Genomic DNA, 144,179 nt, shown 5'->3' with positions numbered 1-144,179 from the left:
GGATTTTCAATTTGAGAGTCCCATTTAGTCTCTCAACCTTCCCACTGCTCTGTGGATGGTATGGTGTATGTAGGGCTTGACTTATGCCTAGAGCTGACAACACATGGTTCATGATTTCACCCGTAAAATGAGTTCCTCTGTCGCTCTCGATCACCTCTGGAACTCCATATCTGCACACCACCTCGTTGATCAGTTTCTTTGCTGTGGCTACGGCTGTAGCTTTGGTTACTGGAAATGCTTCTGGCCATCCTGAAAAGAGATCAATACAAACAAGCACATACTCATAGGTACCGACTTTTGGTAATTGAATATAGTCTATCTGTAGTCTCTGGAATGGGTAAATTGGCTTTGGGGTGTGTTTTTGTGGCACTTTCACTGTTCTCGCCACATTATTGGTGGCACATACCATACACCCTTACTCGCTACAGTGCTAAACCCTGGAGCATACCAGGTTTTGTTAACCAAGTCCATCATTGCTGTTTTTGACTGGTGTGTCTGTCCATGCGTTACCTGTGCCATCATAGGGAACATTGTTTGTGGCAGACACAGCTTATTTTGTTGTTGCCATAGTCCATCCGCTCTCAGGGTAGCTCCCTGATTCTGCCATCTAGTTATTTCTTTGGATATTTGGTTTTGCAGATTTTGTAGTATTGTGGGGCTGATGTTGACCACGGAGTCTTCAGGATGTTGGTACATCATAACTGTTACTGGACCTACTGGCTTTAAGGCTGCTGCTTTTGCGGCTTGGTCTGCCAAAGCATTTCCTTTTGTCTCTGGTGAACTCACCTTAGTGTGAGCTTTAATTTTTACTACTGCTACTTCTGTGGGTAACATCAGGGTCTCCATCAAGTATTTTACAAAGTCTGCATTCTTTACAGGTGTACCTGCAGAGGTCAAAAACTGTCTAGCCTTCCATATAGGGCCATAGTCATGTGCAATGCCAAAAGCATATCGAGAGTCAGTGTATATATTTGCTGTCTTTCCTTCTGCATGTTGGCATGCTGCTGCCAGGGCCTTAAGCTCCGCTTCTTGTGCTGAGCGGGACGCTGGTAAGGAGGCTGCTTCTAGGACTACATCTTCGGTGGTTACTGCATATCCTGTAAGAAAAGATCCTTCTACAAAATACCTTGAACCATCCACAAAGAGTATTAGGTCTGGGTTTTGGAGTGGGGTATCTTTTACATGTGCAAACCCCACTGTTTCCTGGGCCATAAGGGCCATACAATCATGTTCATCAGTTTCAGGCAAAAATTGTGACCATACTTTACCTACGTCTTCTCCCCCTTGCTCCAAAGGCAGTAAGGTAGCTGTGTTCAATGTAGTACAGCGGTGTAAAGTAAACTGCTCAGGAAGAAGAAGTGCACAGGTTAATTTCAAATGTCTTGCTGTTGACAAGTGCTTCGGCTGTACTTGAGTAAGAATAGCAGTAATATCATGTGGTGCAAAAACTTGGACTGGAAATGCCAGGACCAAATCTGAGGCCTTGTTTAACATTGAATTTACAGCAATGATAGCTCTCACACATGATGGGGAACCTCGGGCCACAGGGTCTAGTCTAGCTGAATAATATGCTACCGGGCGCTGCTGTGGTCCATGACTTTGTGTGAGAACTGCAGTGGCATGTCCATTTTGTTCAGTACAGTACAGCCTGAAGGGTTTGTCATAGTCTGGAGTACCAAGGGCTGGAGCTGTTTGTACTACTAATTTAAGGCTATGAAAATTCTCTTCAGCTTCTGGGGTGAGTCCGAATGGCTGACTTTTTAGGCAATCATACAGGGGCTGCATGAGGATCGATGCTGATCTGATCCAGGGCCTGCAATAGGATACAAGACCCAGGAATGTCCTGAGGGTGTTTAATGACGTGGGCAATGGCAATAGAGTAATGGCTTGAACCCTATCAGGAGTAAGGTGTCGTGTGCCTTGAGCCACACAATGTCCCAAAAATACCACTTGTGTGCAACAAAACTGCAACTTGTCTTTTGATGCTTTGCAGCCATGGTTAGCTAGGAACGTGAGGAGTGACACAGAAGCCTCTGCGCACTCTTGTTGGGAGGGACAGCAAAGGAGTAGATCATCAACATACTGTAATAATACTATTTCCTCGGGAGGCACCCATTCTGCAAGTACCGACTGCATTGCGGCCGTATTGGTACTTGGAGAGTTATGTGCTCCCTGGGGCAAAACAGTCCATGCATACTGTTTTCCCTCATGTGTGAAAGCAAAAAGATACTGACTATCTGGGTGCAATGGGACTGAGAAGAAGGCATTTGCCAGATCCACCACCGTGAAATGCGAAGATGCTGCTGGGATCTGAGCCAATAATACATGGGGATTTGGCATCGGTGTGTTAAAAACTGTTGCCGCATTTACTGCCCTCAGGTCTTGGACCATCCTATATTTTGCAGGTTGGCCTTTTTCTGATTTCTTTTTAACAGGGTATAAGGGAGTGTTACATGGGGACACTATTTCCCTTAGTACTCCTGCTTGTAGGAAGTCCCTGGTGCTACTGGTTATAGCATCTGATTTGGCTTGGCTGAGGGGGTATTGTTTCTTTTGAGGTAGTGGATGATTGGGTTTCAGTTTGACCTCTACCGGGGGTACTGGCAGTATGCCTACATCTGTAGGACTTTTTGACCACAACTTGTGTGGTACATATTTCAAACATTGTTCTTGCTCTCTGGGAGTATATGCTTGGACGTATGCTTGCGTAGAGGTACTCCATGGATTGGTGTCACAAGCCGCTACCAAACACAACTCCTCCTCATTCAGCTGGCCACATAGTTTTACCGTCCCATCAGGCAAATACTCGATGGTGGCCTGTAATTTTTGTAACAGGTCAGCACCAAGCAAGCAAGCGGGAGTAGTATCACAAGTGACCAACCTAGTAACGAGCGAGCTGTGTGGTCCAAATTGGAGTGTGACAGGTTTACTTATTTGATTTTTCACCACAACTCCTCCCACACCCACACATTATTGATAATCTGGGGACAACATCTCGGAAGGAAGTAATTGGGTTTTGATGACAGTCATGGCTGCTCCCGTATCTATAAGGAAGGGTATGGAGGGACCTCCGTTTATCTTTAACGGGACCGTAGGAGCGGGACCTAAGGAAACTACTTGTATCTGTGTTACTACCCCTTCCTCGGGATTGCCACTGTCCTATGCCTGATATGTTTGCATTTGTTGTGTCTGCGGAGGTGCCGTAGGCTGCGCGCCCTCCACTTGCGGGAACTGTCGTGGGCGTTTTGGACCTCTACAGTTCCTGGCTATGTGTCCTTGCTTCTGACAATTATAGCAAGTTATATCTTTCCGTAATGGCCTTTGTGCCTGTTCCTGTTGCTGGTACTGAGGCTGGTATACTCCAGCACCAACAACTTGTTTCTTTCTTTGTCCTTGTGCTTTTTGACCCTGCTCTATACCTTGTGCTATTTTTAACAGGTCTCCTGGGGCCAAACTTCGGTACTCGGGTCTAGCTACTAACAATGCGTCTTTTATGTGTCGTTTTAGCCCGTCTACAAAACAGTTTGTCAGTAGTCTAGCATCTAGTTGGTTGTCTCTTCTGTATCCCATATTTTTCCAGCTTGTCTGGAGTCTAGCGTAAAATTTCTCTACTGTTTCACTTCCATCTTGCGTAAGGTCTGTCAGGTTAAGTCCTAGCTCTGCCTGCTTTTTCACTGCCCATTCTTTCAATTGATCCACCATGTTCTGCCCCGATGGCTCTGTCTGAGCCCAATTCCCTCCTACCGGGGGATCCAAATCATCCATGACTGTAGAGCTATAGATTCCCATTTTGGTATGTATGAGCTGCACTAAGTCTTCCCATGTTGCTGAATACATTTTCTGAATTTGTTCTATATATCTCCAAAAAGGGACAGGCTCTGTCTCCGGGTCGGGGGCTTTCTGAACTAAAGTCAACGCATCCCTAGGGTTCCATGGCTTATATTTATGTTCCTTATCTTTATTAAAATTCTTGTCAGCTTCAGTCGCAAACAGGTCTGTCAACACTTGTAACCTTTTTCCCACATTTTCTAATGCTTGCGTCGTATCTTTTGACTCGGGAAGCTTCCTTGCTGCTTCTGCCTGATCCATATTACGCTGATGTCTTTCCCTTTCCTCTTTCTCTTCTGCCTCCTCTTTTTCCCTTTTCTCTCTATACGCTCTAGTTTCTACTCTTTCATCCGTTGAGCCCTCGGCTCCTCCTGTTACTGGGGTTATTCCTGCCAACACTACAGGGGCCAACCCTATTGTTTGTTTATATGGTTCTGGTACTTGTTGAGGTGAGGGGGCAAAGGGGTTTGTGCTACTCATTTTTGGTACCACTGGATATATCCCTAGGGGATTTTGCCCTCCTGGTCTTGCTGCCCCACATGCAAAACAAGTATCCCTCCATGCTTGATTCTGCTGACCACACACTCTACACGTTCATCCCCCTGGTCCCTGCGTCGTGACTACCCCATACCCCGGTGGGCTACTTGCTTTTTCCTTTCCTTGTTTACCACCTTCATTATAACAAGTGTAGTAAAACTTATCTTTACATTCTGTTTCCCTGAAACCTCCTCGTACTACTTCTTCTGACACTTTTCTCCATGCTTCTGCTTTCCCCTGTAACTTTTTATCTTTCAACCATCCACGTTTTGTGTCACAACATTCATTCCATTTTTCCGGATCTAATCTTCCCGCTTTTCCCATTCCACATGCCTTCATTAACTGATTCGTTCCTTTTGTCACATCCTTTCCCTCTCTTTCCGCCACTACCTGTTTGGCTGTCAGTCCTTGTGGGTGCTCATCTCGTAATAGGGACACCAAGTTCCCCATTGTTGCCTAGTTATAAGTGATCGCCTATGGGCAGACCCTAAGTTATGTAGGGGGTAATTTTCCTGATATGTGAATTCCTTTCTCACCTATTTGAGACAGTTACTTATCCCCTCGAAACTTCTTTTTAACCTTCTTCTACTCTGCTACTACCTGTTTGGCGGTTTGTCCTTTGGGGTGTTCATCTTTAAAGAGGGTAACCAAGTTTCCCATCTTGTGACTGTAAGTGGTGGCCTTAGGCACACCCGTATTTTGTTACAGATTTTAGCTACTGACAGATTAATTCTATTCTCATCTATTTTAGACAGTTTCTAGTTTCCGTACTTACTTTCTACCCTGGCCAGAGAATCTTCCTTTTACAGTCCTTTTATAACTAGCTTACTTTCTTCGTCTGAGACACCACTCGAGTACGTGCCCTCCGCACCATAAGAGTAATATGACAAATATTCCTAATCCAAATAACAAGGCAAACGTAAAATCAAGCTGTTCATTTGACATGCCGGTTTATCGGACTGCAGAAAATTCTGGAATTTTGAGCTGAAAATCAGCGCATGATAATCCCCACAAGTACTCCAATCGTGTACACACGTTCTCGGTATTTTGCCGGATTATCGGACTGCACAAAATTTTTGATTTCCGGGCTAAAATTTAGCCTATCATAATCCCCGTAGTCACCTGAAGCATGTACACATGTTTCTGGTAATTTGCCGGATTATCTGAATTTTTTTCCAAAAACAATTTCCTTATTCTAAAATGCATTTGTGACACAAAACTGGGTTTCTACAACATTCATACAAATACTGCCATAGAGATCAGGCACTTTATCCTGAGGGTAGGATTACATATAGACTTGACCAGATTTTTACACTAAAAATACCCTCATGTGGCCCCTCTATTCCTTAGGAGTACTACCGGGAAGGTGACCTACCAGACAGGAAGGTGCAGAGCAGAGTTTGTAAGAATTAAGTCTTCTTACCTTGCTGCAGCAGTGGTCTGCCCGTTCCTTCGTCCGGGAGGTCGCCACTCTAGTCCCGGGAGATCCCCTGGGTGGGGTGCCGTCCTTCTGGTCAAGTCTTTGTTCGGGCGCCAATTTCTGTGATCACAATGGGGTCACTTTACGCCTTGATCTCCATGCAGGTTCAAATTGATAAGTAGGACGAGCTCCGCGGAGAAGTAACAGATACACTGAGACGTTTCTCAAGGTAAAATACTTCTAATTTATTGAACTACAACGTTCATACTTATAGCATCAGACGAACAAAGAACATTCCATAACATATGAGTCATCTGTATATTCAAGCCTTACAGCTTCCTTTCCCATAAAGCTCATTGGTGGAGCACTGGGTATTCCCTTATGTTTCCTTTATGCTTAGGGGGGTTGTCAAGTGATTGACCACCATCTGTTTGCAATTTCAAGGGACGGCAGAGCATCTGCAAACTATTTCTTCTCTTAACCTTTCTAAAATACCTTTATATTGTAATACATGTTCTCCTTTATAACATTTCACTCCTTATGGTCCCAAATACATTATATATGTATATTTATACCATAACAACCGTAATATCAATAAAAGAGGATACATATAAAAATATTATAATCATCAAAGCCATATAATGCATTTGCAAGAAAAATAGGTACAGAATCAAAAAATTGATACAGTGAAAAACGTTAAATAATAAAGAAAATAAAGAAAAGAAAGTGCCACAAAAAAAAAATAAAGAACACATCACAAAATCGTAGCGTACAATCTCTATGTAGGGCCTTATTCACACGAACGTGTTTAACGTCCGTGCGCGTTGCCCGGACCTATGTTAGTGAATGGGGCCGTTCAGACAGTCCGCGATTTTAACGCAGCGTATGTCCGCTGCGTAAAACTTACGACATGTCCTATACTTGGCTGTTTTTCGCGTATCACGCACCCATTCGTGACAATCGCGCACAGCACTTCCGTGTGTCGCGCGTGATTCGCGCAACAGTAGATAAAGAAATTAAGGAAATAATAAAAGTACTTCCTTCATTTATTTTTCGAAACATCAAAACCGCGTGTCATAAGGATGGCATATGCGTGAAAATCACGCAGCCACGCAGCAAACACTGATGACACATGGAACTGCAACGCGCAATAAACGCAGCGTTTTTTGCGCACGCAAAACGCACACGTTCGTGTGCATAGGCCTTATATACAGTGATAATATAGTGATATTCATGCTGAATATATAAACGTGAATTAGTAGAATTATTAATACCAAAGAATGTGGAAAAATAATAAACTTATATGTGCATAAATGATGTCCTAAATTATAATGTAAATAATGTATATATTACATAAAAGTTCATAAAAGATCATACATTTTTCCAACAATGCGTATGTAAATGTATTAATATAAACATGAGCTTTTGTTCTCTGATCGTCAAGAATTCTTCAAGAGTTGCATAGATCTCAACAATATTGATTGACGAACATGGAAAAGCCCATTGGCGCAGAGTTATTTAAGAACCCCAAATAAAGAGGATGGAAGGGCCAAATGTGACAATGGGATTATGCAATATAAATCTAATCTGTATGAAAAGAGATATATGATTACTTAAAATCACAAACAGAAGATACACCTCTAAAATGAACTGGCAATCAGAGAAATGAGAGAGAACCCAGTGGTCTGATTGAGGTCCTTGGGATGTACAGTTTGAAACCTCCAAATCCACTTACATTCTCTCTGTAGGAGAAGTTTTTTTTTAGATCACCTCTTCGCTTGTTGATATTGATGTAATACCTTTTTCTTTTAATAATCTCGAATTACATGAGTTGTGAAGTAGAAAGTGTTTACAAATTTTTCTTTTAATTGTTCCAAGGGTCTTCTAACCTGTTAGTGTTCTCTATATCCCTAACATGTTCTCTCACGCGAACCCGCAACTGGCGGGTAGTCATGCCTATGTAAATTTTAGAGCACGGGCATGTGGCATAATAAATAACGCCTTTAGTACTACAGGTAATAGGCCAACAAATTTAGAAGTTATTATGGCTACTAGAATCAACAAAATACTCCGAGCGCTCGATGTTAGGACAGCTTAAACAATCCCCACATGATCTGCAGCCCCATTTAGGGCCCTTTGCCCCGAATATTTTACCGGGTTTAACCGGTGTCAAGTAACTATGCACTATGGTATTGCGCAGATTACGTGCTCTGCGCGGTGCCACAGCAGGATAATCAGGCAACACTTTTTGCAGCGTTGGATCGGTCAACAGCACTGGCAAAAATTTATTCAAGGTGTCACGCATTTGGCTCTCCTGCCAAGCCTAGTTTCCTTCTGGCCTGGGAGAAGGAACTAGAAGTCACCTTCAGTAGGGAAGATACGTCTTTTATTCTAAAGCACGTATTTGGCTTCTCTAGATGTGTTAAAATTCAGGAGAACTCCTTTAAAGAGACTCTGTCACCACATTATAAGTGTCCTATCTCCTACATAAGGAGATCGGCGCTGTAATATAGGTGACAGTAATGCTTTTTATTTAAAAAAATGATTTTTTTTCACAACGTTTGGAGCGATTTTAGTTTATGCTAATGAGCTTTCTTAATGCCCAAGTAGGCGTACTTTCGACCAAGTGGGCGTTGTACAGAGGAGTGCATGACGCTGACCAATCGGCATCATGCACTCCTCTCCATTCATTTACACTGCACTAGCGATATAGATATACCGCTATGTGCAGCCTCATACACAAGCCCTAACATTACTACAGTGTCCTGATAATGAATACATAGTTACATAGTTACATAGCAACGGATACGAAATCTCGCGAGATCACGGAGCTAAACGAGATTTGGTTTCACTTGCCGGAATCTCACAAAAAAAGAGTCAGAAGTGTCAGGATTCTGAGTACAAATGACGTCCTGGCTGGTAGTGATGTATATTCATTATCAGGACACTGTAGTAATGTTAGGGTTTGTGTATGAGGCTGCACATAGCGATATATCTATATCGCTAGTGCAGTGTAAATGAATGGAGAGGAGTGCATGATGCCGATTGGTCAGTGTCATGCACTCCTCTGTACAACGCCCACTTGGTCGAAAGTAAAAGTATGCCCACTTGGGCATTAAGAAAGCTCATTAGCGAAGCAGCCGATCCCCTTTTCACCCAAGATTTGTCTATTTGGGGTGCTGCTTGAAGATCAGTGGCCATTCCACATACGTATTTTATTGCGAGAAGTATTGTTCATGGCAAGGAAAAACATCGCACTTCGGTTCATGGATCAGAGACCTCCGAGGGTGACGAAATGGAAATCGTTGATCAACTCCATTATTCCATACGAGCGAGTATTATATAAGAAAAGAGGGTGTATTGGTAAATTTTATAAAATTTGGCAGAGTTGGTGTGATTCACCGTGTACCCTGTATACTCCGAATAGATTTACAGACCTAAGGGACCAGTTGCTGCAACCTTGAGAAGGACGGATGTTGCATGATGGGTTACTTATAGGATTTCTATATTTTGTATGGAATAACTCAAATTGGCCTGGGAAAGTATTATGCCCGCTGGGATGTTATTATGTTATTACTGAGGGTTAACTATGCGATCTATTAGGTTATGACATGTTAAATACCACCATAGCCAATATGCATCTGTGTTCAAAATTTGTATGACTACATAAATGTGTTTATTTTCTGTTATGTACTATGGACATTTGTATTGTACAATTCTTTCAATAAAACGAGTTTAAAAAAGAAAGCTCATTAGCTTAAACTAAAATCGCTCCTAACGTTGTGAAAAAAGATCGTTTTTTTAAATAAAAAGCATTACTGTCACCTACATTACAGCGCCCATCTCCTTATATAGGAGACAGGGCACTTATAATGTGGTGACAGAGTCTCTTTAAGACTACAACCAGGTGGTACAGAACTCCAGATTTCTTGTACAAAATCAATTTGATCCCATCCAACCAGTGTTGGAGATGTAATTCTGGCGTGGGTAACATATCCCATATCTGGTGGGACTGCCCCTTGATCAGGCCCTTTTGGGAAAAAGTGTCTGACACAATTCAGAGAGTTACGAAACAAACACTCCCCCTCCGGGGCTCCTCTTGTCCTCCTCTGGGCTCCATCACAACACTTCCGCCCGAAACGTAATGATCTGATAACTCAAATGATTACAGTGGCCAAACTACTGATTCCACTCCACTGGAAATTGACCGTACCTCCGACTTTCCGTGAGTGGTTGGATAAGATGGACTCTATTGGCAGGATGGAGGAGCTCTTGAGCTGGGAGCTCAGAAAACATGAGGGCTATCTGAAGGTGTGGACTCCATGGTTGACTTTTTGTGCCTCTCATCCCCTCCTAACCTGAGCTTCCCCTCACCCCTCAGGATTTCTGGGGGGTGGCTTGAGTTGTTCCTCTTAAGATTGCACAGAACCCCTCCACATGTGGAGACCCTAACGCTACTCCTTGTTTCTCAAACCTTGTATGACATCGGACTTCTCTCTTGTATCTCCCTCCTATCTTACTTTTCTCACACTATGACATGGGTACCCAGTTTATCGTTACTAACGTTTCTACTTTATTGTTTATTGTTTCTCATCCTGCATGGTCATTATTGAACAGAACTTTGGCTTGCGTGCCGTAAGCTTTCTCTGCGGTTCCCCATGATCTATGTATGGATGTTCTTTTGTTGTATATCTTGTCATATATTTTCAATAAAACAAAGATTTGATTTAAAAAAAAAAAGGGTCACGCATTTATGCCCAACGCGAGTTAAATGTTGTTATAAATCTCACCTTGGGTTTCTGTTGGTCTTTGGGGGTTGTTTGCAAAAGTTGTTCACGTGGGGCTTGCAACGCTCGATGGTGAGCCTTATGAATACTACGGTTACTAAATCCTCACTGAATAAACCTATCTTTTAGGTCACTAGAGCGGAATTTAAAGTCCTCAGTAGTCGAACAAATCTTTTTGACACGTAAAAACTGTCCAATTGGAATCGCTTCAATAGTATGTCGAGGATGTGAAGAGGTAGCATGCAGTAGCGAATTGGTTGACGTTTCTTTGGGATGGAGATCAGTCTGTAAAAAACATTCATATCTCTTTTAATCAGTATATCCAAAAAAATCAATATTATGATGACTCCACTTACAAGTAAGCTTAACCCGTTAGTGACCGCCAATACGCCTAATCACGGCGGCCACTAATGGGTTTTATTCTGATGCATAAGCCTTTCTGCATCAGAATAAATAAGCAGAGCAGGGAGCCGTTAAATCTCCCTGCACTCAGCTACCAAAGGTAGCTGAGGGCTGGGGGCATCCCTGCTCGAACATGTGAGGTCGATATCAGTATCGATCTCACCCGTTTAACCACTCAGATGCGGTGCTCAGTAGCGAGCTCCGCATCTGAGTTGTTTTGGAGAGAAGAAGCTCCATATCATCGCACCGGCACCCGGCGATAAGATCACCGAGTGTCTGTGTCTCCGATGGCAGCCAGGGGGCCTAATAAAGGCCCCCAGGTCAGCCTGTAGTGAATGCCTTCTAGGTCATGCCGGATGCATGGCCTAGCAGATGCCTGTCCGTTTTAAAACGGACAGGCAGTAATACACTGCAATACAAAAGTATTGCAGTGTATTATAATAGCGATCGGAGAATCGCATATTAAAGTTCCCTAGTGGGACTAGTAAAAAAGTAAAAAAAAAGTTTCATAAAGTTAATACCAAAAAAATTTTCCCCTTACAGACTGCTTTACTATTAAAAAACAAAATAAAGTAAAAAAGTTACACATATTTGGTATCGCCGCGTTCTGTAACGACCCCGACTATAAAGCTATTACATTATTTAACCTGCACGGTGAACGCCGTAAAAAATAAAATAAAAAACAAAAAAATTTGATAAAAAGTGATCAAAAAGTCGCATCTACTCCAAAATGGTACCAATGAAAACTACAAGTCGTCCCGCAAAACAAAAGCCCTCATACAACTGCATCGGCGGAACAATAAAAAGGTTAAAGAGGCTCTGTCACGAGATTTTGCAGCCCCTATCTGCTATTGCAGCAGATAGGCGCTGCAATGTAGATTACAGTAACGTTTTTATTTTTAAAAAACGAGCATTTTTGGCCAAGTTATGACCATTTTCGTATTTATGCAAATGAGGCTTGCAAAAGTACAACTGGGCGTGTTGAAAAGTAAAAGTACAACTGGGCGTGTATTATGTGCGTACATCGGGGCTGGTGTTGTACGTCTACGTAAACCTCTTGGGATAATTTTGGACAGCCTATATGCCTCTAAGCTCTGGATATCCCACTTGCGTCTTAAATGACTCAAAATTAGTCTCCGATGATTTTTAAATAAACCATATATGTCTCCTCTGATGTCCTCTGCACTCTTATTCATTTCACAATTCAAAAGTGCAGCAATCCGTGCATCCACCTCTAAGTCCAAGCAATAGGCCATACTAATGACACACCACTGATTACCTCTCAAGTTCAAAAAGAAAATATTTTTCCTTCTAAAGGTATACAAACAAAACGGGAAGGGAAAACACCCTCCAAAAAATATTGTATATAGAAAAAATATGTGGTTATAACCAAACCATACCTAACAAACCCAAAATTGCAATATAATATAGCACGGTGCCATTCCTGATAAAGATAATAGAAAAAAAGAAAAAAGAAAAATGATCCAGAAATATAACTAGGCACTCTTGGGTTAAATAAAATTAAACATAGTATTTTATTTTTGAATCCAGATAATACCGGCAACATTTAATTTATACATGAATACAAAATTTACAATTTAAAAAGAGAAATCTCCTGGCCAGGAAAGAAAACATACAATAGAACCTTCAAAACATAGGTGATATTGCCTGATGGATATATATCAAACTATATATGTATAAACAATTTTGAAAAGATTTCAAAAAATAAAAAACCGCTGGGTTGTGTTCACACTTGCGGTTTTCAAACATATATATTATTTTTATCACAAAATGGCCAGAGTTCCTATTTGGAATAGCTGGTAATGAAATTTTTAAAGAAATTCACTTTATATGTAAGTAACATGACTTTACTCTCAAGATAGGAAAATAGCCTCATGAATTAAAGGAATGTGGTTAACAGCGTGCTTTTTTTCTTCTCATTAATGAATCCTCAGATCCAAATCAGATTTTATGGTGATAGGAAGTCTTTTCACAGACCTTTGGGTCAATGTATAGCTCTCATGATATTAGGCTTTGAGGCAAGACATCAACTTTTATAGGTTTTTTACCTTTACCTTCGACATCCAGCAAGTGCCGGGAAATCATGCAGGGAAGCGATCAGCTCTGAGGTGGAAAAATAGCAAATCTCCACAGAAGGAAAGTTCACTTTGTGTGGCCACACATAAATTTCAAAGCCTTCAAATCTCCACCCGACAATGCAGGATCGCACCCCGGTATATCAGCTGGATAAGGGCACTCCGAGAGGAACAGACCCAATGGAACAGGATCGCACACCGGCAACCAGGTAAATAAAACTTCCAGAGTATGTCTCCTTCCACGTGTGATCTTCAACACTGGACAGGTATTCTCAGGGCAGGGTTTGGACGTCACAACCCGCCCCCGTTAATTAGAACAGCTGACGCGTTTCATCCCTGAACGGGATTTCTTCAGAGCAGTTTGACAGGTACTGCCAAACACACCATATTTATAGTGTCCCAAATTCATTCATTGGTTCAATGATAAAAAACATAATGTTTGAAAGATATTATAGAATAATATATCTAGATCTTTCATGAGATGCCATAATGCTATCTATCTCTCAATTTTGATAACCGACATAGACATTTTTATATTCAAACATGCAATTCGTATATCCATTAAATCACATCCATAAGTATATTCGGTATTTAATACATTGGGAAAACGAAACGAGAATTACATATTCGTATTAGCGAACACATTCGGGACATTACCAAGGGTGAAATGACAAATCCTTTAGCTGCACATTTCAAAACGTATCATGCCCAATCACCAACTGGCTTAAAATTCATGGGGATTTATCAATTATTTCAAGACAGAAGGGGAGGTGATCTCAACCGAACACTCCTCCAGAAAGAAACTATGTGGATTTACACACTGGGAACCTTGAATCCTAGGGGACTAAATAATGAAATAAAATTTAATATGTTCCTTTGAATAGATGGGAGCCAAGAGGCTGTTTTGTCTCCTAGCATTGTATTCCCTTCTCATCTCTCGGTATTTTGGAGTTACCTAGTGTTAGATAAAAACAATACTTTATGGAAGAGTATTGGATCAAAAAATGGGACCCTAATTATTTCATCCTTGGAGAAAGACTTAGTAAAATTGAATGTAAAATTTTGGGATCAGATAATTCTTTTTCCCTTGGAAGCCTAGTGTGTGTCTTTGGTCTGGATATCCCATTTCTTATACATTGGTAATCTACTTTTAGTGGAATGAGTATGAACAATTTTATTTCCCATATGAAATGATTAATCAATTGGATAAATAATATAAAATAAATGAAGATTATATCCATCTCTTGCAATCCTATGTAGTGAGGAGAGTTGCGGTTTTGGTCCCCGTGGGTGGTGGGAATTAGGGATCCATTGTTCTATGGACTCTGGATCCCTCTTCCTGCCCCCTTTGGGATCTCTCGACAGCTTCTACCATGTGCCATAGTCTTATACATATATACATAATTTTATGAAATTTAGTAGTAAAATTATCAAACTAATCTTTATTGTATTAAAATCAAATTGATTTGGGGGTGGTGGGGACTCGGGTCCTAATACCTTAAAAGGTGATGGTCCTCTCTCCCTGCTTCCCCTGAAGTATTATAAGAATTTCAAATTGTATATGTATAGGGAATTAAAAAATTAATAAATCGATCAGACTTCGGCGTCTTTTGTTTAAAAGGCCTAATAAAGGATCCCTTATTGAAGAAAAATTTGTTCCTTCATAAATCCAACATAGGGTCTGGATATTAGTAGTCAACCGTATTTACGGAAGAATTTATATTAATAATTGAGTTTAGGTAGCAATTGTACTCCTATGTAAAATTTAGTTATTGGTCTTATCTTGATAAAGTATAGACACACCACTGATTGCCCTTTCTTTGAAAATACCGAATATACTTATGGATGTGATTTAATGGATATACGAATTGCATGTTTGAATATAAAAATGTCTATGTCGGTTATCAAAATTGAGAGATAGATAGCATTATGGCATCTCATGAAAGATCTAGATATATTATTCTATAATATCTTTCAAACATTATGTTTTTTATCATTGAACCAATGAATGAATTTGGGACACTATAAATATGGTGTGTTTGGCAGTACCTGTCAAACTGCTCTGAAGAAATCCCGTTCAGGGATGAAACGCGTCAGCTGTTCTAATTAACGGGGGCGGGTTGTGACGTCCAAACCCTGCCCTGAGAATACCTGTCCAGTGTTGAAGATCACACGTGGAAGGAGACATACTCTGGAAGTTTTATTTACCTGGTTGCCGGTGTGCGATCCTGTTCCATTGGGTCTGTTCCTCTCGGAGTGCCCTTATCCAGCTGATATACCGGGGTGCGATCCTGCATTGTCGGGTGGAGATTTGAAGGCTTTGAAATTTATGTGTGGCCACACAAAGTGAACTTTCCTTCTGTGGAGATTTGCTATTTTTCCACCTCAGAGCTGATCGCTTCCCTGCATGATTTCCCGGCACTTGCTGGATGTCGAAGGTAAAGGTAAAAAACCTATAAAAGTTGATGTCTTGCCTCAAAGCCTAATATCATGAGAGCTATACATTGACCCAAAGGTCTGTGAAAAGACTTCCTATCACCATAAAATCTGATTTGGATCTGAGGATTCATTAATGAGAAGAAAAAAAGCACGCTGTTAACCACATTCCTTTAATTCATGAGGCTATTTTCCTATCTTGAGAGTAAAGTCATGTTACTTACATATAAAGTGAATTTCTTTAAAAATTTCATTACCAGCTACTCCAAATAGGAACTCTGGCCATTTTGTGATAAAAATAATATATATGTTTGAAAACCGCAAGTGTGAACACAACCCAGCGGTTTTTTATTTTTTGAAATCTTTTCAAAATTGTTTATACATATATAGTTTGATATATATCCATCAGGCAATATCACCTATGTTTTGAAGGTTCTATTGTATGTTTTCTTTCCTGGCCAGGAGATTTCTCTTTTTAAATTGTAAATTTTGTATTCATGTATAAATTAAATGTTGCCGGTATTATCTGGATTCAAAAATAAAATACTATGTTTAATTTTATTTAACCCAAGAGTGCCTAGTTATATTTCTGGATCATTTTTCTTTTTTCTTTTTTTCTATTATCTTTATCAGGAATGGCACCGTGCTATATTATATTGCAATTTTGGGTTTGTTAGGTATGGTTTGGTTATAACCACATATTTTTTCTATATACAGTAACACTTGGGTACCTGAACTAGTCCAGACAGTGGCTGTGGCTTCAGCATGGATGGAGGTCGGTTCAGCAGGTAGCGCCAGACGTGGCGGGCAGTATCCGATGTGGCAGAAGACACTGGACATGGCAGAAGACACTGAACGTGGCAGAAGACACTGGACGTGGTAGAAGATACTGGACGTGGCAGAAGACACAGGACGTGGCAAACGACAGTAGGTGCAGTAGGCACGACTCCGACACTAGTAGGCACAGGAACAAGAACAGCACAGGATACAGGAAAAGGTAACAGGGCATGGGTAACAACTGGAACGGGAAACACTAAGGGACCATTTGCAAGACAGACTCGGGATAACTAACAACACTCAGGCAAGGATCAGAAGGGCTGGGGCCTTCTTATAGACCAGGAAATCATGTGGTTGATGATGATTGTTTTACAGGTGCGCGCGCTGGCCCTTTAAGAGCGGGCTCGAGCGTGCGCGCGACCCCTACGGGACACAGCAGACTGGAGCGGAAGTTAGCGCTGGCATCTCCTAGGAAGGAGATGGGGACCAGCGCTCACGGATCCATGGCTGCGGGCGTTGGGAGGTGACTAAACCCAACAGCCCGTGGCCGCGAGGTGAGTGAATGCGAGCGCTGGTGTTTCCTGAGGAGGAGGCTGGGGCCAGCACTTGCCGACTCGTGCCTGCGGCTGTCAGGGGGAGGTTGGAGCTGCCAGCGCACAGCCACGGACATTACATGCCGTCTTCCATTCGTCACCCCGGTGAATCCGGATTTGATTATAATCCCCCTGCAGGTCTAGCTTAGAAAATTTTTAGGCTCCTCGTATGCGATCAAACAGCTTAGATATAAGTGGCAACGGGTATCTGTTCTTGACCGTGATCTGCTTGAGACCACGGTAGTCAATGCAGGCTCTAAGAGATCCATCTCTCTTCTTAAAGAAGAAGAAGCCGGCTCCAGCCGGGGAGGAAGATTTTCGTATAAAACCCCTCTCCAAATTCTAATTGATATAGGCTGACATAGATAAAGTCTCTGGCAAGGAGAGAGAGGATATACCCGTCCACGGGGAAGAGAAGCATTTGGAACCAGTCATAATTCCGATGTGGAGGCAACGTCTCAGCCTCTCGCTTGCAGAAGACATCCGCAAAACTGGCATACTGAGATGGTAGACCGGAGAGTGACTGAGGCAGAGGGGGCATAACAGGACGGACTTGTGACCGGCAATGGCTATGGCATCTGGAACCCCATTGAAGAACTTCTCCGGAACTTCAGTCAAGAACCGGGGTGTGCAGGCGAAGCCATGGCAGACCCAGCAGGATAGGATTGATAGCCTTAGGTAGTAAAAGGATGGCGTTCTGCTCCGAGTGAAGAGCTCCGACCCGTAGTGTCAACGACTCCGTGATGAACACAATCGGATCGGGCAATGGTAGACCATTCACAGAGGCAGCAGCCAGGGGTCTCTCCAGAAGAACTGTGGGTAGATGTAAACGATCCACTAGATCCTGCTGGATGAAATTAGCAGCTGCTCCGGAGTCAAGATAGGAGGAGGAGGGATGTGACGTCTCTCCGGAGACTATGGCCACAGGAATCGACAATTTGGGAGAGGTTTTAACATTTGGAGACGTTCCACCTAGAGTTGCCTTTCCAACCAACCCTAGGTACTGGACTTTTCCCGGTTTCTGTGGGCATTGGGGCACAAAATGACCCTTAAAGGGAATGTGTTGCTAGCAAAAAATTTATTATTTTTTTTAGTTAAACAATTTGTGTGTAGGTGATTAAACATTGTTCTAATTTTTTTTTTTTTTTTTTACGAGTCAGGAAATATTATAAATTAGATTCTAATTTATAATATTTCCCAGCACTGGTCACTAGATGGAGCAATTCCCAAAATTGCAGCATTGCATGTGGTAAAGCAACCACATTGCTTTATGCTGCAAAATTGGAAAAAAATCCCTCGCTCTAGTGAGCTCTCAGAATCCCCCCCTCCTTTATCCTGGCTAGTGCCGGGAGAAACGAGGGGATTGAACGGTCTAACCTCCTACACTGTGTGTCGCCATTTTTTGAGCTAACACACAGTGTAGAAGGTTTACATACACTAGTAAACACACACTGAAAGACGAACATACATAGAAATCACTTACCTGTTCCTGCCGCCGCCGCTCCCTCCGGTCCGTCCGCTCCGTCTGCTGCCGCTGCTCCAAGTGCACAAGTCCGGAAGCCGCGACCGGAAGTAGTAATCTTACTGTCCGGTCGCGACTTCCGGTCTACAGGAAAATGGCGCCGGACGGCGCTCAGTTCAACTTGGACTGTGTGGGAGCGGCGCATGCGCCGTTCCCACACAGACGGCGTACACCATAGTGGATGGAACGGGCCCCGTTCGCATTCACTATGGGACTGTAGCTGCCGTATTCTATGTCTGTATGTGTCGTTAATCGACACATACAGAAATGAAAAAAAAAATGGCAGCCCCCATAGCGAAGAAAAAGTAAAAAAATAAAAAAAAGTAACACACAAACACACAAATAAATACAAACGTTTTTAATAAAACACTAACATCAAACTGATATAAAAAAAAATTTTTTGGTGACACTGTTCCTTTAAGGCCACAATACATACATAGTCCAAACGAGCGTCTGCGCTGCTTCTCCTGTTGAGACAACCGGACTCTGTCTACCTGCATGGGTTATTCAGATAGCGCAGTAGGGGAAGGCAATAGTGGTCTCTGGACCGAGGGTGCTGGTCTGTGGACCCGGCTCTCCTGTCAAACCTCTTGAGTGTGCTCCTGGATTCTCATATCAACCCGGGTGGCTAACAGGATGAGGGCATCCAAGGTAGAAGGAAGTTCGCGGGCTGACAATTTGTCCTTGATGTCAGAGGACAATCCCTGCCAGAAGGTCGCCACCAATGCCTCATTGTTCCATGCCAGCTCGGCTGCCAGGGTACGGAAGGAGATAGCATACTCCCCTACTGTGGAACCATCTTGGTTGAGGGTCAACAGAGTAGCTGCGGCAGAGGATGTTCGACACGGCTCCTCAAACACGGCACGAAAGGACTGCAGGAAAAAGGCTAGGTCCGAGGATACAGGTCCTTGTTGCTCCAAGATTGAGTTCGCCCATGTGAGGGCCTTGCCAGCAACAAGGGAGATGATAAATGCTACCTTGGCCTCCTCGGAGGAGAAGAGATGAGCCCGTAGCCTAAAATGAACCGTGCATTGATTAATAAATCCTCTACATGCTCTGGGATCACCGTCGTAGCGAGGAGGAAGAGGCAGAGGAACTGTGGATCCGGAACAAACAGGAGGAACAACGGGCAGAGGCACAGCAACAGCCTCAGGAGGAAGGGAGGTGGAACAGTGAGTAGATCCAGACGGACCAATATAGAATTCACAGCCTCAAGGAGTTGATCCTGACGTGTGCGTAGGTCATGCATCTCCGTCTATATCTTCTGGACTGCGGTCTTGGGCTAGCCAGCGGGTTCCATGGCCTGAGCGTACTGTCACGGTCACAGGGTATGTGGACCCACTAGGCCGCTCCGCCGTAGCAGAGAGGCAGCTGACCAGGTCACAGTCTATACGAAAGTCTATAGTAGTTAGTAACATTTGGGTACCTGAACTAGTCCAGACTGTGGCTGTGGCTTCAGCACGGATGGAGGTCGGTTCAGCAGGTAACGCCAGACGTGGCGGGCAGTATCCGATGTGGCAGAAGACACTGGACGTGGCAGAAAACACTGGACGTGGCAGAAGACACTGGACGTGGCAAACAACACCAGGTGCAGTAGACACGACTCCGACACTAGTAGGCACAGGAACAAGAACAGCACGGGATACAGGAACAGGTAACAGGGCACGGGTAACAACTGGAATGGGAAACACTAAGGGACCATTTGCAAGACAGACTTGGGATAACTATCAACGCTCAGGAAAGGATCAGAAGGGTTGGGGCCTTCTTATAGACCAGGAAATCATGTGGTTGATGATGATGATTGATTTACAGGTGCGCGCACTGGCCCTTTAAGAGCGGGCACGAGCGTGTGCGCACACCCTACAAGACACAGCAGACCGGAGTAAACCCGACGGCCCGTGGCCATGGACGCTACATAATGAAGTCAGCTTCGGAGTTCCTCTGAGACTCCCAGCTGGATAACAGCAGGTATCCATCCAGGGCCTTGTCCCTATCGAATGTGGCCAGAAGGGCTCATTGGCTTAAGTTATGGTCTGGGGATAATCTCTCCAAAAATAATATTTGTAGCCTCCCTTTTCAGCCAGAATCTCTGTTTGGTCCCCAATTAACGGATATTTAGAATTCTTTAGGGGAAGGCAAAGGGGCTAGGTTTCCTGAACCTAAAAGGAAGGATACCAGGTGTTACTTTCGGCATCAGAGAAGAAAATCCCCGAAGTTCAAAAGAAGGTTTCCAGACCGTCAGCGCACGTTTAAAACGAAGCGGGAAAACCCTTCCTCCTTTCGGAAGAAAAACCCCGCTCAAAATCCAAACAGTTTATGACGCCCAGCCAATCCTAAAAGTAGGAGCAAGGCTTAAGAGATTCTCCTCTCGGTGGTCGGTGACATCATCCGAGGACTGGGTGACGGCAACCTTCAGGAGAGGATACTCTTTGGAGTTCAGAACTCTCCCCCCAGACCACTTTTTCCTCAACAGCCATCACAACCCGATAGTCCATCAGCTTCTGCAGGTCTTTCTCCAGAAAGCAGCATTGGAAGATGATCCCAGTCTCAGAAAAAGGACAAGGAGTTTACTCCAGAGTGTTCCCTGTGCCCAAATCACACGGCAGTTGGAGGCTGGTAATAGACCTAACTTTCCTCAATCAATATCTGGTGAGGAAAACCTTCAAGATGGAGACTATCCGGTCAGTGATGAACCTTCTGGAAAGGAACAACGTGCTGGCAACAATCGACCTCACGGACGCATACTTGCATGTCCCGATTCTGGCCGCGCACAAAAGGTTCCTCCGATTGGCGGTCCAGACGCAAGGCGGAGTACAGCACTTCCAATTTACCTGCCTACCCTTCGGGATTTCGTCGGCAACCCGTGTGTTCACGAAAATCGTGGTGGTCCTAACAGCAGCACTGAGGCTGAAAGGGATATGTGTGGTCCCTTACTTGGACAACTGGCTAATAAAAGCATCATCAGAGTCCCTTCTACAAGAACATCTCCAAACCACATTGGAGTTTCTTCACTTTCACGGGTTCTTGGTGAACTTCAGAAAGTCACAGCTCTCACATCACAGAATCTGAAATTTTTAGGGTTCATGGTGAATTCCCAATCGATGACAGTCAAATTGTCTCCAGAGAGGATTACTGCAATCAGGGGTTCAATAGAACGCCTTATTTGCCATCCGAATATATCTGTTCGAGGAGCTATGAAAATCCTAGGTCTAATGACCTCATCCATAGATGTGGCCAAAGCCCACATGAGATCATTACAGCTCGACATCCTCAGAGCCTGGGACAAAAATGTCAACCCTCAGGTTTTCAGCAGCTTAGCTGCCATGTGGGGAATGCCAGACGTGGATGTGATGGCATCAGAAGAGAATAAAACAAAGTCCTCAGCTTCTGTTCTCTGTACCACACCCGCCATCCATGCAGTAGCATTAGATGGCCTGTCTGTCAGTTGGGGAGGAAAATGAATCTACATTTTTCCTCCCCTCCCCTTACTACTCATAGTATTGAAAAAAGTTCAGGACGAGAAAGCGGAAGCCATTGCAATCCTGCCATTTTGGCCCCGCAGGGCCTAGTTCTCCCTAGCATTGTCTCTATCGAAGGGCAGGTTCCTGAAACTACCAGTATCACCAGACCTCATGTCCCAGAAAGGGGTGTATCACCCGAACCCTCGCAGTCTACATCTCACGGCCTGGAGATTGACCAGGAGAACCTGACAGAAATTGGACTTTCATCAGAAGTTATTAATACCTTGCTGTCAGCTAGACGACCTTCAACGGTCAAAGTATACAACAGAGTTTGGACCCTGTTTACCTCCTGGTGCGCTAAAAATTCAGCAAATGTAGTCTCTCTGAATACTATGCTACAATTTCTTCAGGAGGGCTTCAATAAAGGTTTGAAGCAAAATACTCATGCACACGACCGTATCCGCAAATACTGACCGCAAATACGGTTCCGTATTGCTTTATAGTCATCAGCAAATCATCAGCAACGTACCCATTTCTGCTGAATGGTATCCGCAAATACGGTCCGTAGTGCATCCGTATATACGGATCCGCAAAATAAAGAGGTCTGGGTGATGGGAAATCCCCTTTGTGTTGCTTAGCAACACTTCTGTATTTGCGGATGGCTATCTGTATTTGCGGAAGCACCTCCGTAGCCATCCGCAATTTTGACTTCCCCCATAGACTTCTATGGAGGAGTCCGTGCCGCAATTGCGGACCAAGAACGGACATGCTCCATAATTCCCGGCACAGTTCTGCGGAACGGACACTCATCCGTAGCGATACGGAAAGGTGTCCGCGTTCAATGGAAGCGAATGGTCCGCAAAAACAGAGGATTTTTACGGTCGTGTGCATGGGGCCTAAGGAATATAAATCAAGAGATATTATTGCCAGTTCTCTCACTCATCCCCAAGGTGAAGATCACGAAAATTGGCATACACTGGACGTGAGAAGAGCAGTTCTCACCTATATTCAAAGGACAAAGGCTTTTAGGAAATCAGAAAATCTGTTCCTTCAACATGCCGGTACTTACTAATAAGGGACAAAAAGCAAGTAAAGCCACCCAAGCAAGGTGGATTAGATCAACTATTGAAAAATGCTATCATCTCAGTGACCTTCAATCTCCTCTGCAGATCAGCGCACATTCTACACACTCTACAGCTACCTCATGGACAGAAGTCAGGCATATCCCCCTGGATCAAATCTGCAGAGTGGCTACGTGGGCATCCGCATCAACCGTTGTCAAGTACTACAGGCTCGACTCACTGGCATCAGAGGGTTCTCTATTTGGCAAAAGAGTGCTTGAAATGGCGTCGGCTATCCTGCCCATATAGCTATTGCTTGGCAAGTCCCATATGTGTTGTGCTGCCAAGGACGATCAGGAAAACGAAAATTTACTCACCAAAATTTTTATTTCCTGGAGTCCGTAGGCAGTACAAGCTTCCCCCCTGGCAGAACTTATGACTATTGCTTCGTAAAAATACGCTGGGGCCCGGTTTCCGGTACATACTTATAGGGGAAGTCCTTAATTGTTTAATTGCTTAATGCTTATTCTTAATTAACCTGTCTCTGCTTGATTGTACCTAGGGGACTAAAACCCATATGTGTTGTGCTGCCTACGGACACCAGGGAATTTTTTTTTCGGTGAGTACATTTTAGTTTTAGTCATCCTTTTTTTTACGGAGATAGGCCTCGTTCACATCTGCATTGGAGGCTCCGTCAGGGGCCTCCGTCGCAGATACAGCCAAGAATACCGGAAACAATAGCGCAGTATACTGAGCTATTGTTTCCGGTAAAGCCACAGACACCCTGACGGAAACCCGACTGAACCCATTAAAGTCAAAGTTCTGTTGGCCACCAGTGGTGTCCGTGGTGCAACGGAAGAGTTTCTTCCGGTTTTTCCCTTGTTCTGCTCCTCTGTTGAAGCAGAACGCTGGTGTGAATCAGTGCAGAGTACAGGACTTTTTTTAAATTAAAATAAATGGATGTCTAACGGATGGGTTATTTTTATCATTGGTGTCAATGTAAAACAGAATCAAACGGATTGTAGTCTGTTTGCATCCGTTATTTTGATTTCAATGGGATTTTTAACGTTTTTATTCTCATTCTAAACCAAAAAATGTATCAGAGTAACAGATTATACTGTACAATGCAAGTGTGAACTTAGCCTTACTGCTTATGTGCCATTTTTAAAAACTGAATTGCAACATTTTCCTCCACAGATATATTATTTTAATAAATATTTTTTTCATAAAAATTCAATACATTGATGTCTACTAAGGCGGGATTCACACGACCGGGTCCCGCCCGAGCCCGAGTGTCGGCCGGTAAAATCGGCCATTTTGCCCGGCCGGTTTGCATTAGTTTTGCATCCGTTCCGGGCCGGGCAGATCTGGATAGTGACATCAGCGGCAACTCCTGAAGGGGAATCCCCATGTGTTCGGGGATTCCGCTTCAGGAGTTTCCCCTGATGTCACTGCCCAGATATGGACAGAGACATCAAGCGCTCTGTCCAGGAGCGGAATCCCCGAAAACACGGGGAATTCCGCTCCTTCAAGGAGCTAAAGTGGGGCTAGCACATAGCAGGGAGGGGAGATACCTCCCCGCTCTGCTATAGTGGCGTCGCTACAGTAGTAGCAGCTGCAGCAGCAGCAGCTGCTAGCGGCGCCATGGAAGGTGTCGCCGGGCCAGGGCGCTTTTAAAACAAGCAGGGGAAGGGAGCCAGCGCAGCGCTCCCTCCACCTGCTGTACACCCCGGCCCTGCCACACAGTGTACAGCGTACAGCCATTCGTCCGAATGGCAGCAACTCCTCCTCCTCACATGCACTCTGCGCTGTGGGGAGGAGGAGGAGGAGATAGAGCGCAAGCCACGGAAAACCCGGGCATCACTCGGGACACATTCCGGTGATGGCCGTGTATTACCCGGCCCCATAAACTTCTATGGGAGCCGGGCGGCCGGGTACCCGGCCGAAAATAGAGCATGTACTATTTTTTGACGCCCGGTTTTCCCGGCCGTCAAAAAATCGGTCGTGTGAATAGCCCCATTAGGGGTCTATTATTCCTAATGCAGCCGGGTGACGGCCGATTTATGAACGGCCGGCACCCGGCCGGGAAAACCTGTCGTGTGAATGAGGCCTTACACAGATTACCATAGGGAAGTAATAATCAAGTGCTCGTTGGTAAATGTGAGGTTTTTGTTTTTGTAAAACATTGGGCACTCTGGCTGTCATTCTTATAGTAGCACCCTGGCACTCACTTTCTGGCAGTACCTTTGAGCTACTGTTATGGGAGCACCCTGGCACTCACTTTCTGGCAGTACCTTTGAGCTACTGTTATGGGAGCACCCTGGCACTCACTTTCTGGCAGTACCTTTGAGTTACTGTTATGGGAGCACCCCGGCACTCACTTTATGGCAGTACCTTTGAGCTACTGTTATGGGAGCACCCTGGCACTAACTTTCTGGCAGTACCTTTGAGCTACTGTTATGGGAGCACCCTGGCACTGACTTTCTGGCAGTACCTTTGAGTTACTGTTATGGGAGCACCCTGGCACTCACTTTCTGGCAGTACCTTTGAGCTACTGTTATGGGAGCACCCTGGCACTGATTTTCTGGCAGTACCTTTGAGCTACTGTTATGGGAGCACCCTAGCGGTCAATTTATGGCAGTACCTTTGAGCTACTGTTATGGGAGCACCCTGGCACTCACTTTCTGGCAGTACCCTTGAGTTACTGTTATGGGAGCACCCTGGCACTCACTTTCTGGCAGTACCTTTGAGCTACTGTTATGGGAGCACCCTGGCACTCACTTTCTGGCAGTACCTTTGAGTTACTTTTATGGGAGCACCCCGGCACTCACTTTATGGCAGTACCCTTGAGTTACTGTTATGGGAGCACCCTAGCTGTCACTTTCTGGCAGTACCTTTGAGTTACTGTTATGGGAGCACCCCGGCACTCACTTTATGGCAGTACCCTTGAGCTACTGTTATGGGAGCACCCTGGCACTCACTTTCTGGCAGTACCTTTGAGTTACTGTTATGGGAGCACCCCGGCACTCACTTTATGGCAGTACCCTTGAGTTACTGTTATGGGAGCACCCTAGCTGTCACTTTCTGGCAGTACCTTTGAGTTACTGTTATGGGAGCACCCCGGCACTCACTTTATGGCAGTACCCTTGAGTTACTGTTATGGGAGCACCCTGGCACTAACTTTCTGGCAGTACCTTTGAGCTACTGTTATGGGAGCACCCTGGCACTGACTTTCTGGCAGTACCTTTGAGTTACTGTTATGGGAGCACCCTGGCACTCACTTTCTGGCAGTACCTTTGAGTTACTGTTATGGGAGCACCCTGGCACTAACTTTCTGGCAGTACCTTTGAGCTACTGTTATGGGAGCACCCTGGCACTGATTTTCTGGCAGTACCTTTGAGCTACTGTTATGGGAGCACCCTGGCACTCACTTTATGGCAGTACCCTTGAGTTACTGTTATGGGAGCACCCTGGCACTCACTTTCTGGCAGTACCTTTGAGCTACTGTTATGGGAGCACCCTGGCACTCACTTTCTGGCAGTACCTTTGAGTTACTGTTATGGGAGCACCCCGGCACTCACTTTATGGCAGTACCTTTGAGCTACTGTTATGGGAGCACCCTGGCACTAACTTTCTGGCAGTACCTTTGAGCTACTGTTATGGGAGCACCCTGGCACTGACTTTCTGGCAGTACCTTTGAGTTACTGTTATGGGAGAACCCTGGCACTCACTTTCTGGCAGTACCTTTGAGCTACTGTTATGGGAGCACCCTGGCACTGATTTTCTGGCAGTAGCTTTGAGCTACTGTTATGGGAGAACCCTAGCGGTCAATTTATGGCAGTACCTTTGAGCTACTGTTATGGGAGCACCCTGGCACTCACTTTCTGGCAGTACCCTTGAGTTACTGTTATGGGAGCACCCTGGCACTCACTTTCTGGCAGTACCTTTGAGCTACTGTTATGGGAGCACCCTGGCACTCACTTTCTGGCAGTACCTTTGAGTTACTGTTATGGGAGCACCCCGGCACTCACTTTATGGCAGTACCCTTGAGTTACTGTTATGGGAGCACCCTAGCTGTCACTTTCTGGCAGTACCTTTGAGTTACTGTTATGGGAGCACCCCGGCACTCACTTTATGGCAGTACCCTTGAGTTACTGTTATGGGAGCACCCTGGCACTAACTTTCTGGCAGTACCTTTGAGCTACTGTTATGGGAGCACCCTGGCACTGACTTTCTGGCAGTACCTTTGAGTTACTGTTATGGGAGCACCCTGGCACTCACTTTCTGGCAGTACCTTTGAGCTACTGTTATGGGAGCACCCTGGCACTGATTTTCTGGCAGTACCTTTGAGCTACTGTTATGGGAGCACCCTGGCACTCACTTTATGGCAGTACCCTTGAGTTACTGTTATGGGAGCACCCTGGCACTCACTTTCTGGCAGTACCTTTGAGCTACTGTTATGGGAGCACCCTGGCACTCACTTTCTGGCAGTACCTTTGAGTTACTGTTATGGGAGCACCCCGGCACTCACTTTATGGCAGTACCTTTGAGCTACTGTTATGGGAGCACCCTGGCACTAACTTTCTGGCAGTACCTTTGAGCTACTGTTATGGGAGCACCCTGGCACTGACTTTCTGGCAGTACCTTTGAGTTACTGTTATGGGAGCACCCTGGCACTCACTTTCTGGCAGTACCTTTGAGCTACTGTTATGGGAGCACCCTGGCACTGATTTTCTGGCAGTACCTTTGAGCTACTGTTATGGGAGCACCCTAGCGGTCAATTTATGGCAGTACCTTTGAGCTACTGTTATGGGAGCACCCTGGCACTCACTTTCTGGCAGTACCCTTGAGTTACTGTTATGGGAGCACCCTGGCACTCACTTTCTGGCAGTACCTTTGAGCTACTGTTATGGGAGCACCCTGGCACTCACTTTCTGGCAGTACCTTTGAGTTACTGTTATGGGAGCACCCCGGCACTCACTTTATGGCAGTACCCTTGAGTTACTGTTATGGGAGCACCCTAGCTGTCACTTTCTGGCAGTACCTTTGAGTTACTGTTATGGGAGCACCCCGGCACTCACTTTATGGCAGTACCCTTGAGTTACTGTTATGGGAGCACCCTGGCACTAACTTTCTGGCAGTACCTTTGAGCTACTGTTATGGGAGCACCCTGGCACTGACTTTCTGGCAGTACCTTTGAGTTACTGTTATGGGAGCACCCTGGCACTCACTTTCTGGCAGTACCTTTGAGCTACTGTTATGGGAGCACCCTGGCACTGATTTTCTGGCAGTACCTTTGAGCTACTGTTATGGGAGCACCCTGGCACTCACTTTATGGCAGTACCCTTGAGTTACTGTTATGGGAGCACCCTGGCACTCACTTTCTGGCAGTACCTTTGAGTTACTGTTATGGGAGCACCCCGGCACTCACTTTATGGCAGTACCTTTGAGCTACTGTTATGGGAGCACCCTGGCACTAACTTTCTGGCAGTACCTTTGAGCTACTGTTATGGGAGCACCCTGGCACTGACTTTCTGCCAGTACCTTTGAGTTACTGTTATGGGAGCACCCTGGCACTCACTTTCTGGCAGTACCTTTGAGCTACTGTTATGGGAGCACCCTGGCACTGATTTTCTGGCAGTACCTTTGAGCTACTGTTATGGGAGCACCCTAGCGGTCAATTTATGGCAGTACCTTTGAGCTACTGTTATGGGAGCACCCTGGCACTCACTTTCTGGCAGTACCCTTGAGTTACTGTTATGGGAGCACCCTGGCACTCACTTTCTGGCAGTACCTTTGAGCTACTGTTATGGGAGCACCCTGGCACTCACTTTCTGGCAGTACCTTTGAGTTACTGTTATGGGAGCACCCCGGCACTCACTTTATGGCAGTACCTTTGAGCTACTGTTATGGGAGCACCCTGGCACTGATTTTCTGGCAGTACCTTTGAGCTACTGTTATGGGAGCACCCTAGCGGTCAATTTATGGCAGTACCTTTGAGCTACTGTTATGGGAGCACCCTGGCACTCACTTTCTGGCAGTACCCTTGAGTTACTGTTATGGGAGCACCCTGGCACTCACTTTCTGGCAGTACCTTTGAGCTACTGTTATGGGAGCACCCTGGCACTCACTTTCTGGCAGTACCTTTGAGTTACTGTTATGGGAGCACCCCGGCACTCACTTTATGGCAGTACCCTTGAGTTACTGTTATGGGAGCACCCTAGCTGTCACTTTCTGGCAGTACCTTTGAGTTACTGTTATGGGAGCACCCCGGCACTCACTTTATGGCAGTACCCTTGAGTTACTGTTATGGGAGCACCCTGGCACTAACTTTCTGGCAGTACCTTTGAGCTACTGTTATGGGAGCACCCTGGCACTCACTTTCTGGCAGTACCTTTGAGCTACTGTTATGGGAGCACCCTGGCACTGATTTTCTGGCAGTACCTTTGAGCTACTGTTATGGGAGCACCCTGGCACTCACTTTATGGCAGTACCTTTGAGCTACTGTTATGGGAGCACCCTGGCACTCACTTTCTGGCAGTACCTTTGAGCTACTGTTATGGGAGCACCCTAGCGGTCACTGTTATCAGAGCATAGGACTATGTTTTAAGGTGGATGCACTCTTTATAGGGCTAAATACAGTAAATGCTATAAGCTTACTATTATGTGACAGTTTTCATTATCAGTGCTACATTGGTGAAAAGGTTTTATTTTGTGGAAAATTTGAAAAACATTTCTGCATTTATTTTCAGTCGCAAATCGGCAGCGGACCGCCAGGATTCAGGAGGCTTCATTCACGTTCTCGTCGTTCGACACCGTAAAGCCAATTAGACACGCCCACAGAAACACACGGCCGATATCTGCCGTCCTACAGCATCTACGATATTAGGGGGGTGTCACGTGTTAGTGTCATGTGACCACAACAGGAAGCGTCGCTTGTCAGGCACTATCTGTAACATGGAGAGTCTCAGGTTGAGTGTGTTTGTGCTCTGGATAATGGTCGTATGCGGCGGCCCAGTACAGGAAAGAGGAGGGCCGCTGCCGCTGGTTATATGGCATGGAATGGGTAAGACGTGTATTGCTAATCGCTTGGCTTTTACCGTGCAGTTCCGTTTCCTCTATTTGTGGCTTCTTACCAGAACTTGTGTTTTTAGGTGACTCTTGCTGCAACCCTTTCAGTATGGGCGGCATTAAGAAGATGGTGGAGCAGCAAGTCCCTGGAATATATGTCCTGTCCCTAAAGATAGGAAACACTATTGCTGAGGTGAGAGGGAGACGTACAGAGGAGCTTGTGTATGGCCAGTTTCAAGGGGATTTCAATATTTCCTGCTTCTGTGCTCATGTCTGACATATGGCTGCTGCTCCAGACAGGAAGAGCTACTAGTACTGTAACCTCACTATGTGCAAGAAATATAAATATATATATACACAGCGGCGTAAACACGTAAAGTAGTAACTGTGCTGGGTGAATCTGCGGGCACACCAGAGCATTTACTCTATGAGTGAGGGCAGAGATGATCTGTGCCATGTGGGCTTTCATGTGATTAGGATCACAAGGCTTTCTATTCAGTAGTCAATGTCAGCAGTTGCAATGATTTCCATGGAGTGCGCTTACCACAAAGTATTGTCAGATCATACAGAAGATCTCTCATTGTGAGATGGAACATGAACCCTAGCCTGAATTATTGTCATTAAAAATGCAAGCTGCATCATATAAGCAAGGTATTCTAAAAACAAAGCAAAGCCACTGCTGTCCTAGTAATGATCTGACAGCTGCTTTATGCTAGAGCGGAGGACCAGTCACCTCTCCTGGCATGTCTGTTTTAGTAAATACTTCCCCATAAAATAACGTTTCTAGAGCATCCTCTAATGTTGTGGCACTCTTCTGTTACTCCTCCTGGAAATGTGTGAATACTAGTCCCCTTGTCAATAGTATTTGTCCCTGCCCAATCTGAAATTATCTAATTACTGCCGCCATTGTCATACTGTGTAAGCACATGCCCTACTGACAAGTGAAATGGCAACGCACAGTTGTCTGTGTGTATATATATATATAACAGTAAAAGCAGACAAACCTAGTCTTTTAGTCATGACCAACTTCATGTCACTTTGCAGCACAATGATTTCCTTGAAATTATTGCATGAATGTTCAAATGTCAAGCTGTCCAAAGCAGACCGGTTATCCACAAAAGACCTTCCAAAAGTTCACATGCCTACATCTACACATGCATGAAATAATACATTTGCAACTAGAACTATCCTCCAAGCAGAGGCTTACATGCAAAATACACTCTCAAAATAATAAATGGTGTTTAAAGATTATATAATATATGAAAAAGTTCTCACTAAAACACTAACATCTGGCCTTCACCCTCATTTGATAAAATGTACTACCTAAATCATATTTTTTTCAGAAAGCACACAGTATGCTGTCTATAATACAAAGCAAAAACACCTCGATAATTTACTCAGTTGCCATCATGCACAGGGGCGTAACTAGGAAAGACTGGACCCCATAGCAAACTAGGGATGTCACGATACCAGAATTTGGACTTCGATACCGATACTTCGTTTAGTATTGCGATTTCGATACCAATTTCGATACTTTTGCCAACAGTAATAAAAAAAAAAATTCTTCCGTTTTCTGATGTGAGGCGCGAGGTGTGATGAATTTTGAACGCGCCTCACATTAATAGTAATTAACCCCATCATGTTTCTCAGTCATATTGGGTTAATGTGTGAGGTACATGATGGGGTTAATTACTATTAATGTGAGGAACATGGAGGGTAAATTCATCGCACCTCGCGCCTCACATTAATAAGTGAATGAAAGCCGTGTTTATTTCATTTTTTTACAGCGCACACGTCATAAAGGATGCAGAAAAATTGTTGTGCGCGCCATTACTGAATGTGTGAATATTTTATGTATTGAGACTTATTTTAATGTTTATTGTAAAAAAGGTGAAGGTGTCTTTTTTTTACATTTAACAATACTTTGTTTTTACTTTATTTTTAAACTTTAATGTACTGACATATATCAGATATATCCCAGTACATCAGCCTGTGGACAGATAATACACAGGCAGTTGTTAGGACATACTTGGGTATGTCCTAACAACAAGAAATATGGTAAGACAGCCCTGGTGTCCGTCAATAGACCCTGGGCTGTCTGCCCATATATGGTATGGCCCTCGATCGCGTCACAGGAATTCCCTGTGACGCGATCCAGGGGCATCCCCCCCTTCTCATTTTCTCCTGAATGCTGCAGTCAGCTGTGATCGCAGCATTCAGGGTAATAACGGCGGAGATGAGCGGTTTCTCTGATCTCCGCCGTTATAGAGCAGGGCTGTGTAATACAGCCATTGCCCCGCTCCTGACAGGAAGTGCGCGCGCGGTCAGCATGAGGAGAAGCGGCCGGCGCTGCACTAATGAGCGGCGGTTCAGGCACGGAGGACAGAACATGGGTGTATTTTGCAGCGCGCCCGCCATGTTCTGTCTTCAGTGCCGCCGCTCATAAGTACAGCGCCGGCCGCATCGCATCATCCTGACCGTGCGCACATGTTATCAGGACTCAGGAGCGGGGCTGTGGCTGAATTACACAGCCGCAGCCGCGCTCCCATACATTCATGTATTACTATACTGAGCTGTGCGGCTGCGCAGCGAAGTATCGAAATACAGGAAATAGCGGTATCGAACCGTTTAGGGATGCAAAGTATCGAAACAGTATCGAAGTTTCGATGCACCGTGCATCCCTATAGCAAACCTTTTACTGGCCCCCCTCCCATGTGTGCCAGACAAACCCCCCTTGTAGATAGTGCCCCCTGTAGATCCTGCCACACAGCGCCCCCCTGTAGATAGTGCCATACAGCCCCCTCCTTGTATAATGTGCCATACAGCCCCCCCTGTAGATGGTGCCATACATCCCCCCCTGTAGATTGCGTCATACAGCCCCCTCCCTGTCAAGGGCGTAGCTAAAGTCTCATAGGTCCCGATACAAAAGTCCTTCTTGGGCCCCCCAACTTCTCATGGCCGATGGCCCGCAGCTTTGAGCTGCATTGCTTAGTCTCCTAAGTGACCCACCGATGCAGCACTAGCAGTCAGGGGCGTCACTAAGGTCTTAAAACATCAGGGGCAATAGCCCCAATACATATCCCCCCCCCCCCAAAAAAAACAACTGAATGTGTGTGTGTGTGTGTATGTATATATATATATATAACAGCATATCTATAGCACCATGACCCTATAGGTATGGATAGAATTAGATGCAATGGCTCAGCAGACAGTATCACACATGATAGGATTAGATAAAGAACTCTGCTCGCTGACATTGTGTCCCCAGCGCTGGACCAGGAAATTTAAGATAATAATTGTTTTGCTTTTTTATGTTACGATTTTTTATTTTTTTTTGTTTTTACAGGTTCGGTTGCTGGACTACTTCAGATTCAAGTACTACGTCAATGACGGAGTTTTTTTTTGTTCTCAATAAAATGGTTAACAAGGGTTGCGTGGTGTTTTTTTATTTCAATAAAATATTTTCTCTATGTCCTTGTATTTTTTTAAACTTTATTACTACCACCTTACTAATGGCCGCTGGCTGATTGACAGCGCCCATTACTAAGGCGGGACTTAATGTTATGCCGGTGCCGGGGCTAATACTAGCCCCCATTAATACCCCGCTACCGTCTGCCATCGGGGTTGCCGGGAAAACCTGGTGCGATCCGGTACCTGACCAGATGTAGCGGCGGTCAGGCACTGGGCTGGCAGCAGGCTGGTATTATTTTCCTGGGAAAGGCCAACAACAGTGGTCCTTCCCACCCTGGTAATGCTAGCCTGCTGCTGTGTTGTATCTGGCTGGTTATGAAAAATGGGGTCACACCGCATTGGTTTTTTTTCCATTTAAAGAAAAAAAAAATGATGTGGGGTCCCCCCCCATTTTTCATACCCAGCCAGATACAACACAGCAGCAGCATTACCAAGGTGGCAAGGGTCATCGTTGTGGGCCTTTCCTAGTCTAATAATTCCAGCCAGCGGCCACCCCAGTGCCCGACCACCAGTTAAGATGGTCAGGTACTGGATCATACCCGGCTCTTCCCGGCACCCCTGGTGGTGGTGGTGGTGGTGGGGGGGGGGGGGGTAATAATGGGGGTTAGTGTTGGCCTCTGCATCAGCTAACACTAAGCACCTCCTTAGTAATGAACGCTGTCAATCAGCAAGCGGCCATTACTAAAGAGGTAGAAATAAAGTTTTAAAAAAATACATAGAAAAAATATTTGATCAAAAAAAAAACACTCAACCTCGTTAACCATTTAATTTAGAAAAAAAGTCGTTATTGAAGTAGTCCTCGAATCTGACGTAGTCCAACAACCGAATCTGTAAAAAAATCACAAACGCAAAAAAAACAAAACATTAGTAACACATGTGGTTGGCTTAGATACAGGGCCCCAGCAGACAGTAATCTTTTACTTACCCTTTCTGTTCGGCTCTGGGCGCAGCAAATGTCCTGACGCCATCCAGCGCCGCGACGTCAAGATGTGAAACAGACATCAGGGCCTAAGCTGCGCTCGGGAACGAGGAGGGTAAGTATATTGTTACTATACTAACAGGCCCGTGTAGTTTATTACATAGGCCCCGGTTACTATAGTAATTTATAATAGACAAGGCGCGTTGGGCCACGGGGCCACTGGTTTCGGGGCCAGGTCGAAATTTTCGACCACTGAGACCGCTATAGCTACGACACTGGGCTGTATTGTACGGCCGACACCTACTGAGTATGGGGGACGCTGAGCCAGTTCCATACGGCCCCATGATGGATACATGTATGTGGCATGTCGTTAGGGTGTTAAAGGGGTCCTCTGGACATTTCTTATTGGTGGTCTATCTTTAGGATAGGTTATCAATATTAGATCGGTGGGGGTCCAACTCCCGGCACACCCACCGATCAGCTTTTTTTGAGGGGGCCGAAGTATTCTTCGCCTTGGCCTCTTCAGTGTTTACCAGGCACAACGCCGTACACATTGGTAGCAGTTGTGACTGGGATTGTAGCTCAGTCCTGTTCACTTGAATGCAATCCTGGGCACGGTCGCCCTGTGTTGTGCTTGTTAACTGGGAAAAGTCCACGGCGACGAATGCTATGGTCCCATCAATCACGGACTCCCACTGATCTGATCTGATATTGATGGTCTATCCTAAGGATGGGCCATCAATATAAAATGCACAGAGGACTCCTTTAAAGGGAATGTGTCGCTAGAAATTTTTTTTTTTTTTAGTTAAACAGTTAGTGTATAAATGATTAAACATTGTTCTAATTTTTTAAATTTTTTCATGAGTCAGGAAATATTATAAATTAGATTCTAATTTATAACATTTCCCTGTGCTGGTCACTAGAGGGAGCAATTCCCAAAATTGCAGCATTGGCATGTGGTAAAGCAACCACATTGCTTTATGCTGCAAAATTTGAGAAGACACACTCACTCTAGCGTCCTCAAACAATCCCCCCTCCTTTATCCTGGCTAGTGCCAGGAGAAAGGAGGGGATTGAATGTTCAAACCTCCTACACTGTGTGCCGCCATTTTTTGAGCGAATACACAGTGTAGTAGGCTTACATACAGTGTTAATCACATACGAAAACACGAACATACACAAAATTAACTTACCCGATCCTGCCACCGCCGCTCAATCCGGTACGTCCGCTCCGCCCGCTCGCTTCCGAACACATGTCCAGAAGCCGCGACCGTAAGTAGTCATCTTACTGTCCGGCCGCGGCTTCCGGTCCACAAGAAAATGGCGCCGGATGTCGCTCGGCCGAAGACCTTCCATTTGGACTGTGTGGGAGCGGCCCATGCGCCGTTCCCACACAGACGGCGTACAGCATAGTGAATGGAACGGCTCCCGTTCGCATTCTCTATGGGGATGTATGTGCCATATTCCATATCTGTATGTGTCGTTAATCGGTACATACAGAGATGAAAAAAAAAAAATGGCAGCCCCCATAGACAAGAAAAAGTTCGAAAATAAAAAAAAGTAAAACACAAACACACAAATAAATAAAACATTTTTTAATAAAACACTAAAAGCAAATTGATATAAAAAATATTTTTTTCGCGACACCCTTCCGTTAATGTAATGTGTGTGAACTTTGAAGTTATGTAACGTGGCAGAAGGCAAGGCCAGGCAGGCTTCAGTATATGTGTTAGGGGGAGTTCACACTGAGTTTTTTGATGTCGGTAAACACTTCATAAAACTAAAGAAAACGCCTCCCGCTTACGGGAAGAAGCTACTTGCCCCTATCTTTGGGTGTTTACGTCTCTGACCTCCCATTGACAATAGGAGGCAGAGAAATTTTCCCGCGGCGCTCAATGGCCGTGGCCAAAAACGTGGCAAACGGCGTGCAGGCAGGTGAAAATTTTTCTGCCTGCAAAAAACCCTGTGTGAACAGGGCCTTAAGGCTTCAGTATAGGTGTTAGGGGGAGTTCACACTGAGTTTTTTTGACGCGGAAACCGTGGCAAAAAACGATTGATTTCAATGGGATGCGAAGGTGTTTTTTTCCTGCGAGCGGTGAAGAACGCTCGTGGGAAAAAGAAGCGTAATGCCCTTTCTTCGGCCGTTTCTGTCTATGACCTCCCATTGACATCAATGTCAGGCAGAAAATGCGTTTTTCGCTGCGTTTTTTTCTGCCCACGGCCCAATGGCCGAAAAACGCGGCGAAAAACGTTCTGCCGGTAGGTCAAAATCTGTATCAAAATTCCTGAAGGAATTTTGAGGCAGATTTTTCTACCTAAAAACTTCTCCCTCCTTCCTTGAACTTTTTAACTTAATCTACTTGTCCTCCGCCCCCGTCCTATGAGACAGTACTCCGACTGTCCTCCGCCCGAAGTAGGACTGTCCTGCGTAGTTCCCTTTAGCTCTGCCCTCCATCTTCTTACGGCCCTACCACCTGATCCAGGTCCCAGCATCGCCGTCGTGTTCAAATGTGGCAGTGCAGTGGCTAGCACTGGGCATCCGGGCCCCCCCGGATGCCTGGTGTTGGTGATGCTACTAGGCATGAGGGGGCATGTGCCACCAGGGCTGGCACATAATGTAATGTGCCTGGCAGGGCAACACGGGCCCCCTCATGCCGCGGGCCCCGTAGCTGCCGCTACGGCTGCTACTGTGGTAGTTACACTACTGATCATGCAACTTTGTATCTAACAGTTGTTTTAAAGATGACCTCAGTGGCGTAACTATAGGGGTTGCAATTGCGATCGGGCCCACTAAGACGGGGGCCCGCGGCCCCCCGCACCCCATCAATGAAAAGTTACTATAGTAACTGGGGCCTATGTAATAAACTACACGGGCCCCTGTTACTATAGTAACTGAGCTGCGCACAGCATCCCCACCCTGGATGGAGTCAGGACCTCTGCTGCGGCTGAAGAGGAGGGAAAGTTTAATATTACTGTCTGTGTGTTAATATTACTGTCTGGAGCTGATGGGTCGGGGGTCCGACTCCCGGAACCCCCGACAATCAGCTGTTTTTAAGCGCTACTTCCGCTTCATTATGGTCACTTTCTCACACTGAATCGGCGACACGGATATGTCAGCGATTCACAGTGTGCGCAAGTAAGGGAAATGAAGGGGAAGCAGCGCTCATACGACCTCTGCACCCCCTTCAAAACAGCAGATTGTTGAGGGTCCTGGGAGTCGGACCCCCACCCATCAGCTATTGATGGCCTATCCTGAGGATAGGCCATCAATGTTTAGTGTCTGTACAACCCCTTTTAAAGCCTACCATGTGTTAGGCTTGGCTACAGGGCCCCAGCAGACCGTAATCTTATACTGCAGAAGATTACTGTCTGCTGGACCCTGTATCTAAATCTACCTTAGTCTTAGATACAGGGTCCAACAAACAGTACCACACCTGCACTTGGGCCCTGTATCTAAGCCTACCATATGTGTTAGGCTGTGTTCACATCAGCGTTGCCCTTCCATTGAGGGGTTCCGTCGGAGGTTTCTGTCGGGTAACCCCTCAAGGGAACGGCAAACTGAAACCTCAGCTTCCGTTTCCTTCACCATTGATCTCCATGGTGACGGAAACGTTGCTAAAGGTTTCCGTTTGTCAACGTTGTGACAGGGTTCCGTTGTTCTTGACAGAACGACTGCGCTATTGATTCCGTCAAAACAACGGAACCCTTTCACAACTGTGACAAACGGAAACCTATAGCAACGTTTCCGTCACCATGGAGATCAATGGTGAGGAAACGGAAGCTGAGGTTTCAGTTTGCCTTTCCGTTGAGGGGTTACCCTACAGAAACCTCCTACGAAAGGCCAGCGATGATGTGAAGAGGCCCTTACTATTGTTTTTTTGTTTAAAGGTTCGGTTGTTGGTATACGTCGGATTTGAGGACTACTTCGATGACTGCTCTTTTTTATTGTCATTAATATGGTTAATGAGTTTTTCTATAACATATTTTTTCTATGTCTGTGTTTTTCTAAACTTTATTACTACCACCTTAGTAATGGCCGCTGGCTGATTGACAACGTTCATTACTAAGACGAGGCTTAGTTTTAACCGGTCCAGAGGCGAACACTAACCCCCATTATTACCCCGGTACCCACCGCCACCAGGGATGCTGGGAAGAGCCGTGTACGATCCAGTACCCGACCATCTGTTGTGATGGTTGGCACTGGGGCACCCGCAGGCTAGTATTATTAGGCTGGGAAAGGCTAAACACAGTGGCCCTTCCCACCCTGCTAGTGCTAGGCTGCTGCTGTGTTGTAGCTGGCTGATTATGAAAAATGGGAAAAAAATTATTGGAAAGAACGATGTGGGGTTCCCCCATTTTTATAACCAGCCAGATACAACATAGCAGCAGGCTAGCATTACCAGTGTGGGAAGTGCCACTGTTTTGGGCTTTTCCCAGCCTAAGGCCTCATTCACACGGCAGGGTTTCCCGGCCGGGTGCCGGCCGTTCATAAATCGGCCGGCACCCGGCTGCATTAGGAATAATAGACCCCTAATGGGGCTATTCACACGGCCGATTTTTTGAAGGCCGGGAAAACCGCCCGTCAAAAAATAGGACATGCTCTATTTTCGCCTGGGTACCCGGCCGCCCGGCTCCCATAGAAGTCTATGGGGCCGGGTAATACCCGGCCATCACCGGGATGTGTCCCGAGTGACGGCCGGGTTTTCCGGCTCTTGCGCTCTATCTCCTCCTCCTCACAGCGCAGAGTGCATGTGAGGAGGAGGAGTTGATGCCATTCTGACGAATGGCATTGCTGTACACGGTGTGGCAGGGCCGGGGTGTACAGCAGGTGGAAGGGAGCGCTGCGCTGGCTCCCTTCTCCTGCTTGTTAAAAGCGCCCTGGCCCGGCGACACCTTTGATGGTGCCGCTAGCAGCTGCAGCAGCTGCTGCTGCTGCTACTACTGTAGCGACGCCACTATAGCAGAGCGGGGAGGTATCTCCCCGCTCTGCTATGTGCTAGCCGCACTTTAGCTCCTTGAAGGAGCGGAATCCCCGTGTGTTCGGGGATTCCGCTCCTGGACAGAGCGCTTGATGTCTCTGTCCATATCTGGGCAGTGACATCAGGGGAAACTCCTGAAGCGGAATCCCCGAACACATGGGGATTCCCCTTCAGGAGCTGCCGCTGACGTCACTGTCCGGATCGGCCCGGCCCGGCACGGATGCATAACTTTATGCAAACCGGCCGGGCAAAATGGCCGATTTTACCGGCCGACACTCGGGCTCGGGAACGACCCGGTCGTGTGAATCCCGCCTAATAATACCAGCCTGCGGCCGCGCCAGTGCCTTGCCAGCACTACAGATGGTCGGGTACTGGATCGTACCAGGCTCTTCCGGGTACACCTGGTGGCGGTGGGTACCGGGTTAATAATGGGGGTTAGTGTTAGCATCGTCATGTCTAACATTAAAGAGGCTCTGTCACCAGATTTTGCAACCCCTATCTCCTATTGCAGCAGATCGGCGCTGCAATGTAGATAAGAGTAACGTGTTTTTTTTTTCAAAAACGAGCATTTTTGGCCAAGTTATGACCATTTTTATATTTATGCAAATGAGGCTTTCTTAATTACAACTGGGCGTGTTTAAAGTTATGTCCAAGTGGGCGTGTATTGTGTGTGTACATCTGGGCGTTTTTACTCCTTTTACTAGCTGGGCGTTGTGAATAGAAGTGTATGATGCTGACGAATCAGCATCATCCACTTCTCTTCGTTAACACCCAGCTTCTGGCAGTGCACAGACACACAGCGTGTTCTCGAGAGATCACGCTGTGACGTCACTTCCTGCCCTTGGTCCTGCATCGTGTCGGACGAGCGAGGACACATCGGCACCAGAGGTTACAGTTGATTCTGCAGCAGCATCGGCGTTTGCAGGTAAGTCGATGTAGCCTCTGTCGCCTGGTGCCGATGTGTCCTCGCTCGTCCGACACGATGCAGGACCTGGGGCAGGAAGTGACGTCACAGCGTGATCTCTCGAGAACACGCTGTGTGTCTGTGCACTGCCAGAAGCTGGGTGTTAACGAAGAGAAGTGGATGATGCTGATTCGTCAGCATCATACACTTCTAGTCACAACGCCCAGCTAGTAAAAGAAGTAAAAACGCCCAGATGTACATACACAATACACGCCCACTTGTACATAACTTTAAACACGCCCAGTTGTACTTAAGAAAGCCTCATTTGCATAAATATAAAAATGGTCATAACTTGGCCAAAAATGCTCGTTTTTGAAAAAAACAAAAAGTTACTCTTATCTACATTGCAGCGCCGATCTGCTGCAATAGGAGATAGGGGTTGCAAAATCTGGTGACAGAGCCTCTTTAAGCCTCACCTTAGTAATAAACGTTGTCAATCAGCCAGCGGCCATTACTAAGGTGGTAGTAATAAAGATTAGAAAAATACAAAGACATAGGAAAAATATTTTATTGAAATAAAAATCCCACACAACCCTAGTAATCAATTTTATTGAGAATAAAAAAAAAAAGCTGTCATCGAAGTAGTTCTCGAATCCGACGTAGTCCAACAACCGAACCTGTAAAAAAACACAAACACACATAATAATTAGTAACACATAAAAAAGCAAAACAATTAATATTATTACCTTTCCTGGGTCCAGCGCTGGAGCCGCAATGTCAGCGAGTCCTATATCTTATCCTATCCCGTGTGATACTGTCTTCTGAGCCACTGTATCTAATCATATAATGTGTGATACTGTCTGCTGAGCCACTATATCTAATCATATCCATAGCTATAGGGTCGTAGTGCTATAGATATGCTGTCTCTTCTATATACACACACATATACGCACACACGTTTTTTTGGGGTGTTATATGTATTGGGGCTATTTCCCCTGACTCTTCAAAACCTTAGTGACGTCCCTGGCTGCTAGTGCTGCATCGTTGGGTCACTTAGGAGACCCAGCGATGCTGCGGGCCGTCGGCCATGAGAAGTTTGGGGAGGGAGGGGAGAAGAATCTTTGCATCTGGGCTCATGAGCCTTTAGCTACGCCCCTGGATGACCTGTTATGTAATTTTTTATTATTTTTTAAAACAACATACCTCCCCTTATTCCCGGCATCCTCCCGATTAATTATTTTTATCTTTGGACCCCCTGTTGTTCTGCTGCGGCCCCCCGCTATGTTTGGTGCCTAATATGCTAATTGTGACTAAAGGTACAGAGAGGAGGAGGAGGCTTTATTTCTGCTCAATAGGTATTGCCTCCTGCATAACTGTGACGCTGCCCAATCAGAGCGGGCAGCCCCACAGAGATACAGAAGACCAAGACCTGCAGTAAATCTCGCCATATCTGCAAGTCCTCTTTAACTCCTTATAAGACCGCCCACCGTCTTTTGGCAGCAGGCGGTGCAGGTGCTTCGTCTTTTGGTGTCGCTGTAGAAGAGGCTGATGAGCGCTCATCCTCTAAGCAGGAGCTGTAATGTACAACTCCTGATCTTAGAACAGCCTGCTAAACACATCTGGAGTCGGCAAACATTCCAACCCCAGCTGTTTAACCCCTTGATCGCCGTGGTCCGAGACCGCGGCATGATCAAAGGGGACTCTCCCCTTTGATCTCGACATCGGAAACCAAATGACGTGATCAAAGATCGGGTAACCCCTCTGCAGTCAGCCCTGGTGACCTAGAACGGACCCCAGGGCTGTCTCTTCAGTTTGCCTGCTGTTAGGGCACACTATGTGCTGCCCTAACAGCAGCCTGTGTCAAAGTGACACAGTGTAATGTATTCGCATACAGGAGTATGCTAGTACATTATAAGTATAAAATAAAGTTGTATGTAAAGTTATCCCTTAATGGAATTTAAAAAAAAAAAGTTACATTATTAGTATAATTATTTTGCATAAAATAGATTTTATTGCCCCTACATTATATAAAAACATAAAACCTACACATATTAGGTATTTAGACGACCGTAATAACCTGAAGAATTAGGCCTCATTCACACGGCAGGGTTTCCCGGCCGGGTGCCGGCCGTTCATAAATCGGCCGGCACCCGGCTGCATTAGGAATGATAGACCCCTAATGGGGCTATTCACACGACCGATTTTTTGACGGCCGGAAAATCCGGCCGTCAAAAAATAGGACATGCTCTATCTTTGCCCGGGCACCCGGCCGCCCGGCTCCCATACAAGTCTATGGGGCCGGGTATTACACGGCCATCACCGGAATGTGTTTCGAGTGACGGCCGGGTTTCCCGGCGCTTGCGCTCTATCTCCTCCTCCTCACAGCGCAGAGTGCATGTGAGGAGGAGTTGATGCCATTCTGACGAATGGCATCGCTGTACACGGTGTTGCAGGGCCGGGGTGTACAGCAGGTGGAGGGAGCGCTGCGCTGGCTCCCTTCCCCTGCTTGTTAAAAGCACCCTGGCTCGGCGACACCTTCGATGGCGCCGCTAGTAGTAGTAGCAGCTGCTGCTGCTGCTGCTGCTACTACTGTTGTGACGCCACTATAGCAGAGCAGGGAGGTATCTCCCCGCTCTGCTATGTGCTAGCCGCACTTTAGCTCCTTGAAGGAGCGGAATCCCCGTGTTTTCGGGGATTCCGCTCCTGGACAGAGCGCTTGATGTCTCTGTCCATATCTGGGCAGTGACATCAGGGGAAACTCCTGAAGCGGAATCCCCGAACACATGGGGATTCCCCTTCAGGAGCTGCCGATGATGTCACTGTCCGGATCTGCCCGGCCCGGCACGGATGCATAACTTTATGCAAACCGGCCGGGCAAAATGGCCGATTTTACCGGCCGACACTCGGGCTCGGGAACGACCCGGTCGTGTGAATCCCGCCTTAATTTAACAGGTTATTTAGCGTGAAACGTGAACGGGATATAAAAGAAACAAGAAAAACGATGGCGAGAATCGCTTTTTCCTATATTGATGCCGTAAAAATATATTTTTCTACTCCCAAACTGAGAAAAAAATATTTACTATTTCTCCCGCATAAAACAAGGCCTCATATAGCCACGTCAATGAAAAAATAAAAAGGTTATGGCTGCTGAAAGACAGAGAGGCAAAAAATAGGAAAATTTAGCTGGTCAATAATGCCTTTTCAGGCCCGGTCATTAATCCCTTCCTGCTCCTTGACGTACTATTAGGTCATGGTTAGTGCATCATTCGCGCTCCATGACCTAATAATACGTCACGGGAGGATCGGCCGTTTCGGCCGTCCTCCCAACACATACAGGAGCTGTGACAACTGCGGTCTCGTACAGCAGTTGCCGCAACTCCTTCAGCGGGGACCGATCGTGGTGGTCCCCGCTGATTAACCCCTTAGAAACCGTGTTCAATAGCGATCGCGGCGTCTTAGGGGTTAAACCACCATCGATGTCCCGCTACATGATAGCGAGTGGTCATGGTTGCTATGGCAACGGAGGCCTAACAATAGCCTCCGGCTATGCCACCTACGGAACCCTAGTGGGTCCTGACAAAGCCAGCGAGTAGTTGACAGCTCTAATACACTTCACTACGCATATAGTGTATTAGAATTGCGATCAGGGCCTCCTGCCTTCAAGTCCCCTAGTGGGCAAAACAAAAAAGTTAATAAAAAGTTGTGTAAAAATAAAAGTTTTACAGTAATAAAAGTTAAATTCCCCTTTTTCCCTTATCAGTCCTTTATTATTAAAAAAACAAATAAACTATACATAATTGGTATCGCCGCGTCTGTAATGGCCTGAACTAGAAAAGTATTTAGTTATTTATCCCGCGCGGTGAACACCATAAAAGAAAATAATAGTAAACCATACCAGAATCACAATTTTTTGGTCACTTCACCTCGCAAAAAATGGAATAAAAAGTGATCAATATGTCTGATCGTTACGCAGAAAACAAGTCCTCACACGGCTTTTTTGATGGAAAAATAAAAAAGTATTGGCTCTTAGAATATGGCAACACAAAAAGTAAATGATTTTTTATAAAAAGTATTTTATCGTTCAAACGCCATAAGACCTAAAAAAACAAAACTATAAGCATATGGTATCGCCGTAATCGTATCGCCACGCAGAATAAAGGGAATATGTAAATTATAGCGCACGGTAAACACTGTAAAAAGAATAAAAAACAATAGTAGAATTCCTGTTTTTTAGTCACCACGCTTCTTAAAAAATAGAATAAAAACTGATCTAAAAGTCGCATGCAACCCATGAAAACTAAAATTAATTCCTCAAGGGGTCTAGTTTCCAAAATGGGGTCACTTTTAAGGGGTTACCTCTGTACTGGTACCTCAGAAGCTCTGCAAATGCAACATGGCGCCCAGAAACCAATCCAGCAAAATCTACATGCCAAATAGCGCTCCTGCCTTTCTGAGCTCTGCCGTTTGTCCAACCAGCAGTTTATGACCACATATGGGGTATTGCCGTAATCGGGAGAAATTGCTATAGAAATGTTGGGGGGCGTTTTCTCCTTTATTCCTTGTAAAAAAAAATCTACATATGTACCTTTTATCGGAAAAATGTGATTTTAAAGGGAAAGTGTCGCTAGAATTTTTTTTTTATTTTATTTAGTTAAACAATTAGTGTATAGGTGATTAAACATTGTTCTAATTTTTTTAATTTTTTTCACGAGTCTGGAAATATTATAAATTAGATTCTAATTTATAATATTTCCCAGCGCTGGTCACTAGATGGAGCAATTCCCAAAATTGCAGCATTGCATGTGGTAAAGCAACCACATTGCTTTATGCTGCAAAATTTGAGAAAACTCACTCGCTCTAGTGAGCTCACAGAATCCCCCCTCCTTTATCCTGGCTAGTGCCGGGAGAAACGAGGGGATTGAACGGTCAAACCTCCTACACTGTGTGTCGCCATTTTTCGAGCTAACGCACAGTGTAGTAGGTTAACATACACTAGTAAACACACACTAAAACACGAACATACATAGAAATAACTTACCTGCTCCTGCCGCCGCCGCTCCCTCCGGTCTGTCCGCACCATCTGCTACCGCCGCTCCAAGTGCACAAGTCCGGAAGCCGCGACCGGAAGTAGTAATCTTACTGTCCGGCCGCGACTTCCGGTCCACAGGAAAATGGCGCCGGATGTCGCACAGTTCAACTTGGACTGTGTGGGAGCGGCGCATGCGCCGTTCCCACACAGACGGCGTACAGCATAGTGGATGGAACGGGCCCCGTTCGCATTCACTATGGGACTGTATGTGCCGTATTCCATGTCTGTATGTGTCATTAATTGACACATACAGAGATGGAAAAAAAAATGGCAGCCCCCATAGGGAAGAAAAAGTGAAAAAAACTAAAAAAGTAAAACACAAACACACAAATAAATAAAAAAATGTTTAATAAAACACTAAAATCAAATTGATCTAAAAAATGTTTTTTTCGTGACACTGGTCCTTTAAATTGCACAGCCTAATTCCACAAAATGCAGCAAAAAACCTGTGGGGTCTAAATGCTCACTATAACCCTCGATAAGTTCCTTGAGGGGTGTAGTTTGCCAAATAGGGTCACTTTTGGGGGGTTTTCACTGTTTTGGCACCACAAGACCTCCTCAAACCGGACATGGTGCCTAATAAAAAGGAGGCCTCAAAATCCACTAGGTGCTCCTTTGCTTCTGAGGCCGGTGTTTCAGTCCATTACCACACTAGGGCCACATGGGATATTTCTAAAAACTGCAGAATCTGGGCAATAAATATTGAGTTGCGTTTCTCTTGTAAAATCTTATGTTTTACAGAGAAAAATGAATAAAAGGGATTTTCTGACAAAAAAAATTATTTTTCTTTTTTCTTCGTTATAACATTAATAAGGTTGTGCATCGGATGAGGTTTATTTGGTTCTGATGTTGTTCTACTACCTTGTGTTCTGCTTCTGTACAGGCTGACTAGCTCAGTGCCTGTGGGATGGGTGTATACTGTAGGAGACAACACTTTTTTTTTTCTTAGTGTCATGCCTCTAGTAGCAACAGCATATACCCATAGTCTGTGTTCCCCCCAATGTCATTATTGTATTTAAAATGCCCAATAATCAAATGCACATACCAAATACAAGGGAAGCGGGGAATTGCCAATCAAAAGATGCAGCCCTGATAATCTAGAATGCATTGTTTTTGCTCCCGGATTGGCTCACTTATCTCTCCTCGTGATTTTGTTACTATGTTATATCTATTTTTTCCCAGGACATGGAAAACAGCTTTTTTCTCAATGTAAATAAACAACTGGATCTTGTTTGTGAGCAACTAGCAAAGGACCCCAGGCTTCAGAATGGCTACAACGGCATGGGTTTCTCGCAGGGTGGGCAGTTTCTGTAAGTAATACCCAAAGCTGGAAAAACAATGTTTATTGGATGTATTGGTTACCCACTTTTAAAGCAATGTTTACTTAACCCCTCCGACAGGCCCGGGGAGAGGGAGGAATATTGATCGGATTCACGGCCTGAACCTGCGCCCTAAGATGAGCGTGTCGGCTGTATGCTACAGCAGACACTTCACTGCAATGAGCAGGATTCCGCTAGTTTAACCCCTTAGATGCCATGGTCAATAGTGACCGCGGCATCTAAGCCTATAGAATGAGGAGTGCGACCCCTGCAGACGTCCCATTGGCCCCCCGTGATGTGATTGCGGCATGCCAATAGTTGGAATGAGAGCTTAGTGAAGGCCCACGGTCTGACATCTTTGGGCTCATGTAAAAATCTCAATATACTGCAATACATTAGTATTGCAGTATATCATACAAGTGTTCCAACGATTGCTGATTCAAATCCCCTAGGGGGACTAATATAAAAAAAAATAATGAATACAGTTTAAATAAAGGTGTTCTTTTTAATATAAATAAATATTTATTATAAATATATATATATTGATTTTGTAAAGCCTTCAGACCCTTTACATTTTTTCACATTTTGTTATGTTGTGCATTGTGCCTAAAATAAAAAAGAAATCATGTTTCTATTCACGCTAATTTATTGAAAAGGAAAAACTACAGTATTGCATTGACATAAGTATTCAGACCCTTTACTTGGTACTTAGTTGAGGCACCTTTGGCAGCGATAATGGCCTCTTCTTGGGTATGATGCCACAAGGTTTGCACACCTGAATTTGGGTGTATTCTTCCATTCTTCTCTGCAGATCCATTCAAGCTCTGTCAGGTTGAATGGGGACCGTCGGTGGACAGCAATTTTCAGGTCTCTCCAGAGATATTGGGTTGGGTTCAAGTCAGGGCTCTGGCTGGGCCACTCAAGATCATTCACAGAGTTGTCCCTAAGCCACTTCTCTGTTGACTTGGCTGTGTGCTTAGGGTCATTGTCTTGTTGGAAGATGAACCTTCGGCCCAGTCTGAGGTCCAGAGCACTCTGTATCAGGTTTTCATTAAGAATAACTCTGTACTTTACTATACTCATCTTTCCCTCAACCCTGACCAGTCTCCCTGTCCCAGCTGCTAAAAAAACATCCCCACAGCATGATGCTGCCACCACCATGCTTCACTGCAGAGATGGTATTGGGCAGGTGATGACATGACGTCTACAATTGAGGCCATTTTTTTGCAAACTCCAGGCAGGCTTTCACGTGTCTTTTTACTGAGGAGAGGCTTCTTTCCAACCACTCTACCATGAAGCCCAGATTGGTGGAGTGCTGCAGTGATGGTTAACCTTCTGGAAGTTTCTCCCATTTACACACAGGATCTTTGGAGCTCAGCCACAGTGACAATTGAGTTCTTGGCCACCTCTCTTACAAAGGCCCTTCTCCCCCTATTAATTAGTATGATGGGACGGCCAGCTCTAGGTAGGGTCCTCGTGGTTCCAAAAGTCTTTCGTTTAAGAATTATGGAGGCCACTGTGCTCTTGGGAAGTTATTTTTTTTTTCATCTTCATTGTACCCTTCTCCAGATCTTTGCCTCCTCACAATCCTATCTCTGAGCTCTAAAGGCAGTTCTTTTCTCCTCATGGCTTGGTTTTTGCTCTGATATGCATTGTCAGCTGTGAGACCTTATATAGATAGGGGTGAGTCTTTCCAAATCCTGTCCAATCAAATGAATTTACCACAGGTAAACTCCAATCAAGGTGTAGAAACATTTCAAAGATGATCTAGAGAAATGGGAGGCCCCTAGATCTAAAATTTCCCCCCAGAATGATGGGGAAAAAAAAACACATAATTTTTTATTTAAACTTAGCAAAAGGCTCTTGCGACATGACATAAACAGTAAAAGGGTCTGAAGACTTTCCAAATTTTCTGTCCCTCTCTCCCCTCTTTGGTAAAAGTCTGTGCTATTATATTTTAACATTATTTAATCTGCGCAGAAAAAAGCAGTAATAAAAAAAAAAATTTAAATGCCATAATCGCTGGATTTTGGTCACCTCATCTCCCACAAAAAATGTAATAAAAATGATCAAAAAGTCTTATGTACCCCAAAAACTACAGCTTGCCCCGCAAAAAAATAAGCCCTAAAAACAATAGAAGAATCGGTTTGTTTGTTTTTTTTTCCATTCAAACCCACAAATAATTTTTTTCCAGTTTCCCAGCATATTATATGGCACATTAAATGGTGTCGTGAAAAACTACTTGTCCCACAAAAAAAGCTCTCAGGGCTATATCAATGAAAAAATAAAGAAGTTATGGCTTTTTGAAGGTGGGGAGGAAAAAGCAGAAATGAAAATATGAAAAATGCGTAGGAAAGGGGTTAAAGGTCCCCTAAAGGTGAGCATATCACACGAGGTCACGGTCCTGGGACCCTCTCCTGTCTTATCCTCATTTCCCTTTCAGCAATTCTGCAGGAGAAATGCTGCATAATAGGGTGCTCATTGATATCTGTAAGACTAATTAACAATACAGAGAGATGCATTTCTCTTCTCTGTCTCATAGAAGGCGGTCTACGGCGGGTGACCTCCCTCTGTCATCTATATGTCCTACCCAAGGGCATATAGACAGGTATTATACAACCTCTTAAATTTAAAGATGGCTGAACACATTCTATTTTTCTTGACTAATGCTAGTGCGTTCAGCAGGTTTTGCCAAAAATCTAATTTCTATGGGAAGAAACCGGGATATAACGGGTTGGATTTACCCAAAAGATAAGTGGCACTGAAGGCTGGTGGCTGCTTAATTTTATTTGCCTTTTGAATTAACCTGCAGGTTCAGCTGAACAAGTTTGGTCATGCTTCTGGGGATAGGGGCTGATATCTAGGTCAAATGACATTTCATGAGCAGCATAAAACTTGTATTTCTTCAATAGGATTTAGATATATTATTATAAATCCGACAAGTATTGCTTCGGCTATAAAAGCAATAGCGTGATTACTATAAACCAGGGGCCGCGTTACTTTCAATTTTGATACAATACAAAATAATTGTTAATTAGTTATTTGAACTACTATAACAATACTACATTAATATGATACTATATTACTATAATAATACTTCATTACTATAACAGTACTAAATTACTATAATAATACCGCTAGGTTTAAACTTAACGGAAAATTGCGAGTTTACTCCACTTGCTTATTTTAACAATCCAGTTTTCCAGTTTAAGTGTCGCTAAATGCAGTCTGGCTGCTCAGTTGGCAGCGTTTCACAGACAAAACAATGTCAAGATTGGGCAGCCCCTTTTTAGATAGTGTCACAGTGCCTTCTGTAGATAGTCTCTCTCACACACACACACACACACACACACAATTCCTCTCCTGGAGGAGCCGCTGACCTCACTGTCCATATATGGACAGTGAGGTCAGGGGCTCCTCCTGGACCGGAATCCCTGGCCAGAACGTTGCCGATGCTCTGGCTGGAGATTCCACTCCTACAGGGAGTCTCAATAGAGCTGTCTACAGGGAGGGGGGTGTATCACTGTCGACAGGGTGGGGTGTGTGAGGCGCTATCTAAAGGGGGCTGTGTGGTCCTTGCTCACCTACCACCAGCGATCCAGCAGAGCAGTAAAGGGACTGCGCTCCTGCATAACGTCATGAAGGAGCGCCGGTGCGCCCTTCCTTCGGCCTGCTCTCTCCTCTATCCGAGGGAGCTTCGGTGCCCTGCGGGCCACAGATGACAGCCTCAGGGGCCCGCGTGTTTGAGACCCCTGCTATGAACCATATATTTGCTTTGTGACTACACTTTTTTTTATATTGCTGAAACAGATCTTAACGGTTGTGGCTTACCAGGGTGTTTTTTTTTTTGTTTTCTTTTTTTGTTTTCTATTGACGTGCAGGAGGGCTGTTGTTCAGAAATGTCCTTCACCTCCCATGAAGAATCTTATCTCACTTGGAGGACAGCACCAAGGTAGATATCATTCTCTTTTGTATAGGAGCTTAACATGAAAGTCAATGGAAAATTTCAAAGACAAAAGGATGGGCACCGCTAAGTATAAAATATATCGAAACAGGTCCAGAGTGTTCTTTGAAAATTACCAAAATAGAATATATAAAGAAGAGCAATAATAAGAAAAAAAACAGGCTCCATATAATATATGCAAAACAATAAATCTCTTTATTAATAAACAAGTAAGATCACACAAATTCTAAATATGTAAAAACCATACACTGTGCCATGAACCCATCACGGTAAGATTGTATCACCACATGGTTCATCGAAAAAAAATGTATGTAACAAAGGAGCTTACAATAATGAAATTGCCATTGAAACCAAATAAAATCCTTACAAAGGAGGGTTTCTGAGTGTTGAAATAGCATGAAGGATTGAGGGAGAAGTTCAAAGATCAAGAGGGGAAGGAAAACCCCACTCTCGCCGCCGCCAACCACAGCTTCCTCAGGGATACGTTAGGACTTTATCTGGTTCGCTTTTCTTTTCATCTTGTCACATTGTTTTCAGTATAGGTTTATTCTTTTGACTACATGTAAGGCTTCGTTCACATCTGCGCTAGGGCTGCGTTCCATCGGTTTCCGTTTCCATCACCATTGATTTCAATGGTGACAGATCCGGTGCCAATGGTTTTCGTTTTGTCTCCGTTGTGCAAAGGTTCCCTTGTTTTGGCGGAAAACTTTTGGTTTCCTTTTGTGTCAGTCAGGGTCCCGTTCCGACGGAACAGGACCCTGGCGCAGATTTGTATGAAGCATGAACGTTTCACATGTTGATATAGTTTTTCTCCTCTACAAATATTTGGGATGGGTTAATTTTAAATTGTTTTTAGATGTTTCTTATTTCTCATCTTGCTGGTTTATTAATAAAGACTTGGGCCCTGTTCACAGAGTTTTTTGCTGGCAGAAAAAAATCTGCCTCAGAATTCCTTAAGGAATTTTGAGGCAGATTTTGACCTGCCCGCGCTTTTTTTGCGGCGTTTTTTGACTGTTAAACCGCTACAGAAAAAACGCTCCGAAATGAGCACCGCAGATTTCTTCTGCCTCCCATTGATTTCAATGAGAAGTCAGAGGCAGAACCGCCTTTAAGAATCTTCACATCTATAGAGATCCAACTTCACAAGTAAGGGTGTCCATGGCTGGGGGTGATGTATAGTCTGCCTTCCGTCGCTCTGGTGAAGGACCTGCGTCAGGAAGTCACGTCACCGCGTGATCTCGCGATTCTAGCTCAGATCACGCTGGACTGGACGGAAGAGAACTGTATGCTGATTGGTCATACATTGATTGGTCATACGTTGGTCATTAGTTTTGACACCCCTCATTCCATGGTCTTTATTTATTTATTTATTTTCTATATGGTAGAAATCACCACTCTGGTTAAAATTAGATTAGGTTTAAGGGATTTGCGATTATTGATTAGAGTTATGCTGTGTTCACACGCAGCGGTCAATTTGTGTTTTTTACCGCATATTTTACAAAATCGCTCTAATAGGGCTTCACATTGATGCTCTAATTTTACAGAGGTCCGTCACAGGTTCTCTTTAAGGGGAGTTTTCCTCCTACCTCTACATTAGACGAATGTCAATTAGAGTGGCCCACCATCTAATGTGTATGGTGGTGTCCCGACCCTATCCTGATGACAAATGTCAGGGGAGAAGTCTAGGGCTGTTGGATTTCAATGTGGCCAATCCTTTTGTCTTTAAGAACATAACTCGCTGCCAGAGGTCTTCGGGAATGGCTTAACAAATTTTTCCCTATTGAGCAAAGCGTGCCAGTGTATTGGGGGGTGGGGTTGGGAGAAATAGCTGTCGGCAAACAGCTATCTGAAGTGTCTGGCCAGCTTTAGTCTTACTGCTAACTCGCCACCTGTTTCTGTAATGTCTCCAAGGGCATGACACGACTCTTTCCCAGAGAGCCCTATAGCCTTGTGTTATGTATAAAACGGGTGGTGCATTGACCTAATCAGATTCGGGCTGCTCGAGAGGCAGTGGCAGGCTTGTGTAACCGCCATCACAGCTAGTTATGTTGCAAAAAACATGTGGACATGATGCAGAGTTTTATTTTTTTTCCATTTAAGCATCTAGTCCTTGGATTCTAGAACATGTAATACAATACTGTTAGAAGCACTGACTCTATCTTTGCAATGTAGAACAACTGACATGAGCTACATCCAAAAACTAATGTTCGTGTCCGTGCTTAATAAAATCTTTGATAAGATGCAACAAACTTTAAAGAACAGAGGAGAATTTAGAACACCGATGTAAAAGGCAATGTATCGTAATTTTTTTAATTTATCGTACAAAGACCGCGTGTGTTGAAAAGCTCAATCGAGTGTGGTCTCAATACAGCGCACCACAGATGTGATATGAATCAGGCCCTAGTGCAATTTGTGTAGAAGGTCATTTGTTGCGATCATATATGACATTATTAATGCAGCTTTCTATCGTTTCCCAAGGGAGAAAAACCCAAGCCTTTTTCCAGAACTTTCTTATTGCGAGAGTTGTATAGTTACAAGGCTCCTAGCTCTTGGTAAAGACATGTTGTTGTGTTTTGGATTGTCCCTATTGTGTTAATAATTTTGATCTACTTTTTATGTTTAGGTGTCTATGGCTTCCCCCGATGTCCTGGAGAAAGCTCTCACATTTGTGACTGGATCAGAGAGACTCTGAATGCTGGTGCTTACACCAAAGTTGTACAGGAACAGTGAGTATGTAGAGATGCTGTACTCAGTTAGAAAATCCTGTGCATATAATAGGCAACAATGGCTATCGTTGGCTTAAAATATATCTAGGTATAAAAAGTAGTACAGACTAAATTTGAGCAGTTTTTCTAAAGCAGCTTGGAAAATGAAAGGAATAACGTAGTTTATAGATCTGTACACCTGCTTCACGATTATCTGCAGTGGTATAAATGTTAAATGGACACTAACTTTTCAAACTACTTATGCTCATCTAATAATGGAGTACCTGATGTAGATCAACTTTGCAATTTACTCCCTGTTTAAATTGTTTTTTTATCCATGCAAATTCTGTGTGAAGTTGCTGCCACTAGGTGTCTCCTTTCCTGTAATCTGCTGTCTACCCCTGTTGTCAAGCAAAGTCTGCCCCTGGGTACAGAGCAGAATTGATGGGCTGCAGATGGTGGGGGTGTGTCTTTTCACTGCCTGCCAATGGAGAGGGGGGAGCAGCAGGAGAAGGGAGCAGAGAGAGTGAGTGAGTCAGACACAGACATGCTGCATACAAGTCTAAAGGGTGGGGAGAGGTAAGCAAGAGGAGGAAGCGGGAGCAGAGTGAGAGACACAGGCTGCTGCTAAGATTTCTATGTCACCCCTGTGCTGGATTCTCAAATACACTGGTATGTACTTCTGTATAAGTTCCTCCATGTTGCTGCAGCTTCTATGTGTATAGAAGACATGATAGCCATTATGCTCCGCCCACTAGCTCGGAGACAACTGAAAATTAGATAGATACAAGTCAAATAATTACAAGAAATAGTGTTACTATACGCACGCACACGCACGCACACGCACACGCACACGCACACGCACACGCACACGCACACGCACACACACACGCACACGCACACACACACACACACACACACACACACACACACACGATAGCTAATACCAAAAAAACACATGAAAAGTTAGGTATGTTTAAGTTTATAAAAAAATCACTTCTCTTTTCAGCTTAGTGCAGGCAGAGTATTGGCATGACCCTCTGAATGAAGACCTGTACAGAAATGGCAGCATTTTCCTGGCAGATATTAACCAGGAACGTGTAAGTTTACGTTTTTTATTTTAATACTGCATTTTGAATACCTGTAATTATGTTGTATAATTGCTTTCACCCGCTATTGCTGGGCTCCGGCCATAGAGTTATGTAGTGGCCAAAAGTGCGGAAACAGCTGAGCTACGCTGCTTTCGTAACTCCCATTCACTGCTATGGGAGTTACTGAAACAACGTAGCTCGGCTGTTTCCGTACTCCCAGGACTCAGTGGCCGGAGCCCAGAGGGAGAATGTAGGACGGGTTTTAGGGGCCCTGTTCTAGCAAAAGGTGCCAATGCCAGAGGTGGGATCTGCATCTATTGGATATTTATGGCTTATCCTGTGGATATGTTATAAAAGTTTGAGATGGGAAAACCCCTTTAAAAATTGAGTTTCTCTGCTATGTCACAAAAACCAGAAACATTTTCCAGAACACCGCAGCAAGAGCTGTCACTTTTATAGCAGAGAAAACAAACTGATTTCTGCCTGCTTAGGCAGTGAGTTACAGGCAACGAAGACACGCTGCGTGAGAACACATGGATTTGTGAATAGAGCCATTGCATTTCATTGGTCAGTGTGCTCTCCGTTATTTAAACAGACAGCACACGGGCGTGAAATACATTTGTGTTCCACTACCGTACAACTGATGAACTATCCACCGAATAGGTCATCAGCATATAATCGGTGCGTGTTCGACACCCGGGCCCGCACCGATCAGCTGTTCTGGCTGTCATTGCACTGGATGTCATTGCACGCTATGCAGTGTACGGAGCCGGAAGCAGTTGGCTCTGAACATTGCATCCACTTGAACAGGAGCAGAGCTGCAGCTCGGCCGCTATTCCGTGACCGGAGCCATTTGCTTCTGGCATTGACGTCCGGTCCCTGGAGGCAGCCAGAGCAGCTGATGGGTGCGGGGTCTGGGTGTTGGATGCGGCACCAATCATATACTGATGACCTATCTGGTGCATGGGTCATCAGTTGTACGGTAGTGGAAAACGACTTTAATATATGCTTGTTGATGTCTCGTGTACTGTTTTTAATTGTTATTCAGTGTGCTGTGTACCGATTGTTCTGAAGTACCTATTGTCAATAATTTTAGCAATCTGGTTAATCCGGTAATCATCCTGTTTGTTTATATTCTTCCTTTATTCCTCTGTATGTTACTGATTAAATAAAAAATTTAACTTTTTTTTTTCTTAAAAATTAAACATATTATTTACCTCAAAAATTGCACCAAGGTAAAAAAAAACTCCTGCAAAAAACAAGCCCCCATACGGCTACGTTGACTGAAAATATGAAAAGTTATGGGTCACAGAAAGTACCACCCCAAAAAAAAACAAAAAAAAAACAATGGTGGAATTGCTGTTTCTTCCCCCCCCCCCAAAAAAAAATGAATAGGAGCTAATAAATGAATGAGATTTACATTTTAACAATAAAAATGACAACTCGCCCTGCAAAAAACAAGCTTTTTGTTGACGGAAAAATAAAGTTATGGCTTTTTGAATGCATTGATGAAAACCTGAAAAAATTGCTTGTTCCCTAAATCCCATAATAGGCTGGTCATTTTAAAGGGGGTTTTCCAGAGATATAAAATTGATGGTCTATCTCAGGATAGTCCATTAATATTTGATTGGTGAGGGTCTGACTCTCGGCCCACCGACGATTAACTGCTTTGATAGGCCATCAACCATTCAGGTGACTTTTCAGAAGAAGCTGTCATATGTGTGTACATGAGAAATAACACTATTTCTGGTTTTAGCTGTTTTCTCTCTGCAGGCTCGATCTCTAATTCTTAGTTTTCCCTAAGCTAGTGAGTGGAGCCTAACTACTATCTTGTTTTCTATACACCGCGTTCCAAATTATTATGCAAATGTTATTTTTCGCTGATTTTCCTAAATAGTCGATGCAAATGTCAGTCAGTATAATCTTCAAGCCATCAACCGTTGGAGTATAATGCAAATTTTATTGAACAAATCTCCTAATGATAACAGATTTTATTTTAGAAGTAAAAAACTCAAAATGCACAGTTTCAAATTATTATGCACAACAGAGATCAAAACATTTTAAAGGTTGTAAAGAGAACTAAAATGGTAATTTGTTGAATTTGCAGCGTCAGGAGGTCATATTTACAGAAATCAAAAGCTCTTTCAATCAAAAAAAACTTAGCAGGCCAAGTTACAAGTTAACATAGGACCCCTTCACAATTCTTGCATCCATTGAATTTGTGAGTATTTGGGCAGTTTCTGCTTGAATATCTTTGCAGAATGTCAGAATAACATCCCAGAGCTTCTGTTTTGATGTGAACTGCCTCCCACCCTCATAGATATTTTGCTTATGGATGCCCCAAAGGTTCTCAATAGGGTTGAGGTCAGGGGAACATGGGGGCCACACCATGAGTTTCTCTCCTTTTATGTCCATAGCAGCCAATGACACAGAGGTATTCTTTGCAGCATGAGACGGTGTATTGTCATGCATGAAGATAATTTTGCTATGGAAGGCACGGTTCTTCTTTTTGTACCACGGAAGAAAGCGGTCAGTCATAAACTGTACGTACTTTGCAGAGGTCATTTTCACACCGTCAGGGACCCTAAAGGGGCCTACCAGCTCTCTCCCCAAGACTCCAGCCCAAAACATGACTCCGCCACCTCCTTACTGACGTCGCAGCCTTGTTGGGCCATGGTGGCCATTCACCAACCATCCACAACGCCATCCATCTGGGCCATCCATCTGGGCCATCCAGGGTTGCACGGCACTCATCAGTAAACAACACGGTTTGATAATGAGTCTTCATGTATTTCTGAGCCCACTGCATCCGTTTCTGCTTGTGAGCATTGTTTAGGGGTGGCCGAATAATAGCTTTATGCACACTTGCAAACCTCTGGAGGATCCTACACCTTGAGGTTCGCGGGACTCCAGAGGCACCAGCGGCTTCAAATACCTGTTTGCTGCTTTGCAATGGCATTTTAGCAGCTGCTCTCCTAATCCTATTAATTTGTCTGGCAGAAACCTTCGTCCTTATGCCTTTATCTGATCTAACCCGTCTGTGATCTGAATCAGCCACAAATCTTTTCACAGTACGATGATTACGCTTACGTTTTCGTGAAATATCCAATGTTTTCATACCTTGTCCAAGGTATTGCACTATTTCACGCTTTTCGGCAGCAGAGAGATCCTTTTTCTTTTCCATATTGCTTGAAACCTGTGGCCTGCTTAATAATGTGGAACGTCCTTCTTAAGTAGTTTTCCTTTGATTGGGCACAGCTAGCAAACTAATTATCACAGGAGTCTGAGATTGATTACAATGATCCAAAGAGCCCTAAGGGTATGTTCACACGCTAGCTGTCATTTACATGTGAAAAGGCAGACTGTTTTCAAGAGAAAACAGCTGCCTCGTTTCACACGTAAATGCTCCTCCTCGCATTTTGCGAGCCGTCTGAGACGCTCGTAAATCTTGAGCTGTGCTTCATTGAGTTCAATGAAGAACAGCTCAAATTACGTGGCAAAGAAGTGCCCTGCACTTCTTTGCCAAGGCAGTCCATTAACGCGTCGTCGTTTGACAGCTGTCAAACGACGACGCGTAAATTACAGGTTGTCTGCACAGTACGTCAGCAAACCCTTTCAAATGAATGGGCAGATGTTTGCCGACGTATTGCAGCCCTATTTTCAGGCGTAAAACGAGGCATAATACGCCTCGTTTACGTCTGAAAATAGGTCGTGTGAACCCAGCCTAAGACACAATACGATCCATGAGTTTAATTGAAAAACTAATAATTAAATGTTTGACACTTAAATCCAATGTGCATAATAATTTGGAACATGGTGTACACTGCACATATAGGGAAGAGAACACCCTGCTCCCCAATCTTCTTGTAGCACACCATCAGAAGCGGTAGCAGCATGAAGGTCATTATACAGAAGTAATAAGCAGTGTAAAGGGGGTTCTACACTGGGCGATTATCGGGCAAACAACGTTCATATAACGATCGTTGCTGATAATTGCCCTGCGTAAACAGTGAGCAAACGCTTGATCATCTGCTGATCGTATCGTTTAAAAAAAGTAAAATATTATCGTTGTTGGCAGCACATCTCCCTGTGTAAACAGGGTGACGTGCTGACGACATGATAACATATGGGAACGAGCGATCGGAGTAACAACCGCTCGTTTCCAGCCATAGCTCCGTGTGACAGGAGCAAACGAACGCCGATCAACGATGTGACATTCAGACTCCTACGTAAGAAACACCAGGGGGCGCCATTGTTATTTTATTATAGTGATATCTCATCATAGCAAAAAAAAAATGTAAACACATCAAATTGTGGAATTGCCTAATTTTCCAAGATCTAATGTTTTTTAAAATACGCTTTTGTTCGTGGAACAACTCATTTAAAGCAAAATTTCTGAGAGCCTGGGGACTCTCTGAACCAGTCATCCAAACAATGTTGAAGGCCAGGAAACCTCAACCTGCCAAGGTGTACGTACCACTGTACATGAAAGGCTTATTTCTGCTGGCATGAGCAGCGTAATTTTCATTCTATGGTATATTCCACGCCTAGGATACTGTCCTTCCTACAATCAGGCCTTGAACAGGGATTTGGCTTCTCTTAAAGGGAACCTGTCACCAGCATGTCACCTATTGAACTTTACTTATCCCTCACTGGCCGCTGCTATCAAAAATTCATTACCGTTACTTCCTCTCCTAAACTCCTCCTCCGACAGTAAATAACGGTCTGCACACATTTTGCGCATTTTATCGTAATAATCCGGTTTCCCTTTGTGCGCACATACCAGAATAGGACATCAATGCACAAGCACAGGATTGTGTGTGCTGGGGAAAGGCGAGGAGCTGTCAATCAAAAGTAAGGAGGCGGGGTAAACTCGGAAAGACTTGAGGAATGAAGATATGACTCTTATGCTCATTAGCATACGGTGCAGGAACACTAAAAAACTGAATACTAAAGCTACAGAGCCGACTAAGAAGACAATTATAGGTTAGATAGAAATGATTTTTCACCCACTACCACCTGGTAGTGCTGGTCTTATCGGTGAAATGCTGGTGACAGGTTCCCTTTAAAAGGAATGTGTCGCTAGAAATTTTTTTTTTTTCTTAGTTAAACTGTTAGTATATAAATGATTACACATTGTTCTAATTTTTTAAATTTTTTCACAAGTCAGGAAATATTATAAATTAGATTCTAATTTATAACATTTCCATGTGCTGGTCACCAGAGGGAGCAATTCCCAAAATTGCAGTATTTGCATGTGGTAAAGCAACCTCATTGCTTTATGCTGCAAAATTGGAGAAGGCACACTTGCTCTAGTGTACTCAAACAATCCCCCCTCCTTTATCCTGGCTAGTGCTAGTTGAATGTTCAAACCTCCTACACTGTGTGCCGCCATTTTTTGAGCGAATGCAGTGTAGGAGGATTAGATACAGTGGTAATCAGACAGTATAACACGAACATACACACACATCACATCACATACAAAAACATAACTTACCTGCTCCTGCCGTCGCTGCCTCCGCTCCTAGTCCTTGCTTCTGAACATATGGACGGAAGCCGCTACCTGAAGTAGTCATCTTACTGTCCGGCCGCGGCTTCCGGTCCACATGAAAATGGCGCTCTGCCGAAGACCTTCCTTTTGGACTGTGTGGGAGCGGCGCATGCGCCGTTCCCACACAGATGGCGTACAGCACAGTGAATGGAACGGCTCCCGTTCGCATTCTCTATGGGGATGTATGTGCCGTATTCCATCTCTGTATGTGTTGTTAATCGACACATACTGAGATGAAAAAAAAATGGCAGCCCCCATAGAGAAGTAAAAGAAAGAAGAAAGTACAACACAAAAACACAAATAAATAAAATTTATTATGACCTACTAAAAGCAATAACATATATAAAAAATGTTTTTTTTCGTGACACCTTCCCTTTAAGGGTATGTTCACACGGCCTATTTACGGACGTAATTCGGGCGTTTTTGCCCCGAATTACGTCTGAAAATAGCGCCTCAATAGCGCTGACAAACATCTGCCCATTGAAAGCAATGGGCAGACGTTTGTCTGTTCACACGAGGCGTATATTTACGCGCCGCTGTCAAATGACGGCGCGTAAATAGACGCCCGCGTAGAAGAAGTGACCTGTCACTTCTTTGGCCGTAATTGGAGCCGCTATTCATTGACTCCAATGAATAGCAGCGCTAATTACGGCCGTAATGGACGCGGCGTTCAAGCGCCTGCACATGCCGGTACGGCTGAAATTACGGGGATGTTTTCAGGCTGAAACATCCCCGTAATTTCAGCCGTTACAGACCCCCGCCGTGTGAACATACCCTAAGAGTCAGGTCTCTGCTCTGTCCATCATTTTTCAGTGAACTTCTGGCTGTTCGTTCTCAAGCAAATCATTTCTTGCAAGGGTTGGCTCATGCAGACCCTCTCTTCAGACATCCTATTGAACCTTGTTATCATAATTTGGTCCTGAGGGCTCTTCAGGTGGCTCCCTTAGAACACTTGAGGGACATTTTGCTTTGTATCGTTTCCTGGAAGGTTGCTTTACTGGTGGCAATCACCTCCATCAGATGGGTTTAAGCCCCTTTTTGATCATCTATAGGCAAAAAAAAGGGGTGTTCTAGCCAGTCCCGTCTTTTTTTCGCAAAGGTGGTCTCTGCCTTCCATATAAATGAAGTGTAGTCCTACCTTCCTTCTGCCCCTCCCCATCTGGTCCAATGGAGCGGGCGTTGCACCGTCATGACGTGGTAAGAGCAGTCCGTTTCTATCTGGCTTCAGTCTATTGGTGCTCCAATTCTTCTTTTTTTTTTTTTTTTTTTTTTTTTTATTCTTTCTTGATGGACCACGGTAGCGTCCATGGCCACCATTGCACGTTGGATCCAGTCAGTGATTTCGCAAGCTGGGTGGTCAGACCTCAAACTTCAGTTGCTCAGGTCTGCAAGGCTGCAACTTTGGCTTCGATGCACGCCTTCATCAATTTTTACCAGATTTATTCTTTGGCCTCCCCTGATCCCAGTCTGGGTTGCAAGTTGCTGCAGGCAGCTGGGCGTTAGGCTGGTCGCATTGGCTGTTTTTTTTTTCCTTTTAATTTTCTTTCTACCCTCTGGAGACTGCTTTTGGGTGACTCACATTGCTTTGTCACCCAATTAATAACGATAAAATGTTGGATATTTGTACTCCATGTAAAATCTCTTTCTCGTAGGATTTTTTTGTGGGACACATATTCCACCCTTTTTTGTTTGTTCCAGTCCCAGGATTTGTTGTTCTGGCTGTTTTAGTTTTTTTTTTCCTGGGACCATTGGCATTTTTGTTTTTTGTCTACTCTTCCTGTTACTGTATAAACTGATCGTGTCTGTGGGAAGTGTATGGCCTTCCTGGGCAAAGCCAAGACTTTTCCTACTTTGTGGCAGCCTCCTAGTGTTAAGGGCCTATACGCATGGTGCTGTGTCCCCCAATGAATTAATTGAGGAAAAGATTTCACGGCGAGTGCATAAATCAATTCAAGTGCATAATAAGATTTTTGTAAAGTTTGTTAAGTTATACCATTTAAGGGGTTCCAATAAGTATGGAAGTTGAACACTATGTCACTGAAGCAATGTGGCATAACACGGCACTCGTGGAATGCCCTACCTAGCTTGGATCTTTGGTGGTATACTTTATTGCAGGTAACCTCCAGTTTCTGCAGTTACATGTAATGGCAGGAGACTGAGTTGGCAGAACGGGTGGTACTGTTGCTGAAACAACCATTGGAGCCAGGTAGTCTCTTCGTTAAAGGAGTTTCGCCGGAGGCTACTAATGTCCATTGCTTGCACTGGCTACAATACCTCCTGATCTTCTGCCATTACATTTAAACTTCTGGTGGTAGGTGGAAGGAATTATTTGCTTTATTTTTGACTATCGTATATTTTTGGTTCTACCTTAATTTATGTACTTGATCTTTACAGGGTGTAAATGAGAGTTACAAACGCAATCTTCAAACTCTGGATAAGTTTGTTATGGTGAAATTCCTCAAGGACACCATGGTGGATCCTGTAGACTCAGAGGTTAGTATGAGTATACAGCTTTAGTAACATTTTTGTTCTACAATCTCCGCTCCAGGTTTGGAATGTTCACAGCTGTTTACTTCTTCTAGTGGTTTGGATTTTACAGACCTGGACAAAGCAAAGAGACAATTACATTGCAACAGAGTGCTCTGTATACTGAGGTATGCACGTAAATATTTACACTTTATCTAGAATGTTTCATTAGCACCTTCCAAAGTTTTGTATAAAACTCCTTTAGGGCCAGTTAACATCAGTGTTCGGTTTCCATTGATGGCTTTCGTCAGACCTTTCCGTTGGAGGAACCCGTCAACTGAAGGGCAAACGGAAACCATCGCTTCAGTTTGCATTACCATTGATTTCAATGGTAATGCTTCCGTTGCAAATGGTTTCCGTTTGTCTCTATTCCGTAAGATTTCCGTTTATCTGATGGAATCAATAGCGTAGTCGACTGCGCTATTGATTCCGCGAAGACCAACGGAAACCATTTGCAACGGAGGCATTACCATTGAAATCAATGATAATGCAAACGGAAGCTACGGTTTCCGTTTGCCGTTCTGTTGATGGGTTCCTCCGACTGAAAGGTCTGACTGAACCCATCAACAGAAACTAAACGCTGATGTGAACACACCCTTAGCTTACGTGCTGTCATCTGGTGCTGAAGCAAGTATATTCAGGGCCGGGACGAGGTATTTTGGTGCCCATGGTATATAAGGCAAATAGTGCTTCCCCCTCCCCCGCCAAACATTAAGCATGTAAACCAAACTTAAAGTGGGCTTTCAGATTGTATGTATGTAGTTACTTTATTTAAATGTTAAATTTAATTCATTATATTAATGCATTATTTAATCTCCCCCCCCCCATCCCCCATTTTTAATTTTTGCGCCGACAGAGCTGTGTGAGGACTTGTTTTTTGCTGGACGAGCTGTAGTTTTTATTGCTACCATTTTGGTAAAGATTTGCATTTGTGATCACACTTTATTACTTAATTTTTTGGAGATTAGATGATCAAAAAACAGCAATTCTAACGTTAGTTCTTTTGGGTTTATTTTTCTATGGAGTCCACTGTGTGGGATAAAAAACTCCCCAGTCTTTGGGGCATTTTTATTAGGCTACATACACGCGTTGCTTAATTTGGTGCAGAAAATGAAAACCGCAGGTAAAATCAGCACCTAGTATTGTTTTGTTGAAATTTTTTTTTTTTTCGTTTTATTTTGTGCGTTTTAGAAATTTTGATGCGGAAATAGTTCTGGTTTTATGCTGCTGATTTTGATGCAATTCGAAGTCGGAAACCAGATAAATTGACATGCTGTGGATTTTAAATTACGCAACGCAGATCAATTTATGTGTGGAAAAATTCTGCAACGTGTAGACGAGGTTACCTGGTAATGTATCACGCTGTAGATTTGCCACAGGAAAATGCACGTGGCACATCTGCACGTAATACGCTTAGTGTACATTTGGCCTCAGGCTCCCAGCGACCATGAAAACCAATCAGCATTCCGCCCCGATGCGGTGACAGGGGCATTACCCTCCCTCTAACCACCTAGATTCCGCAACACCGGAAGGGTTAAACAACCAGGATCGGAGTTCTCTGACACCATCCCAGCTCCGTACATTTATGGCGCTTTGCCTTTACGACCCAAAATATATGGTGGCTGGAACCAAGGGGTTAAGTTGTACTGCCAAATATATGGCCATGGAAGCTGGAAAACTCCCCGGACTTTTTTTTTTTTTGTGCTGTCTTCCATTTATGGCTGTGGAGTTGAGGTGGTGGAGGGAGTGGTGAGCTACTAGGAGCATCTGTGTTGCCATGGCAACAGTACCAGAGAGGCACTAGGGCCAATGAACAGCAGTGTGCTGCTCTGCACAGAGGGTGTGTGGTTCATCAGTCCGCCTCCGCGCCCCCCCCCCTCCCTGCAGTTGGCGGCTTTCCAGTCAGAGGTTAGCCTGCTCTGCCAGCGCACAACCCTGTACTGCGTATTCCAAATTTGTTGAGGCTGTGTGAAGGCATCAGAAAAGGGGTGTGCCATGCAGGTGGAGAGACACTGGCCAATGAGTGTTTCCCACTTCAGACTGACTCAGTGACATTGATCAATGAGTTCTTCCATCAGTCTGATGGGGGAAGTGCTCATTGGCCCGTATTCCTCTTCTCCTGTACAGCAGGAGTCCTTCCCTCCCCATGCATGCACCCGATGCAGTGGCCCAAGCGAATTCAATGCATATTGTAGTACAGTGCTGGGGCTGTGTGCAGGCGGAGCAAGCCAACCTCTTACGGATGCAGGTTTATGTGTGTGTATATCTTTCTAAACATCTGCCTGCTATGACGGGGAGCCCTAGGTGGTTGCCCACCTCCACCTGAATGCATGTATACACTTTGTTTGCCCTATGCTAAGAAAACAGAGAATATGTTCTGTATTTGGTTCTTAACCCCTTCCCTCTTTAGCCACTTTTGACCTTCCTGACAGAGCCTCATTTTTCAAATCTGACATGTGTCACTTTATGTGGTAATAACTCCGGAATGCTTTCACCTATCCAAGCGATTCTGAGATTGTTTTCTCGTGACACATTGGACTTTGTTACTGGCAAAATTTGCTCGATATGTTCAGTATTTAATTGTGAAAAACACCAAAATTTAGCGAAAAATTGCAAAAATTAGCATTTTTCTCAATTTAAATGTATCAGCTTGTAAGACAGGCAGTTATAATACACAAAATTGTTGCTAATTAACATCCCCCATATGTCTACTTTAGATTGGCATCGTTTTTTGAACATCCTTTTATTTTTCTATGACCTCACAAGGCTTAGAACTTTAGCAGCAATTTCTCACATTTTCAAGAAAATTTCAAAAGGCTATTTTTACAGGGGCCAGTTCAGTTGTGAAGTGGTTTTGAGGGCCTTATATATTAGAAACCCCAAAAAAGTCACCCCATTTTAAAAACTTCACCCCTCAAAGTATTCAAAACAGCATTTAGAAAATGTCTTAACCCTTTAAACATTTCACAGGAATTAAAGCAAAGTAGAGGTGAAATTTACAAATTTCATATTTTTCTGCAGAAATACATTTTTAATACAATTTTTTTTATAACACAGAAGGTTTTACCAGAGAAATGCAACTCAATATTTGTTGCCCAGTTTTTGCAGTTTTAGGAAATATCCCACATGTGGCCGTAGCGTGCTACTGGACTGAAACACCGGCCTCAGAAGCAAAGGAGCACCTAGTGGATTTTGGGGCCTTATTTTTGTTAGAATATATTTTAGGCACCATGTCAGGTTTGAAGGGCTCTTGCGGTGCCAAAACAGTCAAAATCCCCCAAAAGTGACCCCATCTGGGAAACTAGACACCTCAAGGAAATTATCTAGGGGTATAGTGAGCATTTTCACCGCACAGGTTTTTTACAGAAATTATTGGAAGTAGGCCGTGAAAATTAAAATCAACATTTCTTCAAAGAAAATGTAGGTTTAGCGATTTTTTTTCTCATTTCCACAAGGACTAAAGGAGAAAAAGCACCGCAAAATTTGTAAAGCAATTTCTCCCGAGTAAAACAATACCTCACATGTGGTAATAAACGGTTGTTTGGAGACACGGCGTGGCTGAGAAGGGAAAGAGCGCCATTTGGCTTTTGGAGTTCACATTTAGCAGGAATGGTTTGCGGAGGCCATGTCACATTTACAAAGCCCCTGAGGGGACAAAACAGTGAAAACCCCAAACAAGTGACCCCATTTTGGAAACTATACCCCTTGAGGAAATTATCTAGGGGTATAGTGAGCATTTTGACCCCACAGGTTTTTTGCAGAAATTTTTGCAAGTAGGCTGTGAAAATGAAAATCTACATTTTTTCAAATAAAATGTAGGTTTAGCTAATTTTTTTTCATTTCCACAAGGACTAAAGGAGAAAAATCACCATAAAATTTGTAAAGAAATTTCTCCCGAGTAAAACAGTACCCCACATGTGGTAATAAACGGCTGTTTGGACACACGGCGAGGCTGAGAAGGGAAAGAGCGCCATTTGGCTTTTGGAACTCAAATTTAGCAGGAATGGTTTGCGGAGGCCATGTTACATTTACAAAGCCCCTGAGGGGACAAAACAGTGGAAACCCCCCACAAGTGACCCCATTTTGGAAACAACACCCATTGAGGAAATTATCTAGGGGTATAGTGAGCGATTTGACACCACAGTTTTTTTGCAGAAATTATTGGAAGTAGGCCCTGAAAATAATAATCTACATTTTTTCAAAGAAAATGTAGGTTTAGCTAATTTTTTCTCATTTCCAGAAGGACTAAAGGAGAAAAAGCACCACAAAATTTGTAAAGCAATTTCTCCCGAGTAAAACAATACCCCACATGTGGTAATAAACGGCTGTTTGGACACACGGCAGGGCTTAGAAGGGAAAGAGCACTATTTGACTTTTTGAGATCACATTTAGCAGGAATGATTTGCGGAGGCCAGGTCACATTTGCAAAGCCCCTGAGGGGACAAAACAATGAAAACGCCCAAAAAGGGACTCCATTTAGGAAACTACACCTCTTGAAGAATGCATCTAGGGGTGTAGTGAGCATTTTGACCCCACAGATGTTTCATAGAATTTATTAGAATTAGGCAGTGAAAATAAAAACAGTCCTTTTTCTTCAATAAGACGTAGCTTTAGCGCAAATTTTTTCATTTTCTCAACAAATAAAGGAAAAAAAGAACCCAACATTTGTAAAGCTATTTCTCCCGAGTACGGCAATACCCCATATGTGGTCATAAACTGCTGTTTGGGCAAACGGCAGGGCTCAGAAGGGAAGGACCGCCATTTGGAGTGCAGATGTTGCTGGATTGGTTTCTGGGCACCTGTGGGCCCAAAACAGTGGAAACCCCCCAGAAGTGACCCCATTTTGTAAACTACACCCCTCAATGCATTTACCAAGGGGTGTAGTAAGCATTTTAACCCTGCAGGTGTTTTGTAGAAATTAGTGTGCGCTCAATGTTGCAGAGTGAAAATGGGATTTTTTTCCATAGATATGCCAATATGTGGTGCCCGGCTTGTGCCACCATAACAAGACAGCTCTCTAATTATTATGCGGTGTTTCCCGGTTTTAGAAACACCCTACATGTGGCCCTAATCTTTTGTCTGGACATATGACAGGGCTCAGAAGTGAAGAGTACCATGCGGAGTGGAGGCCTAATTTGGCGATTTACAAAGTATTGGTTCACAACTGCAGAGGCTCAGATGTGAAATAATAAAAAGAAACCCCTGATAAGTGACCCCATTATGGAACTGCACCCCTCAAGGCATTTATTAAGGGGTGTAGTGAGCATTTTCACCCCACAGGTCTTTTCCATAAATGAATGCGCTGCGGATGGTGCAAATTAAAAATTTATATTTTTCCCTAGATATGCCATTCAGTGGCAAATATGTCATGCCCAGCTTATGACGCTGGAGACACACACCACAAAAATTGTTAAAAGGGTTCTCACGGGTATGACGGTGCCATATATGTTGAAGGAAACTGCTGTTTGGGCACGCTGTAGGGTTCAGGGCCGAGGGAGCACCATTTGGCTTTTGGAGAGCGGATTTTGCTTGGTACTATATTTGTTTGAGTATTGCTGGTGTTTTATAATGTGGGGGTACATGTAAGCGGGGCGGAGTATATAAGGGGCATAGTCAGGTGGTATAAAAAAATAAAAATAATCCATAGATGTGTGTTACGCTGTGAAGCAATCCTTTCTGCACAGGCCGGTGTCGCACTGATAAATGGTGTCATTTCTTATCCCCCTTTTGGTCCACACTCCGCGCCTTTGTAGTTTGGGGAATTTTGCTGGGAAAGTATTATCCTGGTATAATACGGGCACCGTCGCTTCCATCGGATATGATTGGGCCCTCCCTTCCTGGTTCCCTAATTTTAGGTCCTTGATAAATCGCCTCTTGAAACAGAAGAAATGTTCTCCTCGGGCACAACTGCATATTTTTTTATTTCCTGACTTATTGGAGCCATAACTAATTTTATTTTTCATAGACGTAGCGGTATGAGGGCTGGTTTGTTGCGGGACGAGCTGTAGTTATTATTGGTACCATTTTGGGGTACATGTGACTTTTTGATCACCTTTTATCCTATTTTTTGGGATGCCAGGTAAACCAAAAAACGCAATTCTGGCACAGCTTTTTTTGGTTTTTTTTTATACAGAGTTCACCACGCATTATAAACTACATGTTACCTTTATTCTGCGGTTCAGTACGATTCCAGCGATACCTCATTTATAGAACTTTTTTATGTTTTACAACTTTTTGCACAATAAAATTACTTTTGTAAAAAGAATGTATTTTTTCTGTCGCCAAGTTGTGAGAACCATAACGTTTTAATTTTTTTGTCGACGGAGTTGTATGAGGGCTTGTTTTTTGCGGGACGAGCTATAGTTTTTATAGGTACCATTTTTGGATACGTGCGACTTTTTGATCACTTTTTATTGTAATATTTGTAGGGCAAAGTGACTAAAAAACAGAAACTCTGGTAACGTTTTTTTTACGCTGTTCACCGCGTGCAATAAATAATATAATATTTTGATACCTCCGGTCGTTACGGTCGTGGCGATACCAAATACATATGGTTTATTATTATTTTTCAATAATAAAGGACTTGATAAGAGTAAAAGGGGGATTGTGTGTTATTTGATTACTTGAAACTTTTGTTGTTTTCAAACTTTTATTTTTTGCACTTTTTTATTCTTTTTTTACACTTTTTCTCAAGTCCCACTAGGGGACTTGAAGGTCCAACGGTCAGATTTTTTTTTTTCTAATACATTGCACTACCTATGTAGTGCAATGTATTAGATCTGTCAGTCATTCACTGACAGCAAGCCGTTTAGGCTTCGCCTCCCGGCGGGGCCTAAATCGGCTTCCGTAATGGCAGAGCAGGAGACCATTGTGTCTCCTGTTGCCATAACAGCAGTCGCCAGTCCCGATTGCCTGTCAGGGCTGGCGATCTGCTTGTAACCGCTACGATGCAGCAATCGCTTTCGATTGCTGCATCGAAGGGGTTAATGGCAGGGATCGGAGCTAGCTCCGGTTCCTGCCGTTACAGGTGGATGTCAGCTGTACAGTACAGCTGACTTCCACCGCTGATGACGCCGGATCAGCTCCTGACCCGGCAGCTACGGAAGCCGATCAGGCTCCGCCGCCGGGCGGATCTTGACCGGCTTCGGTGCTAGGCAGACCGGGAGGCCAGTATTAGGCCTCCGGTTGCCATTGCAGCCACCGGAACCCCGGCAATTTCATTACTGGGGTTCCGATGAGCTGCAAACACCTTAAGTGCAGCGATCGCGTTTGAGCGCTGCACTTAAGGGGTTAATGGCGGGGATCGAAGCTAATTTCAGTCCCCGCCGTTACAGTCGGATGTCAGCTGTAAGATACAGCTGAGATCCGGTGATGATGGGACCGGCTCAGCTTCTGAGCCGGTGCCAAACGTTTGACGTACATGTACGGCAAGATGCGGGAAGTCAGTACTTTCCATGACGTACATGTACGTCAAATGTCGGGAAGGGGTTAAAGCAGTATTCGGATATAGTCATACACAATTTGTTTTGACTGAAAATTTGTACTGCACATCTGAACAGGGTTTTCGGCAATGCGTGCATCTATTTTGGCCGGCACTATTTAGAGAAATGGGATAATCACAGAAATTTCTGCAGCAGATCTGCCACATGTGAACTTACCCTAAGACTTCTCTGTAGTCAGAAGATGCAGGATTGCTTTTGCTTCCAGAGCTTTACCTCTGGCAAGCTGTGGGTTAATATAGGACGTTCACACGGACTACAGAACATCCCCATACAAGTAGCTTGCCTGCGATAGTTATAAAGTATCCTTATAGTAAAACTGGCACAAAATGTGTATTTAATTTAGACTTCTGCTTTACCAATTGTGTTCCTCTCCATAGGATCGCTTGGGTTTGAGGGAAATGGACAAGGCTGGAAAGTTGGCGTTCTTGGCGGCTGATGGAGACCACTTGCAGTTTTCAGAGAAATGGTTCAATGAGAACATCTTACCATTTGTCCGTTGACTTTTTTTTTTACACTGTATGGAGAAGAGATCTTCTACCAATTGCACTGAAATATTAAACTGCTAGTATTGAGGACTGTTCGAATGAAATGCTTTAAACTGGGGCCACTTTTAGATGGTTGTAATGTAGCTGAACCCTATGTGATCTATATTGGATTCACTTGAGGTGGGAGGTATCTGGACATTGCAGCTATAATAGTCACTAAACCACAGCTACATTAGAACTGTCTTAATGTGGCCTCTCCGCTCTATGAAACCTATTTATCTGCTCTATTATAGCATATAGATGCAATAGAGGAGACTGCAGTACCCAAGACAAGACCCACCCTGCTGCTATGAGGAGTGTCTCCATGTGCAGGGAAGGACCAATCAGATTCATCTCATGTTCCTAAGGATCTTTGAAAAACGAAAGTGCAATTCTAATGCCTTGATATGGGCAACTACCCTACGTTCTCCTTTGGTGATTTTCTTTAATGGTATGTTCACACGGCTTATTTTCAGCCCATAAACTGGCCAAAAAATCGGAAGCAGGACGCCTCCAAACATCTGCCCATTGATTTTGATGGGAAAAACTGCGTTCTGTTCAACGGGGTGTTTTTTTACGCGCCGTTTTGAAAAACGGTTGGGTAACAATTAATAGCCACAAAAAAGTGCATGTCACTTCAGCAGTTTTTCATTGACAAAAAAAAAAACCCTGTAAAAAACACAAGTTGCTAAAAAAAAACATCTGAAAATCAGCTGTTTTCACTTGATTACAGCTCCGTATTTTCAGACATTTTTTGTTAAGCGTGTGAACATACCCTAAAAGTAGTCCAACTGTCTGCGACCCTTTGATTTCAATGGGTACTGGAGAATAAGCACTCACTCGCAGCTTCTGCCTTGCAATAAACAGCTGATCACTTCAGGATCCAGCCAGGAAGCCTTTAGATAAATATATTCCTTTATTTTAATCTTTACATAATTCTGTACCCACATTTGACTATGCCAGGCCACACACATTAGAAACCTGAATGCTGGTTCAACCAACAGCTTCTTGGCTGAGTTTAGGTTGATTTCAAGTGTGAGGGGGTAAGTTTTATCTCCTAGGGGAACAAAGGATCGATGACTGCCCCTATATACACCTTTAGGTCACAAGTGGGTTTGCCAACTTCAATGTGTATGGCTATCCTAAAGTGGCATCAAAAACATGCAAAAAAATATATACTTGCCTAACGAAAGTGGCAACAGCTGGGTGGAATGGGCGGGTAAAGGGAGATTGTGCTAACATGTAATATAACACATCTGCTCAGACTCTGGAGGCAGTGTCAGACTACCGTGTTTCTCTAAGTACCACATCCCCCAATGGGACAATGATATGGAAACATCTCACCATAACTACTGATAATAGCGGTACAAGTTTTTTTTTTTAAAATAAAAATAACTTCTCATGAAGGTCATGTCAAGTTTTAACTTCCATTCCACCCATATGCTCCAAATCAATTTACTATTGAAAATATTGGATCTGTGTTATTAAATCATTCTAGGACAGGATTTTTGAAAATATACAACACCCTCATGGGTAACAACAAGAAGAGATCTAGCTGTTGACTGAACGAGTGTTCAGTCCTGGGATCCATCAGGTGTATGGCTAGCTTAAAATAATTTCATACTTAGCAGGGAGTTATCGGAGACAGAATTTTACTTTGGAATCAGGTCACTATTTGTCCAATGGTTGGCTGTACATCCACCATAAACAAAGCACAGGATCTTAGTGTTGCATTGTTGAAAAACCACTTCCAAATCATAAAGAGTTTTCCATTTGCCTTGATCAACTAATCCATCTTTCCATTATTGTATTAATAAAAAAGCAGACCACTATTTTTAACTTTACTTTGAATCTTTAATAAAATGCTTGATTTGTAAACTTGTGTATTCCACAGTCTGTGCAAGAACTAGTTCTCCCTTAATATCAGAGCAGAGCCTGCTTACAACACGTTGGAAATGTTCAGTACACATTGGCATTATATTAGTTTAGGATCAGTATAGAAGTGAAAGGCCAGGACAGTAATTCAGAGAAGAGGGAAAACCATTGCATATTTCTGAAGATACTTATGTATAAAAAGTAAATCCTGGAAGTGCTGTAAAGGATTGGCCAACAGGCAGGAGCTGTATTATTCCCTGTGTATGGAATGAACAAGATCCATTTACAAAGTGCTCATTAGCTATTTATACTTTGGTCCAATTAACATTTTACCGGTCATCCAGCCACTACCCAGAATTATGTTTATGACAGTCAGAACCCCATCCCCTTTAATTGGCACGGGAGGGGCAGGACAGCAGATTAGCAGAAGCAGCTCTGTGGATTCTGGCACTAATTAGGCGTGATACAGTAGGATGTTTATCTGCAGAGAGCTGTGAGGATCAGATCTCTACCTACAGCTAGAGTAATCCTCAAGAAAGAAGCAGCAGAGAGAACACAGAGGGCTGGAGACGACATGGTGTCCAGCCCATGTCACTGCAGACAGGTCACTGCTTCTACCCTGCAATCTCAGTCACTGTAGTCGCCAACTTCTGGCCATTCCAAACCGTCTTGAACTGTTCTGGTACAGGAAACTCATTCTGCAATAAAACAATGTACATAGTTAGGAAATAAACAAAAAAGCAGGACTATTAAAAAGGTTGTTTTGTCTTTATGACAAATGGCCACTGAACAAGATTCATACAGTATGCTTGTAAACAGGTCTATAAGAGTGGTGAAATAGAGAGACAAGCCATACTTACATAATCTCCGCCACTGCCGGGGACCAAAATGTTCATTTCTGAAGATTTGGCACTGATGATCTCACATTTAAGGCTGTCCTTACTTAAGTACACATGACAGCCATCAGTCTTATTGATGGATATTGTTGGCACTTTACCCAACACCTAACAAAAACAAGTTTGTAGGAGAAACAAAATTAGGGCACATTCCTATTTGTGGGTAGTGGAGCAGCAGAAGAGAACTGCAAGTAAACTTGTGAAACCATTTGTATTGCTCCAATGAATCTAACAAAAGATTTGTTATCAAGGCATTCGCAAAGTGCATTTTTGTTTTGGATCTACAGCTCCTCTGCAGACCTGTGTCTATAAGACCCTGTATAGTTAGATGAAAGTATGACTGCAGGCTCTGTCCCCTACTACTTGCCAACATATATTCTGGAGGGCACCAAGAAGTAGGGGATGAAAGAAAGTACAACTACTGGATCAGACAACAGGATTTTTTTTCTTGTAGTCTGTAACCATGGAGATGCATAGGAACTAAAGCCAGAACATGATTTATGACCAAAACCTTATACAAAGATGCTTTAATTTTTATTGGAGCAAATCCTGCAATTCCTGCTTACTACAATGTAATTATTAGCCACGGTAGTTCTCCAGAATAGGTTCAGCTGCAAGAATGTGTCTGCATTTGTACACCTGAAAAACACTGCAGACAATTGGAGCATAAACTACAGATTTGCAATGTCATTTTTTCACACACTTGAAAGGGACCTCCATTTTTAACCCCTTCCCGACATTTGACGTATCCATACGCCAAAGTCGGGTAGGGGGAAGTATGGAGCGGGCTCACTTCAGAGTAACAAGCGGCATCACGCTTGGGCGCGATACCGCTCATTTAAACTCGTTAAATGCTGCGATCAATACCGACCACAGCATTTAAATCGTTAGAAAGAGGGGGGCGACCCACTAACAGCTCATCGCGCCCACCGCAACGAAATTGCGGTGGGGGGGCGGGGGCGATGGTTGTTATGGCTGCCTGGGGGTCTAATGAAGTCCCCCAGGTCCGCCATCTTTGTGCTCTTATTAATAGAAGCCTGTCAGAATCACGATATACTGCAATACATTGGTATTGCAGTATATTGTGCAAGCGATCTAACGATCGCTGGTTGAAGTCCCCTAGGGGGACTAATAAAAAAATAAATTAAAAAAGTTCAAAAAACCCCCATTTTCCCCCTAGAGCATAGTAAAAAAATTAATAAACATAATTGTATCGTCGCGTCCGTAAAAGTCTGAACTATTACAATATATCCTTATTTAACCCGCACGGTGAACGCCGTAAAAAAATATTGTAAACGCCAGAATCTCTATTTTTGGGTCACCTCATCTCCCACAAAAAAATGAAATAAAAAAAGGTGTTATTAAAAACTACAGCTTATCCCGCAAAAAATAAGCCCTCAAACCACTTAATCGACTGAAAAATAAAAAAAAACTTATGGCTCTTAGAATTTGGCAACACAAAATAAATGTTATTTTTTACAATTACTTGTAAAAGTAGTAAAAATATAGAAAAACTATATATATTTGGTATCGCCGTAATCGTATTGGCCCGCATAATAAAGTTAACATGTGGTTTTAATGGCACAGTGAATTCCGTAAAAACGGCGCGCAAAAAAACATGGAGGAATCGCTGTTTTTTTTAATTTTCTATCCCACAATTTTTTTCCTGTTTCCTAGTACATTATACGGCAAAATAAATGGTGCTACGAAAAACTACAACTCGTCCCGCAAAAATCAAGCCCTCATAGTACTATATAGATGGAAAAATGAAGACATTATGGCTTTTGGAAGGTGTGGGGGGGAGGGGGAGGAAAAAACGAAAATGAATATCTGAAAAAGGGCTGCGACAGGAAGGGGTTAATAGAATTTAATTTTATGCTGGGAAATTCATTGTTTCTCATGAACTAAACAGTCAGGAACGTTCTTCCAGAACTGCTACACTTTAAGCAGCATTTTTGCTTTATAACCACACCAGGAACATCTACTAAAGAGAGAAGTATAAGGGTAAAGTCACATGGCTTATTTTTGGCAGTTTTTCTGGGGCGTGAACGGGCGAAAAATTGGAAGCAGAAAGCCTCCAAACATCTGCTGATTGATTGCAGTGGGAAAACAGCGTTCTGTTCCGACGGGCCGTTTTTTTTTTACAGGGCCATTTTTAAAAAACGGCCTCATAAACCGGCCGTGAAAAAGAAGTGCATGTCCCTTCTTGAGTCGTTTTTCATTGACTATTGAAAAGCAGCTCCAAAAACGCGACTGATTAAAAAAAGTCTGAAAATCGGGAGCGGTTTTCCCTTGAAAACAGCTCCATATTTTGAGCCTTTTTTTTTATTTTGTGTGCGCACATACCCTAAAAGTAAACAGACTTGCACAATGGCCAAAATTTACTAATGCGGTCTAAAGACCCCCTGTACAAATCTGAAACGTGTGCAGGGGTATTAATAGTAAAACAGCGTAAACTTGACCGGCCGATGCAGCGAGCAAAGATCATCGAGACATCATTGATCGGCGCTCGTTTGCTCCTGCCAAATGGAGCTACGTATAGGGACGAGTGGTCGTTACTCAGATCGCTCGTCCCCATACGTTATGTCGGCAGCGCATCTCCCTGTGTAAACAACTATAATATTTAACTTTTTTAAAACGATACGATCAGCAGATGAAGGAGCGTTTGCGCGTTAATCTGCTGATCGCTGCCCTGTTTACACAGGGCAAATATCGGGAACGAGCATTCTATGATAATTGCCAAGTGTAAACCCCCCTTAGACCAGGCAATCACAATATGCCCTAAACTTATCACAGTGGTACATGCTGCATGATGCTTTTAGTGCATCTTGCATGGACCCGTTTTCATTATACCACTTTTGATTGGTCTTATTTTGCACCAGTTTTATTGGCACACAAGTGATTTATTTTTTTATAGCCACGCCCCCTGGGAAGCCACACCTTTTCAGAACACCTAAAAAATGTCTACTGAGATGCAAACATCAAAATTGCGCAAAACTGCACCAAAGTTTAGGGAATTCTTTTACACTTTCTAGACCCAGACGGTAGAAAATCTACCCCGATATTTTTAGTCCATGATGACCGCTAACGCGAATTCATTAGCTAAAGCAGAGGGAAGAGTCTTTCACTGCCAGCGATATAAGACAACCTCTTAAGCATTACCATAAAATTAAAGAAATTGCCCAGATTCGCCGCTTTATTCTTCATTCAATAACCAAAACAAACGGACAAATCTTACCTGTACTTTAACATCACGAGAGTTAATGATTTCCACAATGCCTACTGCATCTTCAAACACTAAGCCAAGCTTCTTGCAGTTGTCTGTAGAGAGGATCAAACAGAGATGGTACAATGAAAATAATTAAGGCTAGGGCCCACATTTATCAATGCATTTTGACAGTGACATCAAGGGCTTCCCCAGGGCTGGAGTCGCCAGTTAGAGCCCTTGGGATGCTCTGGCCGGGAACCCCGGCATTGAAAAGCTCTTGAAATCACTGTCCTTTCCCAGGACTGGAGTCCCTGACCAGAGCGCTTCCGAAGCCAGTGAAGGCTGGGAGCTTCTCCAGGAACAGAGCTTCAAGTAGCACTCTACCCGGGGTGTTTGGGCGATCTATCCCATGTTTTAAAGGCAAAAACATGATCTGAAGAGGGCCTAAACAGTCACGTGTCTACATGAGAATTAACACCATTTCTGACCATCATAAAGCTTTTTTTTTCTTAAGCAGTTTTCCCCATCTGCAGAGACTAATTCTCAGTTTAGTCTGAGCTAGTGGGTGTAACTTAACAGCTCTGCTCTCCTTTCTATCTCTATATGCTGCAGCGTGGAGATTATACAGCAGTACCAAGTAACCCTTTCCCCATATGCTTCTATAGGCAGCGTCTGTGTCTTCTCTCAGCTTCTGCTCCCTCCACCTGCCCTCATTCTCCATAGACTTGTAAAGTGTCTGCTTCCCCCTCCATCACTTTTATGGGCAGCATGTGTCTTTTAGGGGTTATGCAGACGAACGTGGGCAAACTCGGACGTGAAAAACTGAAGTTTTTCACGGGTACCCATAGATTTAAAGAAAATAGGACATGTTCTATTTTTCCACAGACCCTTTACACTGTACGTTGAAACAGCCGTGAACGGCCCCATTGAAATACACGCGGACTTATTCAACATTAGTCTGAATAAGGCTTTAAGGGGGCTTTACACTGGGCAATTATCGGGCAAACTATCATTCATAGAATACACAGGGCAATTATTGGCAATGATTAAACAGGGCAGCATTCAGCAGATGAACAAGCAAAGGCTTGATCATCTGCTGGTCATATTGTTTTAAAAAAAGCTAAATATTATCGTTGTCGGCAGCACATCTCGGTGTGTAAACAGGGAGACGTGCTGCCGACATGATAATAATGTATGGGGACGAGTGATCGGAGTAACGACTGCTCGTCCGCATCCATAGCTCCTTGCGAAAGGCGCAAACGAGATCCGATCAATGAGCTGACTCGTTGACCAGCGCTCGCTGCACCGCCCAAAATTGGCCGGTGTAATAGGGCCTTTACTCTACTCCCTCCTGCTGCTCCCCACTCCATACTACTGAATGAAGCCACTTTTGATAAATGTGGGGCTATATTTATGAATTCTGTTTCGCTTACTCACCTAGAATGATTGAGTTGATCTTTCCCTTGATTTGCAGGGTGCTGTTCACACACTTGTATACATAAACCACCTGCTTGAGCTCGGTATCTCTTATCACCAGATTGGATGCATTGTCCTGGTTTTCCTGTGAAGGCAAACAGTTTATGTGAATAGGAATATGTGAGCGTCTGAAGCGAGCCTAAAGGCCCTTTTACACCGGTCGAAACTCAGCCGGTGCAGCGAGCGCTGATTAACATCGTTGATCAGCGCTCACTAGCTCCTGTCACACGGAGCTATGGATGGGGACGAGTGGGCATTACTCCGATCGCTCATCCCCATACATTATCATCATGTCGGCAGCGCGTCTCCCTGTTTACACAGGGAGATGTGCTGCCGACAACCATAATATTTTACTTTAAGCGTTTGCTCGTTTCGTCTGCTGGTCGTTCCCGTTTACACAGAGCAATTATCAGCAACGAGTAATTGTCCTATGTAAAACCCCCTTAAGGGCCCTTTTACTGGTCCAATTATCGGGCAAACGAGTATTCACAGAACGATCATTGCCCGGTGTAAACAGTGCATCGATCAGCCGATGAACGAGAAAAGCTCATCGAGCCGTGTAAGACCACAATTAGGCCGAATTCAGAAAACCGAGTGCAAACACGGATGTGAAAAACAGCCGTTTTTCATGTCCGAGTTGCACCTGTTTTTACGGTTCCCCATAGACTTGAGTCTATGGATGGATCCATGAAAACGGAAGAAAATAGGACATGTTCTATTCTTCAACGGACCCTCCACACGGTCCATTAAAACAACGGCCGTGTGAACGGCCTCATCGAAATACATGCGTCTGTGTGAATAAGGCCGTCACACGGACCTATGCTACGTCTGTGCGAATAAGCCCTTAGGGTAGGAACACACACAGAGTGATCAGGGTGGATACGCTGCATCAAGCTGCACAGCGTATCTGCCCTGAACACTGCAGGGAATACAGTCCAAAAAAAACGGTTTCTAAATGCTGCCTTTTTTTGGCTGGAATTCCCGCTGTGGAAAGAAAAAAAAAAAAAAAAGAAAAAAATACATGTTCCTACATATCCCCTCCTCTTTTGTGCGTAGTCCGGCCTCCTGGGATGACGTTGCAGCGGTCACATGGGATGAAACGTCATCCCAAGAAGCCGGACCAGAGAAGAAGCGGTGAACTCTGGGTAAAGGATAATTATAATTTTTTTTCCTCACTTGCAATTTTTGTGGCAAAATTGCTGTGATTCCGCCACAAATGTCGCAACATACACCACTTTGTTGCGGGTTTAAGCACCCTATTGAATTCAATGGGGGAAACCTCAACACAAGAGCAACGATTCTGCAGCATTAATTGACATGCTGCGGCTGGTAATGCACCGCATGTGGGCTTTTTTCCGCTGTGTGGGGATGAGATTTGTTGACATTCGACACCGCTGCTACTGTAATACGCTGCAGGTTTTCCGTAATAAAATCTGTTGTGTTTACGCCTAGTGTGTTCCTACCCATAGGGTATGTTCACACTGCTTATTTTGGAGCATAAAAGGCTCGTATTACGCTCCAAAATACACACGAAACACGCCTGCAATCCGTTTACCATTGATTTCAATAGGAAGTACACTACTGTTCGCATGAGGTGTATTTGTACACTGCTGAATTAAAATACACCTTGTAAAAAGGAGAATGTCACTTCTTCAGGCATCAGAGCCAATTTTACATTACACTACAAAAAGAAGCCTCAAAATAAGCTTCAATTTAAAAAATAAAAAATAACAAAGTTCATTTTCAGCTTCAAAAACACCATGAAATCAGAGGCTGTTTTTCCTTGAAAACAACCTCGTAATTTTCAGCCACTTCTTTTTGTACATTCTTTATAGCTCAAAGTCAGTCCAACCTGCAGATTTTGGCAGAATCGGCCTATGATCTAATGTGTATCAGGACCTCCAGACTGTCAATGGCAGAGGTTAGGGGAAAGAAGGAAAGGGCATGTTTAATAGAAGTGTCTGCAGCAGCTTACTACCATCTATGCCAATCTCCCCTAATATAAAAAACCATGGCAAGCGTGCATGTAAATGGCAAAGTCGGGAGAGATTGCAGAAGGATGAACAAGCTTCTGATTGTCAGCAATCCGATATGTTTAGCCAGCTTTAACCCGTTGCAACTATTTGACCATCCTGACAGAGCCTCATTTTTCAAATCTGACATGTGACACTTTGTGGTAAACTTTAGAATTATTTTACTCATCAAAGCGATTCTGCAATTGTTTTTTGTGAAAAACACCAAAATGTAAAGAAATGTTTTAAAAATTATAATTTTTCTAAATTTTAATTTATTTACTTGTAGGACAGATACCATACAAAATAGTTATATAGTAAATATTATCTACTTTATGTTGGCTTTTTTTTTTTTTTGCGTATTTTTATTTTTCTAGAACGTTAGAAGGCTTAAGAGATGAAGTTTCTAAAATGGGGTCAGTTTTGGTGGGTTTCCACTGTAAAATGGTTTATGACATGGCGTCCACAAACCATATTGGCAAAATCCGCACTCCAAAAGCTAAATGGCGTTCCTAAACTTCTGAGACTTGTGTTACAAACAGAAGTTTATGACCATATGGGGTATTGTTGTACAAAGTAGAAATTTTTCCTCTATTCCTGGCTAGTGTCGTGCTCAGTAGAAATTGCTTTACTATTGTTGGGGGCTTTTTCTCCTTCATTTCCTGTGACCAATCAGCATCATACACTTCTCATGTTCCAGCCCAGCTGCTTTCACTGCACAAAGTGTATGACACTGATTGGTCAGCCTCATACACGCCTCTGTACAACACCCAGTTGATAAAAACACGCCCAGTTGTCTATTAGCATAAATCTAAAATTGTGCATAAATTGTGCATAACTTCCAAAAAAAATGTGAACTTAAAATGTTCTTGAAAAATCACTGTTAAAGTTATGGGTGTAGTGTGCAACTGAATGTTCAGTGGATGTTGCAGAGTGAATTTGAGACCTAATTTAGCGATTTACAAAGTATTGGTTCACAATTGTAGGTATCTGATATGAAATACAAAATCCCTGAGAAGTGACCCAGATTTTGGAAACAACCGTAATTTTTATTAAGGGGTGTAACAAGCATTTTGACCCACATGCGTTTTCCAGAAATTAATGTGCAGCAGATGCAAAGTGAAAATTGCAATTTTTCCACTGATATGCCATTTCAGTACCCAATATGACATTTCAGTATCCAAGTGGCCCGGGTAATATCCCGGGCCACTTCCTGATTACATGGTCGGAAATTAAGAAAACAGCGTAGCTCGCTGAGCTCTGCCGTGTTCATAACTCCCGTAGAAGTGAATGGCAGTTACAGAAACAGCGTAGCTCACGTGCGACGCTGCTTCACTAACTGCCATTCACTTCTATTGGCGGTACAAAAATAGCGTAACTCAGCGAGCCAAGCTGTTTTCGTAATTTCCGCCCATGTAATCAGGAAGTGGCTGGGAGGCAGCAGAGGTGGGATCCGCATCTATCTGACATTTATGGCATATCCTTTGGATATGCCATAAATGTCCTTGATGGGCAAACTTTTTTTTATTTTTTTATTATGTACAACTTTTTATTTACTTATTTTTTTTAGTCCCACCAGTGGACTTGAAGGCCTGAAACGCTGATCGAGCGAATACATTGCACTACTTATGTAGGGGGCCATGGGCTACAAACCACTTTCATGCCGTGATTGCCAATTCCTACGGCATCTAAGGGGTTAATCAGTCATTACAGCAGAGTGTCAGCTGTACTATACATCCGACACCCGCTTGCGACAGCACGGGCTTCGCTTCTGAGCCCACACCATCACTGTGCCGTAACCGTACCGCACCTTGCAGCAATCCCCTGCCGACAGCACCATGTATAAACAGCGGATGTCGGAAAAGGGTTAAAGTACGGAGCAGGCAAATCTGGTTTTGTTTTTTAAACTGTGCAAGCATTATTTGCTCCATTATCCACTCAAGTTCATAGATATGAAAGATACCCCAGGCTGTACAGAGCATAGAAGTACCCCAAACGGAGATCCTGTTGAACAACCGGATGCAAGATCTGTTTTCCTGATTCGCTACTATCCCTACATCTCATTACCTGAAGTACTGGTTGTCTGACCAGAATACCGGAGTCCCAGTCCAGAATCTTGAACTCATGTTTTAAGCAAGACTATACTTGGTTTGCACTATCGTATGCCTGTCATCCCCCCTGGCAAGGATAAATCATAATCTGTCCCTTTGCTGACAAAGGGAACGTCCAGCGATTCACCTGCAATGGTTAACTTGAGCCCACGCTCAGCCCTAGGCAGAATCAGAGTCATACAACTACCTCGCAGCTTCCCCGGCAGCTAGGCCGCAGTACTTGAATGAGCATTTGTTTTTCAAACCTCCTAACCACAGACCGGAACAAGCAATCTGGGGTGAAGCTTTCTTTTGTCTACTTACCACCCTCCATTTCTTGCCTTCTAATTCAAGCACAGGCGGTTCCTTCTTGGGAGCGGGCTTGGTCGCAGGAGAAGCAATGCTTTTTGGTTTGGGACTAGTGAATGGTTTAGGTCCACTTCGGACAGGACCACTCTGAGACTTCAAAGATGGGTTTTTGTGAGTCTTCATATCATCAGGCACATGTTTCAGGGCTAGAAGACATTAAAGTGCATTAAACATTTGACCGCCTATCTTTCCGCCTACTTATTCAGCAAGGAGAGTGTACGCATGCAAGAATTCTCTATCGTACGACTAATAACGCTTATCCCAAGGTACACAATACACTGTTCTTTGCTTGCGCGGTTTTATGAAGAACAAACTTGTTTTTCTGAGAAGAATACTTCATGTATTAGAGCTTCCAGCAATGGTCAGTTTTGTTACATGTGCGATTTAAAGAGGTATTGCTTGAAGGGCGGGGGGAGGGGGGGGGGGTATGGCGAATTAACATTACTGTAATTGACCACTCCAGCAAGAGGATAGCCCATTATTTCATTAATATACCTGCATAAGACTAATCTTATGACAGTAGTCAAAGGGCAATATGCATTATGTTTGGTTATTAAAGGGGTTATATGGGGACCAAAAAGTATTAGGAGTATGCGAGTACACTGCCAATATACATTCCAGTCGCCCCGAGTCTGAGATTTTAATAGATTTTTATAGTGCTGTTGGGGGACCGGCAGTCTAGTTGCTCAGTCTTCTTTGATGACTATATGACACTTAGTCATGTGACCGGCCCCGTTGTACTCTATGTACAAGCTATAAAAATCTCAGAATCAGCACGACAGGAGGACTGAAATGTATATACAGATACATACCGCAGTGAGTACACTGCTAATAATTTTTGGTCGCCACATAACCACTTTAAAATTTGGTTATTATTCTATCCAGAATTCTTGGCGAACACTTGCCTACTTTAAAATCCTCTCATTTCCACTAACATAACATTAAAGGCTATGGACACCTTTGAAGTAGACCTTTTTATATAAAAAACAAAACAAAAAACAAAACAAAAACACCATTGATTGGTGCAACGTTCAAGATACTTTATTCAAAATATTTTTACTTGAGATACAGCGGCTTTGTATCCTGTATACAGAGCAGCTGTATCTAGCGCTGCGCAATATATCCGTCTTTCTTGATCATATCTAAGTTATGAACGAACGATTTAAAAAAGGTGTACATAGCCTTTAATAAAATGTAATTGTTTTTTCTACCATCTCCATCCTCTCCATCTTTCTGAACAGTGTACATAATGCCATAAACTGGTTTCTGAAGCCGGCTACTGAAGGCACTTGATCGGACGAACGCTTGTTTATGCGGCCAAAAAAACGGTCGCTAGTCGACAGCACATCTCCTTGTGTAAGCAGGCGACGAGCTGCAGAGAAGATGCAAATTTATGTGAACAAAGGATCGTATTAACCATTGTTTGTCCCCATACATTGCGATCATTGCTCCATGGAAAAAACTAGCGCTGATCGACGTGCTGTATCAGGGATTGTTTCACCGGCCAGGAAATCTTTAGGAGTAACATTTGACTCTTTAAATCTAAGCACTCAACTTCCAGTCTCCCATAACTTATAAAAAAAAAAAAAAATCTGCTCCTTCTTTAGTCAAGATTCAATCAAACAATCAAAAGGTCTTCATTATACCCAGGATGGACTACTGCTAAACCTTCTCCTGGGGCCAACCACTCTTTTCAGCCCGTTCTTAATGCCCATGCTCAATTTACCACTCCACTTGCGCCCTTAAAAACAGAGCCTTTATTGGCTGCCTATCTCCCGGAAGGTACAACTTAAAATCCTTTAACTAATGTACAAAGTGCTTTCTAGCCTGGTGTCTGTCTAAGACCTTCTCTCCTCCTCCTATCACATTAATGTGTGCATGCACAGTCAGCATGAGGTGATGCGGCCAGCGCTGCACTAATGAGCGGCAGCGCCGGCACTAAAAACAGAACATGGGGATGATTGGCAGTGCGTGCGCCATGTTTTCATGTCTTCAATGCCGGCGCTCATTAGTGCAGCACCGGCCGCATCACATCATGCTGACCGCGCGTGCACACTTGTTGTAAGGAGCGGGACAATGGATGTATTACACAGCCGCAGCCCCGCTCTGACTACATTCATGTGTTACAATACTAAACTATGCGGTCGCACAGCTTAGTATTGAAATACATGAAATGACGGTATTGAACCATTTCAGGGAGCACGGCATGGAAATAGTATCACTATTTCCATGCATCGTGTAACCCTAATTCACACATTCCTGACAGACTCCGCTCTCATTCTGCCACTATATACACCATTCACATGCTCACAAAAAATATCTGCAAGGAACAAACGCACTGCGGATTTTCATTAGCTCCACTGAATTACAATGCATCTAATCCACAGCGGATCGCTGGCCATTCTGCAGCAAAAATCCAAGTGTCAGCTGTGGATTTCTCATGCGGGTTTTCTGAAAGACTTCGTGTTCTTAGCCATTTTGTTTGTTTATAGGAATCTGAACCAAACCCATAGCCTTCTAGCCCTTTTGTACACAAGTTGCGGGATGGTTTCTAATATTTGTTGAACATCTTATCTTTACCACAGTATAAAGAATTAGTGGCGGTTTCTTACCTCTGGTGATATTCTCTCCCTGGTTTAGTTCTGCAAACAGCTGTGAACGAGACACAGAATCATCACTTGGAGCGGATGCTGGAGCTGGTGGTGGAGGGGGAGGAGGTCCTCCAGGGGGTGGAGGTGGTCCTACTTTGGGGGCCGATGGAGCACTTGGTGCGGTAGTGGTAGGTCCAGCCTTTGGTCCCTAAAAATTAAGCACAGGCAATGTACACGTTTCAACCCTAGCTTAAATACAGGACTACTCAACTGTAATTCTTTATTTATTTTTTTAAATAAAAACACTTACAGTCTTTCTCCAACTTAGGCCTGTCGTATGATGTTCCTTGATGTAAGCCTGAAGCTCTGTCCAGATGTTCAAATATGAGCGCACCCAGTCTACATGTTTCTTATCCCTGTCAGGAGCACACAAGGTAAACAATTACTTTTATTCACCGACATCATTGTTGTGTAACCTTCAATACATGGAATATTATAGCATGAACAATGGTAAACAGGAGTTGCTTCTGGCATAAGAAAACAACTTACACATCCTTATATTCCTTCAAGACTCGGTTGGTGTAAAACATTGCTGCATCAGTCATTTCCTTCAAAAAGGGACCAGGCTTGGGACTCTTAAAAGTGGAGGAGGGAAAAAAAAATAATTACAAACATAGAAGATAAAACCGCAGCAGAGCTTGAAAGAGACTGGAAACAACTACCGTTTCCCATTACAATCACTCCGAGCCTTTCAGACTTCCTAATGGACATTTTCTTCCAGACTCCGCGTCTGTGTTTATTTATATATATATATATATATATATATACTATCTTCCATCTTTTAGAGTATAAAGACCATGTTTAGAATGGTTAATCCCCACAATGCCAGTCATTTTGTATTTTTGCGTGCGTTTATTCACCCCCATTGTTTTTCAATCTCAGCTTGAATATTTAGTCGTCAGTTACTGCACTTGACTAGAATGAATGAAGAAAGTAGTGACTACGGAAAAAATAATGGTTGCATGACAATTTACCACGGCTACCCATCCAAGGGCAGGAACACTTTCACTGATAGCTGAAAGATGATTAAATAGCTTGCTGCCCCTGTTTTTCTCTCTGAATTCTTGAACGGTCTGAATCTGCTTGGATAGAGGAGCTAGGAGCGCAGAAAGATCCTTCTATAGGAGACAGAAAACCCAAGAAGAAAAAAAAAAATTAGATATATTCTTGCAACATTTTCTATTTTGTGATATGTTCCTAATGTTAAAGGGGATGCATAGCATTAGATAAACATGGCTGCTTTCTTCCATGAAGAGCGCCACACCTGCCTACAGGTCAAGTGTGGTATTGCAGCTCCGCCCCAGTCACTTCAATAGTGCGGAGTTGAAATACCATACACAACCCATGAACAGGTGTGGCGCTGTACGTGGAAGAAAGCAGCCATGTTTGTCTTATTCTGGACAGCCTCTTTCACACTCAAATGGGATATTTCTTACTAAAGAGAAATTAAATTAAAAAAATAACTGGAAATTCCATCCAAAGCTGATATTTTCACAGATGGAGAGCAACTGTTTTGCATTATTTATCTGTATATTGCAAACTAAAATAAAAAAAACTATATTATTAATTTGACTTCATTATAGAAGTGGAATGACAGGACATCAATGAGATCAGATTGTCAATTATAAGCTGCTGAACAAAACTCCACACGTCTTGAGGAAAACACCTCCTGGACCTAGTGGCTTTGGTCACTTGTTACAGATGCTATTACTGGAGCAAAGAATACAACTTTGCTTCCAGTCACGAGTGAAACTAGAAACCGTCATGACTTAAAGCGGTTCTCTGGTTTCAGCAAATTAATGTTATTTTTTTGTATAATTAAAAGTTATACTATTTTCTAATATACTTTCTGTAATAATTCTGCATTGTTTTCAAGATCTCTGCTTGTTGTTATTTTGTAGGAATATTCATGGTTTTCTTCCAGCAGATAAAATTCTGTCCATCGTCATGTGATGGACACACAGGTGCTGGGATCGTTAGAAGACACTGGTTTGATAAACCTAGTGTAACGAGCCCAGCACCTGTGTGTCCATCACATGACCATGGACAGAATTTTAGCCACTAGAAACAATGAATTTTCCTACTGAACAGGAAATACAGAAAGCAAATGGAAAATTGTATAACTTTAAATTACGCAAAAAATGACACTAATTTGTTTAAACTGGACATTCCCTTTAAACCCAGCCAACACTTTACTGCAATGGCCGGGAACAGAGATACCCCTGATCCTGGCCATTTCATTACATAGATGCCATGGTCAATAGCTACCGTGGCATCTAAGTCGTTAGAAAGACGCGGGAGCCCCCTCTGTCACTCCATTGGCCCCCTGCTAATTGATTGTGGGGTGCCAATGGCTGTCATGGCAGCCTGGGTGCCTAATTGAGGTGCCATTTCTGCTCCTATTAAACCCTGCCAGTTGCAAGGCTTAGTAGGAGCCAGTAAAAATGACAATACATAGGCATGGCAGAGTATTGTCCCAGCGATCAAATAATTGCTTGTTAAAGTCCCTAGGGGGACTAAAAAAGAAAAAAACAGTTACCATATTTTTTGGATTGTAAGACGCACCCAGGTTTTAGACAACAGAAAATAGGGAAAAAATAATAATTTTGCTACTTTTACCAAACAAAATCTATTTGTTTGGTTGTCATAACTTTTTATTTCACTCTTTTTTTTTTATTTATTTTTTACATTGTGCTTGGGGAAAAAAAAAAAATGGAGAAAGTTTTTTTTTTTTAAATTGTAATATTTTTTTACACTCCTGAAAATGTATCTAACTTTTTTTTTTTACAAGTTTTATTAGTTCTCCTAGGGGACTTGAACCAGCGATCATTAGATCGCTGGTAAAATAAACCGCAATACATGGATGTGTTACGGAAACCGCTTAACTCGCTGAGCTACGCGATTTCCGTAACTCCCACAGTAGTGAATGGCAGTTACAGAAGCAGTGTAGCAAGCAAGCTACGCTGTTCCTGCAACTACTATTCAGTTCTATGGGAGTTCCAGAAACCGCATAGCTCAGCGAGTTACGTCGTTTCCGTAACTCGACCATGTACGTCGTTTTCTGAGCTACCGAGCTCCGGAAACAGTGTAGCTCGCGGTGCTACGCTGTTAACGTAACTCCCTTTCACTTCTATGGGAGATACAGAAACAGCGTATCTCAGCGAGCACTCGGCTGTTTCCTTAACTCCCGACCACCTAACCAGGAAGTGGCCGGGAAACTGCGGAGCGAGCTAGAACGGGGTTTAGGGGGCCCCGTTCTAGAGATAGGTGCGGGTCCCAGATGTGGGACCCGCATCTATCTGATATTTATAGGAAGACCCCTATAAATGCCAAGGTCGCTATTGAACCGGGCATTTAACTAGTTAAACGGCCAGGAACATCACCATCGCTGTTCCTGGCAGTTAGAGCAGTGTGTCAGCTGTAAAACACAGCGGACACCTGCATTGTATGGAGCGGGCTCAGCCGGCACATCATGGGTCGGGAAAAGGTTAAGTAAGAAGCGGTCACTGCCGACTATAAGACGCAGGGACATTTTAGCAATATTTATTCTTCTTGCTAAAAACTGTCTTATAGTCCGAAAAATACGGTAAATATTGTTTTTGGTAATGTACGAAAAACTATTTAAAATATTGTACATTCAAGATAAAATCCCTTTCCCATTTTCCACCTAAAGTATTGTAAAAAAAATAAAAAAAAAAATTGGTATTGCCACATTTGTAGAGGTCCAACCTATTACAACATTATTTAACCTTCAGGATGAACGCCAGGTTAAAAAAAAAAACAAGAAGCAAAACACATAAGAATTGCTATCTTTTATTCGGTATTGCCATAATTGTACTAAACCTTAGAATAAAAGATAACATTACGTTTTTACCACAAGAATGCCTTAACTAAACAACAAAATTGCGGAATAGCTTGTTTTTTCCTATTCTATCCCACAATTAATTATTTTTCAGTTTCCCAGTACATTATATGGTACATTAAATGTGGCATTAAAAACAGAACTTGTCCTGTAAAAAACAAGCCCTCATAAGACGTCCACTGAAAAATACAAAAATACATTTTTTTATGGCTTTTGGAAGTTAGGAAAAACTAAAAATGGCTGAAATGGCAAAGGGTTAAAAACAGAGGCACACAACCTATTTTCAGACGTAAATGAAGCGTTTTAAGCCTCGATTTACTTCTGAAAATACGGCTCCAATACGTTGGCAAACATCTGCCCATTCATTTGAATGGGTTTGCCGACGTACTGTGCCGATCATGTCATTTACGCGTCGCAGTCAAACGACGACGCGTAAAAAAAGACGGCTCGTCAAAAGAAGTGCAGGACACTTCTTGAGACATAATTTGAGCAGTTTTTCATTGATTCCAATGAAGAACAGCTCCAAGTTACGGCTGTAATTGACGCCTCGCAAAACGCGAGTACATGCAATTACGTCTGAAATGACGGAGCTGTTTTCGCTTGAAAACAGCTCCGTAATTTCAGACGTAATGGTCGTTATCGTGTGCACATACCCTAAGGCTTAATGCACACGACCGTAGTGGTGAACAGGCCCCAACACAGAGAAAGGGGCGGCAGATTATGTCAGCCCCTCAGGAGAAGTGGACTGATGGATTTGAGTCGGAAGCAGCAGCACAGCCAGTTATTTACAGGAGCTGCAGACTCTACAGCAGCAACATTTACAGCAGCAGATTTTTTTCTTTTAATATAGACTTAGATTTAGAGAGTTGCTCAACTTTGCATTTAGGTAACAAATGAACAATAACATTTCAGTACAAAAAAAAGTGTATATAGCCTTTAAGTGGGTGGGATACCAAGGAAATTTTTTCTGTAAGTAAAGATTTTATTTTGGATTTCCTCGAGTCTTGCCCTTTTAATATTATACATCTGCAACACTTCCACACAGAGGTTTAGAAACAAGGAACAGAGTATGAACACGTAACAGGAAATCGCGATATGCAAGAAAGGAAATATTGTGTGAAATTAAAGTATACCTCGTCTGGCTGCTGAAACTGTGAAGCTTTAACCAAGATGTCACGTTGTATGTTCAGGCCCACAAGCAACAACCCAGCCTAAAGAAGAAGAGCACAATGAGGAATGTAGATAGTTATTGTCTATGTCATTTTCTGAATTCTCATATCAATATGAACATTGTTACTAGAACTACCTGTGCGGAGTTATAGATATTCAATATGAACATTGTAATACATAGTGCAGGAGCAGATTTTACATAAATGGAAAATGGATTTCAACCAAGGGGACTGACATCTTTATTTCTCCCTCTAAATAGAAATAGCTAAAGGACAAGTCAGTCAACGTTTCTGGAAGGCAGGAGATGAATGGCCTTTGTCATCCCTGCACTAATTTCCCTATTAAAGCATGAAAATACCCCACAGTGTTCAGAAACATTTTGCATTTTTTCTCAGCCAACCCCAATCGAACATAAAGTAATATTCGGACTATAAACATTTTGCATATCCACAGTTTCCACATCTCCCATAAACTACAATGAAAAGTACTCATTCATGCACAGCCAACGCTCTGGTCCACTCATCACACCTTGGCTGTGATGTGAGCAACAGGGGACCACCACTGATCAAGGCATAATCTATGGATATCCCACAAATGTTTATGGCTAAGATACCCCTTTAGTCCAATTTTTTGTATATTCATTTTAACACAATTGCTTTACACACCTCCCACAAATTACAACAGGTTGCCGTCCCCTTAGGGCTCCTTGTTTTTTTTGGCAGATAGCATACTGAACTATTCATTATTTATTTATTTTTTTGAAGATTCGTGTGTCTATTACACAAATTATAGAACAAATCATTCTTGTCAGTATTTGCTGTCAGTCTCATCCAGTGTACGTGACCGTAAAAAAACGACAGCACACGGAAGTAGCTAGGATCCATATTTTGCAGTCTGCAAAATGGTAACAGGCTTGTGCATGATGCCTTAGCCTACAGAAAATCTTTTGTAACTATGTGAGCAGTTCCAGAAGAGAGAGAAAAAAATAAAATAAAGGGTTTGAAGGGGTTGTTAGATTAAAAAAAAAAATATGTCTGCATTCTTCCAAAAACAGTGCCACATCTGTCCATGGGTTGTGTGTGGTATTGCAGATCAGCTCAATTGAAGTGAATAAGACTGAGATGCAATACCACACACAACCTGTTGACATGTGTGGCGCTGTTTGTGACAAACCAGCTATGTTTTTCTAACCCTGGACAACTCCTTTAACATTTGAGAATTCTAAAGATTTGGCAAAACATCAGAACTTCCCTCAGTAAGGGTGTGAGCACATGGCTGTTTATGAGGTCCGTGTTACCTCACAATATTTGTGCTAGGGAACAGCTACCAACAGAGGCAAATTCTAAAATGAGATTCAGCCGTGAGCCTCAAATGTCCACAGGAAACTCTATACATGGTTTCAATTACACTCACCTGCTTCTCCACATCTCCACCTATCTCCTTGCTGCTTTTCAGAAAATCTCCTACAGCTCCACTGATGAGAGCGTCATAGGCCTGAACAAACTGTGCCGTGTCTACGATCAAATCAAGAAAACCGTTAAAAGATCAATAAATCCATGAGTATTACCCCATGCTAATAAAACATTATACTTCCAACCTGCAGCACATGCTCCGGATCCTCCAGCAAGAAGCTCCAGCTTCCCCACTGCCTTCTCCAGGCGATCAACTAAGTTCTGCATGTCCGCCATGATTCGCAACCTATGAAAAGCAACCGTGAATTGAAAGTGGGGGGAAAAAAAAACAACAAAACTATAAAATATAGGAACAGCCGACAATAAGGCAAGCTGCAATCCTACAAAGGGATCACGGAAAAATGGCTTTTATGAGGATCTATCACAGAGGACTGACCCTCAGACCCACTGCACCTCAGAATGAGGAAGTCTTCAAGTTCTGCAGCCGCTCTCAATATTACAGGAAGTGACTGAGCATGTCGGAGCAGATACCGACACATTCCACAAACACCGCCTGTTACTTTCATGGTTCAAAATAACGTACAGGCCAATCAGGTGGCATGCCACTCATATACCCATCATCTGCAGTCTGGCACCACACGCTCCATTTACAGTGATTAGTGAAAGTAATGGCATAAACTGATCCATTATTTAGTAATGCCACATGCAGCAGCTCTAGAATGGAAAAGGGCCATTTAAAGGAGAATTAACCCTCAATGACCGGATACAAGGAGCATAAATAAAAGGCCGGTCTTACAGAATAGGAAGATCAAGAGTGGGGCTCCATTTAGGACAATTGTATACGATCATAGTGTTTACAGGACATGTGAACAATTCTTTTGCAGTAACTGGAGGGGATTCATTACTGGGGTGTCTTACCACATACAAGGGGGGACAAGCAACTTTCTAATATACGTACCATTGCATTGCCCACCTAGTAATGACAGGTCAGTGGCCAATCGCTTCAATTATTGCAATTCATGCAACTAGAATGAATGTAATTGCATGCAGAATCATAGCGTGTATGTGAGGTAAAGCTCTGATCGTGAGGGCTGATATTGTCATAGACTTCCTGTCAGATAACCCACATAAGAACTCTACAGCCTGCCTCTCACTAGCCTGAAATGGCCGCTTACATGTATCAATATATTGCATTCCTCCGTACAGGCAGACGAGATATTATGTAGTAACACTTCACACAGGTCAACGTACAAATGACAGGCAGAGCATTCACGCACGAATAACGCTGCATACAACGAAGAGCCTGCGCCTTCCACACACATAACCCAATGCAAAGCTAACATGTACATATACACATGCCGAGGTCATAACCATACCGGCAAACCGTACCGGTCACCGCATGAGCCCCGCCCTGCTCACCTCCGCCGCTGCTCCCTCTCTGCCCCACTTCCGGCAGTCACCTCCAAGTATGCGCCGCGGGAATTCACTTCCGTGAGATGAACTGTGGGCGGGGCTTGGGGCGGGAGTGACAGAACCTGCGGCTCCTTTTAGTCTAGAGTTTGAATGCAGCTCGTCAAACTCTATCCATAAGAAACATCACGTTTCCCCCGTCCAGGAGCTATTTTTATTCGTTATTTCAGTGTACATATACAGCACAATATGGACTGGGACGTATTGCCCTTTTATGGACTTAAACGTATATGATAAACACGTTTCTTGCCCAATTCAAAGATGGCTGATAAATCCGCCTTACAATGACGGGATGTGGGCTGTTGCCATAGAGACAAGGAAGAGCAAACCATGACGTGGCCAGCCGGATGACATAATCTGGACCAGTAGGCTCATTCTGTTACCAAAAATGGTCACAGATCTGCCAGGCTGCGGGGGCGTGGCTAGTGTTGGTCAGAGAGAACACACACACACTTATCAGTTGGGGCTGGTTGTCGGAGCAGTAGGCGGTAGGTCAGTTCTCTCTGAAGACCTGTTAATAAATTGCAAATCTTATTCAGAGCAGTTTTCACATTTCAATAAAATGCAGTAGCAAAAATGCCAACCTATAGTGCCTAATATGGCAATAAGAGATAGGCAAAGGCATAGTCCTGCCAAGTCTCCTTGCCTCTTCGGAACCTTAGTTCAGTGGGAATTGTCCCTGATTAATCTGAGACAGGCTGGTTGCTAGGGATGCGCTGCTTGACAACCCTATTAAAAAGACCTTGGTTGTTATGCATTCTGTCCTTAGGAGCCGGACAGATACCAGGGAACAAATGTGCCTGATGTTATATGAAATACATCATGGCATGGATTGTGTATCAGACAGCCTCACTTTCCTCCCCATGTTGCAATCACTGGGTAAGGCTGCTTTCACAGCTCTATTGAAGGTGATTTCTAACCAATAACATTGATGGCATACTGATTAGATATGCCGTCAATACACATACTTGAAATACTTGAAATGGTCAAATTTTTCCACAGTTGTAAAAGGGAAAATTTGATTGTTGCTATAGGCAACTGCTGCACTATTTCTGTGAGGGTATGTTCACACGCAGTGTTTTCAGGCGTAATTCGGGAGTTTTACGCCTCAAATTACGCCTGAAAAAACACCCCTAATATGCCCACAAACATCTGCCCATTGCTTGCAATGGGATTTACGATTTTCTGTTCCCACGAGCCTTTATTTTACGCGTCGCTGTCAAAATACGGCGCGTAAAATGACGGCTCGTCAAAAGAAGTGCAGTGCACTTCTTGGGACGTTTTTGGAGGCTTTTTTCATTGACTCCATTGAAAAAAACAGCTCCAAAAACGGCCATAAAAAACGCTGCAAAAAACGCGAGTTGCTACAAAAACGTCTGAAAATCAGGAGCTGTTTTCGTCTGAAAACAGCTCTGTATTCTCAGATGTTTTTTTTGTCACTGCGTGTGAACATACCCTTACAGACACCAGACCCCCTAAATATATACAGACACCAGACCAGTGTTCAGACTCACACGCCACACCCTTTCAGTCAGCCCTCAGATCAGAAAAAGTATTATCTGACATCTGACTGATCAGACAGAGATACCCGTGCCACCACGCCAGAGATAATATTCCCGCTGACACAACTATACTATTTAATCACGGGAAGTGGACTCTTCGTGCCGCAACAGAATCGGCTCTGGATACATTTTTGTATGGAGTCTATGGCTATCTCTTAATTTTCATCCTAAATACCCTCATGGGGAGATGGTCTTTCCCCGGTTGGAAACCCAAGATGCGGTGCCAGGAGCAGCCCTGCATAGGCAGTGGCTGACATAACAAAAATATTTTATTGTTTGACACCATTTGTCTTACCTCAGGCCCCATGCACACGGCCGTGCCCGTAATCATGGCCCACCGCCGACTGCCACCCGCATTTTCAGGCCGTACGTTCATACAAAGTATGGGAGCACGGCCCGTAAAATGCAAAAGAACGGACATGTTCCATAATTTCCGGAACATTTATACGGCACAGACACCCATCCGCAGCGATACGGAAAGGTGTCCGCGTTCAATGGAAGTAAATGGGTACATTTTTGTGGACCACAATTGCGGTCCGCAAAATCTGAGGTTTTTTACGGTCATTTGCATGGGGCCTAAAGCATTTTATTCCCTGTTTTTTCCCATAAGCTTTAGGGTATGTTCACACGGGCTATTTTCGGCCGTTTTCCGGGCCGTAAACGGCTGAAAAACGTCAGAAAAATCGGAAACAGAACGCATCCAAACATCTGCCCATTGATTTCAATGGTAAAAACGGCGTTCTGTTCCGACTAGCCATTTTTTTACGCCCCCGAAAAAGAAGAGCATGTCACTTCTTTTTTTGTAAATTCTTTCTTTATTTGCTTTTTCAAACAAGGAACATACCAAGCAAGGGAACAAAAAAGAAAAACAGGGGGAAGGGACAATGGCACATAGGCCCAAGATATTGCATCAAACCATTTACAAAATCATATATGCGACATTAGGGACAGGGGAGAGAAAGGAAAAGGGGGGGGGGGAAATGGAGGAGGGGGGAACACATAGGTACATGATCCAGAATACAATTCAAAAACGTCTGAAATTTTGCATGTCACTTCTTGAGCCGTTTCTGGAGCCGTTTTTTATTGACTCTATAGAAAAACAGCTCCAAAAACAGCCGTAAAAAACGCTGTGAAAAACGCGAGTGGCTTAAAAAATGTCTGAAAATCAGGAGCTGTTTTCCCTTGAAAACAACTCCGTATTTTCAAATATTTTTGATTTTGTGTGTGCACATACCCTTTCTCTAATTCTCTCTTATAGTGCCTAGTAAATTTGCTATACCCAATAGTCCGGTCGCCCCTGTTCTTGGGTGTGCTCTTGTGAACACAACCAGTGGCGTAACTACCGCAGTAGCAGCCGTAGTGGCTGCTACAGGGCCCCCGGCTTGAGGGGGCCCGTGCCGCCTTCCAACACACCCTCCCATATACCCGGTGGCGCCGCTAGCAGCCGTTATGGCTGCTACAGCGGTAGCGCCGCTACTACGTGGCCCGTGCCGCCGAGCCTCCAACAAGTATGGGCCAGGCGACACAGGCCCTTTCATGCACATAGGTGCACCGTCTTGCAGTAATTGTACCCTGCGTCTATAGCACACAGGTACAAATACATGCATTAGCGCTGAATGGCCGGCCTTACAATGACCCTGATTGGCAGGGCAAAATGCCTCGCCAATCAGCGTCTTTCAACGACACTAGCGGCGCAATGAAGTCTGGCACTATCTACAAAGGGGAGGTGGGGGCGCTATCTACAAATGGGGTGTGACACTGTCTATAGGCGGGGCTATATAGCACTGTCTACAGGGGGCTGTAAGACACATTCTACAGGGGGCACTATTTATAAGGGGGGCTGCTTGAGGCACCTGGGGGGGCCCCGGTCAAGAGTTGCTATGGGGCCCAGTCTTTCCTAGTTACGCACCCTGAACCCAAGTATTTCTAATTACTTTCTCCTGTACTTAGTTGTCGGGAGACTGGAGCACACTACTCTGTGACTCCATTCTAACTTTCTTTCTTCCTCTCTTCACTTCCTTCCTTTTTATCCCCCCCCCCATTTTTTCTCTTATTTTCCTCATCTCCCCTATATGTCATCTGCTTCTTAAATATTCAGCGACTTTAATATGCAGAGAAGAGGTCTCAAGTCCTCTACCATACCTACCTTCCAACTGTAATGTCGGGGTAGGGAGACAGACAGGTGAGCCCTAATCTACCCGCCTCTCAGTCCCTGCCTACTTGCACGGCCCGTCCTAGGCGACAGTGTACAACTGGGCGACAGTCCCTACGCTCAATAAGTGCACGACAGACAAACAGACAAGGGTACACAGAAGCTAAGGGAAATGGGGCAGTTGCCCACTGCAACACCGTGAGCAACAAGAGTAGTGAACGAGCCGAGTCAAACCAGGAGTGTACGAGGTACCAAACGCAGAGCAGGAGCGTAGTCAGTAAAGCCTGGGTCAATTTGAAGCAGAGGTCAATAGTACTAGCAGGACAAGCAGAGCCAGGAAACAAGACAGAATCACAGGCAAAGGAAGAGCAGGAAATGAAGGTATAAATAGACCGATGGCGGGAGCTACCTCCGTCTGGCCAGGTTGTGATAGGTTCTCCCACTCCTCAGCCTACCAGCCTGAGTGGTAGCAGATCGAGTCACTCTATCAGACCTAGGAGCAGATGCAGACTGATTAACCACGGGCGTCGACACAGAAGCTGTGTCTGGCAGATCCTTTACAGTACCCCCCTTTTATGAGGGGCCACTGGACCCTTCCTAGGTGGACCTGGCTTATTGGGGAACTGAAGATGGAACCTCCTGAGCAATACCCCAGCGTGAACATCCTGGGCGGGTACCCAAGTCCTCTCCTCAGGCCCGTATCCTCTCCAATGGACCAGGTACTGGAGGGAGCCTTGGACCATCCTGCTGTCCACAATCTTGGCCACCTCGAATTCTACCCCTTCAGGGGTGAGAACAGGGACCGGAGGTTTCCTCGAGGTAGCCAAGGACAGGGAGCAGCATTTCAGGAGGGAGGCATGAAACATGTAGTGTATTTGAAAAGACGGGAGTAACTCCAGCCAGAAGGAGACAGGGTTAAGGACCTCAATGACCTTGTACGGCCCTATAAACCGGGGAGCAAATTTTTTGGACGGAACCTTAAGGCGCAAATTTTTGGAAGACAGCCACACCAGATCCCCGACCACAAGCAAGGGGTTAGCAGAACGTCTTCTATCTGCCTGAGTCTTTGGTATGCTCTGGGACGCCTCTAGGTTCTTCTGAACCTGGGCCCAGACTGTGCACAGTTCCCGATGAACGACATCTACCTCGGGATTGTTGGAACCACCAGGTGAAACGGAGGAGAACCGTGGATTGAACCCAAAATTACAGAAAAAGGGGGAGACCCCTGACGAGTTACTTACCCGGTTATTAAGGGAAAATTCGGCGAGGGGAATGAAGGAGACCCAATCATATTGACAGTCAGAGATAAAACACCTTAAATATTGTTCTAGAGACTGATTAGTCCTCTCAGTTTGGCCATTAGTTTCAGGATAGAAGGCCAAGGAGAAGGACAGAACAATCTCCAACTTTTTACAGAAAGCTCTCCAAAACAATGAAACAAATTGTACCCCTCTGTCAGAAACAATATGGACAGGAACCCCATGGAGACGCAGGATGTGTTTGACAAACAAGGTAGCTAACGTCTTGGCATTGGGTAGTTTCTTGAGTGGCACAAAGTGGCACATCTTACTAAAGCGGTCTACTACAACCCACACCACCGACTTGCCTTGTGATGGAGGCAGATCGGTGATAAAATCCATGGAGATATGGGTCCAAGGTCTCTGGGGAATGGGCAAAGAACATAGTAAGCACGCTGGTCGGGACCTGGGAGTCTTGGACCTGGCACAAATTTCACAAGCGGCGACGTAGGCCTTAACGTCTTTAGGCAACCCAGGACACCAATAGTTTCTAGCAATGAGATGCTTGGTACCCAGGATGCCTGGATGGCCAGATAGTGCAGAGTCATGATTTTCCCTGAGTACCCTTAGCCGGAATTGCAAGGGAACAAACAGCTCGTTCTCAGGAAGGTTCCCGGGAGCTGAACCTTGATCAGCCGCAATTTCGGAGACTAAGTCAGAATCCACAGAGGATATGATTATACCTGGGGGCAAAACACAAGCAGGATCTTCCTCTGAAGGAGGGCTGGCCATGAAGCGACGCAACAGTGCATCAGCTTTAATATTTTTAGACCCAGCCCTATAGGTGACCACAAAGTTGAATCTAGTAAAAAACAACGCCCATCGAGCTTGTCTCGGGTTTAGCCTCCGGGCGGATTCTAGGAAGACCAGATTCTTGTGGTCGGTAAGGACTGTTATCTGGTGCCTAGCCCCCTCCAAGAAGTGGCGCCACTCTTCAAATGCCCATTTAATGGCTAAGAGTTTGCGGTTGCCCACGTCTTAGTTACTCTCAGTGGGCGAGAACTTCCTGGAAAAGTAGGCACAGGGACGGAGATGGATGAGGGACCTGGTACCCTGGGACAAGACAGCACCCACCCCCACCTCGGTGGCGTTAACCTCCACGATGAATGGCTCCATTTGGTTAAGCTGAATCAGCACTGGGGCAGAGCTAAAGCACTTGTTAAGGATCTCAAAAGCATGCACCGCCTACGGAGGCCAGTGGAGGAGATCATCACCTTTCCGAGTAAGATCTGTAAGAGGCTTAGCGATGACCGAGAAGTTATCAATAAATCTCCTGTAATAATTAGCAAACCCCAGGAAGCACTGTAACGCCTTCAGGGAGGCAGGTTGGACCCATTCAGCCACAGCCTGAACCTTGGCAGGGTCCATGCGGAATTCATTAGGAGTGAGGATTTGACCCAAAAATGGTATCTCATGCACCCCAAACACACATTTTTCGGATTTAACAAAGAGTTTGTTTTCCCGAAGGGCCCAGAGCACCTTCCTGACATGCTCAATGTGGGAGGACCAGTCCTTGGAAAACACAAGTATGTCATCAAGGTACACTACAAGAAATACCCCCAGGTAGTCTCTTAAAATCTCATTTATGAAATTCTGGAAGACCGCCGGAGCATTACACAAGCCAAAGCGCATGACGAGGTATTCGAAATGACCTTCAGGCGTGTTAAACGCAGTCTTCCACTCATCCCCTTCGCTGACTCGGATAAGGTTATAAGCCCCCCGAAGATCAAACTTAGAGAACCATTGGGCCCCCTGAACCTGATTGAAGAGATCAAGGATCAAAGGAAGGGGATACTGGTTCCTTACAGTGACTTTATTCCAGTTTCGGTAATCGATGCACGGCCTAAGACCACCATCCTTCTTCCACACGAAGAAGCCAGCACCTACCGGAGAAGTAGAGGGGCGAATGTAACCCTTGGCCAGGCTTTCCTGGATATATTCTCTCATGGCCTCACGTTCGGGACAAGAGAGATTAAATATCCTACCCTTAGGGAGCTTAGCACCTGGTACCAAATCGATTGTGCAATCGTATTCTCTATGATGAGGTAACACTTCGGAGGCCTTTTTAGAAAAAACATCAGCGAAGTCCTGAATATACTCAGGTAGAGTGTTCACCTCCTCAGGGAGAGAAATAAAATTAACAGAAAAACAGGACGTCATGCATTCATTACCCGATTTAGTAAGATCCCCAGTACTCCAGTTAAATGTGGGATTATGCATCTGCAACCAGGGAAGGCCTAAAACCAAATCGGACGATAATCCCTGCATCACCAGTACAGAACACTGCTCTAAATGAATGGAGCCAACAATGAGTTCAAAAACAGGGGTATGTTACGTAAAATAACCATTAGCAAGTGGAGTGGAGTCGATACCCACTACCGGGACAGGTTTAGGCAAATCAATCAATGGCATAGCTAGAGACATAGCAAATTCCACAGACATAATATTAGCAGAAGACCCTGAATCCACGAAGGCACTGCCGGTGGCAGACCTACCCTCAAAAGAGACCTGAAAGGGAAGCAAGATCTTATTAGGTTTCATATTTACGGGAAATACCTGTGCGCCCAAGCGACCTCCCCGATGGTCACTTAGGCGCGGAAGTCTCTCCGGCTGAATATTCTTATGCCTAGGACAGTTGTTCACTTGATGCTTGTCATCCCCACAGTAGAAGCAGAGACCATTCTTCCTGCGGAGCTCCCTACGTTGTTGGGGAGACACGGAGGCCCCGAGTTGCATTGGGTCATCCGAGTTTTCCGTGGAAGAACGAAGCAACGGAACCTCGGGAGCCAGAGGAGAAGGCACAAAAATGTTCAAGTCGTCGTTCCCTGAGATGTCGGTCAAGACGTACCGCTAAAGCCATAACCTGATCTAGAGAGTCAGAAGAGAGATAGCTAACTAAGGCTGGATTCACACGAGCACATTACGTCCGTATTGGACGGAACGTATTTCGGCCGGAAGACCCGGACCGAACACAGTGCAGGGAGCCGTACTCCTAGCATCATAGTTATGTACGATGCTAGGAGTCCCTGCCTCGCTGCAGGACAAGTGTCCCGTACTGTAATCATGTTTTCAGTACGGGGCAGTAGTTCCATGGAGAGGCAGGGACTCCTAGCGTCGTACATAACTATGATGCTAGGAGCCCGGCTCCCTGCACTGTGTTTAGTCCGGGTCTTCCGGCCGAAATACGTTCCGTCCATTACGGACATAACATGGTCGTGTGAACCCAGCCTTACAGGTCTTTCAGGGCGTTCGACAGACCCAATCTAAACTGGCACCTCAAGGCAGGGTCATTCCAGCGAGAAGCTACACACCACTTCCTAAAGTCAGAACAGTACTCTTCAACCGGTTTCTTACCCTGACGTAAGGTCACCAGCTGACTCTCGGCAAAGGCAGTATTGTCAGTCTCGTCATAGATTAGCCAGAGAGCGGAAAGAAAAAGGTCAACAGAGGAAAGTTCAGGGACGTCAGGAGCCAAGGAGAAGGCCCATTCTTGGGGGCCGTCCTGGAGCCGGGAGACAATGATACCCACTCGCTGGCTGTCAGAACCGGAGTGGGGCCTTAGACGGAAAGAGAGTCTACAACTCTCCCGAAAGGAGAAAAAAGTCTTCCAGTCCCCTGAGAACCAGTCAGGCAACTTGAGATGGGGTTCAAGAGGTGAGGTGGAGGGCACTAGCTGGTTAGCATCACCCTGGTCGCACCTCTAAGTCAGGGCTTGGACCTGTAGGGAGAGACCCTGCATTTGCTGAGTCAGGGTCTCAAGGGGGTCCATAATAGTAGGAACCAGGGTAGAAAAGGTATATGGGCCTGTGATTATGTAATGGGGTAGGGAGACAGACAGGTGAGCCCTAATCTACCCGCCGCTCAGTCCCTGCCTACTTGCACGGCCCGTCCTAGGCGACGGCGTACAACTGGGCGACGATCCCCACGCTCAATAAGTGCACGACAGACAAACAGACAAGGGTACACAGAAGCAAAGGGAAATGGGGCAGTTGCCCACGGCAACACCGTGAGCAACAAGAGTAGTGAACGAGCCGAGTCAAACCAGGAGTGTACGAGGTACCAAACACAGAGCAGGAGAATAGTGAGTCAAGCCAGGGTCAATATGAAGCAGAAGACAAGTAGTAAGCAGCAGCAGCAGAGCCAGGAAACAGACTGAAAGAATCACAGGCAAAGGAGGAGCAGGAAGTGAAGGTATAAATAGAAAGAGGGCGGGAGCTAGCTCCGTCTCGCCAGGCTGTGATAGGCTCTCCCAGTCCTCAGCCTACCAGCCTGAGTGGTAGCAGATCGAGTCGCTCTATCAGACCTAGGAGCAGATGCAGACTGATTAACCACGGGCTTCGACACAGAAGCTGTGGCTGGCAGATCCTTTACTTGAACTGTCCCAGATTCAGTGGGACAGTCCTGCTGTCCCAGGCAGTCGGGGTTCTATCCCGGTCTCAACTGTATCTGCGTTCTCAGGACGCAGATACAGTTGAACCAATGCTAAAGCAGGGCACCGTCAGCTCCCTGATTCAGCATTACTATGAGCGGAGGAGCAGAGGGAGCTCCTCCGCTAGTCGAGGACTCCCCAGGCACAGCGCTACTTTCATTGTTTAGACCGGGGAAGCCCTTGACGTCACTTTCCATATATGGATGGACTGTGTGTCCATATATGGACAGTGACGTCAGTGGCCCCTCCAGGAGCAGAATCCTGGCTGGGTATTCCTGTCCTACAGGGAACCGCTGACCTCACTGTCCATATATGGATAGTGGACAGTGATGTTAGTGGCTCCTCCAGGAGAGGAATCCCCTGCCAGAGCGTTGCCGAAGCTCTGGTCGGGGATTCTGCTCCAAGAGGGAACCCCTGACGTCACTGTCCATATGTCACGGTCTGTGGGTATGTGGACCCACATGGCCGCACCGCCGTAGTGGGGACGCAGCTGGCCAAACCACAGAGCACCCCAGCAATACATAGTCCCGCGCTAGGGTACCTGAATAGTCCAGACAGTGCCCAAGTCTTTGGCACGGATGGAGGTGGGTAGAGCAGGTTACCCCAGACGTGGCAGATGACAGCAGGTGCAGCATGTTGCGCTAGACGTGGCAGATCACACTGGACGAGGAGGATGGCACTGGACGTGGCAGTTGACAGCAAGTGCAGCACGTTGCGCCAGACGTGGCGGATCACACTGGACGTGGAAGATGGCACTGGGCGTGGCAGATGACACAGGATGTGGCAAACGACAGCAGGTGCAGTAGACACGACTACAACACTAGTAGGCACAGGAACAAGAACACATCACGGGATACAGGAACAGGTAACAGGGCACGGGTAACAACTGGAACGGGAAAACACTAAGGGACAATTTGCAAGACAGACTTGGGATACACTAACAACGCTCAGGCAAGGATCAGAAGGGCAGGGCCCTTCCCATAGTCCAGGAAATGAAGCGTAGTTGATGATGATGTTTATTCACATGTGTGCGCGCTGGCCCTTTAAGACCGGGCACGAGCGTGTACGCTCACTCTACGGGACACAGTGGACCGGAGCGGAAGTGAGTGCTGGCATCTCCTAGGAAGGAGATAGGAGATGCGAGCCAGCGCTCACGGATCCATGGCTGCGGGCGTCGGGAGGGGAGTAAACCCGATGGCCCACGGCCATGGACGCTACAGTATCCCCCCTCTTACTCTCCGTCTTCTTGGGGCCAGAGCGAGAGAGGAATTTCCTAATGAGAGCAGGAGCACTGAAGTTCTCTTCCGGCTCCCAGGACCTCTCCTCAGGACCAAACCCTCTCCAGTCCACCAAATAGAAAGTCCTTCCTCCTACTCTCTTGCGGTCCAGGATCTACTTTACCTCAAATACATCAGAAGGACCGCTGGGAGCAACTGTGGAACTAGAGGTCTTGCTGTAGCGGTTCAGGACCACTGGTTTCAGGAGGGACACATAAAAGGAGTTTGGAATTCTGAGGGTAGGAGGCAGCCGCAGCTTATAAGAGACAGGGTTTATCTGTTGCAAAATCTCAAAAGGACCGATGAACCTGGGAGCAAACTTGTATGAAGGTATCTTTAAATGGATGTTCTGTGATGACAGCCAGACTTTTGTACCTGGGAGATACTGAGGCGGCTCTTTTCTTTTTGTATCTGCTTTTCCCTTCATGCGATCAACTGCCAGCAAAATAGAGGATATGTTGTCAGATTTGCAGAAAGTCCCCAAATGCAGAGTCAGCAGCGGGTACCTGAGATGTAGTCAACACAGGAAGAGGAACTCTAGGATGTTGACTGTACACAATGTAAAACGGTGTGGAAGTGATGGACTCACTTGTGTGGTTGTTATACGAGAACTCGGCCCATGAAAGAAGCTGTACCCAGTTATCATGCTGCAAGGAGATGAAGTGGCGGAGATAATTCTCCATGATCTGGTTGATCCTCTTGATTTGCCCATTAGACTGGGGGTGATAGGCTCAATCTCACATCCAGGAGTCTGCAGAGGGCTCTCCAGAATTTTGAGGTAAATTGAACCCCCTGTTTGGACACAATGTGAAGTGGCCATTCATGCAAGCGGAAGATGTGCTGAATGAAGAGACTCGCCAGTCGGGGAGTAGAAGGTAGGCCGGTCAGCGGGATAAAATGTGCCATCTTCGAGAACCGGTCCACCACCACCCAGACAGTGTTGCGCCCTGCTAAGGGAGGAAGGTCTGTGACAAATTCCATCGCAATGTGCTGCCAGGGGGCATTGGGTACAGGAAGAGGTTGAAGCAGGTCGGCAGGCTTGGAGTGAGTAACTGTCACGTTGGGTTCGTGGACCCACTGGGCCATACCGTCTTAGCAGTATGGCAGCTGGCCAACAGGGCGCAGGTCAAAGTCTATAGTTCGTATAGGGTACCTGTGGCAGCTCGTACAGTAGCAAGGCAGGCTAGGCTGCAGGTAGACGTCAGGCATGGAGTAGCAGGACAGGCGTAGATACAGCACGACTACAGCACAGCACAGCACTTGACCAGGATAGCACGGGATACAGGATACAGGGAACACTGGAACTGGAAAACACTAGGAGACCATTTGCGGCCATGGACGCTACAGTAATCTTGTTGGAAGCACACACCGTGCAGGAAGAGACAAAGTCCACAACATCTTTGGGTAGCATGGGCCACCACAAGTGATGAGCAATCAGGTCTCGGGTATTACGAACACCAGCGTGCCCAGCCAGTTTAGAGCTGTGTCCCCAGCGGGGAATTCTTCTCCTGTCTGCCAACCGAACAAAAGTCCTCCCCGGAGGGATGTCTCTAACCTGCAAAGGCTTAGCAGTGACAATGCAGGACGGGTCTATGATAGACTGAAGGGACTCCACCGTGTCATCCATCTCAAATGACCTGGACAGGGCATTGGCCCTCACATTCTTGTCAGCGGGACGGTAGTGGAGCACAAATTGGTAACGGGTGAAGAACAGCGACAAGTTAGCTTGACGGGGATTTAGTCGTTGAGCGGACTGAAGATAAGTGAGATTCTTGTGGTCGGTGTAGATCAGGATGGGGTGAGCTGCGCCCTCTAGAAGATGTCTCCATTCCTCCAGAGCCAATTTGATGACCAGTAGCTCCCGATCCCCAATAGAGTAATTGCGCTCTGCAGAAGAAAAAAGTCTAGAGTAATAGCCACATACAACTGCCTTTCCTTTAGAGCTCCTCTGGAACAGAAGTGCACCTGCACCAACAAGAAGCGTCCACCTCCAATGAAAACTGCTGAGATACATCAGGATGATGGGGGATCAAGGCTGAAGTGAAGGCTTTCTAGAGGCTAATAAATGCGGATTCTGCCTCTGGAGTCCATATCTTGGTGTTTACACCCTTCTTGGTAAGGATAGAGATGGGAGCTGTCAGTGATGAGAAGTTTGGGATAAACTGCCGGTAGAAAGTGTCTAATCCCAGGAAACGCTGTATGGACCTCAGGCCTTGAGGACGTGGCCAGGGATGGCCTTAGGTTGGATGGCGCCCTGTGCGGGACTCTCTATTGCCTCCCCTTACACAAACCAAAACGTATATAGACACACATATATAACAAACATATATAGACACGCACATACTGGAACATATATACTGTACATACATAAGGACGGATATTTAGACATACAGGCACATCTGGAATATATACATACAGGTAAATATAAAGACGTGCAGACACATACACACGCATACACGCACACACCCACACACACACACACACACACACACACACACACACACACACACACACCGGCAGATAAACACAGAGACAGGAACATATACAAATACATAAAAGGCACATATATAGAAGCACAAAAACACATTCACAAACAGACCCATATATACCCAGTACAGATAATGTCGTAGATTTCACGTGCAGCCCTATGTAACACCACAGATAACATACAGTGATAACTGAGTACAGATAATGTAGTAGATGTTGCCTGCAGTCCTATGTAACACCACAGAAAACACAGTGATAACTCTCTAAGTACAGATAATGTAGTAGACGTTACCTGCAGTCCTATGTAACACCACAGATAACACAGTTATAACTCTCTGAGTACAGATAATGTAGTAGACGTTACCTGCAGTCCGATGTAACACCACAGATAACACAGTGATAACTCTCTGAGTATAGATAATGTAGTGGATGTTATCTGCAGTCCTATGTAACACCACAGATAACACAGAGTGATAACTCTCTGAGTACAGATAATGTAGTAGTGTTACATGCAGTCCTATGTAACACCGCTGATAACATACTGATAACTCTCTGAGTACAGATAATGTCATAGATGTTACCTGCAGTCCTATGTAACACCACAGATAATACACATTGATAACTCTCTGAGTACAGATAATGTCGTAGATGTTACCTGCAGTCCTAACACCGCTGATAACACAGTGATAACTCTGAGTATAGATAATGTAGTAGATTATAACTATACCCAGACACATATAAACACACACACACACACACACACACACACACACATACACACACACACGCATATATAAGGGCAGCAGAGTATATAAGGGGCAGCAGGGCTTATAAGAGGCAGCAGAGTATATAAGGGGCAGCAGAGTATATAAGGAGCAGCAGGGTATATAAGGGGCAGCAGTGTATATAAGGGGCAGCAGGGTATATAAGATGCAGCAGGGTATATAAATGGGCAGCAGGGTATATAAGGGGCAGCAGGGTATATAAGGGAGCAGGTTATATAGGGGGAAGCAGGGTATATAGGGGTAGCAAGGTATATAATGGGCTGCTTGGTATATAAGGGGCAGCAGGGTATATAGGGGCAGCAGGATATACAGGGGGCAGCAGGATATATAAGGGGCAGCAGGGTATATAGGAATCAGCAGGTGTCGCAAAGAGTTAGTGGACCCACTGAGCCATACCGTCTTGGCAGTATGGCAGCTGGCCAACAGGACGCAGGTCAAAGTCTATAGTTCGTATAGGGTACCTGTGGCAGCTCGGACAGTAGCGAGGCAGGCTAGGCAGGAACTTGGCAGCGGGTGGACATCAGGTGTGGAGAGGCAGGTCAGGCGTATAATATAGCACAGCACGGCTACAGCAAGCACGACACTAGATTCAGGAACAGGAAACAGAAACAGGAAACCACTGGGAGCAGGAAACACTAGGGGGCCATTTGCAAGACAGACTAGGGATACAACAACAAAGCTCAGGCTAGAACTAGGGGGCTGGACCTCTCTTATAGTCCAGAGTACTCACAGGTCAAAGGTCAGGAACGAGGTCCGGTGCGCGCGCTGCCCCTTTAAGAGCGGGCACCCTACGGGATCCGGCATTGGTGTGTAGACGCGAGCTCTTCTCCTGAGGAAGAGGCTGGGGCCAGCGTTTGCCGACTCGTAGCTGCGGCTGTCAGGGGAGGAATGGAGCTGACAGCCCGCAGCCACGATACCTGAATAATCAAGACAGTGGCCAAGGCTTTGGCACGGTTGGAGGTGGGAGCAGCAGGTTACGACAGACGTGGCAGATGACAGCATGTGTAGCACGTTGTACCAGACGTGGCAGATCACACTGGACGAGCAGGATTGCACTGGACTTGGCAGTTGACAGGATGTACAGCACGTTGCGCCAGACGTGTCGGATCACACTGGACGTGGAAGATGGCACTGGACGTGGCAGGTGACACAGGATGTGGCAAGCAACAGCAGGTGCAGTAGACACGACTCCAACACTAGTAGGCACAGGAACAAGAACAATGCACAGGATACGGGATACAGGAACAGGTAACAGGGCACGGGTAACAACTGGAACGGGAAAACTCTAAGGGACCATTTGCAAGACAGACTTGGGATACACTAACAATGCTCTGGCAAGGATCAGAAGGGCGGGGCCCTTCTTATAGTCCAGGAAATTAGTGTAGTTGATCATGATGATTGTTCACATGTGAGCGCGCTGGCCTTTTAAGACGGGGCACAAGCGTGCGCACCCCCTACGGGACAAAGCGGACTGGAGCGGAAGTGAGCGCTGGCGTCTCCTAGGAAGGAGATGTGAGTCAGTGCTCACGAATCCATGGCTGCGGGAGTCGGGAGGTGAGTAAACCCGACGGCCCGCGGCCATGGACGCTACACCATATTTGGATAGCGGACAGTGATGTCAGTGGCTCCGCCAGGAGAGGAAACCCCTGCAAGAGCGTAGCCATGAATAAGAACGCAGGCAGCGTTCGAAACGCGTAGGCTATCTACCCTATATCCACACTCTTGGTATAGCAGGACACCATTATCAATTTTTCCATCGATCCTATTTTAAACAGATACAAATAAAACTTGGAAAAAGTTTCTTTTTAATAACAACAGCGCTTGATCTATCCTTTTTCTCCTATATACAATCAACTAATCGTGTGCCGTCACGAAGACCCGTGCGCAAGGACCACAAAACAAAAGTCCATATAAAAAGGTGAGCTGGAGGCATCTTTCTTTTCTTTTTGTTGAGCGTAACCGGCGCTCTAGCCAGGGATTCTGCTCCTAGAGGGAACCCCTGATGTCACTGTCCATATATGGATAGTGGACAGTGACGTCAGTGGCTCCACCAGGAGAGGAATCCCCTACCAGAGCATAGCCGACACTCTGGCCAGGGATTCTGCTCCTAGAGGAAACCACTAATGTCACTGTCCATATATGGACAATGATGTCAGGGGCTACTCCTGGAGCGGAATCCCCTGGCTCGGGATTACGCTCCTAGAGGTAGACCCAATGCCGCTATCTACAGGGGGGGTAGCGCTATATGCTGCGGGGTGGCGCTATCTTCAAGGGGGTTTGGCACTATATACATAAGCACTGTGGCACTATATAGGGGCACTATTTACAGGGTACACTGTGGAGCTCTCTACATGGGCACTGTGTGTGGCACTATCTATATGGGTACTGTGGCACTATCTCTGTGGGCACTGCCACTTTATATGTGGGCACTGGCACTAGGGACAGCTAAGGGGGCATTATACTGTGTGGGGGCAGCTATGGGGGCATTGTACTGTATGGGGAAGCTACAGGGGCATATGGCTGTATTGGACAACTGTAGAGGCAATATACTGTATGGTGGCAGCTAAGGGGGGCATTCTACTGTATTGGGTCATTATACTGTATGGGGAAGCTATAGGGGCATTGTACTTTATAGAGCAGCTGTGGGGGCATTATACTGTATGGGGCAGCTATGGGGCATTATACGGTATAAGGGCAGCTATGGGGGCATTATGCTGTATGGGGGCAGCTATGGGGGCATTATGCTGTATGGGGCAGCTATAGGGCATTATACTGCATGGGGCAGCTATGTGGCATTAAACTGTATGGGGGCTGTAACGTCTATGCAGACTGTGGTCCTAACTTACCCTCTGACGGCCGCGGCCATAGACGAGCTAGTTCCCGGCGGCATCTCCCTCCTGAGAGACGCCGGCACTCACTTCCTGGCCCGAGCGTGCATGGCCTTAAAGGGTCAGTACGCGCACAGTTGCAGAATACTGCAATTAGCCCAGAATGCTGCTGGACTATAAAAGGGGCTCTGCCCTCTCGATCCTTGCCTGAGCATTGTTGTGTTACTTTAGTTTGTCATTGCAAATGGTCTCCTAGTGTTTTCCAGTTCCCAGTGTTCACCATTCCTGCTGCCTGTACCCTGTATCCCGTGCTACAGTGCCTCTGTGCATTCAAGAGTTTGAGTCGTGTTGTGTCCTTCGCTGCATTTATTGTGTCGCACCCCACCGGTTGTCCGTCTACTGTTGGAGCCTGAATCCACCGCTACTGTCTACCCTTTCTGAACTATAGACATTGCGTTGTACCTGTTTGGCCAGCTGCTATTCCGATATGCGGTACGGCCCAGTGGGTCCACACCCCGCGCCGTGACAGGGGCATCTGTGGGTATTATGCTGTATGGGGGCATCTGTGTGGGCAATATACTGTATAGGGGCATTATGATGTATGGGTCAGCTATGGGGTATTATGCTGTATGGGGGATTTGTTTGGGCATTATTCTACATGGTGGCATCTGTGTGGGCATTATGCTGCATGGGGGCATCTGTGTGGGCATTATACTGTATGGGGGCATTTGTATTGGCTTTATACTGTATGGGTGCATCTATGGGGGCATTATACTGTACGGTGGCAGCTGTGGGGGCATTATACTGTATGGTGGCATCTAGGGGGCATTAAACTGTGTGGGGCAGCTATTTGGCATTATACTGTGTGGGATGCACTATGGGAGCATGATACTGTGTGCGCTAAACCGAGTGTGTATGGGCGGGGATTGGGCCAGATTAGAGGAAACAAATTGCCCCTCTTTGTGATACTTGAAAGTTGGGAAATATGTACAGTATACCATATGCAAAACAGAGAGTTCTTATATGCTATTACAAGGGACCAACTTCAGATCCAACCATAACTTTGGCTGACTTTGTTAAGAATCTGGTGATTGCTGCAGGTGACTTAAATCTGACTTTGGATCGCTACATGGACTCCTCATCGGGCAAGGCTCCTTTGACTAAAACAGCATCTGGTTAACCTAGGTAAAAACCGCAGGAAATTGTAGATACCTTTCAGGATTATTATTATTCCCTATACAACCTTAAAGCACCTTTGGTGGATATACCTGATAAGGACTTTAGACAGAAAGTCGATGACTATATCTCTGAGATGGCCCTTCTCGTCCCGTCGAACAATGAGACCCCTTCGTAATCCAATAGATTTTTTACAAACATGATGTGGAAACAGCTGTTAAAACTGCTCCTGGATGGAAAAGCTTCGCCCCAGATGGGTTTACGCCCTAGTTTTATAAATCATTTGCCCCTCAAGTCTCACCTTTTATGACTACAGTTTTTAACATGGTATCGATCGGCTCACCTTTTGTGCCGCAAAGATTGCAGGAGACAATCACTATAAAACTAAGGAGGAGAAGGTCACGTCCTTGATGCTGATCCACGTTTAGATAGATCATGATAATTATAATATATTATATATCTATCTAAATGCAGATATTTTTGTGTCATACAAATAAAGATTAGCATTATTTCTATCTATCTAATATCATATATATTGATGCATTGTACAGTTTTAGGCTGGGACTACATGGCGAAAGAGTTTTCTATGTCCCATAGCCTACATTGCAAGTAATAAAATGTGGTGTGGCATTTACTTGCAGGTCGCAAAACGACCACATTGACTTTCATTACTTGCAGTGTAGACTATGGGACATAATGATCTTTGTCTTTGCGACCTATGTTGCGGCCAAAGTCGCCATGTAGCAGATAGCCCCAGCCTTAGGGTGATTTTACATATAGCGGATTCACTGCAGATTTTACCTGCAGATTTGCGCAGGTAAAGTCTGCAGTGGATTACAGTACAAGGCATTCTCCTGGACCGGAATCCCTGACCAGAGCGTTGCTGACAATAGAGGGAGCCCCAATGGCGCTATCTACAGGGATGGGGGGGGGTAGCGCTATTTACAGGGGTGTGTTGCTATCTACACGGCGGTATCTGTGGCACTATCTACAGAAGCCCAATATGCTCTGAGAAAAACAAGGCCAAATACATGTAGGTTGGACAAGCAGGGCCGCCATCAGGGCAGTACTGGCCATACTGCCATCAGGGGCCTGGACATAATTTTTTAAAAAAGGGACCCACACTCAGCGCGGCCTATTGCCTCTCTGAAGGGGTGGCGGCGCAACTGAAACTAGCCGCCGCCAACCCCTCCTGCTCTATAACTGTACCTATGTCTATAGGATAATTACATGCATAAGCACTAAATGGCAAGGAAAGTTGCCCTGCCATTCAGTGCCTTTCAATGATGCAAGCGGCATAATGACATCAACGTGCCATTAGCGTAGTTGGATGGCAGAAGAAAGCACCCTGCCAATCAGCGTGTTTCATTCACACAAGCAGTGCAATGACATCATCGCACTGCTTGCATCATTGAAAGGGGCTGATTGGCAAGGCAGCCATTCAGCAGCTTTTAATGGCGTGGGAACAGGATTAGGTGAGTGTGTAAAGTATTTTTTTTCTGTTAAAAGTGTGAGTGGCTATATGTAGGGTACTATATAGAGGGGGATCTATATGTGGGGCACTATATACAGGGGGTGCTATATGTGTGGCACTATCTACAGGGGGCTATATGTGGAGCACTATCTACAGGGGGCTATATGTGGGCCACTATCTACAGGGGGCTATATGTGGGGCAATATCTGCAGAGGGCCTATATGTGGGGCACTATCTACAGTGGGTGGGCTTTATGTGGAGCACCATCTACAGGTTGGCATTATGTGGGACACTATCTACAGGGGGCCAAATGTGGGGCACTATCTACAGGGGGGCTATATGTGGGGCACTATCTACAGGCGGCTATATGTGGGCCACTATCTACAGGGGCATCTATGGGGGCAACTACAGGCAGGGTGATCTATGTAGGGCGCTAACCACATGGGGCTCTATGGGGGCACTATCTACAGGGGGCTCTATTGGGGGCACTGTCTACAGGGGGCACTATTGGGGGCACTATTGGGGCACTATCTACAATGGGCTCTATGGGGCACTATCTACAGTGAGCTTTATAGGGGGCATTATCTACAGGGGGCAGTGTGTGTGGGGGGGCACACAGTGTATGGTGCTATTATAATCAGGGACACAGTGTATGGTGCTATTAAAATCAGGGACACAGTGTATGGTGCTATTATAATCAGGGACACAGTTCATTGCTCTATTATAATTAGAGGTGCAGTGTATGGTGCTATTATAATTAGAGGTGCAGTGTAAAGTGCTATTATATTTAGGGGCATAGTCTGTGGCACCATGAGCATTTTTGTAATGGCGTGGTAGGGAGACAGACAGGTGAGCCCTAATCTACCCGCCACTCAGTCCCTGCCTACTTGCAACGATCCGTCCTAAGCGATGGCGTACAACTGGGCGACGGTCCCTACGCTCACTAAGTGCACGACAGACAAACAGACAAGGGTACACAGAAGCTAAGGGAAATGGGGCAGTTGCCCACAGCAACCCCGTGAGCAACAAGAATAGTGAATGAGCCGAGTCAAACCAGGAGTGGACGAGGTACAAAATGCAGAGCAGGAGAATAGTGAGTCAGGCCAGGGTCAATATGAAGCAGAAGACAAGTAGTAAGCAGCAGCAGCAGAGCCAGGAAACAGACTGAAAGAATCACAGGCAAAGGAGGAGCAGGAAGTGAAGGTATAAATAGACAGAGGGCGGGAGCTAGCTCCGTCTGACCAGGCTGTGATAGGCTCTCCCACTCCTCAGCCTCCCAGGCTGATTGGTGGAAGAAGGGGTCACTCGACCAGACTTAGGAGCAGGTGCAGAGTGAGTAACCACGGGCGTCGACACAGAAGCTGTGTCTGGCAGATCCTTTACAATTTTATCTTCATTTGTAGGTGCAAAAATGTCTGAAAAGTGAGAAGCTGAAGACATCTGAGCGGCAAACTGCAGAAATGGGCTGCGGCCGGGAGGAGTCATCATAGAAGTCTACAAAAAACAAGGGGAGGACCCAGGTATCTGGTAGGCTGAAGTACACACAAAAACACATCAATATCGCCAAAGGCAAAAAGATTGGCCCTTGTTTCCCAGACACCTATTGAATGCTTACTAGTATTGTGGCGTATAGCCTTATTTGGATAACTATAACCATACAAATGAAGATTAAAAACGCAATGTGTACTGAGAAGTCTCCATACAATGATACTAATGATATTTCATAGTCAGTACCGTCTAAGTGCAAAGTCAAACCCCCCTCTCTGGTGGCTGCACTACCTATATCAAACAACTAAGATTCGCGGCTGCAGTCCACTTGAGTAGAGACTTAGAATTATCAGAACACATTGATTTTAAAATTGAAAAAGCCCCCCCGACATGTTTTACCACCGAAGCGTTCGCCGCCATTTGCCCTATTTTCCCCTGAGGACGCCACTTCGGTGTAACGTGACAATAAACCTGTCTTCTCCATCTGGTTACATAGGCGGCGCTATCTTCAATTGGGTGTGGCACTATCTACATGGGCACTGTGGCACCATCTACAGGAGACACTGGGGCACTATCTACATGGGCACTGTGTGTGGCACTATCTACGTGGGCATTGGCTTTTTATATGTGGGCAATGGAACTAGGGGCAACTAAGGGGGCATTATACTGTATGGGGGCAGCTAAGGTGGCACTATACTGTATGGTGGCAATTAAGGGTGCATTATACTGTATGGGGCAGCTATGGGGGTATTATATTATATGGGGGGATCTATAGGGGCATTGTACTGTATGTGGGCAGCTATGGGGTATTATACAGTATAAGGGAAGCTATGCGGCATTATGATGTATGGGTCAGCTATGAGGCATTTTACTGTATGGGGGCATTATACTGAATGGGGGCATCTGTGCGGGCTTTATACTGCATGGGCGCATCTGTGTTGGCTTTATACTGTATAGGTGCATCTATGGGGGCATTATACAGTATGGTGGCAGCTAGAGAGCATTATACTGTGTTGGGGCAGCTATTTGGCTTTATTCTGTGTGGGAGGCACTATGGGAGCATTATACTGTGTGGACTGAATCATGTATGTATAGGTGGGGATTGGGCAGGAGTAGAGGCGTGGCTTTAAAGGAAAAAATTTGCCTAGCTACGCGCACCACATCAATTGTCCCTCTTTGCATTACTTGAAAGTTGGGCGGTATGCAAAGCCATACTTGCCAAATCTCCCGAATTTTCCAGGACTGTCCCGAATTTACAGTGAAAGTCCCGGCAAATTACTGTCCTGGGATTTGTCCCGGCAACTGCTACATTCAATTGTATCTGCATCCTCAGGACGCAAATACAATTGAATACTATGGCAGAGTAGGAAACTATCCACTTCCTGCTCTGCCATTCACTTCTCCTGGAGCGAAATCCCCGACCAAAGCGTTGCCAACGCCCTGGCTGGGGATTCCGCTGCTGGAGGTGCCATTTATGTCACTGCCCTTATATGTGTCACGATCTGTGGGTATGTGGACCCACTAGGCCACGGGGTAGCAGCTGGCCAAACAACAGTGTACCAAGTCAATACAAAGTCTGAGCAAAACGGTACCTGTAATAGTCCAGACAGTAGCAACGGCTTAGGCACAGATGATGCAAAACGTGGCAGATGATACCAGACGTGGTGTAAGTCAGCAGGCGTAGTAGATGCAACAACATGACTCCAACACTAGAGATGACACAGGAACAAATACAGCACAGTATACAGGTAGCAGGGCACAGGAACACAGGGAGCAGGGACCATTTGCAAGACCAACAGAGGAATACAAACAATGCTCAGGCAAGGAATGAAAGGGCAGGGGCCCTTTTATAGTCCAGGATGATTAGGGCTAATTAATACCACATTTTCGCTGGCCCTTTAAGGCCGGGCACTAGTATGCGTGCGCACCCTGCGGGACACTGTAGAATTCCCGGCCAGGTCATTAGCAACGCTTTGGCCGGGAATTTGACTTCACTGTCCATATAACGGCAGTGACGTCAGGGGCACCTACTGCAGAGTATTGCCGATGCCTGACCGGGGATTCCGCTCATAGAGGGAGCTACTGATGACGTCACTGTCCATATATGGACAATGAAGTCAGGGGCTGCTCCTGGCGCCCCGGAATCCTTGGCCAAAGCGTTGCCGACGCCTGGCCGGGGATTCCGATTATAGAATGAGCCCATGACTTAATTGTCCTTATAAGGGCAGTGACGTCATGCCGGAGATTCCACTATCTACCGGGGATGTATTTGGCCCTATCTACAGGGGAAGTATGTGGCACTATATACACGGGGAGTATTTGGCACTATCTACAGGGGGAGTATGTGGCACTATCTATGGGGGGAGTATGTGGCACTATCTACAGGGGAAGTATGTGGCACTATCTACAGGGGGAGTATGTAGCACTATCTACAGGGGGGCTATGTGTGACACTATCTACAGGGCGCTGTGTGTGACACTATCTACAGGGGGGCTGTGTGTGGCACCATCTATAGGGGATCTGTGTGGCATCATCTACATGGGTCTGTGTGGCATCATCTACAGGGGGTCTGTGTGGCATCATCTACAGGGGGTCTGTGTGGCATCATCTACATGGGGTCTGTGTGGCATCATCTACACGGGGTCTGTTTGGCATCATCTACAGGGGGTGTGTGGCATCTACAAGGTGTGGCATCATCTACAGGAAGCAGTGTGTGACAATATCTACAGGGAGCAGTGTGTGGCAATATCTATAGGGAGCAGTGTGTGGCAATGTCTACAGGGAGCAGTGTGTGTCAGTATATACTGGGAGCAGTGTGTGGTAATATCTACAGGGAGCAGTGTGTGGCAATATCTACAGGGAGCAGTGTGTGGCAATATCTACAGGGAGCAGTGTGTGGCATAATCTATGTGGGGCAGTGTGTGGCATCATCTACAGGGAGCAGTGTGTGGCAATATCTACAGGGTGCAGTGTGTGGCAATATCTACAGGGAGCAGTGTGTGGCATCATCTACAGGAAACATTGTGTGGCAATATCTACAGGGAGCTGTGTGTGGCAATATCTACAGGGAGCAGGGTGTGGCATCATCTACAGGAAGCAGTATGTGGCAATATCTACAGTGAGCAGTGTGTGGCAATATCTACAGGGAGCAGTGTGTGGCATCGTCTACGGGGAGCAGTGTGTGGCAATATCTACTGGGGCAGTGTGGATCACCATCTACAAGGGGCACTGAGTGTGGCACTATTTACGCTGGCTTTCACGCTGCCAGTAGTGGTCAGCACATATCACCTAGCCCTAGTGATAAAGTCTGACATCACCTGCCTGTAAATGAACAGATAACCAGAGACATACCGGCCGCCATAGTAGTTGTCAGCCAAACTAGTGCCGAAATTTGTTTGTTTTTTTTGTATGCAGAAATACTGGAAAGCCTCCCCCCACTAGCCCCACTCACCAGATAAACCACGCCCCCATAAGACTCACCCACCAAAAACGCCACACCGTATGTGTCCCTGGAATTTTTGTTTAACTATGGCAAAGACACTGCCAAGGTGTCTCCTCACTGCCCTCTCACCTACAGAGCCCCTTAATTTGTGTGCCCCCCTGATCATGCCATCCAGTGTCTACTCCCAGTGTCTATACTGTTTCCATTTTTGCCCCCACAGAGACGCTGTCTCTTCCCTATAACTCCACAGAGCCCATATCAGGTTGCGTCTCCCCCTGGCCATTCTCAGTTCTCCCAGCCCTCTCCTCCCATTTCTCCACCGAGCCCTGGCACTTAAGGCGCTATTACAACGGCCAATAGTCTGCTTATGTCACACGGAGCTATGGATGGAGACGAGTGGTCGTTACTCCGGTCGCTCGTCCCCATACATTATTATAATGTCGGCAGCGCGTCTCCCTGTTTACACAGGGATATGTGCTGCCAACAATGATAATATTTAACTTTTTTAGAATGATACGACCAGCAGATGATCGAGCATTTGCTTGTTTATCTGCTGATCGCTGTCCTATTTACACCGGGCAATTATCGGCAACGAGTGTTCTATGAATGATCGTTTGCCCGATAATTGACCAGTGTAAAACCCCCTTTAGGCTCTCCCATTTACCCTTTAATACCCACCTCCTTTCTCTGCCCTGCCCCTCCAAAGAGACCCTGCTAGTTTGCTTTTCACTGTGCCTTACCTCCCACTCCTTTACTGCCCCCGCCTGATAATGAAGGGGGTGGGCAGGGGCCCAGACTCTTTGGCAGTATGGGGCCCAGAAATTCCTGATGGCAGCCCTGTGGATGAGTAATAGTACAACAATTTGCCTCCAAATTTGGCCTTTCTAGTCAGGAAGTGATAAATAGCTCTAAAAAAGGACCACAAAACTGACAAAGATAAACCTTAGGGGAGAGCTAGCAGATGAACGAAATAAAGTGACTGGTGAATACTGACACTCCTCTGCTGCCCTCTGCTGGCAATAGCGGGTAGAACATTACTAGTTAGGGTATGTTCACACGCAGAGTCAAAAACGTCTCAAAATACGGAGCTGTTTTCAAGAGAAAACAGCTCCTGATTTTCAGACGTTTTTTGTGCCACTCGCGATTTTCGCTGCGTTATTCGCTGCGTTTTTCACGCCCATTTTTGGAGCTTTTTTCAATAGAGTCTATGGAAAACGGCTCCAAAAACGTCCCAAGAAGTGTCCTGCACTTCTTTTTCGCAGCCGTTTTTTGACGCGTAAAAAAACGCAGCGAAAAACGCTCCGTCGGAACAGAACGCTTCTGATTCCGATTTTACGGCCGTTTACGGCCCGAAAAACGTCTGAAAATAGGTTGTGTGAACATACCCTTATACTGTGCAGAAAGTTCAGTGGACAGATCAGTGTACGTCTGGCTTTATGTTAGGGTATGTTCACACGGCCTATTTTCAGCCATTTTCCGGGCCGTAAACGCCCCCAAAGACTGCTGAAAATATGGGTGCTGAACGCCTCCAAACATCTGCCCATTGTTTCAATGGGAAAAACGGTGTTTCGTTCCTACGGGGTGTTTTTTTTACGCGGCCGTTTGTAAAGAAAAGTCCCATAAAACAGAAGTGCAGCCGTTTTTTATTGTCTCAATAGTAAAACAGCTCCAAAAACGGATGTAAAAAATGCATCAAAAACGCTTGTGGTTTAAAAAACGACTAAAAATCAGGGGCTGTTTTCCCTTGAAAACAGCTCTGTATTTTACAGCTTTTTTTTGTTAAAGAGGCTCTGTCACCAGATTTTCAAATCCCTATCTCCAATTGCAGGTGATCGGCGCTGCAATGTAGATAACAGTAAAGTTTTTCTTTTTCAAAAACTCGCATTTTTGGCCAAGTTATGAGCATTTTTATATTTATGCAAATTAGCCTTTCTTATGGACAAATGGGTGTTTTTAATCTTATTTCCAACTGGGCGTGTATTGTGTTCGTTACATCTGGGTGTGTTTACTTGTTTTACTAGCTGGGTGTTGTGAATGGAAGTGTATGATGCTGACGAATCAGCATCATCCACTTCTCTTCGTTACCACCCAGCTTCTGGCAGTTCACAGACACACAGCGTGTCCTCGCGAGATCACGCTGTGACGTCACTCACTTCCTCCCACAGGAACTTCATCGCGTCAGACGAGCTGATTGATGGGGCAAGAGTCATTCTGCCCTGCCAATGACTTCCGTCGCAGGTAGAATTACTGCAGGAGAGGGTTTTGGCGGCAGGTTTCAGTTGCGCCCCCACCCCCTTAGACCGGAAGCAGGCCGCCCTGTGTGGTCACAGCAGGGGCGGTTGCATTGGGCCCCACCATCTCAGTGGGCCTGGGGCACCCGCACCCCCTGCCCCCCGCTAGCTATGCTACTGGATGTAACTACTACTATGAAGGAGACAACAAAGAGTAACACAGCCAGTAATATGCAAAAACACAAGGTTTATTGTACTTACAAACAAACTTTTAAACTCAGTATATAAAAACGTGGCATGCCAAGTCAGCCCGACCCAGGGTTTCGCCGTATCAGCTTCTTCTGGGGCATCAATTTTTAAAATGTGCGTAACACAACAATATATATATATATATATATATATATATATATATATATATAAAATTGTTTAGTTAGATGTATATCTGTATTTATATCTATTTTAGTTTTTCTTGTGGCGCAGGTGGCGCGATTACATCATGACTCCACCTGCCATCGTTCTGCTGGAGCAGGCCTTATCAGAAAAGACCTGGCCTGTATCAATGGAAACGTTATTGGTGAGCCCCGCCGACCAGGGCGGCACCATCCATGAGGCGAGAAGATTTTCTTGCCTTAGGCGGCAGCCTGCTAGCTCTGCTGCGGGGTTGCGGGCGCCACTGAAACCAGCTGCTACCCCCTCTTGCACTATAATTGTATCTGCGTCCATAGGACGAGGATACAATTACATGCATAAGCGCAGCATAAGCGCAGAGCACGTTCGTTGTACTGCTATTCAGCGCCTTTCAATAACGCAAGCGGCACGATGATGTCATCGTGCCACTTGCGTAGTTGAATAGCGCAGGGCTAGGCACTTTTGGCGCCTTTCAGCACTTGCATTGCTGAAAGGCACTGATTGACAGGGCAGAATGACGCAAGCGGCGTGATGACTTCACTGTGCCGCTAACATTGCTCAGCTCCAGCAGACGTGCTCAGAAGAGAGCAGGCCTGCATTGCAAGAGAACAGCGCAGTAATGGGATTAGGTGAGTATGCAAAGTTTTTCTTTTTTTTGTCATTAGTGTTAGTGCCATTATCTACAGGAGGGGCACTATCAGCGGAGTAACTAGGAAAGACTGGGCCCCATAGCAAACTTTTGACTGGGGCCCCCCCTCCCCTGGGTGTCACACAACCCCCCCCCCTTGTAGATAGTGCCTTTTTTACAGCCCCCCCTGTAGATAACGCCATACAGCCCCCCCTCTGTAGATAGCGCCATACATCCCCCTGTAGAGTACGCCAGACAGCCCCCCTGTAGATAACGCCATACAGCCCCACTGTAGATAACGCCATACAGCCCCCCTGCAGAGAACGCCATACAGCCCCCCCTGTAGAGAACGCCATACAGCCCCCCCTGTAGGGAACGCCATACAGCTCCCCCCCTGTAGGGAACGCCATACAGCCACCCCCCCCTGTAGGGAACGCCATACAGCCACCCCCCCCCCCCTGGCAGCGATAGGGAGAACGTGGGACTGAAAGTCCCTGAACTTCTCCATGACTAACCTCTGACTTCCGGCATCTGCGCAGGTCAATAAAAATGAAAGGAGCGCTGCATTCATTTCTACGGAGCTGCCGACACAGACCCCGGAAGTCCGAGGTTTGTGATGGAGAACTTCAGTGGACTTTCAGTCCCCCGTTCTCCCTATCGCTGCCAGCGATCACACATGTATCCCCTGTCCTGTGGAGATCCTGTGGAGAGGGGATACATGTCCTGTGGAGAGGGGATACATGTCCTGTGGAGAGGGGATACGTGTCCTGTGGAGAGGGGATACATGTCCTGTGGAGAGGGGATACGTGTCCTGTGGAGAGGGAATACATGTCCTGTGGAGAGGGGATACATGTCCTGTGGATATCCTGTGGAGAGGGGATACATGTCCTGTGGAGAGGGGATACATGTCTTTTGCTCTATTTTGCGCCTTCAGGAACAGACACCGTTTAGCCATTTTTAGCACGTGTTAGTTAAATGGCTATAACTTTTTTATTTTTTGGGCTAACGACGTGATTTTTGCGACGTTTTTTTCCGTAGACAATGCAGGTTTCATTTTTTTTATCATTTTTATACACACTTTTTTTGCTATTTTAGAATTTTTCTTCATAAAGTTTGAAAATAATAGTAAAAAAATAAGCTTTTTTACAATTCAGCTATTTTTTTTTTGGTAATAACATAGTTTTACCCTAAAATAGACCTTTCATTTGTGATCGCCATTGTCTACCGTAAATTTTTATATATTACATGTCTATATTAGGGTAATTGGGTCAGCGCTAGCATTACAACAATGATTGGTGGGGGGGAACGTTTTTTTTGGGGTGGGTATTTTATGTGTATTTATTATTTAAATTTTTTTGCACTTTACTTTATTATTTTTTTATTACTATGGTCTGTCCCTCAAAGGTCAAAGAAGACCTTTGGGGAACTTTATATATTTTTTTTCTTTCTTTTACACCATGTTTTTCCACTGTAACTGGAGCTGCACAGCAGCCCCAGTTACAGGGGAAATCAGCCCTCTCATAGTGACGATTGTCACTAATAGGGCTGTGCTGGGTCTCGTAAGACCCAGCAACAGTCTGCCACTAATGGCACCCGGCGATCATGTGACCAGTCACATGATCACCGGGACCAATAGAGACAGCGCCGCTGCTGCTGTCTCTATTCCTGTACACAGCGCGCATTGAGTGCTGTGTACAAGAGATCGGAGAAGACAGAAGCAGCGAAAGCTGCTTCTATCCTCTCCTCAGGGTCCCCGGCAGTCACTGACAGCTGGAGACCCGACATTCGGCTGCCCGATCGCGCGGGCAGCAAGTTAAAACCTGAGCCGTAGAAAGTCTATGGCTCGGGTTTTAAGGACCCGTCCCTGACCGCTGGCCGTAAAAATACAGCCAGCGGTCGGGAACCAGTTAATGGCAGAGCGGGGAGATACCTCCCTGCTCTGCCGTAGTGTTCAGTGGCGTCCCGCTGTAGCAGCCATAGCGGCTGCTAGCGGAGCCTCCGGCCATGGTGGGGGCACGTGCCGGCGGGCGACACGGGCCCCCTCATGCCGCGGGCCCTGTAGCAGCCGCTACTGCTGCTACGGCGGTAGTTACGCCACTGGGCACTATCTACAGGGAGGCTATATGTAAGACACAATGTACAAGGGGGGCTATATGTGGGCACGAACTACAGGGGTTCTATATGTAGGGCACGATCTAAAGGGTGGCTATATGTGTGGCACTATGTAACGGGGGCTATATGTGGGGCACTATCTACAGGGCCTACTTTCTACAGGAGGATCTATGGGGGCCACTATCTACAGGGGGATCTATGTCGGGCACTATCTACAGGGGCTCTATTGGGGTATTGCCTACAGGGGGCCCAATGTGGGGCACTATTTATAGGGGACTCCATGGGGGGCACTATCTAAAGGGAGCACTGTGTGTGGGGGACACAGTGTATTGTGCTATTAAAATCAGGGACAGAGTGTATGGCGCTATTAGAATAAGAGGTGCAGTGTATGGCGCGATTAAGTGGGATAGTGTTTGGCACCATGAGAATTCTGGACCGGATGGGGAAGGAAAGAGAAAAATGAACAACTAGAATCTGAGAAGACGTCGCCTATGAGTCACTTAATATAAATGTTTATTCTGCCTCTAATCAGTACTGTACTCACTGTATGATCTGCAGCGAGATGTTGGGTGGTATGATTTTTTTTTTGTTTAACAGCAACTCTCAGCATATACTTACCATTGTTTGGGCCATGCCAGGAGCTGTAGTTTTATGCCGTACAAACGTATATGGCAGGGCTTGCACTAAATTGAGCTGTATTTGTGCTGGTTCTGTATTTATGTACTGAGCTTTGTTCTGGTGCTGTATTTATGTGCTAAGTTTGGTTCTGGTGTTGTATTTATTTACCGACCTTGGTTCTGGCGCTATATTTATGCACGGAGCTTGGTTCTGTTGCTGTATTTATGTACTGATCTTCGTTCTGGTGCTGTACTTATGTACTGAGCTAGGTACTGGTGTTGTATTTATGTACTGAGCTTTTCTCTGGTGCTGTATTTATGTACTGAGCTTTGCTCTGGTGCTGTATTTATGTACTGAGCTTTGTTCTGGTGCTGTATTTATGTGCTGAACTTGGTTCTGGTGCTGTCCTTATGTGCTGAGCTTTGTTCTGGTGCTGTATTTATTTACTGAGCTTTGTTCTCGTGCTGTAATTATGTACTGAGCTTGGTTCTATTGCTGTATTTATGTACTGAGCTGGGTTCTGGTGCTGTATTTATGTGCAGAGCTTTGTTCTGGTGCTGTATTTATGTACTGAGCTTGGGTCTGGTGCTGTATATATGTATGAGCTTGGTTCTGGAGCTGTAATTATATAGGATATATTTATAACAACAACAAAATTGTCGGGCAGATGGAATTGTTTTTAATTCATTGTATATTTAAAGAGAAACTGTCAGGTAGTTTTAAGTCCTTGAACCACCACCATGCTGTAATACATGACCTGACAATATTTCCAAACGCTCCCTTGTAGACTTTTTCACATAAAGCAAAATCTATAAAATATAATTTTAAAATGGCACACACTATATGCTAATTACGCATTAAGAGTGTCATGGGGTGGTGCCTCTATCCTGAAGAGTCACATAGTCCTGCAACCAAAACCACCTTTCCATGCTTGATTGACATCCCCCTGGCTGTTATACATTACAAGCAGCCTCCTCCAACTTTCTCGGATGCGACATTGCCTTGTACTACTTAGGCACGCACCGTGCAGCAAGGTGTACTCTGCCCGGCTTTATCGCTGCACCGCGCATGCCAACGGAGTACAAGGCAATTACGCATCCGCAAGAGTTGGAGGAGGCTGGTAGTGATGATGAACTGCCAGGGGAATGTCAATTTAAATCTGGGGGGCGCCATTTAAATTTTCGCCTCAGGCAGCAGAAAACCTAGAATCGGCCCTGCCACCGACGCTAGCAACGCATAGTGCGGGGACTCCATTGTATCTGAAGGAGTCCCCACACAAGGTTTATAATGGCGCATGCACCCGAGATGCGCCAAAATTCTAGCGCATCTCGGGTGATCCTCCGCCACTTACAAGGCTCAGTAAACTATGCAGTAACCGTTCTAAGCTGTCATTGGTTAGTTTACATCAAGTAGTGGTAATTTACTTAAGTTCATTGGCCTACTTTTAAAAGTAGGCCAATGAACTGAGGTAACCTGGGACGATGTGATGTAAACGAACCCAATGACTGCTTAGAGCTGTCACTGCTTAGTTTATTGTCACAAACCCAGGAAGGTAAGTATGATAATCGTTTTGCTTTTCTACTTATTAGTGTTACTAATGGTTTTTTTTGGTGTTGTTTTACAGGTTCGGTCATTGGACTACTTCAGATTCGAGGACTACTTCGATGACGGTGTTTTTATTTTCAATAATAATAATTAAGAATAATGAAACAATTGGTTAACGAGGGTTTTGTGGGGGTTTTATTTCAATAAATTATTTTTTCTGTGTTGGTGTTTTTTTGTAACTTTATTACTACTGCCTTAGTAATGGTGTCAACATATGTCTCATGGGACTATAAGGTATATGGGCTAAGTCACCAGCGAGTGCGGGTTATTATGCTCCCCTATAGAAATAGAAACTCCAACTAACATTGAATAGAGCACAAGAGAAAAAGGAGTCAAATACTATTGAAATATGGATTGCCAAAGGCATAGAAAAATTTACATTTTATTGGACAGTACAAAATACATGGTTAAAACAGACTACAAATCAAAAACACTGTATATCTCCAAATGTATAGGAGGAGAACTAGGGTCACAGTAGTTATGAGTAAATGCACAAAAAAGAGAAAATTTCTCTAACAGGAAACATGTCAGTCACTCTAAGATAGTTTAAATATAAATGTACGGCAAGAACCAGAATATACATATATTCATGTCCAGTACTCTATCATGTCACCAAACCGGTGAGTCTTATAGCAAGTGGTGGAGAATAACAACAGTGGTAAATAAGGATAGTCTCCTTTCACCCACACTCGCTATATTTAAGAGACATTGAATATTCAGCTCAGCCTGTCTGAAACTCAGATGGAAGTAAAACAAGTTTATAGAGTGTGGAAGGCATAACAAGTATTTAAATTGAAGTGAAGCCTACATAACTACTAACCCATGTGGTTCCTCAGATGTAGTAACTCCCAAGTGTGGAGAGACCCCAACGCGCGTTTCGCGTGGATGGCTTTTTCAAGGGGTGTTCTGAGTCATTTAAATTAGACCTCTTAAATACAATAGGTCGAGAAATCAGCTGATCTTACCGGCCAATAGTGGCCTGGATGTGTTCAGCCGTGCGTGTCAGAGTCAGGCCATCGCGAGATTCCCGCATCGAGCCGTCGAGACCCGACCACGCATGCGCGGCTCCGGAAACCGCGCACGCGCAGACGGGTACAATCGACAGTCCGGGCAAGGTCCAGAGATGACAAGACCGGCACGCATGGATGAAAGAGAAGGGATAAGGTAAAGAAACAATAAAATTGCAAATTTACCAGAAAAGTTCAGGGATCATAAATCCGAAAGATGTGGCAATTGAGATATGGGCCAGTTTATAGAGGTATCACGGCAATCCAAGCACAAGGAGCGATCCACCGTAAAAATACATAAATACATCATAATCATATAATCAAATTCAGTACTGTAATTACATAGACATTTTCCACAAATAAAGAATAATAATAAAAAGTAAAAGAATATACCCTAATGAAAGAAATTTATTACTTATGAGTGTTATATAGACACATAATAAAATAATATAATAATATAATAATAGTTAGACAGAATAAAATAAAAGAAAAAAATAAATAAATAATGTGATGAAGACATCAAAAAAATATTGATGATAAGATGCTGACAATTAATTAAAAGAAATGTCAGCAATTACATAATGTGAAAATAAAGAATAACCCCAAATCAAGTGGGAGAGTAATAAATAATGTTTTATTCTGTATTTCTACATGGATAACCCATCAGAAATACAACATATGTGAGTAACATAATAAAATATAAAAGAATAAAATAAAATACCTAAATGTGTGTAATAAAGAAATTAATAAATAGATATTTCATCAAAAAATAATAAAATTATCTATAAAGAAATCTATTCATACAGTACTATTTGCGAAACAGATCACTTAGTGCAAATGCATTATTGAATCAACATCATATGGATATTAGAAATGGTCCCATCATATGCAACGTTATAGAAGATGAAAATTTCTCGGACCTGAATCCAGCCTCTCAAATCCCAAATGTGGCAGTCACAGGTAATTAAGGCATACTCGATCAAAAATGGAGGAACAAGATGAAGAACTAAACAGAACAAAAACATATATTAATTGACATACAGCTAAAACAAGTTAAAAATACACAAAAGGTAGAGAGTTTATAGGAAAGAGACAAAACTTAGTGTCTCGTTCAGACCAACAGGGGCCATGGTACCTAGGGTGATAATCCACTTACATTCCCTCTGAGTCCAATTTTTTTTAACATCCCCGCCTCTAATGCCACAGGAAACTCTATCAATGCCCCATGCCCTGAAAGATTTTGGATCACAGGCATGGTGCATTTTAAAATGTCTAGGGATGGTTTTGAGGAGTGTAAGATCATCAACGTCTCTCGCAGCCACTATGTGACGCACATGCTCCCGTATTCTGATTCGTAGTTGTCTTGAAGTCAGGCCAATATATACCTTTTGGCAGTCACAAGTTGCGTAGTATATAACGTTCATTGTGCTGCACGAGATATAATATTGAATCTTAAACTCACTGTTATCAATCATTGACACAAAATTAGTTGTACGAACCATATTCGTACAAGACAGACAGTCACCGCAAGGGTAACAGCCTTGTCTAGAGTTGCTTGGTGTGAATGGATTGCACTGTCTCGGTACATAGTGACTTTTCACTAGCATGTCTTTCAGATTCATACTCCTTCGAGCTGTCATTAGGGTTTTTATTGATGTTTCCTGCCAGCGCTGGTTCTAAATGCAGAATTGGCCAATGTTTCTCCAACACAGATCTCATCACATGCCATTGATTATTGTATGTAGTGATGTATCGGATGCTATTGTCATCACCTTTCTTTTTGTTCTTTCCTAATGGATGTAAAATTGAGTCTCGACTTGTGAGTTGTGCCCGTCTGTAACCCTTCTTTATACTTCTATGGCTATACCCCCTATCCAAGAATCTTTCTTTCAAATCCATAGATTGCTTCTCAAAGTTTACATTTGATGAGCAAATACGCCTCATTCTCAGAAACTGACCAGTAGGGACGGCGCCAATCGTCGACTGGCTATGGGCAGATGTGGCATGAAGTAGGGAGTTGACCGACGTCTTCTTCCTAAATACGTCGGTCTGGAGACGTCCCATGTTGTCCACCTCAATGCTAATGTCCAAAAAGTTGACCCTGTGCTTATCAGACACATAGGTTAGCTTTATGTTCATGTCATTGATATTTAGACACTGCATGAAGTGTGTAAGTTGCATCTCCGTCCCTTGCCAAATAAACAAAACATCGTCGATGTATCTCATCCAGCACTGCACATGGTCGACGGCGTGGGCACCGTCACCGTGGAAAACCTGCCTCTCCCAAAGGCCGAGAAACAGGTTGGCATATGACGGTGCACAAGCCGCCCTCACAAGTCGAGACTCAATTTTACATCCATTAGGAAAGAACAAAAAGAAAGGTGATGACAATAGCATCCGATACATCACTACATACAATAATCAATGGCATGTAATGAGATCTGTGTTGGAGAAACATTGGCCAATTCTGCATTTAGAACCAGCGCTGGCAGGAAACATCAATAAAAACCCTAATGACAGCTCGAAGGAGTATGAATCTGAAAGACATGCTAGTGAAAAGTCACTATGTACCGAGACAGTGCAATCCATTCACACCAAGCAACCCTAGACAAGGCTGTTACCCTTGCGGTGACTGTCTGTCTTGTACGAATATGGTTCGTACAACTAATTTTGTGTCAATGATTGATAACAGGGAGTTTAAGATTCGATATTATATCTCGTGCAGCACAATGAACGTTATATACTACGCAACTTGTGACTGCCAAAAGGTATATATTGGCCTGACTTCAAGACAACTACGAATCAGAATACGGGAGCATATGCGTGACATAGTGGCTGCGAGAGACGTTGATGACCTTACACTCCTCAAAACCATCCCTAGACATTTTAAAATGCACCATGCCTGTGATCCAAAATCTTTCAGGGCATGGGGCATTGATAGAGTTTCCTGTGGCATTAGAGGCGGGGATGTTAAAAAACTTTTGGCTCAGAGGGAATGTAAGTGGATTATCACCCTAGGTACCATGGCCCCTGTTGGTCTGAACGAGACACTAAGTTTTGTCTCTTTCCTATAAACTCTCTACCTTATGTGTATTTTTAACTTGTTTTAACTGTATGTCTATTAATATATGTTTTTGTTCGGTTTAGTTCTTTATCTTGTTCCTCCATTTTTGATCGAGTATGCCTTAATTAGGAAAGAGAAGGAAGAAATCCAGCGCTGTGTTTGGTTAAAAAGGAAAACTGTTCCCAAGTTTATTGTAGAAAATAGTTAAAAATTGCATGGAGACGCAGTCTCAAGGTATATATATTTAGCGGGCTAGATGACCTTGGCCTACGCGTTTCGAGCAAGCGTGTTGCTCTTAATCATGGCAAAAATAATATTCTTTTTGCCATGATTAAGAGCAACACGCTTGCTCGAAACGCGTAGGCCAAGGTCATCTAGCCCGCTAAATATATATACCTTGAGACTGCGTCTCCATGCAATTTTTTTTTTTTGCAAAACATTTTTTTATTAAAATTTTTACCTGCAACATTTTTTTTTTCTTTCTGTGTCATTACAAGGAACAAGGTATGGCATTGCCCACATCTTGACAAAAGTACATACATACATAGTTGTTCACACCGGTATATTTGTTAATAACATCAGAAGCAGATATGTTGATTTTTTATTACATTGCGAACTTCAACTTAAACAATAAACCTTTTAATCATTTAAACCAATAACCTTGGTAGTCTTATTTATGCCTTATCCTTATTTCCTTTCAATGCATCTATGCATACCCTTACTCTCTCTATTTCCCTCTACTTTCTTGGTGGTTTGATTTTCAATTTCCCTAAGGATCCCTTCAGATCTTCTGTCAGATACCATTTTGTTTGTTGAAATCCCGCCATTACCATCTCAATATCTTGTTCCGACATCTGTTCCAAGAACGGTTTCCATTTCCTGAAAAAACTAGCCGTTTTCTGCTCTTTGTGTATTAGGGCATCTGTCCTATCTGAATATAGACATGTTTTCAATTGCTGTATGAGTTGTTCTAATGTCGGTGCATTGGGTTCCAGCCAGTTTTTCAGTATACATCTTTTTGCAATGAGTATTATTATATGTGCTAGCGGAGATATGTGCGTTACCGTTCCCTCTTCTTCCACTTCCATTGATGCTCTGGAGTGGAACAAAAGAAGTATGGGGTTTAGCGGCATAGGTTTATCCCATAATTTCGCCATAAATGCCAGCACTAATGACCAGTATCCTTGTGTATTCGGGCATGACCAAATTCCATGATGCAGATCTGTATGTGGCTGAGCACACTTCGGGCAAGCATGCAATCGGTCTGGGTTGCTATCATTTGACGGTATGTTAAAAGCGTAAATAGCTGCATGCATTAGTCTAAACTGTGTCTCCCTCCACACCTCATTAACTACATGCTTTCTCACTGCTTTCCATCCCTCTAGTATTTGATCGTTTACATCTGTTGTTTGAAAAACACGTCTCCAATAAGGGAATTGTTGTTTTGGGTCTATTTTTATGTAAATATCCTTTATTGCCCGATATAGTACCGACAATGACTTCCTATGTGATTCTTCTACCAGTGTATCAAAAGGATTATCTATTATCTCCCTTTCCAAGTTTCCTACCTCCCTAGCACAGAACGTTTTAACCTGCATGTATTGTAAAAAGTGTGATGGCTGGATCCCAAATTCGTTCACTAGCTCTGGCAACGTCTTTAGCCTCGGTTCCGTTGTGTGCAGTATCTGTTTTACTGTGGCTATCCCCCTTTGCTTCCATGTCTTAAATAAACTACTTGTCATGCCCGCTGGAAACTGTATATGTGACCATAATGGTAAGTATTTAGACAACTGAAAAGATAGGCCCTGCTTTTTCCTCACTTCCTTCCAGCACATAATTGTGTCTCGTAATATGACTGAGGATTTAACATGGCACGGGAGGTGCCTAAGTTTTGTGTGCAATAATGCTTGCAGATCATATTTACCTGCCAGTGCTGACTCTAGTTCCTGGTTGGAGTAATGATTAGTTTTGTGTATCCAGTCTAACACATGTCGGAATAGACTGGCTATATTGTATCCCCTTAAATGTGGAATGTTTACCCCCCCCCTGCCAGTGAAACCCCTGCAACTTCGTTAGCGATATCCTTGGCCGTTTATACGACCATATAAATTTCGTTATAGTGGAATTAAAATTTTTGACATCCTTATGCTTCAATAGTACCGGCAGTGTTTGCATTGGGTACAGTAATCTAGCGAAGGAGATCATCTTGACCAGATGGCATCTACCGAACATAGAGAGCGGCAATGTCCTCCATCTTTCAAGTTCCAGCCTTATTTTGTGGAAGATGGGTTCATAATTCAGATGATATAAGGTTCCCGGGGTTTTCCCGATCCGTATCCCCAAATATGTTATTTGTGATTTAGCAATTTTTATGCCTAATTGCTGTAACCCCTCATCCGCTGTATGATTATGCTGTGTCAAACCTAGTAGTTCGCTCTTGAGGGGGTTAATTTTGAGACCCGCGAATAGCCCATAGTTATGGATCACCTCAAAAACCCTAGGGAGATGCCTAGACGGTTGAGAGAGAAACAGCAGGATATCATCTGCAAAGACTGCCGCCTTAACCTCAACCTCGCCAACTCTAATCCCATTAAATATCCGCCCCTGTTCCAGGATCTGTATCAGGGGTTCCAATGCTAGGTCAAATAAGAGTGGTGATAGTGGGCACCCCTGTCTCGTTCCCTTATGTAGCTTAAACGTCTTTGACTTGATTCCTGGCGTGCACACAGCCGCCGTGGGGTTCTTGTATAACGTTTTTATGTAATTTCTAAATGCCCCTTGTATGTTAAATTTATCCAAGACCATGTCCAACCACTGCCACTCAACATTGTCAAACGCCTTTTAAGCATCCAGCAGCACAAGTGCCGATTGGCTGAATGACTTTGGCTGTGCTGCCACCCCATCCATAACTCCTAATACCTTTCTAATATTTGTAACTGCCGATCTACCTTTTATGAAACCCACCTGCGACGGCCCCACCAGACGAGGCATTATTTGGGCAAGTCTATTTGCCATGATCTTAGACAATATCTTGATATCCTGGTTTATTAAGGATATGGGTCTGTATGAGCTCGGTAGTGACAGATCTTTCCCATTTTTTGGTAGCACCTTGATGTATGCTGTATTTGCTGCATCAGGAATGTTCCCACCCTCCAATAGAGAATTGAAATATGCTAATAACGTCGGCGTTATTTGTTCCTGTAGCATTTTATAGAATTCTGCCGGGTAACCATCAGGTCCCGGCGACTTCCCATTTGCTAATGACTTTATGGCTGCCTGTAACTCTACCAGTGTTATTCGTGCGTTCAAGTCTTCTAATTGCCCCTGGTCTAAGGTAGGTAATGTGATATCTGCCAGAAATCGGTCACCCCGCACATCGCCCGGAACCAATGTGGTTTCGTACAGCTGCTGATAGAAAGCCTGAAAAATGTCATTCATCTTTTTGGGTTCCGTTTGTATACAGTCCTTGTGATCTCTTAGTTTGGTTATATGCGTGAGCGGCCGAAATCCCCTAGCCAATCCCGCCAACAGTTTTCCTGCCTTATTGCCAAAACGAAAAAGTTTGGCCTCATAGAGTGATCTCCCAAACTTCTCCCTTTTATCCAACCATGACTCGAAGTGTTTCCTCGCATCCACCCATTTGTGTTTTTTATCTGTCGACGGATCAGCAAGGAAAGAAGAATAAGCCGTTCTAAGGTTATCACTACACTCTCTGTATTTTTGTTGGATCTGTTTTTTCTTAAACGTTACGTACGATATGAGCCTTCCTCTCAAGACCGCCTTAGCCGTCTCCCAGTACAGGGCCTGATCAGCCGCATGTTCTGCATTATCTATAGCATATTCTAACCACCATCCCTTTATTCGTGCTTGAAAATCTTCATCTTCTGCTAAATTTGCCGGAAATCTCCACTGAGTAAACTCCCCCCTGGGGTGTGTATCCGCCAACACCAACCGTACTGGCGCATGATCAGATATGATCATGTCTGTGATGTCTACCTGTTCTACTCGTTGTAACATATGTTGGCTTAAATAAATGTAGTCTAATCTCGACCAGGACTTGTGATATGGTGAGAAATAAGTGTATTCCCTGTCATCCGGATGGCTATATCTCCAGCTATCAGTTAGTTGTGTGGTTTGTGAGAATTCAGGCAATATGCCATCTGTAGCCAGTGTCGGTGCCTGTGCATCTCTCTTCCTATCTTCATCTGCATATTGTACTGAGTTAAAGTCTCCCCCTACCAGCCTCATTGCACATGTGTCAGCTAAGAGTGTAATCTGGAGGTTCTGAAAGTAAGTGCGATTATTTGTATTGGGCGCATATACATTATATATACTAACTTCCCCCCATTGTGTGTCTAGCAGGATGTGCATCAATCGTCCCTCTGTGTCCACATATTTTGAGCGTAAAGTGAAGGCAAGACTTTTGCTTATTAAAATTATCACTCCATTTTTTTTTTGAATAGCTGGGGAACCATAAACATTTCCCACCCAAAGTTTACGCATTCTAAAAAAATCTTTTTCTTCCAGATGAGTTTCTTGAAGCAAAGCCAGGTCAGCCTTCAGTTTACCAAGGTGACGCAGGACCATTGACCTTTTGTGTGGGGACAGTAGTCCCTTAACATTCCATGTCACTACTCTCATAAAGAGAAATTAAGTTATTCGTTAGCGGAGACTGGTTATGCTTCTTCATCATATATAGGATGTTGTGTATTAATAAGGAATAAATTGTGAATCCAATGTCTGTGCAGCTCAGCCCCCTTGAACTAGGGCTAATACGACTACCAACCAACCATTGATCCCCACTATGTGAGAACACATTAACTCTCCCCGACTCCCTCGGAGAGCCCCCATTTTCCCTCTCATATTTCCTCAGGACTTCTCTTTTTTCTGCCATGTGACTTACTCTCCTCTACCTACAGATAACATCTCGTCAGCATAACACATTTAACATGGTTTAACAATATCTCAGCTGTCAATGTATTTGTGCTTATCTTTCTTGTTCTAAACTGTTTTAAACTAGGCCCCAATGTCATCACCAAGTAACTTCCTTTGTTGCATATGTCAACTATTAAACACGTTAATACATGAACAAGTTCCAATTTCACTCGACGGTGGTACTCACGACTCTCGTCTGCCGAGGAGTCGACTGGCAGCCGATTCTGGGTGTACACTAGCCGTGTCGTGGAGTCTGTGGCAGTCTCTTTTCCTTGGGTGGCTGTCCCTTCGGATGTGTCACGTTCTGCTGCGCGCTTCCTCCCGAGAAATCTCCATCTGCTGCTGTAGACGCTGTTTCCCTGAACAAATCTTTGTACACTGCCTCCGCTTCCTGGTGGTCTGTATAAACTTGTAGGGTGCCACTTGGAGTTGTTACCTTTAAAATCGCTGGGTATAGCAATTGAAACTTAAGTCCCCGCTTGTGGAACGCTGTGCAGATTCTGCTGAATAGCTTTCGTTTCTTTGAAACTTCCGCGGAGTAATCACTAAATAACATAACTGTGATGCCGTTTAATTTCGTCGGACCCCGTCTGGTTTTGTACATGCGCAGCAGCGCTTCCTTGTCAGCATAATCAAGATAGCGTACTATGACTGGTCGCGCTCTCTTTAGTGCGCCTTGGTGTTGCGGCAGAGTCTGTCTGTCTGGACCCACTCTATGCGCTCTTTCAACTTTACATGGTCCCTCCATATTCAGCATCTTTGGCAGTTCATATTCACAGATGCGCTTTAGTTGCGTGGCTGGTACTGATTCTGGTATTCCCACTATTCGCACGTTGTTCCGTCTCGATCTGTTCTCCAGGTCATCTATTTTGGATAACATCTTTTGTTTTTCGGCCAATAGCTCCTGAAGTGCGCCATGCGTGTCTGCTGCTTCATCTTCTAACAGGGATATTCTTTGCTCTACTTCATCTAGACGTATACCCTGTTGTGATATCTCGCTTTGCAGTGCCTTCAGTGAGGTTGATATGGTATTGGCCAGTGTGTCTTGTATGTCGGGTGTAATACGCTTGGCTACCTCCATAGCAAGTTTTCTGTAATCAATTTTCATTGAACTCGAAGTTTCCTCCCCACCTTCCTCATCTGACATTGCCTCTTCCTGGTCTGAGGACGGCCTACTTGCTGCTTGCTTGTCTTTTCTGGTGACCGGTGGCATTTTTATTTGCACCCGTTGCTCGGCCCCTGTTTTTTGGATCGATTACCGACTATGACAGGCTATGCGTGTCGCTGGCGAAAGTGCTGTTGCCAAACACGTGGTCTGAGCGCGCTGTAGTAAAATGGCGCTCCCTCACTCACAATGTCCTGTTACAGGCGTCTGTCTTCAAAGACGGTCCCACCGCTTTTGCAATCTGTATAACACCGTCTATAAAGCTGCCTATATCGGGACCTCTTGTCTGTTATATGTGTCGGGGTTAACGCCAGCTGTGCCCAACCTGTCTATGGCTCAGACAGCGCGTTGTTTAGGGCTGTGAGCCGCGGCAAGATGGCGCCTCTTCACCTCCTCTATCTCGCTCCGGTATTTGGCGCCAAAACTAACCAGACCGCATTAGCGGTAAGTATGGGGAGACCCCGGTACCTGCTACCTGCTTCAGTCAGGTTTCTGTGCCCTGCCGATCCGGTGCTGTGCGGATTATAACTTATCTTGTCCCGTGTTTTCTGGCCGGCTCCTCTCCCTGTTTCCTGCGCTAAAGTCTGCCGATGAGTGTGGGAGGTGTCTGATCTCTCCGGTTTCTCCCGTATGTGTCGGGTGTAGCTTACTAGGTCAGTGCTGACCTTTGTAACGTTTTTCCACGTGTTAGCTGGATATCTTAGTCGGTTTTTATGTCCCGTAGATCTGGAGAGCTCCTTTCTCCCACCTCACATGTCAGCGCCGGAACCGGAAGTCCATGCAATTTTTAACTATTTTCTACAATAAACTTGGGAACAGTTTTCCTTTTTAACCAAACACAGCGCTGGATTTCTTCCTTCTCTTTCCTGATTAACCGACCGCTGGCCGTAGCGGGGATCCGTGCGAGGTGTCCGGAGACGCAATTACTGGTGAGCTGGAGGTATCCTCCTTTCCTTACTACAATATGCCTTAATTACCTGTGACTGCCACATTTGGGATTTGAGAGGCTGGATTCAGGTCCGAGAAATTTTCATCTTCTATAACGTTGCATATGATGGGACCATTTCTAATATCCATATGATGTTGATTCAATAATGCATTTGCACTAAGTGATCTGTTTCGCAAATAGTACTGTATGAATAGATTTCTTTATAGATAATTTTATTATTTTTTGATGAAATATCTATTTATTAATTTCTTTATTACACACATTTAGGTATTTTATTTTATTCTTTTATATTTTATTATGTTACTCACATATGTTGTATTTCTGATGGGTTATCCATGTAGAAATACAGAATAAAACATTATTTATTACTCTCCCACTTGATTTGGGGTTATTCTTTATTTTTCAAATTATGTAATTGCTGACATTTCTTTTAATTAATTGTCAGCATCTTATCATCAATATTTTTTTGATGTCTTCATCACATTATTTATTTATTTTTTTCTTTTATTTTATTCTGTCTAACTATTATTATATTATTATATTATTTTATTATGTGTCTATATAACACTCATAAGTAATAAATTTCTTTCATTAGGGTATATTGTTTTACTTTTTATTATTATTCTTTATTTGTGGAAAATGTCTATGTAATTACAGTACTGAATTTGATTATATGATTATGATGTATTTATGTATTTTTACGGTGGATCGCTCCTTGTGCTTGGATTGCCGTGATACCTCTATAAACTGGCCCATATCTCAATTGCCACATCTTTCGGATTTATGATCCCTGAACTTTTCTGGTAAATTTGCAATTTTATTGTTTCTTTACCTTATCTCTTCTCTTTCATCCATGCGTGCCGGTCTTGTCATCTCTGGACCTTGCCCGGACTGTCGATTGTACCCGTCTGCGCGTGCACGGTTTCCGGAGCCGCGCATGCGTGGTCGGGTCTCGACGCGGGAATCTCGCGATGGCCTGACTCTGACACGCACGGCTGAACACATCCAGGCCGCTATTGGCCGGTAAGATCAGCTGATTTCTCGACCTATTGTATTTAAGAGGTCTAATTTAAATGACTCAGAACACCCCTTGAAAAAGCCATCCACGCGAAACGCGCATTGGGGTCTCTCCACACTTGGGAGTTACTACATCTGAGGAACCACATGGGTTAGTAGTTATGTAGGCTTCACTTCAATTTAAATACTTGTTATGCCTTCCACACTCTATAAACTTGTTTTACTTCCATCTGAGTTTCAGACAGGCTGAGCTGAATATTCAATGTCTCTTAAATATAGCGAGTGTGGGTGAAAGGAGACTATCCTTATTTACCACTGTTGTTATTCTCCACCACTTGCTATAAGACTCACCGGTTTGGTGACATGATAGAGTATTGGACATGAATATATGTATATTCTGGTTCTTGCCGTACATTTATATTTAAACTATCTTAGAGTGACTGACATGTTTCCTGTTAGAGAAATTGTATCTTTTTTGTGCATTTACTCATTACTACTGTGATCCTAGTTCTCCTCCTATACATTTGGAGATATACAGTGTTTTTGATTTGTAGTCTGTTTTAACCATGTATTTTGTACTGTCCAATAAAATTTGTATTTTTCTATGCCTTTGGCAATCCATATTTCAATAGTATTTGACTCCTTTTTCTCTTGTGCTCTATGCCTTAGTAATGGTGTCTGTCTGATAGACAGCGTCCATTACTAAGGCGGGGCTTAGTGTTAGCCAGTATAGATGCTAACACTAGCCGCCCTTATTACCCCGATACCCACCGTCACCAGGGGAGCCAGGTACGATCCATTACCCGACCATAATACAGGCTATGTCAGGTGCGATATGTATGGAGATATTCTGCTCTAGAAACAATGCTTCTCAGGAGAATACCTCTGTACAAAAGGCACCTGATGGAGCATGCCACAATTTCTTTCATTTGTAATCAAACAGAAAAAATCTCTGTATGTTTGCCATATGAAATGGGAGGCATAAGGAGGTATAGTAAAGACCCCATGCACTAGAGCCCCATTACAGCTGTGTACAAAATGGAGCCATAAGACCATGAGCTTGAGGCCTGACACTCTAGATACAAAATTCTATACCAATATGGAGAACAACCAAAATCCCCTTATCCATATGATGAAAATAAACCCATATAAACAGTATATAACATGTTGGGGGGAGAGCACAAAGGCCCATAATGTTAAAGGGGGTGGGGTAATAGCGGGGTCCACCGGCTAGTGTCACCCACTATTACTACTTCCTTTATATCAGGGTCACTAGGGTTATGCCTAGTTCCTCTACCTTTCCTCTATACTAACGTCGCTCTGCTTGCTTTTGCTGCTACTCAAGGGAATGAGACCGTATAGTAAATAAAGGTATTTATTAACATACAGTAAGAACTCTCATATATAAAATACAGTAACTAATCACAGTACATTATGAACACGGTATCACAATCCTAATTATACCACCACCCACTTACCTAAACATACATAGAAGTTACGTTACAACACAATACACATAAGTTACTTGTAATTCTCACACGCTTACTATCTCTATCCCACTCCCTCTTAATATAACGGTCCCTGTACGCTAAGGGTTAATCAGGTAAAGGGTTAACAGTGGGAGGGTTGTCAGCAAAGGGTTAACTTAGGGACTCAGGGGCACCAAGGGTTACTCAGGGAGGCAAGGGTTAACTTAGGGACAGTACTCAGGGAGAGCAAGGATTAACTTCTGGGATAGCAGGAGGATACAGGGAGAGAGAAGGTATGTATCACCAGTCGACTCATGAGCGCTAGCACGTAATCTCACGCATGCGGGTAATACCGTAAGACTGTCCATGCGCGCGGGAGGTTTGAAATGGAGACAGGAGACCAAACTCCTGTCTCCATGGTTTCCAAACAAAGCAGGGCAATGCTAATTGTCCTGCTTTGTTTACAACCATATTCATGACCAGGGCTGTGTTTCTACAGCCCTGGCTCATGAGACATATGTATTATATATATATATATACACACACACACACACACACACACACACACACACAAACACACATACATAAATAGGGACACTTCCCTTTACAATAACGGTGTAGAAACCCACTATTGAAAGAAACAACCCAAAAATTCGGTCTGACACACCAGATTATTAAAAAGGTATACATTTATTAATGACAATGAGACAACAAACAAGTTAAAATGTAGATATGATTACCACAGTATAGAGTGACACACAGGATGGGACTATTGACTGGAGAGAGCAAATGAATGTGGAGTAGGTCACAGCAAACAAGCTGTTAAGGATCTGCCAGGCACAGCTTCTGTATCCACGCCCATAGGTAATCAGTCTGCACCTGCTTCTATGTCTGTGAGACTGACTCCATCTTCCACCACTCAGGATGGCAGGCTTAGGAGTGGGAGAGCCTATCACAGCCTGGCCAGACGGAGCTAGCTTCCGCCCTCTGTCTATTTATACCTGCCTTTCCTGTTCCTACTTGCTTGTGATTCCTCTCTGTTGGTTTCCAGGCCCTGCTGCAGCTTCTTGAACTACTTGTCCCTTCTTCGTATTGACCCTGGCTTACTGACTACTCTTCTGCTCTGCGTTTGGTACCTCGTACACTCCTGGTTTGACTCGGCTTGTTCACTACTCTCCTGCTCTGCGTTTGGCACCTCATACTCTCCTGGTTTGACTCGGCTCGTTTACTACTCTTGTTGCTCACGGTGTTGCCGTGGGCAACTGCCCCGTTTCCCTTTGTTCTGTGTTTCCTTGTCTGGTTGTCTGTCGTGCACTTACTGAGTGTAGGGACCGTCGCCCAGTTGTACCCCGTTGCCTAGGGCGGGTCGTTGCAAGTAGGCAGGGACTGAGTGGCGGGTAGATTAGGGCTCACTTGTCTGTTTCCCTATCCCTGTCATTACACAAGCTGCATGTACATATAAGAGGCCACAAAGAGACAAAGACGAAGGCTTCATGCCGAAACGCGCGTCGGGGTGTGATGCCAGACAGTGCTCTTCACATGATGGGTAAGTTGTTCCATTGCACTTTGCAGGTAAGATTATAGGTATTATCGACCTATTTCATTGAACAACATTACATTTATATATACACTTCCGCTGACAGCTAGATTGTTGTAACCAGGGGTGGGATTAAAATTTTAACAACAGCTTCCCTATTTTTTGGACGAAGACATACGTGTCGCAGGGGGGGGGGGGGGAGGTGTCACAGTGCTTTGTGGAGTATCGTGCCATTGAAAATGATTCTAATAATAAAATAAAACAATCACGATATTCCAAATACCCCCTACATTGAAGTGGACTCTAAATAAAGAAATTCCTTGTCCAGAATACTTTAGTGTGGATTGCCACGCTATGTATATAATTACATAAGCGTACAGACCAGTCCACACATTATATTAACCGGTTAAAGGGAATGTGTTGCGAGTTTTTTTTTTTTTTTAATTGAACAGTAAGGGTATGTTCACACGGGCTATTTACGGACGTAAATCGGGCGTTTTTGCCCCGAATTACGCCCGAAAATAGCGCCTCAATAGCGCTGACAAACATCTGCCCATTGAAAGCAATGGGCAGACGTTTGTCTGTTCACATGAGGCGTATATTTACGTGCCGCTGTCAAAAGACGGCGCGTAAATAGACGCCCGCGTCAAAGAAGTGACCTGTCACTTCTTTGGCCGTAATTAGAGCCGTTATTCATTGACTCCAATGAATAGCAGCGCTAATTACGGCCGTAATTGACGTGGCGTTCAAGCGCCTGCACATGCCGGTACGGCTGAAATTACGGGGATGTTTTCAGGCTGAAACATCCCCGTAATTTCAGCCGTAACGGACGCCCTCGTGTGAACATACCCTAGTCAGGAAATATTATAAATTAGATTCTAATTTATAACACTTCCCAGTACTGGTCACTAGATGGAGCAATTCCCAAAATTGCAGCATTGCATGTGGTAAAGCAACCACATTGCTTTATGCTGCAAAATTTGGGAAAACTCACTCGCTCTAGTGAGCTCTCAGAATCCCCCCCTCCTTTATCCTGACTAGTGCCGGGAGAAACGACGGGGTTGAACGGTCAAACCTCCTACACTGTGTGTCGCCATTTTTTGAGCTAACACACAGTGTAGTAGGTTAACATACACTGGTAAACACACAGTAAAACACGAACATACATCGAAATAACTTACCTGCTCCAGTCGCCACCGCTCCCTCCGGTCCATCTGCTCCGTCTGCTACCGACGCTCCAAGTGCACAAGTCCGGAAGCCGCGACCGGAAGTAGTAATCTTACTGTCCGGCCGCGACTTCCGGTCTACAGGAAAATGGCGCCGGACGGCGCACAGTTCAACTTTGACATGCGCAGTTCCCACACAGACGGCGTACAGCATAGTGAATGGAACGGGCCCCGTTCGCATTCACTATGGGACTGTAGCTGCCGTATTCCATGTCTGTATGTGTCGTTAATCGACACATACAGAAATGGAAAAAAAAATGGCAGCCCCCATAGGGAAGAAAAAGTTAAAAAATAAAAAAAAGTAAAACACAAACACACAAATAAATATAAACGTTTTTAATAAAACACTAAAATCAAACTGATGTAAAAAATTTTTTTTTCGTGACACTGTTCCTTTAAGGACCAGGCTGTTTTACAGCTAAATGACCAGAGCAAACTTCACAATTTTGCTATGCGCTTCTTTAGATGACTATAACTCTGCAGGTGATTAAAGTTCATCTTTGAATTTTACACTCTTTTTAAAGGACAGATAGGGCTTTGTTTTAGTGGCATTTGTCAGTATATATCATTTTTTTTTTTTCTCTAAAGTGGGTAAAGTTGGAAAAAAATGCAAGAATTTATCAATTGCGTCAGTTTATGCCAGCATTTTCCACACATAGTATGGACCACGGACAAAATTCATCTCCTTTCACATTCTTCCACTTCTCCCGTGCATGGGGATACCAAATATGTGTGCTTTATTCACTGTGCGGGCATGTGCCAGGGCTTGGCATAAAAGAGGCCTTTTCGGTCCGGGAATTCTGGATTTGATTTTTTAGCAGCATACTGATTTCTGGGGGGCCTAATACTGCTGAAACATTAGAAACACCCCATAAATGACTTCATTCACACAAGTAGACCCCACAAGATTTTCTTCAAGGGGTTTATCATATTTTTAGAAATTCCAGTTTTCTTCTGAAAGTTTCTTGAATAAGATGGAACAAAATAAAATTAGCATTTTTTTAGAAAATGCGTCAGTTTATACCAGCATTTTTCACACACGGCATAGACCATGGACAAAATTCACCTCATTTCACATTCTGCCACTTCTCCTGTGCATGGGGATACCAAATATGTGTTCCTTATTATCACATAGAGATGTAGGAGGGCGGACGATAGAAGAAGCTTATTTCACAAATCACCTTTTTTCAAAGCTGGTTTTACAAAACTCAACAGAGTTTCTATAAGGCTATGTTCACACGGGGTATTTTGCAGAGTTTTTTGACGCGGAAACCGCGTCGCAAAACTCGGCAAAAACGGCCCGAGAACGCCTCCCATTGATTTCAATGGGAGGCGTCGGCGTCTTTTTTACTCAGTTTTACTGCTCGCGGGAAAAAGAAGCGACATGCCCTATCTTCGGGCGCTTCCGCCTCTGACCTCCCATTGACTTCAATGGGAGGCAGGAGAAAGCGTATTTCTCGCTGTTTTATGCCCGCGGCGCTCAATGGCCGCGGGCGAAAATCGGCGTGCAGGGAGAGGAATATCTTCCTCAAAGTTCCAAACGGAATTTTGAGGCAGATATTCCTCCCCCAAAATACTCAGTGTGAACATAGCCTAACACTTCCAAAATATCTGCTCTTGAAGCAGAAATCCCAAAATATTAATCTAGGGGTATAATGGGAATTTATTTTTTTTCTAAAATAAGAAATTGCAGATTTATGCAAATGGAGCTCTCCAGCAGATGAACTTTAGAAAATATGCAAACATGACATCCACCCCCCACCCATTCCCTCCCTCACCCTTGGAGTAAAATCAGGGGAAAAATAAAAATGTAATGTAGGGCAAATATATTTTCAACTAATTAACTAAAATCTAATAATTCAGAACAGTGTGGTATTTATTAAAACATGGGTCAATGCACAGGCCTGATTGCGAAGGACATGAGGGACAGAAATATCGGGAATCTTTGCGGTGCCCGTCTTTTCTGCAGACGCGGCACTTTTTCTGGGGGTTGCTTCTAGTTGGTGTTGGGGGAATCCCAACAGTCTTTCAGTCAGTCGCATGACATCCTTAGACTGGTGTCCTGAACATCAAAAATGAGGCCTTCAATAATTTTCTCCTGGAAATCCAGGTATGTGTCTCTGCCTCTGTTTTTTTATAGAGCACAAATGAGTTGTGGATGGCCACCTGTAGAAGATAAATGGCCACTTTTTTGTACCAGGTTTTTGTTTTGCGTTTTACTAAATAGGGCTGTAAAACCTGGTCGCTTAAATCCACCCCCCCCCCCCCATATACTTGTTATATTCGGACACGCTCACTGGTTTGTACTTGTCCGATGTTGCCCCTCTTTCCCTCACTGCCACTGTTCCTGCGGTATGAATCGTGCTTAGCACATATACACCTTTGCGATCCCTGTACTTGACCGCCAGCAATTCCTCAGATGCATAAGCACAGGAGTCCCCCTTTATCATGCGCTTCCCCACTAATTGCTGCGGAAAACCAATTTGGTTTTTGCACATTGTACCACATGCCCCAGTCCTTGCAGCATGTAAATGCCTAAACAGGGACACACTCGAATAAAAATGATCACAGTACAGGTGGTACCCCTTGTGAAGCAGAGGCTGCATTATCTCCCACACGATCTTACTGCTGGTGGAAAGATCAGGGGGGCATCCCGGAACATTTATTGAGCGGTCCCGCCCTTCATATATCCTGAAGGCGGTGGTATATCCTGACCCGCTTTCACACAATTTGTAGAGCTTAACGCCATATCTTGCCCTTTTGGAAGATAGATATTGGCGAAAGC

At 44.5% G+C, this 144,179-nt stretch overlaps 2 protein-coding genes across 3 annotated transcripts; one reads left to right on the top strand and one right to left on the bottom strand.

Annotated features, from left to right (window-relative positions):
* Positions 1 to 29,784: 29,784 nt before the first annotated feature.
* On the top strand, positions 29,785 to 72,412 carry PPT1 (palmitoyl-protein thioesterase 1). The gene is made up of 9 exons (XM_075853064.1): positions 29,785 to 29,986; positions 30,075 to 30,184; positions 46,535 to 46,662; positions 50,553 to 50,623; positions 53,259 to 53,361; positions 54,350 to 54,440; positions 62,377 to 62,475; positions 62,565 to 62,636; positions 70,388 to 72,412. Exons 1-9 carry the CDS (start codon positions 29,878 to 29,880, stop codon positions 70,508 to 70,510), a joined length of 906 nt encoding a protein of 301 aa, XP_075709179.1. The 5' UTR covers positions 29,785 to 29,877; the 3' UTR covers positions 70,511 to 72,412.
* Positions 71,939 to 93,079, bottom strand: CAP1 (cyclase associated actin cytoskeleton regulatory protein 1). 2 transcript variants are annotated; one of them, XM_075853062.1, is made up of 13 exons: positions 92,975 to 93,079; positions 91,741 to 91,841; positions 91,557 to 91,657; positions 90,107 to 90,184; positions 86,086 to 86,229; positions 85,601 to 85,686; positions 85,362 to 85,467; positions 85,073 to 85,259; positions 82,416 to 82,606; positions 77,951 to 78,074; positions 76,544 to 76,626; positions 73,270 to 73,413; positions 71,939 to 73,107 (listed from the first exon to the last, which is right to left on the bottom strand). In XM_075853062.1, the coding sequence occupies exons 2-13, from the start codon at positions 91,829 to 91,831 to the stop codon at positions 73,024 to 73,026; spliced, it is 1,419 nt and encodes a 472-aa protein (XP_075709177.1). In that variant the 5' UTR covers positions 91,832 to 91,841; positions 92,975 to 93,079; the 3' UTR covers positions 71,939 to 73,023. The 2 variants fall into 2 exon arrangements, with proteins under 2 accessions (XP_075709177.1, XP_075709178.1); XM_075853063.1 differs by having other exon boundaries at positions 92,932 to 92,998.
* Positions 93,080 to 144,179: the final 51,100 nt, after the last annotated feature.

The sequence above is a fragment of the Rhinoderma darwinii genome, chromosome 2 (assembly GCF_050947455.1).
Source record: "Rhinoderma darwinii isolate aRhiDar2 chromosome 2, aRhiDar2.hap1, whole genome shotgun sequence".
Lineage (NCBI taxonomy): Eukaryota > Metazoa > Chordata > Amphibia > Anura > Rhinodermatidae > Rhinoderma > Rhinoderma darwinii.
This window is presented reverse-complemented; position numbering and strand designations above follow the sequence as displayed.

Coding starts and splice junctions, on each gene's coding strand:
- PPT1 (XM_075853064.1), top strand. CDS start 29,878: ATGGAGAGTCTCAGGTTGAGTGTGTTTGTGCTCTGGATAATGGTCGTA. Junction 50,624..53,258: donor ACTTGGAGGACAGCACCAAG/GTAGATATCATT, acceptor TTTTATGTTTAG/GTGTCTATGGCTTCCCCCGA. Junction 54,441..62,376: donor CAGATATTAACCAGGAACGT/GTAAGTTTACGT, acceptor TGATCTTTACAG/GGTGTAAATGAGAGTTACAA.
- CAP1 (XM_075853062.1), bottom strand. CDS start 91,831: ATGGCGGACATGCAGAACTTAGTTGATCGCCTGGAGAAGGCAGTGGGG. Junction 73,414..76,543: donor CTCGTGATGTTAAAGTACAG/GTAAGATTTGTC, acceptor TGTTTTTGTTAG/GTGTTGGGTAAAGTGCCAAC. Junction 73,108..73,269: donor CCGGCAGTGGCGGAGATTAT/GTAAGTATGGCT, acceptor GTTTTATTGCAG/AATGAGTTTCCTGTACCAGA.